Raw genomic sequence first — 141830 nt, forward strand, 5'->3', positions numbered from 1 at the left:
CTCCTCCGTTTGTGAAGCCCCCCAAAGGGGGGCTTTGGATTGGCAAAATTTCTCTTTAAGACCTTACCCAGTGAGCTCTTAATAAGAATGTATTGAATGAGAATGAATGAATGAATGAATGAATGAATGAAAGCAAAGAACAACACTAAGCCCTGAGAAAGATCCAGACAGAGCCCCTGGGGAACTAACTCTTCCGAGTTACATGGTTGAAATTATTTATATTTGAATCTGTACTTAAATCTACTTGTTTGTAAATCTTTTAAGGGTAGGTGGGGGAAAAGAAAGGAGGCTTGGGTCCAGCTCTAGTAAAAACCTGGTGGGGTCCTGCTCCAGCCCTAGGCTGTAGTTGTCTCCAGCTCTGGTCACCTCCTCACAGAGCAACCCAGGACTCTGCCTGGGGCATGAGGCAGACCACCAGCTTCAGGACCCCTGTCCCACAGCAGGGGCAGTCCCCTGAAATGGGACTTAGGGCACCTGGGCTCCAGTTCCTACCCTGCAGCTAACTTCTGGAGCCCCATCCCTGTGCCTAGCAGATGGTCTGATCTATAATAAGCATAAAGAAAGAGAGGGAGAAAGGAAGGAAGGGAAGGATTGGCCCCAGCCACTGGCCACTGGGTATAGACTGAATTTATGGGGCCTCAGAAAATAAAACTAGACTAGGAGTTGCAGGGAGGCAGATTCTGGCCCAGCATGGTGGATACTTTATTGACCATTATAGCTGTCCGGTGAAACAGGCTGCTCATGAGGTAGTGAGCACCCTGTCCCTAGCGGAATGCAAACAGAAGCTGATGGTTACTTGTCAGCGATGTCTTGGAAGTGATTCAATATGCAGTTTGCTGGAGATTTTAATCACCCAGAAGAATCTTTTCATTTTGTTTTTAGATGAAGAAACTCACACCAGAAGGTCATACCCAAGGTCATACAGCCAGCTGACATCAGTCACTTCTTGCTCAGCGCAGCTTTATTGGCAGAAGGAAAAAAAATTGAAAGTAACCTAAATGTCCAGTAGTAGGGGACTGGCAAATAAGCTACAGGACACACATCTTGCCACCAACATCATGGTCCTGAACATATGTGGGAAAAATCCAGAGGAAAATGCTTTTAAGGTTTATCAAAATTGACACAGAGGATATACTATTGGGTGGAAAAGCAAGTTGTAGTACAGTGTGTACAGTATGTTCCCATTTCTGTAAAAAATAATAATAAAAACCCAATATGTTAATGCATGCATAGGGGAAAAATGGCTGCAAACCACCAACACCAGCTCCTTTTGCTTTAGATGCTGTCTGGAGCTAACACTTACCAAGCACTTAACCATTGCTAGGCAATGTTCTAGGCACTTTACGTGTATGAACTCAGTTAATGACCCTGGGAGGTGGGTACTATTAGCCTTTTATGACAAATGAGGCACCCGAGGTGCAGAAGGGTTACGTGACTTGTCCAAGGTGACAGGACTAATAAGTAGGAGAACCTGGATTTAACCCAGACCCAAAGCCCGGATTGAGCAACTGGGTGTTTAACCACACAACTGTGGCCCAGACGACTTCTAAGTCCTCTTCCGAGTCTAGGAACATAGGATTCCCAGCCCTCTGCCCTCTCAACAGTAGCAATAGAGAGAAGGTACCCTGACTGCTAGAGATCAGAGATAGAAGTCTCCATCCCCTCATGGTCACCCCCTGGTTCTGATTTCTGGCCATCAGCACTTCTTATGAACTGGGTTTCCATAAGGAGGGGCTCCCCTGTGTGGGGGACAAATAAACATGACCCTAGCTGGCCTGAGTCCTGTACCAGCACCTGTAAACCAGGCAGCTAGACTCACCTGCCCAGGGGCACCAAAGGTCAGCCAGATGAACACTGAAGATTTTCAGTCTCTGCCAGCCCCTGGGCCTGGAGGTTGTGTTCACCCTCGGGCCAACTTAGTGTGGGTGGCAGCTGGTTCCACACCCCGGAAACCCCTATGCGGCCCGCTCCTACCCCAGTGAGGGACAGACTGCTTGACAAGAGGGCCAAGCTCCTTGCCAAACAGGCTTTCTTTAATAAAGGGAGGTATCCCCCACACTTGGCCTCTCCCAACAGATTTGTCAAAAGGGGAATGTTCTTTCTTCCCCTCTGACTCTTGCAAAAGGTCCCTGTTTTCGCACTCCTGCTCCAGACATTCTGTCTTCAAACCATCAAGGCAGCTCAACTGGTCCAAGAAAGCACAGAGGGGGATGCCTGGGTGGCTCAGTCGTTAAGCGTCTGCCTTTGGCTCAGGTCATGGTCCCAGGGTCCTGGGATCGAGCCCTGCATGGGACTCCCTGCTCTGCAGGAAGCCTGCTTCTCCGTCTCCCACTCCCCCTGCTTGTATTCCCTCTGTTGCTGTCTCTCTCTCTGTCAAACAAATAAATAAAATCTTTAGGAAAAAAAAAGAAAGCAAGCAAGCACGGGGATCTAGGGCAGATATGTCACAAAACAAATATAGTTAAATGTTCATTGTTGAGTCTACGCGGGAGGTAAAGGGCTTTTCACTGTATAATTCTTTCAACTTCTTTGGCGTCTGTTAGAAACTTTTCATAATAAAATGCTGGGGAAAGCACTGTGTGCACCTGCTTCTCCCTCTGCCTAAAAGCCTCCTCCTGTCAGAAAACTGCCCCTGCCCTCTCCGCCTCAGAGCCAAGCACAGGGACTTCTGATTGTTGTATCTCAGCACCTACTGCTCATCCATAAGAGGTGATCAATAAATTTTTGGTTTTTTTGAAAGATTTTATTTATTTATTTGAGAGAGAGAGAGAAAGTGCACAGAGGGAGAGGGAGAAGCAGACTCCCCGCTGAGCCGGGAGCCTGACGCGGTGCTCGATCCCAGGACCCATGAGATCATGACCTGAGCCGAAGGCAGATGCTTAGCCAACAAAGCCCCCCAGGCGCCCCTAAATATTTGTTGAATAAATAACAACTGCCATTTCCGGAATGCCAAGCACTGGACCAAGCATTTTGCATACATTATTCCATCTACTTTTCTCCTCAAGCCTGTAAGTACAGGCGCAGTCATCCTGTCTTACAGATGAGGAAGCTGCTACTCAGAGAGGTGATGTGAGCGCTCAACATCACACAGCTAATAAATGCTAGGGGTGGGACCCATCCCACATCCCTCTGACGCCACGGCTTATGCTGTCAACTACTTTGCAATTCTGCCTTCCATTTAGTAAACCACTCACAGCCTCGTAAGTAAGACAGGGAAGGGAAATCAAATGAGTCAAATAAGATGAGCTGCTCTACTTTCCTCACAGAATTATTACAAATGTGAGAATGAATACATAAGCATGAGTGGCAGCTGGGTTATAGAAAGGAAGGTGGGCAAGTGGTGCCATGCCTGTGACGTTCTGATCTAAGTGACCAGGCTTCCTCCAGGTGTGATGAATCAAGTCAGAGAGACTACAGAATTCACATGTAATCGTGCATTTTCTGTAAAAACAGGACTCCATAAGAATACTCACCATACCGTCCACATCGGGCATTGTAAAGCTCAGTCATGGGCAGCAAGCAAGGACGTAGGTAAGTCCTCCATTCCCTCTCTGGAAGTTTGTCCATACCAAGGGTGTGATCCTGCTCTGGGCACGCCTGGGTAAACTGTGGCTAAGTCAATCATTCATTCATTCATTCAACAAACATGAGCTTGGGAGTCAGGCAATCTGGGTTCAAATTCTGACTCCACAAATTACTGGCTGTGTGAACTTGGGTATGATGATCAATATCTATTTCCTCATCTGTAAATTAGGGAAAATCAGTGTCAATCTCATAGAGTGGTTGTGAAGATTTTTTTTTTAAGATTTATTTATTTGAGAGAGAGAGAGTGCATGCAAGTGGAGGGAGGGCAGAGGGAGAGAATCTTCAAGCAGACTCCCCACCAGTGCAGAGCCTAACGTGGGGCTTGATCCCACGACCCACGAGATCATGATCTGAGCCGAAATCAAGAGTCAGACACCTAACCCACTGAGCCACCCAGAGAACCCCGGTCATGAAGAGTAAATGAGGAAGTGCATGTAAGTGTCAGATGTGTAGAAAATCCTCCATAAATGTTAGTAATTATTATTGCACAGGGTTGGTATATTTACTGTAGAAAACTGAAAATGCAGAGGTGCATAAAGTTTACATAAAGCACCCATGATTTCCATATCTCCAAAAACCAGTTCTTCTTCTTTTTTTTGTATATTTTTCAGATTTTTCTTCCTATTCATGTGAATTTAGGCCTTGTTTTCTCCCCTACAAAAATGAGTAATTGCTGTTTCCGTGAACAGTATATCCTAAGTCATTTCCAAGCCTGGAATATCTTTCTACAACATTCTATCAGGGTGGCTAAGAACCCAGGCTCTGATGTCAGAATTTCTGAGTTTGAATCCGGGCTCTATCACTTACTGTGCGACCTTAGGCAAAGAACTGAGTTGCTCTGGGCTAGTTTTCTCGTCTTTAATATGGCACCAGTAACATCTCTACCTCATAGGGTTGTTGTGAGGTTGAGATCAAAGTGCATATGGTGCTTAGAGCAGTGACTGTACGTGGTAAGTGCTACGTGTCACCATTCTCCATGCCACATGACTTCCGTGGTAAGAATGTGTGACCATGTTTGACCAGCCCCCTTTGAGGATTATCTGGGTTATTTCTAAACTGTTTCTGTTCTAAACATTACAATGAATATCCTCCATTAACAGGGTTCTCTGGGGGACACAGATACGTGTGTAAGAGGTGGCCACCCCAGCGTCCGGACTTTTCGGTGACTCCTGTGGCATTGGAACCAAGTTCAAGGCAGCTGGGCAGCTGACTCGAGGGCTTGAGGGGATTTGAAGCTACTGAAAGAGGGGGGGATGCAGTTTTCTTATTTGTGAAACGGGATGTGATGATCACTCTCCAGGCTCTTCTGAGCTATTCTGAGCTCAGGTGAAGCTCAAGGACAAATCTCAACCCCTTGCCCATTGAACGTCCCAGGAGAAGAGGAGGGACAACCCTGAATTCTTGGCTGGGCCTTGGTCTTTTGAATACGAACAGATGATTTCCCTTCCCTGTCTTACTCATCTGTAAAATGTCCACTGCTCTCCCCTGGTTCCTGACTGATGGTGGAGGTATGGGGAGCTTGGGGGGCTCTGTGGCAGGCAGGAGGCTACCCCACCTCTGCCCAGGCCTGTGCCCTTAGGGTCCCAAAGAGCCATCTGAGGGCTCAGAGGGGAAAGGCTGGCACTTGACTAGAGCCCAAAGGAGCTTGGGCTAGGGTGGCCCGGGCAAAGAGATGGTCTGGCTGGGGCAGAAGGAGGGAATGGAGAAGGGCAGTCTTACTGTGGGCTCTTGGCAAGGGGACAATTCCTGTCAACCTACTCCAGCCCATCACCAGATCAATAAACCTAATCATCAATAACCATCTCTAGGCCCCAGGTTTGGCCTATAGCATCACAGCTTGATCTCACTCAGCTGTTCCTTGAGCTAAGCTGCTCTACCAAGCCAATTGCATAATTTTATTTTCTCCGAGCCTCAGTTTTCCCATCTGTAAAATGGAGCTAAAATGACCTGCTTCTAAACACAGGGCTTGAAGAGTCTCCAGAGGGGATCTTGGCACAGATGTATGCAAGTAACTCAATAACAGGGTGTTGGGACTGGAACCCAGACCACCAGATTTTCTCTGTTCTTTCTCTTTCCCCCATGTAGCCTTATGCCTGAGAGTAACTCCCAGTCACTCCACACTTCTGCCACAGCATGGAATGTCCTTATAAGGATGGTAGGCTAGACAGTGAGCTCCAGCGCCTCTGTCATCTTTTCCTGGATTACTCACCTATTCGTTCCACAGTGTGCCATGGCACTGTCCTAGATAACAGGGACATAAAGGGGAGTGGAAAAGACCATGGATATGGCCCTGTTAATAACCTTACTGAGTTGGCTGTTTGTCTCTGGCCCAGGTAATCTGGAACCTTGTAGTCATGGAGTTGATGGCTATATTCAGATCTGGGGCCTCATGGAGTCTAGAGCCAGGATCTTACCATGTAACCTTCCTAATGCATTCAAGCCTCCAGAATATTGATGTAGGTCCTGCCTGTATCCTCCTCCATGAACCAATTCACCTTGGCAGCTGAAGCCTTTTTCTTTTTCTTTTTTAAAGATTTATTTATTTATTTGAGAGAGAGAATGAGAGAGAGAGAGAGAGAGAGAGCATGAGAGGGGGAGGGTCAGAGGGAGAAGCAGACTCCCTGCCGAGCAGGGAGCCCGATGCGGGACTCGATCCAGGGACTCCAGGATCATGACCTGAGCCGAAGGCAGTCGCTTAACCAACTGAGCCACCCAGGCGCCCTGAAGCCTTTTTCTGCTGCTCCAAGCAGAGCATTCCATTCAGACCCTTTCACAATGATGGGCAGCCTTGGTGAAAGTTTGAGCTCACGGAGTTTGTTATCCTTGGCCACCCAGTGCCACTTTATCAACATGCTGGAGAGAAGTGAGGGATGAAAAACAAGTACACTATTAACAGTAATTGCTTGCCGTTACCTACTGCATGCCTGGCCCTGAAAGTTCATTATTCTATAAGCCTTAAAACATACCTGAGTGGAAACAGAGGTTCTAAGATTCTGTAACTTGCCCAAGCTAGTAAGTGGCCACGCTGGAATTTCAATCCTGGTCTGAAAAGGTAGGTACTCTTGCAATTTTTCAAAACTGCATCTCTTCAGAATAAGGATCCAATCCCCCAAGAAGCTTTCATCCTTGGTGGATGAACAAGACTCACCCAAGAAACCCGACTTAGGAGAGGCACTGCTGGAGATGCTCTGTGTGGGAGCAAAGGCAGAAAGGAGGGAAGATAAGGTTGCAGTGGGTTTTAGGACAGTGAGTAGATAAGGCTTGCTGGCCTGGGTAGGACTGGAAAAGGAGAGTGGGTCTCCAGTGTGACAGCTCTGGATGCCATAACAAAGAGAATGGTTTTCAGGCATTGGAGGATCTTTAAAGATTTGTGAGCAGGATAAAATAACGAAGAACAGCAGATGAGAATGATGACTTTGATACAAATTACAAGTTCCTCCTTGGGGTAGGTGTTGATTAAGGGGGTGATTACAGGGCAGGAAGAGGTCCACCCAACTCAGGACAAAACCATATACCATCTACTTCCTGGAAGTTTTTAAAATGTGCTGGAAGACCACCTCACAGTCCCACTGTTGGTGTGTGGTTAAGTTGGTATGGCCACGTGATAGGAGATTCAGCAGCCATCAGAAATATTTAGGGAGGATGCATAATACCATGGGACAATGTTTACATTAAAGAACAGAATACAAAAAGACCAACCCTAAAGGCCTTCAGTGGCAACCCTGTCGGGACCCCTCTCACTTTTGAGAGCTTTTTCTGTATCTTCACTTAGTAAACTTCTATCAATTTACTCACACATACACACACAAAAGAACAGAATACAAAGCTGAATATCTAGTATGATCACAACTCTTCAGTAATAACAGCAGTAATAGTAATAATGATATCACCCATGGGGGAAAATAGGAAAGAAAGAAAAAATTTAGAGTGCTAATAGTGGTCGTGTTAAGGTGATGAGATCCATGGGTGTTTCTCCTCCCTTCAGCTACTTTTTGACAGCTTCCCAGTTTTCATTAATGACATTCTTTTTAAAAGAATCTTTGCTGTCTTTTCTAATGTGATTTTGCCAGACCTACGTTGCAAGGAATTAATGAGGAGTAAATGAGCAAGTAGATGCAAAGCACTCAGCACGGTGCCTGGCACAAAATCGGCGCTCTAGGAGGGTCCGGTGAGAGGGGTCGCTGGCCGGTGTCCCAACATCTGAAAAGCTCGGCCCTCGCCGCCGAGCAGCCTCCGCTTAGTCCCCGCGGCATCGACCCCTCGCACAGCACTGACACGTCCCCGACGCTGACGCTCGCCGTGTCCAGCAGGCGAGGTGCCCGCGGAGCCATCCGCACAGCCCGTCCTGCAGACGTGGAGAGAGGGTCGCACCGCCCCACACACCCCCGGCAGCCCAGCGCGACGTCGCGCGCACCCACGGCCCCGCCCCCTGTGACGCGCCCCCAGGGGGCGGGACCGTAGCAGCCCCGCCCCGCGCCTCCTCCGATTGGCCGCCGCGCTGTCACCACGTCGCCGGGAGCTGGCAGGGTGTGTGCGTGTATGTGTGTGTGGGGTTTGCTTTGTCATTCGTAGCCTGTCGCGCGCTGACGCGGCCGGCCTGGCCGAACGCTCCAGGATCCGCAGAAAGGGCCCCCGGCGCTGACCCCGGAGGCTCCCGGAGGGGGAGGATGCTGCGAACCCCTTACATAATGACGCGACTGACTGGGGCACATGTCAGCGCAGAAAACAGCACATGCCGCAAACCCAGGCCTCCCGATTTCATACGGTGCTAGTGATAGCGGGCAATGAATATAGCACGGTATGCTCTAGCATGGATTATAATACAATGAAACGCAATCCAACAGTCATGAAGTGTGCCTTCGCAATAAGGCATAATATAGGATGTTATATTTATAGGGCCTATTTATAAGCCTCTATTTAAATCTTTTCTGATAGGCCCAGGCACGCACACAGACACTATAATGATTGGCGCATTCTTCTGTCCTTCAAAGAGGCGGGTTCTCGGGTCCGTTGTGCCTCAGCGGGCCCTTGGATTGGCCGGCAGCGGCGTAGCGACGCCTTCGATTGGCCTCGGGGGCCGTCCGTCGGAGCCGAGGAGGCGGGGCAGGCGGCTGGCTGGTGCTGGGGCGGGCGGGCCCCGGAATTGTCATTTCTTTGTTTCCGAAGGCGGAGGAGGCTCTGAGCCCCCCCTCCCCGTCCCACCCCCTCCCCCCCGGGTGCTGGCTCCATGTCTGTGTGACCGGCCCCAGGGGTAGAGTCCAGGCCCGACGCGGGGCGGGCCGGCGGCGGCGGCGGCGGCGGCTGAGGTGAGAGACGGCGGCGGAGGCGGCGCGGGCACCCGGCCCCCCAGCGGGAGGATGAAGCGGCGGAACGCCGACTGCAGTAAGCTCCGCCGCCCCCTAAAGCGGAATCGGATCACCGAGGGCATCTACGGCAGGTGAGCGGCGGCGCCCCCGCCTCCACCCGCGCGGGCCCCGCGGCCCCCGGTCGGCTGCGGAGGGGCCCGGCCCCGTTATGTAACCCCGACTAGGCCGCACGCCCGCGCCGGGGGCTCTCCAGAGGAGCGCGGCCCGGGGGGCTCCGGCCGGCCCGCAGGGGTGCGCCCCGGGGGTGCGGGGCGTGGCGAGGGCCGCCGTCCGGGCGGGGAGGGCGCGGCGGCCGCTGGCAGAGGAAGCCGCGGAGCCGCCGTTGGGAGCTCCCTGGACCCGCCGGGGGGAGGGGCGGCAGGCCCCCTCCCCTCCCGCGCCCCTAGCCCAAGCCGCCGCGCCCCGAGGGCTGCTCCCGGGGCCGCCGGGCCTCCGCTGGCCCCCCAGTTCCGCTCTGGCCTGGGAGTCGCCGGCCTGAATCGGGAGGCGGGTGGACCATATGCACTAGGGGGAAAGGCTGACAAAGTTGGGAGCAGACGGTGGCCCCACGGTCCCCGGCAGACTGGGCAGGTGGCCACGTTGCCCGGTCTTTCACCCTCTACTTCTCTTGCGGGATCTCAGACTTGGCACCGAGGGCTGAAGACGATACCCCCTAATCATGCCCTGTGGCCCCGCTCCAAACTCAGGAGCTGATGATCATTTTCTTAGCAAACATTATTTTGAGCATTCTAAGCTGATAGTTTTCTTCGAACCTTTTAAAAGGGATTTTTTTCCAAACTCAAAATTTTCTTTTTCTTCCGGGGGAAAAAAAAAAAAAAGGCAGTGTCCCTTTAAATAGAAACTGAATTCGCTGCTCTGAGGGGGAGAAGGATAACAGGTTCATGGGGCAACTTGGTGACAATCACAGCTTCCTAAGCAAAACTTGTGTACGACCTGTCATTTTTCTGGTTCTTCTTAGAATGTTAATTCTGAATGGTACTTGCCTTGATAAATGATTTCGGTGGAGAAATCATTAATTTACAAAGGAGAATTATCAGCATGTGTATATAGGCTTAATTGAGTTTTCGTGGTATTTTACAATTTAGCTGTTTGAGCTGTGGGACTTAGAGAAATATGTGAGGTAGCTGATAACACCCAAGTTGTCACCAAGCTAATGACCAAGTCTTAGCATAACTGTACACCTTGCACATGCTGTTGTTTACATATATGGAAGATTGCTTTTCACAAGCAGCTGAGTGATGTAAACATCAGGGGTTTCCTTTATTTCAAGTTTAAAAGCATTAAGAAGTCAAAGTATAAAGTTCTTATGTATATTTATCCTTCTCTATAGATATATCCTTATGTAATGAGCCATAGATCATAGGAATAATTCATTCATTCATTCAACAAATGTACATACTATGTGCCAGGCCCTGTTCTAGCTATGAGGGTACAGCAGTCAGTAAAACAGGCCAAAATCCAAGCTGAATTAATCAAACCTGACCATTTAAACTAAAAGTGAAAAAGCAAAAACCATTTTCCTACAGATTTAAAAGGTGGGGGAGGAATGTCTCTTTAAGTTGAAGACACTGTGATCCTTTAGGAAGGATTTGTTTCTGCCCATTGAAAAAGATTTGAAGAACTTAATAGTGACACAAGAATAGAAAAAGCATATTAAACAGAATTGTAGACCAAGGACTTTGAATGGCTGCTAGTCACCGTAACATATGATGATATACCTTTATAGAAAGAAGACTGGGGATCCCATATTGTTTACATGTGTTGTATTTTGACATCTCTTTATATTTGAACAAATGATGCCCAATTTAATACCTGCCTGATAGTAACCACTCAATCAATGGGAACAATGTGAATTCATTGTCTAATGAAGATCTATTATTTTAGTGATGAGCTTTTGGAATTCAAATGTTCTTACCCTACAGTAAATATGCTATGCAAGTTATTCAGAGTTTTGCTGTAAAATTTTAAAACCCAACAGCTCTCAAATCTGTTTGCCCTTCTCTGTTTGGCATTCTTTAAGTTAGATGTTAATCAAAGACCTACATACATTTCTACCTGTCTTTCCTTTTGGAGCATCATATATGAAATGAATGTTTTAATTCACTTACCTGTTTCTTAGTTTATAATATGGAGTATTGGACTAAAGAACAAGATCATAGTTTTGTTTTTTTCCAATTCTGTTTTTAAAAATATGTTTAGAAATTTTTCCTTTATTCCTAAAACAAACAGAATGAGTGGGCTAGTTATAAATTATGGTGTTTGAGGATTTGTGAATATCAAATTTCTGTGATCATCGAATTTAACTCTATATGAAATTGTTCTTCATACCGTCTATTACCCATTTTGTTTCTCAACATCTAGCCAATTTTGGTCTTATTAAACAGAGACCTTTTTTCCTGAGGCTCTGTTGACAGTTTTGATAACCACTGTCTACTGTTTCACAGCATAACCTTTCATGAACATTATTTTCATGTTCTCAGTCTGCACAACTTTTTGAGTCTGGGCATAGCAAGGAGGCAGCTGTGATGAAGAGAGCACTGGACTGTGGGCATCAGGAGACCTGGGTTCGGACTCAGAATCCCAGCTCTGCCACTTTGAGCCCCATTCTCTCATCTGTCAAATGAGTCTTGAGGACTAAAGGAGCTCATGTTCAGTTTGTGAAACTCTTATAAATTCTAGCAGGCTATCCAAATATTATTTACCCTGTTGTTGTTATCACAGTTTAACGTGTTTGGTTTATTTTTTAAGGAGGCAAGAGAGACTATAAGATTTGCTACAGTTATAAACAGAAGTTGAGTAGTCAAAACAAAGGGTCAGTTGCTGCTTGGTCTTGCTGAAAAAAATCCTATTGCTGAGACGCTTTTAATCATGGGCTCCAATCCAGCAACTGTGACTGAGGTGATTGTCAAATGATATGCTTATTGTCAGTATAATGACTGTGACAGAATTGTTTCGGGGCAAGGTAAAAGGAAAATGGATTTTAGACATATCAGCATTATCTTCATTTGTATGTGTGCCCATTGTTTGAAAATTGAAATGTACATATATCTTATTCCAGTCAAATTAATAATCAAGAATAAGAGAAAAGAAACAGGAATGGTGATGATTTTCTTTTATGTTATTAAGAACTAAAATTCAAAACACATTTAAAAACAATCCGAGCCAGCATAGATCCAGAGTAGAAATTCAGTATTCAATAAATGTTGAGTGTGTGAGTTAATAAATAAATGAATATAAACTAATTCATCCTACTCAGTTAAGAACCTGTGTTGTTCAGGGAATCGTGGAGGATACAGAATTAGATATGGTTTCTTGTCTTCAAGGAGTTTACAGTTTAGTAGATCATCATAATGCCCTCTTAAATTTGTACAGTGGTTTTGAGGTTCCAAAGAACTTTGCGTTCTGTTCAAGGAAAAATATTTTTGTTGAATTATATTTTAGCCGGCTATTTTAGTTGTTCACCTGATGCATTAACAGCTTTATTTTGCCCTGTGCTATTTTATGGTGAAGTAGACAGTCGCCAGTAAGTGAGGGAATATTCTCTAACTCAAATGAGATAAATGTGAAAGAACTTTGGAAATGATAAGGAACAGTTATTAATAAGAGAAAGTAAAATAAATAACTGCACTTAACTGTGACATTCCAGACGTCCTCAGGTTTTATGGCAGCGATTCTCTGCCCATGTCTGCTCCTTCACACATGCACCAGACACTCCCAGCAGTAACGTCTAATTACATGCGGTGATTCTCCAGGTGAGGTGGGGTTGGAGTGCTACAGTTTTTAAAAGCCTTAAGGGGATCCTGTGTGGTTTAGCCACCTGTCACTTTGCCATGTTCCCCACTTCCTTCCCCCTGAGAATTGCTGACTTTATAAGGGAAAGATGAGATGATGTGTGTGGTAGGGAGAAGACAGGGGCAGAGACGTTTATGGTGAAAGCTTCTGGAGTTAAAATTGTTACTTGCCCAAGTAGGCATAATAAGCATTTTAAGTAAGGCACATGTGTTAAGCTTCAGGAAACTATTCTATATCTTTGTTACTGGTGGTTGAAGGAAGCGCCCCTTCACTTGTGAATTTATGAATACTTCCTGTCATCGTGTAGCGCGCCACCTGCAGCTTCGACGAGCAGGACTGTGCCTGACTCGTAGATTTTTACAGCTTCACACCTTCAAACTAGAGCTGAGGACTCGGATGTCCCTGGTAGGTAGAATACCTTGGCCCGTCTTTGTTTCAGAAAAGAGTTTCCTGGCCTCTGACTTTTGGAATGATCCAAGTTTGCATCCTTCTCAGCTTCCTAATTTCCTTTTTCAGACCCTAGTCGAAATAATCTGATCTCCAGAGATTTCACTTTTCTGCCGTTCCTGCCTCTTTAATTAATGATGTTTCCTAAGCCTAGTTTTGGCTCCTTTGGGCTATGCTTATTAAAGCCACTAGAGGCTGGCCTGATCCTTGGCTGCCTTGATTGTACATGTGTTCTGCAGCCGAAACCCCAGACCCCCCAGTGTTGCAACCTCACAGCCTAAAAGCATTTTGGTAATCTTGGGAGGCTTTTTCAGCCACACTGGACCTGACATGAAAGTGATAGATTCTGTATTGTTTTAGAGGGGTGTTGGGGAAGGGGGTAAGTTTGGACTAACCTTTCCAGTGAGGTGTTTACCTAACCCTTATATTTGCAGTTTGCATGAAATGCATTTGAACAAATCTGCCACACTGGAGTTTTGTACTTAGTTTTTGCCAGTAGTGTGTTACCTTAAAAGACAGGTACTTTCCTCCAACTCTCATTTATGATTCTTCTTGTCTGAGTACTCTTGGCCGTTTAGTTTCATTAGATGTTTTGAAAATCCCTTTAAATTTCTGCTACGAGTTGAGGCAGGGGAAGGAGGGAACGTGATCTAGTTCAGATTATTTGCTTTAAAGCTTCCTGTTTCATTAGTGATATTCTCCTTTTTCTTTGATTCCTTGTGGCCTTTCTTGAACCTCACTAGATTTGGAGATTGGTTTTAATGGTAGACTTAATAGCTTATTATTTTCACTTTCTTGTTAGTTATTTGCCAAATATTCGGGAGCCAGTTCCTGTTCTATAGGCACTTATATGTCCAGAGTCTTTTTCTTTGGCCATTTCTCCCAGATCTTCCCACTGATATTAACCCTTTGGGGTTTTGTGTGTATATATATGTGTGTTTTGTTTTGTTTTGTCGTTTTCTAGGCTACCATCCAGGTGATACTTAAGGGAATGTAATAAAATATAACATATACCTTGTGGAGTCTGGAGGGTCAGATAGAAATTTTAAACATGGTTAAGAGCTCAAAGTGAAATACTGTAATTAGGTTTCCTTCCTTCCTTCCTTCCTTCCTTCCTTCCTTCCTTCCTGTCATGGGGCTCAAACTCATAACCCTGAGATCAAGGGTCGCATGCTCTACCAACTGAGCCAGCCAGGCGCCCCTGGGTTATTTTTCTTGATGAAATTTAGTGTGCTCTTCAAAGATTCTGATTACTTTTATTCTGTAGGCTTACTAGATTTGGGTTTAATTATTTTACTTGGATTGTTTTCAAGAAATAGGCCCAGAAGAAAAAAGTTGTTTGCCCAACAAGCTACATAAGTATAATGGTACAGACCAACAGCAGAAACACATATCCTTTGCTAGATGTTTTTTTTTCCATCATGAATTTCTTCAAATACCCAATGAGTGAATATTTCCTCAAGGTCTCTCACCTTTAGTCACGTGGATCCTGGTAATGGCAATTTAAAAAAAAAATGTTAGAATGTATTCTTTGAGGCTTTATATCTTTAACATTTAACTTAACTGATACCAAATTGGCCTCTGCTCATCAACCTTCCAAAATGCCTATCATCCCCAGACTTGGAAGCCCCTTCATACCACTAACCTTCATTCCTTTGTTTTCCTCTGCTGCTCTTAAGGACAACGTACTCACATTGAGTCATGGGATTGTGACATCAGAAATAATTTCTCTCTCATCCATCTCTTCTGTTGCCTTTTCTTTTTTAGAGGCTTTGCCTTTAGTGGATTGAAATAGTGCAGCTAGTCCACTTGAGGTTTATCTGTAGACATCACTAATGGACTTAGACCGTTTGAGATCTCTTTCCTTACCTAGCACAGGGGAGGTGGCCAGAAACAGTCTAGCTCTGTTTTTAAATTATATTATTACTTTGTTCATCTTTAAAGCACTTCTAAAAACCAAATAAGTTGCTCAGTATTAAAGTCAGTATTTTGCCTATCTTGTAGTGAGGGTACTTGCGTTATAGAGAGAATGAGTGCCGTGTTCATGGTCAAACAAAAACTCCTGTCTCAGATGAGAGAAATACTAAGGCTAGAATCTTTTTTCTCAGATGTAATAAGCATTATTTTCTTGCCTTGCTCTAGGCTTGACAAGCTATACCTAATGGTTTATTGTAATTATGAATTTTTTAAAAAATGAATTATCTTTTTATTTTTGAATTACATGTTTCTCTATTACAATGATCATTCTAGGAGTGTGAATTTCGCTAGAAAGCAGTCTTGAGTTGTCCCATGTTTCGTGCCATAGTTATTTCTGTAAAGAATATTTGACTTTAGGGGGCGCGTGGGTGGCTCAGTTGATTAAGCATCTGCTTTTGGCTCAGGTCATGATCCCAGGGTCCTGCATGGAATCTGCTTCTCCTCTCCCCCCGCCCCTGCTCCTGCTCTCTCTCTCGCTCAAATAAATAAAATCTTAAAAAAAGAAAAAAAAAAGAATATTTGACTTAAAACTTTTTTCTGTAGAGCTTCATAGTGTGTTTACAAATTAAGTTTATAAATTCATAGTTTATGAATGAGATACTGAGGGTTTATTCTTTCATAAAGTACATCTGCTCATTTTTTTAAAACTTGGTTCTCTTGTAGAATTAAAGAATTATATAAGTTGAATGTGTATATAGGAAAGCATATAAAGAAGGAAAATAATATTTATTGAATAATGTGAGATGAGAAAGTCCAGTGTGATGGATAAACATATGGGCTTTAAAGTTATTTGAACTCGACTTCAAAGAATGTCCCTGACACTAGTTGTGTCACTTTGAACAAGTCACTTACTTGCTTTAGCCCTCAGTTTTCTCATCTGTAAAATGAGGATGGTAAATAATACCACCTACTTTATAGGACTGCTATAAGGATAATTGAGATAAGTCACATAAAAAACTTAGCATCGTGCCTGACACAGATGATTGCTCATGAAGTTATTTGCTGTTGCTGCTATTATTATCTTTTCTTCATTGTCTTATTTTGTTCCAGTAAGGGTATTAGCTTCAGTTTCATATGTGAGGAAACCACAGTTGCCCCAGGTTTGGTTACTTGATAGAGGCCCGTATGAGTCTAACCCTAGAGTCTGTCCTCTTTCTTTTGTACAGTATTGTGCCACTTCATTGTTTCTGAGTGATGTTTATGTGTAAGAACTCATGTGATACTCTCAGACTTTCTGCTACATGGAGAGCAAGTGTCATTTTCTTCATTTTCCAGGTGAAGCAGCAGGTACCATGAACCTTTTTTCCTTCTCAAAAAGAGAATGTCTATTAAATAATAATTTAAAAAACCAGTATAGATATGACAACAGTGCAAAATGTGATCGGACCAGGATCCTATTGGTTGATCGAGCTCTATCTATTTATCTGTTGCTTTAAAGGACATTAGTGAGGGGCGCCTGGGTGGCTCAGTCAGTTGAGTATCTGACTCTTGGTTTCGGCTCAGGTCATGATCTCAGATCAAGCCCCGTGTCAGTCTCCATGCTGAGCGGGGAATCTGCTTGAGATTCTCTCTCTCCCTCCCCCTCTGCCCTCCCCCCCCAAAATAAATAAATAAATCTTTTAAAAAAATAAAGGACGTTAGTGAAATAATTACTGAAATTTGAGTAAGGTGTCTAGATCAAATAATAGTAACATATCAATGTTAATTTCCTGACTTTGATTTTAAAAAAACCAATAAAACATATATAGGGAGAGAATGATATCAAGAACGTGATAAAATGTCATTTGTGCATTCTGAGTGAAAAATATAAGGGAACTCTTTGTACTATTCATGCAACTTTTCTGTAAGTCCAAAGTTATTTCAAAATGAAGAGTTAAAAAAAATAAAAGTAACATACTTGGTATGCAAAAATTAACGTGATAGTGTATTAGCATAATGCACCAGACCTTAGTACTCCTGCTCTGGGATGATCACTGTTATATAATTTTTAAGTATCATTTTTTTCTTTTTTTCTATATAAGCAAACGTGTGTATTTCTCCCTTAACAAAAGTACGATTCCAGTTTACATAAAAGTTTTTTGGCTTTTCTCCTCACTTAATCTCTTTCCATTTCTTTCCATGGAAATGTATTCATTTACCTTTTTAGCAGCAGCACAGCATTCCACGTAGGATTCACTTCTCTGTGGTCTCCAGACTCCTGTTTCTGTGCTCTTTCAACAGTGCTCCGCAGCCTCTCACTTCCTGGTTCCTCAGGTTTCTTTCCTATGAAAGGGTAATAACTGCCCTGCCTATTTCACAGTTGTAAGGCTAAAATGAGGTAATTAATATGAAAGCATTTGGAAAAATTGCACATATGATGTAAGTGTAAGGTGTGATTAGGTAGATGATTACTACTGCTGAAGATGTGAAGTGTAATCCTGTGGGTTGTTCTCTTTCTCCTCATGTGCTTCTGCAGCCCCCCATCCCAAACCTCACAGAGTCCACACTGTCAAAAGTGGTGTGGTTTGTTTGGTTTTTTTTAGATGAAAGTGTTTTTGAAGCAGAATTTCCAAAACTCTAAATTCTCCAACTGTGTTAAGTTACAGTACCTGTCCTTGATATCTCTGCAGTCTATGTGATCCTTTGTAAAAACACTATATACCACACAATTCTTTTTTTAAAGATTTATTTATTTATTTATTTTAGAGAGAGAGTGTGCGCATGGGAGGGGGGTGGTTGGGAGGGCCAGGGGGAGGGAAAATCCCAAGCAGACCTTGCACTGAGCCTTGCGCGGGGCGCGGGGCTCGGGGCTCGGGGCTCGATCTTACCACCCCAGCTCATGACCCCAGCCGAAACCAAGAGCTGGTCCAAGAGTCGGTCGCTTCATGGACCGCGCCACCAGGCGCCCCACCACACAATTCTTAAAAGCTTTTTTAAGTGATTTCTTATTCTAGGTTTTCTTTATGCTTTCTAAATTGGGCATATTTTACGCTAGATTTGTCATTGCAGTGGCTGTGTGTGTGTGTGTGTAATTGACACTCGAAAGGTTCTCTTGGCAGTCTGCAAGAGGCCTAGAATAGAAAAGAAATAAGGAGTAGCTTAGGTCTTCTCAGGCATCCTCCTGTCTGGATTGCACACCGGGAGGCAGGTGCAGAACCTAACAGCAGGGGCGAGACCATTTTATCTTGATGCTGTGCATAACTTTCTGTAGTCCACCATTTCTCAATTATTTTTGTCTCGGGACCTCTTTCCACTCTGGGTTTATATGGGTTATATCTATCAATATTTACTGTATTAGAAATTGAGACAGACACATTTTAAATAATAATTACAAGCTGATATAAAAATAATAAATCCATGAGAAGAGTGGTGTGGCTTTACATTTTTGCAGATTTCTTTAATGTTAGGCTAAATAGAAGACACTTTGAGAACCCCCACTGCAGGCCGAGCCAGTGGCAGGCAGGCCAAATGGAGTGATAGTCTGGTACGCAGAGCAAGGCTGATTAGATTCATTTCTTCCTATTGAAGACCACAACAGATTGGGAGCAGGTACATGGTAATCTTCGGAGCAGAAGCTGTATTTGTATCTTTTGTTGATGTTGCTTTGTTCACATACCCTTCCCAGTCATCTGTGCATGATTTCTCTGTCTACCTTCATTTTAAGTGTGTACTCTGGTAAAGGCCTTACTGTCAATCCTAAACACTCTTGTGCATTGCAGGCCATTCATTCAACAAATATTTGTTGAGTTTTTGTAGTGTGCAGGGTGCTCTGCCAGGCACTGAGGATAAAGTAGGGAACAAAATAGGCAGCTCTTTTGTTCTTGTGGACTTTACATCTAAATAGTTAATTAAATAAAATACTGTTTATTTATAACCGTGATTAAATGTTCTTACAGTACGGGATGCTATGTGAGCATATAATGGGGTAACAGTCTTTACTTTGGGATCAGGGAGGCCTTCTTTAATGATGTGATGTCTGTGTTGTGTGCTGAAGGATGGGTGTAGTAGCAGAAGTGCTTCATTAGGTTAAATTGTACTGAGGTGGGGATCTTGTCTGTGACTCAGATAGAAAGGTAAGAAAATGGAAGAATCAACCCTGAACAATGTTCCCAATTGAGGGAAGGAGAACTAAGGGTTTGGAGATAAGTATTGATTATTTAAGTAGATAGTTGTTTAATTTCTGAGACACTGTGGAATTCAGTGGAGGTTCCATGACAATGAGAAGTTTATATCATGGGCCAGTACTTCTCAAGTTTTAATGTACAGACAGATGGTCTAGGGATCTGGTGAAAATGCAGGCTTAGATGAAATAGGTCTGGGATGGGCCCTGAAATACTGTTGTTCTAAAAAGCTCATAGTGATGCTGATGATGCTGGTCCATGGACCACACTTGGAGTAGCAGGACTATAATTACACATAATCTGATTTCGGTAGGAGTATGGGCTGGACAAGAGGCTGGATGAATATTCTAGAGGTGATGTGGAGTAGGGAGAGGTATTTGATAACAGAGAAGACAGCAGTTTGGTTTAAGAAGTATCATGCCACATACTGAAAGCTAAAAGCAATTCACAGTTGCTATTCCAGAGAAGACAGGAAAGCTAGGGATTGAGATAGATGGCCACTAGCACAGCCAGTGAAATCTTCTACAGAGTCATTTCTGTGGTGAGGACCAAGTGAACTAAATGGCCATTATTAGTCTGCCTAGGGAAAAGGTCAGGTACTGAGGATTGATGGCCACACTCACGGTAATTATGTGGGCTCCAAAAATGATCTACATGATAGCAGCTAGTGGTACTAGAAAGAAGGTGCACTTTACTTGGAAAAAGAAAAATGTTCAATACTACTTCTCATTAATCATAGATGATTAATCATTAATCCATAGGTGAAGAGTATTGCCAAATAGATTCAGGTTAAAAATGGTTGGAAATGGCAAGGGTAGGAATAGAATGGAGGAGGGGAAAGAAACTTATAGTTAATAACCCCTTTGAAAGAATCACCACCATTAAGCCTAATAATCACACATATGTCTCTTCTTAATTTCACTGGCATCCAGAACAGAAGCTTATAAGACCATCAAAAGACATTATTGGTCTGCCCTTGTTCGATTATATTACTATGGAAAATACCTTTTCATTGTAGTTACGCTTTAAATTTTTGTTCAAGATATTTTATAGTTATTCATAAATGTGTTTGGATCAGAGAAAGTAACATCAAGTTATGAACCATGTTGTGAACTGTATGTATAAAAATATTTTATATTTGATCACATTCTCTTCATGGTTTAAAAGAAATATTTTAGAATGCTATATTGGCTTAAAACCTAACTTTCTCTCCCCAGTAGAATGCCATCTCTTTGGATTTGGCAAAATCTTATGACCTTCAGAACATGGAAGGAAAGGAATTAGGGTACTGATAAGCAGTCATTTTAGGTTACTTGTCTTTTAACTTTTTTACATGTACCTATAGAAGAATAATAAGCATAAGTTACTGCTACAGAGGACTAAGTGAATACTGAATCAGGCAACTGTCTTAAACTTTCTAAAACCCTGAAGGCAGAAATGAATCAATAGAATTCAGTACTAGTCCTAAAGTAAAATCAACTTTTTTTAAAAAGATGAGTAAAGAATTATTTATTTACTTATATTTAAAAGTGTGGTCAAACACATAATGTAAAATTCAGCATCTTAGCCATTTTTAAGTGTACAGTTCAGGAATAATACATATATTCGCATGATTGTGCGACTAAGCTCTAGAACTCTTTTTGCAAAACTTGTAAAATCTAATTTGTTAATTAGGTTGCCTCTTGATTTTTAGAGGCAGGCCCACCTAAAAGGGGAGCCTGAGGAAAGTTGAGGGTATGGCATATGTTTGTGAAAGGTCAAGTTTCCTTAGATATCTGTACTTCTAAACTGTGACTCAGTAAGAGCTGGGTGTCAAGGAACATGAAAGTACGAGAGCAGTTTTTTTGAAAAGAACTGAAATATATAAAAAGGAACTCTCTTGAAGTCACAGACTTGAAAAAGAGTAGTCATTGTTACAAAGATGATCATTTCTGAATTGCCTTTGGTTTAAATGATTGGGCTATTAAAAGCTATTCAGTAGGCTGTCATTCTTTGGATAATGCTATCTAAATAGTGCAACAGAACATTGCCTGCTAGACTGGGATCCTGCCATGCCTTGGGAGCATTTGGGGCAGAGACAGTTGGTAGTACTCTACCTTCTCCACCTGGGGAGTGGTGATGACTGCACACGATGATATACTCCCCGCATCTCATTCACCTCATCCAGAGGCAGCCCCATGGGGAAAAGTGTTCATTGGAGAGGTAAAAACATTTCCATATGTGCCTAGAAACAGTTCTAGAGACAAGGAAAAACCTTTCAGTTTTAAAGCCAAGCAGCTTGAAAATCTAGTTTGAAACTAGATTTGTGTTCCCGAATGCCGACATGACTCAGCTGTTCGTGCTAGTAAAATATGCCTTGCTCTCCACTGGGTCAGTGATGGATTTTTAATGGGTGAGAACGAGGGCCCCATCTTCATCTGGCTAATATGATTCTAGTGAAATGAAACTAAAAGGTGGGACTTGCCTGTTTTCTTCTGGTTTGCCTTGGGTTCCTTGATTGTATAGCAAACCTCTTAATCGAAACTTATTATCAAGCCCGAAGAAGTTCTACCAAGAGTTAGTATTAGAAATTGCCCCTACCTGCAGATAATGTCTCATTATGCTACTGTATCATCGAGGGTCATACCTGTCCATTCTTGACATCTTTTTACCCTTGTGGCTTCAGAGGACACAGAAAGAATCCTCAGTGCTGGATCTTGCTTTTGTTGTCTGCCGCCCCCCCCCCTCAAGTTTATAATTTTTTTGTAGCTTATTTTAATATACTTAAAAATGATTTATTAAAGTCTTGATTTTGTTGTTGTTGGTGTATATTCAAACAGCTAATGTAATCACATCAATATTGGAATGTTTGTATTACAAAGCAGCATACAAGGCTCTGGCCCAAATCAAAGTAGATTTTAGGTATTTCCAATCTATATCTAAGAAAACCTTTTTTTTTTTTTTAATGCCTAAACTTAACCTGCTCCAGAATTGACTGCGTTAAGGACATAGAATTAGGGGCTTATTAGTAAGGGGCTTATTAATCTGAAGGCTTCTATTATCTATTGTACAACTCATGAACTAGAAGAATGGACTTTGAGATTTTAATCCATGTCCTTACCTTGTTTTGAGCTACTGCAGTGGTTAAATATGTGTCCTGCCTGGCTTATCAAAGTCTGCTTCTACTTAACATAAATCCAGAGGGAGCTGGAAGCACACATTTACATCTTAGCTAGAGCAGGGCTAGGATACTTTAGGATTTTTTTCTTTAATGTACATTTTGTGTTCTCCCAACCCATAGTAGTAATTGGCAACTGCTCCCTACGTTAGTTTCTATTTGGGGATGTCCTTTGGTTAATACAGGTGAATACCACACAGAAAGGCAAGAGGAGAAAAGAGGGAAAAAGACAGAATCCTTCAAGCATGTAGGGATGTGCATCAAGAATTTCAAAGACTCTTCAAACAGATGTAGAGGGGTGGGCAAACAGCAAATTCGAAGGCTTTCAACCATGACATTTTCTTCTAATGAAGAAGAGCTGGAAAGCTGTAATTTTGAGAGTGTTGCAGTTTTTTAAATCAGACACTTAGCACATTTTAAAATAGTGGTGAAATGTAAAATTTTTTTCCATCTTAGATAGAATTAAGCATTTTTGGTCATCATCTTACTTTGATAGTTGTGGGTCTCGGAGTGAATGGCAGAGCTTTTAAAATTTAGGTGGGTCGTAGCAACATCTCCCTCTGTCCTTTATCGCCGTTATTTTCATGGTATGTGAAGATATTTTTGTCTCTTAAAGAAAGCAGTGCATTTTCTTTTTCTAGTGCTTCACCAATGACCTTCAATTAATTCTCTATTTTTATGCTTTGCAGTACATTTTTATACCTGAAATTCCTGGTAGTGTGGGCACTTGTCCTCCTGGCAGATTTTGTCCTGGAGTTCAGATTTGAATACCTGTGGCCGTTTTGGCTTTTCATCAGGAGCGTCTATGATTCCTTCAGATACCAGGGACTGGTATGTTTATTAATATGTTTTTCAAGTCTAAGGGGTTTAATTTTCTAAGAAAGTCTTCAGTAACTGATGGTAAAAAAACCCACTATCAAATCATTATACCTCACCCACCCTTCTCTACCATTCCAGTGAAAAGAAGGGGAGGGACAAAGACCTTGGGAGGGAAACAGAGTAGTGAAGGAAGCAATAATTATCCAGTCCTACTCTGAAGTATTTCTGGAGCCCTATCACCACGTTAGTGATTGGGTTAGAGTTAGAGCAGTGGTTCTCAAACTTTGTGGTCTCAGGGCCCCGCTAAACTCTTAAAAACTACTGAGGATTCCGAGGAGCTTTTATTTATCTGGGTTAGATCTATCCGTATTTACTATATTAGAAATCAAAACTGAAAACAAATTTAAATGCTTATTAATTCACTTAAAAATAATAACAAGCCCATTACATGTTAATGTAAATTACATTTTTAAATGAAAAATGTATTTTCCAAAACAAAAAAATTAGAAGATTGACTACATTTTTGCAAATGTCTTTAATGTCTGGCTTAATGGAAGGCAGCTGCATTTTCATATCTGCGTCTGAACTCAGTGGATTGCAATATCACGTATCATGTAGCTTCTCGAAAAAGCCACCTTAATCCTAAGTGAATGAGCATGAAAAAGGCAGATGCCATCTTAATATTGTTAGGAAAATGGTGTTGACCTGGAAGACCCACTGAAAGGATCTCAGAGACACCCCACCGCCCCACTGACCCTGGGAATCCTCAAACTATGTTTTGAAAACTATTGGGTTAGAGCAAGGGCATAGGCCTGGGCTTGTTCCCCTGGTTGATCTGCAGTTCTCTTGTGTCCTCTGGCTACACCTTATACCTGGAACTCTTCCACTCAGAAATCCAGAGCCTCAAAAAGATGGCTTCAGGCTCATGTCCTCTTGGGAATACCTAGTGGTGTGTCCAGAGAAAGGCTGCATTATTTAAATCCTTAACATCAGCATAATTCTTACTATCATGGTTCATTTGTGCTCCAACAGCCGGTTCTTCAAGAATGAGGCTCTTACTATGGACTCTGAAAAACAAACTGAGGGTTCTAGAGGGGAGGGGGGTGGGAGGATGGGTTAGCCTGGTGATGGGTATTGAGGAGGGCACGTTCTGCATGGAGCACTGGGTGTTATGCACAATAACAATGAATCATGGAACACTACATCTAAAACTAATGATGTAATGTATGGGGATTAACATAACAATAAAAAAATTTAAAAAAAAAAGAATGAGGCTCTTTAGGAATGTTTTAAGAGGAGAGAGGAACCCTTTCTGTGTTAAAATTCTAGTTTTAGGTAACGCACCTGCGGAGTCCAAATGAACTCATTGGGACCCAACTGAGCTTGTTCTGGTCCAGTTCTTCTTGATTTGAGGACATAAATAGGATTACTTTTTAATATTGAATTAACCTCTACTTTTTACATAGTGGTTTTTATATGTTTAAAATTCCCTGTTGTCACTTGCTCTATAGTTCTTGCATGTCAGTTTCAAAGGTTTTGTTCAACATGCTTTTAATAATCCGTTTGAAAATAACAAGTTCTAAGATGAGTTTTTAATTTTGTTTTGTTTTTTCCTTTAGGCCTTCTCAGTATTTTTTGTTTGTGTAGCTTTCACATCAAATATAATATGTCTGCTGTTCATCCCCATACAATGGCTTTTTTTTGCTGCTAGCACATATGTATGGGTTCAGTATGTATGGCACACAGGTAAGTCTTAATGGCTTCTTAGATGGATAGAAATCTTGGATTCAAACTTTTTTAATGTAATGATTTCTTTGACTACATTATTTAGAGTTGAGTTTAATTTGGACATTTTTTTAAGGATTTATTTATTTTTGCGTGCGCATGCACACACGAGAGAGAAAGAGAGGGAGAGAGAGAGAGAGCACGAGCAGGGTGGGGGGAGGGGCAGAGGGAGATTAAAACTCCCCGCTGAGCTGGGAGCCTGATGCGGGACTTAATCCCAGGACCCTGGGATCATGACCTGAGCTGAAGGCAGATGCTTAACCGACTGAGCCACCCAGGTGCTCATGTGGACATTTTTTCTTTTTTAAAGATTTTATTTATTTATTTGAGAGATAGAGTGGAGAGAGAGTATGAGAGGGGGGAGAGTCAGAGGGAGAAGCAGACTCCCCACTGAGCAGGGAGCCCAATGCAGGGGCCGATCCCCGGACTCCAGGATCATGAGCTTAAGGCAGAGGCCCAACCAACTGAGCCACCCAGGTGCCCCCCATGTGGACATTTTTAAGTGGCCTTTTCCTAATAGATTATACCTCTAAAATATATTTTATATTTTTTTCATTATTAAATGAAAAGTTTAAGTCTTTATGATTTCACATCTCAATTGTAGGCATCTCAATGATCAATTCTCATTATGAAGATTTTTTTTTTTTTTAAGTTGAAATGATTTATGTTTAGGTAGACTCGTAGACAGCGATGTTCCACATAGGAAAAATGTTCCTGGAGTTTCAGCTTTGAAAGGAATGTCTGAGGTCATTTTGTTGAACCCTTATTTGGTATAAGAATCCCCACAGCATCCCTGACACATAGTGGTTTAGTCTCTGATTGAAAGGCCACAGTGACAAGGAACTCAGCTTTTGGGGCAGCTGTAATAGAAAGTTCTTCCTGATACTGAGCCAGAATTTTCCTCCTTACACTTTTGACCCAGTACATCTTGACTGTTTTGGGGTTTGTTTATCTCTTAGAGGATATAAGGAGGCTTTCCCCCACAAGCATAGGGAAGTGTACAACACTTTGCCTTCAGATTCAAGGGGTCTACAGACCATCCCCTCAAGCCCCAACACTGCATGCCTGCATTGGAGCCACACGAAAGGAGTGTGGTCTCCCATCCATGGTTAACATTTTTGTAGAGATTTAAAGACACTGTCATATCCTCTCAGGCCTTCTTGTCTGTAGGCACAACATCTCTGGTTTCATCAGCTTTTCCTTATATGTTATTTGAAGCACTTTCACCATCCTGATCTCCCTAGTTCTTTAGTGGTTCTCTTCACCAAAATGTGCTATTTCTGGTACGTTCTGACTAGAGTGGAGCCACACAGTCCTCTCCCTTCTTCCTAAAGCTAACATGACAGTTCCTCAGTCTGCTTTCCTCTAATTAAAGTGATTTTTTCATACTTTAGTTTTTCCTTGTATTTTCTTGTCCTGGGTCTTAGTTTCAAGTGAGTTGCCATTTACACTTGTCATTCTGTCTAGGTCTCAGTTTCTTCTTTTTTTTTAAGATTTATTTATTTATTTGTGGGTGAGGGGCAGAGGGAGAGAGAGGATCTCCAGCAGACTCCCTGCTGAGCAAGGAGACTGACACAGGGCTGGATCCCACGACCCTGAGATCATGACCTGAGCCCAAATAAAGAGTCGGCTGCCTAACCTACTGAGCCACCCAGGCACCCCATCAGTTTCTTCTTTGTCATAAGATGGTGGAATAATCTAGATAATGTTTAGGGGAGCCTTCCAGCTTAACAATCCATGACTCTGATGAACTATAATGATTTCCTAAATTACTTTAATAATGTCTTAGTAGTTTGGAAAAAACAACTCCTATAACTACTAACAGAACCTACTGGGAATGAGTTCAGTGGGTGACCCACAGAGCAGCAGTGAAGCGAATATCATAAGTGATACTGGCCTCTCTTTAGCCCTAGGCTCAGAAATGTTGGAATAGCTAAGTTGTGAAGTATGTTTTAATTTGGAATGATTAATATTCAAATAAACAAAACAAAGCAAACTTTGTATTCCTTTTGGGCCGAAGAGATCTAAGTACAGTTTATATAACTTGGGAATAATTTCTCTTATCATTTGTTAAAATTTAAAATTCTTAAGTTTATTAGGAATCGTTGATGCAATTATGTATTGCCACAAAAGAATGATTATATCATAAACTTCCTTGCTGTTAAGAGGGAAAAAAAACAGAATACAAAACTGTATGTACAACATGACTCACTTGCTCAAAAATATTTTCAACGTAATTTTATTATTTGATAAGTGTAGAAATACAGGTATTTTGTCCAAAAATTTATATTTTTTTCTGTAATGTGATTATGTATATGATAACTTCAGAAATTAATATAGGGAGTTAGAGAATATAAATTTTTGAAAATGCATTTTGCAATGAATTTGAAAATGCAGTATCCTAAGAGTTGCTATTTGTCTTCGTACACTGTGAAAATGCCCCTTTTTTTTTGTATGTTAAATCTATAAGAATGGTTGAGGCCATTCGCTGCCTTCACAGAGCTTTTAGCGTTTTCTTACTGCATGGACTAGGTCTAAGGGGATTTAAGTTCTTCTTAGGAGCAGACCCAGGATTATCTCTGTGAACTTGGACCCAATTTGTATAAACTGTGGGCCTTACTTTACTCTTCAGTATGATAAGGAGGTTGGACTAAATGATCTTTGTAGTTCCAAGATGCTATGATTTTTCTTTTGTTTCATCGCAAAGATCCTTAGTAAAAAGCTATTTAGTCTTTCAGATCACTGATTTCCCTCCCCTGACTCTCTATTCTCTCTTCTATAACTCGCTTGCCTTAAATAGTCTCAAAGGAGCTCTTTCCAGAGTTATTGGACCTCATGCCTATGTAGTCCATCTTCATTAAAAAAAAAAAAAAATCCCATTATTAATCATGTCCTGACATAGATAAACCTAGCCTGCAGATTTTGATTCTAAAAATCAATGAAAATTACCTCATTATTTGTATCTTATTTATTCTATTGCAAGTTGCTTTTTACTCCCTTGAAAATTGTTTTTATTGTTTATTTTTTTAAAAAGATTTTATTTGTCAGAGAGAGAGAGAGAACGCGCACAAGCAGGGGGAGCGGCAAGCAGAGAGAGAAGCAGGCTCCTCACTGAGCAGGGAGCCTAATGCAGGGCTCCATCCCAGGACCTTGGGGTCATGACCTGGGCCAAAGGCAGATGCTTAACTGACTGAACCACCTGGGCACTCCCCAAAATTGTTTTTAATTATAAAAGAAATATAAGCTTGTAGTTAAGAAAAAAAATTTGTAGAACAGGGGTGCCTGGGTGGCTCAGATGGTTAAGCGTCTGCCTTTGGCTCAGATCATGATCTCCAGGTCCTGGGATTGAGCCCCTCGTCTGTCTGTCTGTCTCCCGGGTCAGCGAGGAGTCTGCTTCTCCCTCTCCCTCTGCCTCTCCCCCTGCTTGTGCTCTCTCTGTCTCTCTCTCTCTCTCTCAAATAAATAAATAAATAAAATCTTTAAAAAAAAAATTGTAGAACAGAACTTAAATGTCAGAAACATTTCTTTGTGCAATAACTCATTCTTCAGAATTTATTTTTTTTTACATGTTAGTACAGATCATTCTTTTGAAAAGCTGCATCTTTTATTATACAGATTTATCATAAACAGTTCTCTGTTGATACACATTTAAAATAATTTTACATTTTTTGTTATTGCAAATAATAATATAGTGAATATTCTTATACATTTATTCCAGGGCTTTTTAAAAATATTTCTATAGGGTAGATTCCTGGAATTGGAATTTCTGGGTCAAATGTATAATATTTTAAATTTAATTATACTGACAAACTGCTTTCTAAAAATGTTGCCCCAATTTATATTTTTGCCAAGTATGAGAATGAACGCTTTGCCTTACCCTCCCTATATTACCTGTCTTTTAAATTTTGCTTATCTGGTAGGTTAAAAAAAAATGGAATCTCATTTTTGAAGCATTTGTATCTCCCTAATCAGTGGTGAAGTTGAGCATCTTATCATATGTTTTTTAGCCATCTATATTTTTCTTTTATAATTTGCAAATGCTTTTCTTCAGTTGTCTTTTTATTGATTTGTAGGAGCTCTTTGTATGGTAGGGCTGTGACTCCTTTTTTTTACATATTGTAAATATTTTTTGCCAGAATGTTTGTCTTTTATTTTTGTCTATGATTCCATCACATCTTTTGTCATATAAAAGCTTTCAGTTTGGATCATATTCCTTTTTATTTTTAAAGATATATTTATTTATTTTGAGAGAGAGCATGAGCTAGAGTGTGGGGAGGGGGGTAGAGGGAGAGGGAGAGAGAATCTCAACCAGACACTGCTGAGCGCAGAGCCCGACATGGGGTTTGATCTCACGGCCCTGAGATCATTACCTGAGCCAAAATCAAGAGTCGGACACTTAACTGACTGAGCTGCCCACGTGCCCCTGAACCATATTGCTTTTTAATTAGTTTGAAGTCTTAATGAAAGTTGCTGTAGTTGAGAGAACAAAGTGATGGTCGCCAGAGGGAAGGAGCATGGGGGGAGGGGCAACATGGGTGAAGGGGAGGGAGGTACAGGATTCCAGTTATGGAATGAGTAAGTCACGGGAGTAAAAGGCACAGCATAAGGAATATAGTCAGTGATATTGTAATAGGGTTGTGTGGTGACAGATGGTAACTACACTTGTGGTGAGCACAACATAACATATAGGGAAGTTGAATCACTATGTTGTACACATGAAACTAATGTAACATTGTGTGTCAACTATACTCAAAAAAAAATAAGAAAGTTACTGTAGTTGAACTAGTCTCCCAAACAACCCATCTGTTATGTTAGTTTAATGTATCACTGATGCTTGTCTCTCTGCTGCTTTCCCACAGAAAGGGGAGTGTGTTTGCCCACAGTGTCCCTCTGGATACTCTTTGTTTATATTGAAGCAGCAATTAGATTTAAAGATCTCAAAAATTTTCATGTAGACCTTTGTCGTCCATTTGCTGCTCACTGGTGAGTATTATGTGTATTCTTAATCTATAATTCAGTTCAATGTAGAATGGTAAGTTCAATTATAAGTTTTGTTTTTAGAGATTTTACATGAACCCGGAAGACAACATAACATAGTGGTAAAGAGCATGAGCCCTCTATTCAGGCAGATGAGTGTTTGAACCCCAGCTCTTGCCCCTAACAGCATTGTTGCCTTGGGCCTGTCACCCTCTCTAAGCCTTAGCTGTCTCACCTATGTATTAGGGACCTGTCTTGTAGGGTCATGGGAAAGAGGAAATGTGGGGATATATGTAAAGTATTTAACTTAATTTCAAGCACAAAGGTGTCTGATAAATGTTATCTATTTTTATTATAATCAGATAATGATTCTAAAATGCCTTGATGAAATGTATGGCTATTTCATGAAGCTTAAATGAACTGACTTAATTTTTGCTAATATTTATGGCAGAAACCAAAATAAACAGGTATCAACTAAAAAGATATAGTTTCCAATATTTTAAAGTCTTTTCACAAGCAAGTGAATTAAGTAAACTTGGTCAATAAAACTTGTCACTTTAAATTTGTAGTGGGATCACATTTAGACTAATTATAATTTATAAGTTTGAATGTTAATGAAGCTGAATATGAGTTTTGACAGTGTTTGCAGAGGCTTTGAAATGATATTAGACAGACTGATGAGTTGAATGAAAATATTTCAACTTTTTATCCCAGAGGTTAGAGTTACAAGGGCAGCTGGTTTAACTTGGTACTATAAAACAAATATTGGCACTGATAATATCAATCCTCATTTAAATGATTCTTGAATTTATGTATGACAGAGTATTTATGAACTGATTTTTCAGGAACAGCTGGTTGACAATACCCCTCAGGCAGCAAGAATAAAGTAGTCACCTGAATTTGACCCTGGCTGTGGTATTAAAAATGAATATGTGTCTGTTTTGATTTTCTAACACTTACAGTGTTTACTTTTACCCACTCATAAAATCTCCACCCTGTTAGTTCTTAAAAGCATACAGATGGCCAAGTTCTAATAATGCACAAGGGACTTTGGTGTTAATCAAAGACATTAGCCACTGTATCCAGCAGTCACTGGGTTAAGTTCTTGAGTTGGTTTGAAGAATGCTGGAGTCTGGTGGGCAGCCTCTCATGGTCTAGCAGTCCTGCTCCCTGGGGGTGTGTTCTGTGTGCCGGCTGCCTCTCATTTCCACAGCAGACATCCCATATATTTATGTGTTTACTAAGTGCTCTAATACCATTATCATGTAGAATTTATTTCTTAATTTCAGTCCTAGATGTCCTCATGTGCTTGATGCATGTGTTGTTTGTTTTTTACTGACAATAACTGGCTAGATTTTCTTCTTTCTAGCATTGGGTACCCTGTGGTGACTTTGGGCTTTGGCTTCAAAAGTTATGTAAGCTACAAAATGCGGTTAAGGAAGCAGAAGGAAGTGCAAAAAGAGAACGAATTTTACATGCAGCTTCTTCAACAAGCTCTGCCCCCAGAGCAACAGATGCTACAGAAGCAAGAAAAAGAGGCCGAGGAAGGTAGGTCTTTACCCTAAAGTTGTGTTGGCTGGGTAGATTAGTCATTATTTTGTTGCTATCAGTAGAATTTTTTTTTCCCCTGGCAGCGTTGGTAGGACTTTGGAAGATGACCAAGGATTTTCCTGTTTTCTGGTGTTCCCTTTCAGGGCCATTGCTTTGTTTGGTCATGAAATACAGGGTGTGGGGGTTTTCTACCTCGTGTCTGAAGACCGTGTGCTTTTACTATGTTTATTTTATTTTATTATTTTTATATATTTTATTTTTATAGCTTATTTTATATTTCAATACTTTATCTGTTATAAATATTTTAAAATATTTGTTCTCAGTAGCAATGTATATATAACTCTGTGACTTTGTAGTTGAGGCAAGCCAAGAACCAAAGTATAAGCAAGATCGAGAGGTAGACAGAAACAATTGTTTTATAAGTTAAAATTCTTCTGAATAGAGCAAAGGTAGGTAGGTCCCATTTTAAATGGCTCATATAATGCAATGTGGATCTTAAAGTGAACTTTTTCTAACAGGATCTCTCTAATGAGCATATGTCCAATTCAGTAGATGAATTGACAGCAGTATCAGTTTTCTTTGATTTGAGAGTTGAAGTTTGGAGTCATGTTTTTAGTTCATATATACCAAAATCTTATTCTCTGGTATGGTTCAAAAATCCCTTCAAGTAGACTTGGACAAACTGGACTGTGTAGACCTCATACAGAAAATTCTTTTCGAGTGGTCTAGTAAATGACACAGACTTTTTATTACCTTAATGCTAGAGTCAAGAAAAGGATAATGCCCTATATCCTAACATCACACCTCTTCTTTTGTTTCATTTAATTGCTGTTTTTTCAGTAAAGTTATTAACAGTTTGGTTAGCATCTCTTAAAATATGGCCACTTAAGAGTCTGACCTGCCTGTGTGCTCTTTCTTCATCCCAGTGATAGACAAGTTTGATTTGACTGATAAGTATGATTTAATTATAAAAAAGCCTCATCTTCTTTTCAAGGCCCAAACTATAATGGCTTGGTGTTTATAAATGATGGTGATTTTCTAAATGGGCAGCTTCTCAAATTTATCTGGATTTGCTTCTTGAAGTTAGCATAATGTGGTGTGGTTATTGCTTCTCAATGAGTTTGCAAATTGATATAGTGAGTCTCTAAGTGTAGTTAATGCAGTTTGTTGAATCAATCTGTGCTGTGTTTTTATACAACTAAATATTCCGGTGTGGGTTTTTTTTGTTTGTTGGTTTGTTTTTGGTATTGTAGCAGCCAAAGGATTGCCTGATATGGATTCCTCGATCCTTATACACCACAACGGAGGTATCCCAGCCAACAAAAAACTCTCCACAACTTTGCCAGAGATAGAATACCGAGAAAAAGGGAAAGAAAAGGACAAGGATGCCAAAAAACACAACCTTGGAATAAACAACAACAATATTCTACAACCTGTAGACTCAAAAATACAAGAAATTGAGTATATGGAAAACCATATCAATAGTAAAAGATTAAATAATGATCTTGTGGGAAGTACAGAAAATCTCTTGAAAGAGGACTCATGCACTGCTTCCTCAAAAAATTACAAAAATGCCAGTGGAGTTGTGAACTCCTCACCTCGCAGTCATAGCGCCACAAATGGGAGCATTCCTTCCTCATCTAGTAAAAACGAGAAGAAGCAAAAATGCCCGAGCAAGAGCCCAAGTACACACAAGGACTTAATGGAAAACTGTATTCCTAATAACCAGCTAAGCAAACCAGATGCACTGGTAAGGTAAGTGCGTGCTGTGTCCTCCCCACCACTTTCCCGTAAAGTTGACTTAGGTCTTGAAAAACAGACACTTCCATACAGGCCTGTAGGCCTTGGTTGTGATCAGATACTGTGACTAATAACTCTGTGGGATTTGACATTTTAGTGTTTATCTCGCATGGCTTTGTTGGCCCCCTGGTGCCATTGTCCTGAAGCATTGACTCCCGCTCTTTCCAGTGTTTGGAGTAAGAGGTGACAGTGATTTCTGTGCACATTTGACCAATTCACATGTAACTTGATTCCTCCTGTGGTGTTGAGAGACATATCTGTAGTCCTGGTCCTTTTCTGTTTGCATATCCAAAGTTCTTGTGGCAGAGACCCAAAGCGAAGAGTCCATGTCGGGTTTGTGCACAGCTCTTTGTCAGAAAGGTACAGAAGATGGGGTGGGGCTGGTGTGGAGAAAGTTGTCCTTACCACCTTGTGCTTGCTTTTGTTATTCCACTTAAAATGTGAATTATGTCCCAGATAATTCTGGGAAAATTAGGTTTGAAAAGTAATTTCTAAAAATCCCCTAGGTAAATACAATGTGAGATTTAAATTTTAATCAGAAATGTTCCTTTTCCCATCTTTAAGTAAAAGAATAACATTGTTGCAGTACCTTGACAGGCTCAGCCTTAATTTTGCTGTGTTTTTTATATTTTCTAAAATACACATGTGTTCCTTTTACCTCGTATCTTTCAATATGGAAACTGGAATCTGAACTGGAGCGTTTTTTATGTGTAACTCGAGAGGACACTTAAAACTCCCTCCCTCGGCTAAGTTATCTTATATCCCTCTTCCTTTGGCTTAATTAAGAGCAGACAATTTATTCTAGGAGGGAAGGTTTCCAGCATTATAAATTATATGAACTAGATTATTCATTTGTCTGAATTTTCTGACTGGCAGCTAGATTAAGGGAAATCTATTTGGGTTCTACCTACCGCTAAAGGCTCTAGAGGTTTCCGAGCCCCCAGCCACTTGTAGAAGCGTTCCATGCTGTTGATGCTGCCAGGCTGACATCCACTTCTGTTCGTTAATGACATTCTGCCCATGATGCCCTGCAGAGAAAACACTCAGCAGAGAGCCCTCCTCCAGGCACCCATGGGAGAAAGACCAATTAGTTGACCTTCTATTTCAAAGGAAATGTCCCACAAATTTACTATATGCCCTAAACAAAACATGGGCCACAAGCTTTTTAACCTCCTTTCTCCTACACAGTTTTAATAATAGCAGTCAAGGCAAAACAGTTTTCCTCTGTTGGGTTTTGCAGAGAGAGCAGACGAGGCTCAGTCTCGTGACAGTATCTCACGTGGACCACAGTTCCAACGTTGATTGACTCTACCACCTAACCTGCCTTTAGTAAAGAAGTGCAAGGACTCAGATGGCCAGTTTTCCTGTGCATGGGTCCAGTGCCCCCATGTCTCATCCTGGGTTGTATGCCTCTTCCTGTGGTCACTAACGTACTCTGATGTGCCTTGATCTGGAGGGCCTCAGACATTACTCTGTTCTAGGGAATATCTGCTGTCAAATACATAAATAGGAAATATTATATGTAAATAGTGTTGTAAGCTTCCATAGGATTATTTTCAACTTCTAATGTATTCTAAAAAATAGGGAGATGATATAAATACCCGACAACAGGGGAGAATTTAAATAAAATATGGTCCATCCATTTGATGGACTTTTAATATAGACATTACAAAAATCACATTTTTGAGCCATATTAAACTATATAGGGAAGAGCTCATGACATAATAATGAAGAGAGTAAAAAGCAGTTTTATCAAAAACATCTTTTTTTTTCCCCTAATAGACACAGAAAAATAATTTGGAGCGAAAGGAACTAAAATGATAACAATAGTTATTGCCTCATGATAGTATTGGGGCTTTAATTTTCCTTTTTACTTTCATGCATTGTCCAATTTTTCTAAGATGAACGACAATGGAAATTTATAAAAAGAAGAGTATGTGAGCAAATTATTCAGCTTGTAGGAGGCCTTATCACATTTCCTCTTGCCCTTCTTGGCTATCTCCCATTTCCTCTTGTTTGACTTCATGTATGCTTTGATGGATATTAGTTAAGACTATAACTGATCCAAACCTGACCTGTCTGAGTTGTTAGCTAGAGAATGGGGTGGTTATCTTAAGATGGAGAGGGGCTGGATGCAGCGCCCCGTAAGGCTCCTTCTGATGCAGACATACACAGGCTAAAAGTGTGTACACGAGCCCTTAGCTACCGCAGACACGCCCAGGATTGTGTACGGGCCAGGCTGGCTGTTGGAAGAAGACTGATCGACTGCTTCCTGTTTTATAAATGTTTTTTAAAAAGTCATTTGAAAAACCAGTACTGTATTATTAATAGTAAATTAATTGCAAAATATTCTATAGGTATTATTCTGTAGGTATCGTGGTTGAGAACTGCTATATTTGAGGAACCAATTCTGTGACTTCTGGGGGAAAAATTCATCAGTACCACTTTCAAAGAGAATTCTGGTAGATTGGTGTGGCTGTGAAAAGGTTTGACAGCCATTCCTTAGAAGGAGCAAGTAGTCCTTCAGGTCTTTTCTCCATCCCTCTGAGCCCCATGGATGCTCTCCAGTGTGCTGTAGACCACAGGTTGGCAAATGACTGCACACAGGCCAAATCTGGCCCCCTGCCTGTTTTTGTAAAAAATAGTTTTACTGGAACACAGCCACGCTCATTCATTTATGTAGCGTCTGTGGCTGCTTTTGTTTTTTTGTTTTAAGATTTATTTACTTGAGAGAGAGCGTGCGTGTGGGGCAAGGTGGGGAGGCGAGCAGTGGGAGAAGGAGAGAGAGAATGTCAAGCCGACCCCCCACTGAGCTCTGAGCCCGAAGTGGGGCTGGATCTCATGGCCCGAGCCGAAACCAAGAGTTGGGGGCCTCACCACACTGAGCCAGCCAGGCGCCCGCATCCGTGGCTGCTTTTGTGCTACAGTTGCAGTTGAGTAGCGGCGACAGAGGCCGTATGGCCTGTAAAGGTGAAGATACTAACCGTCCAGCCCTGCACGGAAAAGGATGCTGATAGCCTGCTGAGGTTAAGGAAGGTGGGGGAAAGTGGGAACCGGGAATAAGTGTTGCCTGTCGGATCCTGCCCAGGGAGAGATTGGGAACTTGCGAAAGCCAGCCCAAAGTCCTCTTTTTGTTTGAAAAATACGTCTTACAAAATGACCTGATCTCTGCCAGCTTGATTTTTGAGCTCTTTACCCGAGATATTTAGAAACAGATGTGTAATGTGGGTAGCCAAAATATTTTAAATTCTGACCTGAGAAAATTCTAGATAAAAACAGAAAAGGCAGTGTGGAAGATCAGTTATTTTACTAAGTGCTGGGAATAACGTAAATTAGAATGAGATTTGCTAAATTTTTTTTCTTCAGTGGTCAATTTTAAAACATTTTAAATATCAAAAAAATTACAGAAAATTTAGGCAGAGAAAAGGGGGAATAGTCCCACCACATGACACGAATCACTATTAAAATTTTGTTCTATGTTCGTTTCACCGACGAAACTTATTATCGCTGTGGCCCTAGCATTTGTATAGTTTTTGTATCTAGCTTTTTTCACTTAAATTATATTGAGGGGCGCCTGGGTGGCGCAGTTGGTTAAGCGTCTGACTCTTGGTTTCGGCTCAGGTCGTGATTCACAGCAGTCATGGGATCAAGCCCGGAGTCAGGCTCTGCACTCATTTTGGAGTCTGCTTCAGATTCTTTCTCCCTCCGCCTCGGCCCCTCCCTGTTCACGCTTGCTCTCTTCTCTCAAAGAAATAAATAAAATCTTAAAAAAATTATATCGAAATCATTTTGCCAACTTAGCTTCACCCTCTTTTCCCTTGATGTGGAATATTCCATGGCAGGTCCGTGAGCTCCTTCAGCCGTCACTGGAAGATGGGGCAGGTCAGGGTGACACCTGAGGTGCTTTTCTGCAGTTTCAGGGCCTGCAAGCAGAAGAGACGACGGTTCTCTGTGCACTTGGTATCAAGCTCCCTCTCAGATACAGCCCAAGACTGGAGGAGTTCTTGCTGATTGTTACTTGTTGCAGTTTCCTGGTCAAGGAAGAGAATTTAAAACTGACTACAAGATGTAAAGTGATCCATATTCTGTAGAAATGTTGAAACAAAAGTCTCTTCTTGATTCATTTCTAGTCTCTTTTTTGTACCCAAGACAGAAGATTCATCTTTTTTATTTTTAGCACTTGTTCTTAATAAGAGATCACATTTGACTTTAATGTAGTTGCACAGTATCTGGTACGAAGATTCACAAAGGAAAAGTATCCACAGTTTGCCGAGCAGAGATGCATTTAACAAAACTGAGTAGGATTTAGAATGGTGATTATTTTTTTGGAGATGGAAGAGTTCTCAGAGGCATCTAGACCAGCCTCCCCAACCTTGTCTTTTTATCAGTGAAGTAAAGGAGCCCTGGAGGATTAAATGGCTAGTCCAGGTGACCAAGCTACAGTAGCAGTGCCAGGACCAGACTGAAGTTTCTTCTTGACTTCTGCTTTTTTTCTAACCACACTGCTTTAAAGAGGTTTATCAACCTGCTTTATTTTTCTACTTTATATTTTTTTTGTTTTAAATTTTCATACAACTAAAGCTGGCTCAAAGATTGGCACCAGACCTAGATTTTAAGCTCTCAGGGCTAAAATCTATAGAAGAAATGCCTAGAACTTCAGAATTCATGTGTTATTAGTTCATGAATTATTCAGAATTCATCCATTTCCTTTTTTATAGAGAGACGCTGTTCTAAAGTGTTTTTAAAATTCTTGTTCTTGCCCAAAGACACAAGGGCGTACTTAATCTCTGAACATAAAGGGGCTATCCACTCATACCCTTGAAAGCTTACAGAGTCTCTGAGAATTCAATTCTGATTAGAGCTAGCTTGGGAGTTACTCTGGTTCAGACAGCCCAGAACCAACCAGCATGGAATTTGCCCGTTCAGGAGGGGTAATTCTGGAGTAGGCTTAACTTGTCACCTGCAAACCTAAGGGCCCTGAACAGGAAGACTTGAGACCAGGGATGTAACCATCAACTTACCCTGAGGAGAGGCCACTAGTGACAGCTTGGGAGGCCTGGGATCCTGGGGTTTGGGCATTGCCATGAGAGTAAGTTCTGGAGAAAGTTTGAAGCAAGGGAGCCAGGGAGAGCCTTCTCTTCAGGGAAACATGGAAATCTGGGAAAAGCTATACTATATTGAATACTCACTCTTTCATTCCTCTAAATTTATTTGGTTATTTTAAGCACACCAAAATATAGTCACTTATACTTTAGTTTGTTCATATAATTCTGCTTATTTGGAGGCTTGAAATCAGGGGTCGGGGGAGGGGGGAGATAGAAGAGAAAATTTTTTTTTTTTTAAGATTTTTATTTATTTATTTGTGAGAGAGAGAATGAGAGAGAGCACATGAGAGTGGGGAGGGTCAGAGGGAGAAGCAGACTCCCTGCCGAGCAGGGAGCCCGATGCGGGACTCGATCCAGGGACTCCAGGATCTTGACCTGAGCTGAAGGCAGTCGCTTAACCAACTGAGCCACCCAGGTGCCCCGAAGAGAAAATGTTTATCAGGATTTTTCAGATAATCTCTAAGCAAGTAGTGGCCCTGCCTCAGAGGGAAGGGAGGAGAGGGGAGGGATAGAGAAGCACTTTAAGAAATTCTAATTCATTCACTTATACTGAGGAGTATTGAACATTCATGCCCAGGGATTAATTTACATGACCAGATCTGGATCTTAGAGAAATTGTTTTGGAACATATAGATTGATGATAACATATTTTATTAAATGGGCTATATAATGTTCTAGTCCATCAATGAGTATATCAATTAGTATTGTGTTTCAGCAGGCTGTCATGTGTTTGTGACTCCTCTCTTTCTGGTTTAAGCTGGTGGGCGAGCAGAATGTCGTTGCTCTTCATTCCACTTTCTAGCCCAAATAAACTTGTATTTGTTTTTATGATTTTAGATTTCTCTTCAAAAGGGGGGACAAAAGTAGCCAGCTAAAAACAGCTAGCTTTCCCCTTTGACTGGACTTGCTGGTGGCACAGATTGCCCAAATCTGGTTTGACGAGCAGTTCACAGTATTTTGTATTTCTGAATTTAATCTTGTCTTCCAAATACTATCATTTGAGATTGTTGTATAACCTCTGACTTATATAAACCTCCCTAGTGGGGTCTTGCTCTTTGGGGAAAAACAACAGAAGACAGTTTTTTGTTTGTTCTTTTTTTTAAAGATTTTATTTATTTATTTGAGAGATAGAGCGAGTGAGCAGGAGCGGGCAGAGAGAGAGAGAGTGAGAAGCAGACTCCCTACGAAGCGGGGAGCCCGACTCGGGGCTCAATCCCAGGACCCTGGGATCATGACCTGAGCCCAAGGCAGATGCTTAACCCACTGAGCCACCCAAGTGCACCAACAACAGGAGACAGTTTATAGTACTTCCTATTTTTCATTTCCCTACATTTCAAGATGTCTATGCACAACTAAAAATTATATATCCTTTGAAAATAAAGGGCCATATTTTTGGGTACTGATTTTTAATAATCCGTGGATTCAGTATGACTTGGTGTGAATAACTAAAAAAGACCTATGCGAAGAGAGAATCCAAGAAACTCCTATTTTGTCATCTTAGAAAAGCTTTTCAGAGCAACAAGGAAAATTAGGGGCAGATGCTATCCACCAGAAGAACAGAGACACCAATTCTTCTAACAACTATCCATCTTTCCTGTCCCTTGTAGAAAGCTATCCAGGTACTTGCCCATCTCAAGGTTAGGAGTGGGCAGGGAGTGGGCAGGGCTAGCTCCTAGCTCCAGGGACAAGGAAGGGCAATACAAAACAGATTATGTATTATGGGGCCATTACAAAATAAGGGTGGATGTAGTTCTCGGTACACAAAAAATTATTTGAAATAGTATCTACCAGACAGTCAATTGTAGTTGATTATAGGGGATATTTACTTCCTCCATGTCCATTTCTATATAGTGTGAATTTTTATACAGGCTTGTTATATCCATAATAGAATGTAAGCTCAGTGAGGTTAGGGACCTCCTTTTCTCTTATCTGCCATGGTACACAGAGTAGATGATAAATACTTGTTGAAAGAGTATTAGCTTTGTGCAGGGAAAATATTAGAAAGAGAGGGGGGAGAAAAAGCTGAGCCTCAGTAAGTGCAGTGCAGTGTAGTTCAAGTTGAGTTGCCGTGCAGCTGAGAGAGGCTTTTGAAATTAGAAAAGCTAAATGTTACATCAGACCAGGCCAGGCACCAACATCCAGTGTCCCACTATTTGTTGCTCCTGAGTAGGTTGTTACCAGTCTGATTTCTAAAAAATAGAATAGTTTCCACCCTAAGCCCCTTTCCTTGGTATTTCCTAGGAAGTTTTGAAATTTAGTACTCTGTCAATACTCTTCTTTAAAAATTTATTTTTTTAATTATTTTTGAGTATTTTATTATTATAGAGAGAAAGAACGGGGTGGGGGGTGTTGGGAGGGCAGAGGGAGAGCAAGAATCTCAAGCAGGCTCCCCACTGAGTGCAAAGCCCCAGGTGGGGCTCCATCTCACGACCCTGAGATCATGACCTGAGCCAAAATCAAGAGTCGGGACCCTTAACCGATTGAGCCACCCAGGTGCCCAATACTATTTTCTAAGGCTGTGCAGGAGGTTCAAGAATTTCTGGAAGTTACAAGGGACAAAGAGAGAAAACTCCTCCGAAGAACTGCTCTCAGAAAAAAGCCATTTGCTCTGGCAGTGGGTTGGTTGTGCTTCAGGGCCAGGGAATCTAGGCACAATCCACACCTTGGCCAAGAAGTGGGAGGCAATCTCAGTTTGTTTATCTATTCATCTCTCCTGGTGAGTCTTGCTCTCTCTCTCCTCACCCCCCCAGCCCTGGCCATTCTCCTTGTCCTTGTGGTAGCTGGAGAGGGAGCTCAGATCCCCTGGTTCTGCTCCAAGGAAATCCCCCAGGTTAGAAAGGGTTCGACTGCTTTATATATCATTTCTGGTGCTAGAGGGAGAACGGTGCATCTGATTGTTTTCTTTTGTGTTTCAATACAGTTTGCTGTGTGTCAGGAATACTTTGAGGGAGAAAAATCTGGCCTTGGGAGACAGGGATTGGGCTTTGGGGCTTTACCCTGGCTGTTTGCCCTGCACGTGTCACCCGCACACCGCGGCGCTGACAAGCTCCTGCAACAGCATGACTTGCTGAGAGCCGCTCCAGCAAGTGCTGGCTGCCAGGGCAGGTGTCTCTGCTGCTGCAGGTGCACGGAGTAGCTTCCATGGAATGGTCTTATTCTTAGCTGAAATTTTAGAATGAAGATTATGAAACTGGACAGCGAGAGGTTCTAACTAAATTAAATATGTTGGCTATAGCTGCCATCAAATTATCTGGAAATTATTAAGTGGAAAAAATAAGTAGTAGAGCCATAGTTCTATTTAGTAAGTTTAGCATGTTTGTTTTCTGTCTCTGTAGAAAAAATGTTTGTTGTTGTTTTTTTTTTAAAGATTTTATTTATTTGACAGAGACACAGCGAGAGAGGGAACACAAGCAGGGGGAGTGGGAGAGGGAGAAGCAGGCTTCCCACCGAGCAGGGAGCCCGATGCGGGGCTCGATGCAGGGCTCTATCCCAGGACCCTGGGATCATGGCCTGAGCCAAAGGCAGACGCTTAACGACTGAGCCACCCAGGCGCCCCGAAAAAATGTTTTTGATTCATGTTTGGGTAGCATTGCCTCTGAGCAGACATGATTTATTTCCATTTCTGCCATGCTTACAATATGTACGGCACCTATAGGTTTTACTTGGTTGGCTCTGTTTATATTAATTCACAATATATTCAGAGTTTATATTAACCATTGCAATGATTTAAAACTATAATATTCTGAGATATAAATGTGGTAATAGAAGCATGATAATTTTATACTTGAACAGGGCTAGTTTGTGACTTGAAAACCATGTAGCTCTTAAGAAACTAGGCATCAGTGAATTTAAGTCAGCAGTTTACCTAATGTCTTCATATCCAGGTGATCAAAGAAGATAATTATATTGTATGGGTAACTAAATTATGAAATAACACAAATTATTTGGGGCAGGGAGTCCACGTTAGAAACATTTTTATGTTGAGTACTAAGGGTTTATTCTAACAAAACAGGGATTTCTAGTTAGACAATTGGAAAGTTTCCTCTCTAGAATTTAGAAGGAATTACTATAAAACCTTGTGTTAAATTCTGAGTCAGTATCCCTGCTGGCACATAATGAATTGAGATTTCCAGCTAAGGGGATTAGCGGTGGATTCCCTGAAGGGGGAGGTACTCCAAGGAAAAGGAACTATATTCTTTAAATGTTACTCACGCTATCATTTAGAAACTAGCTGTTTGAATCCTTTGACAGCCAGTGTGGGCATTCAGTATTTGCAAATCTCTGAGACCTTTTTCCTAGCCAGCCGGGACTCTCAGGACTAGAACAAGTTTTAGTTTCTCTTTTATGGGAAGAATGACAGCTCTTCTGTCTCATAAGGTACATTTCACCTCTCTTGGTAGAGCGTTGTAACAGATCAGAATAATGAACTGGAAAAGACTGTTGCCCTTATGACCCCCACCCCACCCCCCACCCAAGAGCTGGTGTTACAGACTGACGCCTATAGGAGCGGGGCAGGGCACAGGCATGAGCGGGGCAGGCCAGGGGTGCCATCATTTGCATTCACGTCTGCACCTGGCCCCTGGGAGTCTGGGAGCACATACCCTTCCAGTGGGACGGCCAGGCGTCGCCGTGGGGAATGGCAGGCCTAGTGTTGCTAAATCTTCTGAGATTTTGAAGAGATGCCAAAGATAGATATCGATGTCAAATCTCCCAGTTATAAAGTCGAGGAGGGTCAGACAAAACAGGTTTCTGGGCCAGATTGACTTAACCAGTTTGGAACCTCTGCACCTGACCCTTCCTGTTATTCTTGTATCTTGTTCCCTCCCACTTCCTGGCCCCACCAATCAAAATTTGACTCCCAGAGGAAGGACTTTTCTGTTAGGAAATATCTAGTAAATCCCATGAACTAATCTGCCATGTATTAATGGGACCTTTTTGCCTTCTCCTTTCCTTCAGTTTGTGGCATTCCTGGAAAACATGCACCTGTTGACGATGTCCCCCTCACCCCCACCCCAGTCAAAGACCACCCCTATCTAATTGAATGCTCACACCTGACTGTGAGGCTTTCAGAGCACGTAGAAGGAGAAGGGACAGCAAGCCTTGTGGTGAGAAGGGTGATGCAGATTTCTGGTATTCCTCAAACCATGCAGTAGAGAGCTGCCTAGCCCTCCAGTGCCTAGGACTGGTGACTTCTTCCACACCAAGATGTTCCTCTACTGTGTTTTGGGAGCATAAAATACACCAAAATTCAGGACCTGGATGCTGGTTACTCAGACTTCAGAGGCCAGCTGGTTTTGAGTCTGACCTCCCAGCACCATCCCTTATGATGTGTGTATACTGTGAAGCCTGATGTCGGAACAATGTCTGCTCTCCCCTTTCCAGAGGGAGCCAGACCGGGGCAATAAATTGTAGCTCTAGAGGCTAGATTTAGAAAAACTATTGATTTGATAGGAACTGATGAATGGGAAGTAGTTGATGTAGATTCAGGAAGTAAGGCATTCTCTACTTCAGAAGGTTAAATTCCCCCTTTTCTGGAGTGACCTAAAAAGTTTATAAAGTGAAAGAGTTGGACTTTCCCTAAGGCTTTCAGATTATTCTGAAACTGACCTATGACATGGGCAAATCTAAGAGTAACAATGAACATTGAAAAACCATGGAAAGCAGATTAACAGCCTCCTCTTTTATTTTATTTTTTTGAAGTTTTTATTTAAATTCCAGTTAGTTAACATACAGTGTAGTATTAGTTTCAGGTGTACAATATAGCGATTCAACACATCCATACAAGACGCGGTGCTCATCATGATTAGTGCACTCCTTGATCCCTATCATGTCTTTAACCCATCGCCCCAACCCCCTTCCCTCTGGTAACCATCAGTTTCTTCTCTTATAGTTAAGAGTCTGATTCTTGGTTTGCCCCTCTCTCATTCCCCCCACCTTGCTCATTTGTTTTGTTTCTTAAATTCCACATATGAGTGAAATCGTATGGTATTTGTCTTTCTCTGACTTATTTTGCTTAGCATTATACTCTCTAGCTCCATCCATGTGGTTGCAGATGGCAAGATTTCATTCTTTTGTGGCTGAGTAATATTCCATTGGGTGTGTGTGTGTATAATAAAATGTTAAAAATAAGTTCTACGTGTTGATTATATCCAGTTTTGAAGATCAAGAAGAGATAGCCACTATCTTAATATATATCCTGTTTCTCTTGCATACATACATATTCTTTTTACAAATGGAGCTCACACTATGTATAATGTTTTGTAACTTGCCTTTTCACCGACTATATCATGAGCATTCTCCTGTGTCATCAAATACTCTTCCTTAATGATTTCTTAATGGTTGTGTGTCAGACATGTGAATATACAATTAGCCAGTCTTCTGTTGAATATTTAAGTGTTTCTGATTTCTTTCTTATTAGAAATAATGCTGCAACAGACACACTGTTACATAAGTCTTTCTGGGTGTCTCCAGTTACCTGAATGAATGTCAGGGAGTGGGATGCTGCATCAATAGATACGAACATTTTAAAGACTTTTGATACAAACTATCAAATCTGACCACATCCTGTAAGGACCTTATTAAAAATACTAGTCGTAGCACTCATAGCTTTATTCTTGAAGGGTTTCAAGAAGTCCGTTTCCCTATTTCCCTATATGACCAGTTACGTGAATCCCTCTAGGATTCCTTTTCTTTCGTTGCATTCTTGGTGAAAATGAATGTGTTTACCTTTTGTGTTTGACAGATTAGGGAGCAGAGACATAAGGTACTTTGTAATATGGTTTTACTTAGTAATCATCAAGCTGTTGCTTATTTTTTGATACTTGTGCCTAGTAAGCAAGGGTAGTGACCACAGTGACACCTGAGGCAGCTTCATTTCACTGTTTCCAGAGATGTGGTCTGTAGAACATGCTGGAGCAGCTTCAAGTTAGTGTAAGCCTTACTGAAGATGAGATGCATTCGGGTTTTTATGTGCATGTCCCATGCTGCCCTTCCTGCCGTGAGAACGGCCTGGAAGGGGGGAGGGGAAGGAGTTGGTGGAGAGGGTAAATACTATTTCTTCTGGGGACAGAGCTTTAATGTATGAGCTCGATGTTCTGCACAGACAGCTGTGTGGCCCTAAACAAGTCTTGTCTCGTATGATTAATGTATACCAGGGGATTTCCTAAAGGAATTAGGTCCTTACCAAGATGAAGCAATTGCTCTTCATTCATTCTTTTCATGTACACCTGCCTTCTTGATAAGCAGACGCCCATTTACCCCTGTCTCCTTCAGCCACTATTAAACTAAGAATCTGACGGTCTGCTGTAGGTAGACCTCACCCTGTTCTTAGCACTAGGGAGATGGACAGAGAGTGCGGGTTAGAGACAGTGGCCTGTAAGGATTGGAAGAAACTTCAGAAGTACAGTTCCAGCTTCTAATTTTATAGCACAGTCAGTCCCTGGCTTCAAAGAATGTATAGTAGTTGTAGAAATAAGATACATACACAGGAAAAGATTAAAAACCAAAACAAATTAAAAAACAGCCTAGGGCAGTGGTTTAGTGCCAAACAAGAAGCACCAACAGTAAGGGCTTTCATATTTCAGAGGGAGAGAGAACTTTGGGCCCTGGAGATCAGTACCTCACGGTGGAGAGTTTGTTTAGTTTTTGTTTTTATTTTTTAACTGGGCCTTGAAGAGTGCAATTTGAAAATTGGAGGCCATTCCTCCCCCACGGGGTGGTATAACTAAAGGCAGAAGATGTCTGGAAACAAGGAGTAGGTAATTTTGGCTGGTGTGACGGGTTTGTTAGAATCATCCATCTTTCAGTCACTTGGCTGTATAATTTGGAGATGATCTCCCAAAGCTCCTTTTCTTCCAAAGCCCCTTTTCTTACAGAGCAAGGAGCATTGTAAGTTGTATTTTTTTTTAAGATTTTATTTATTTGGGCGCCTGGGTGGCTCAGTCATTGGGCATCTGCCTTTGGCTCAGGTCATGATCCCGGGGTCCTGGGATCGAGCCCCGCATCGGGCCCCCTGCTCCGCGGGAAGCCTGCTTCTCCCTCTCCCACTCCCCCTGCTTGTGTTCCCTCTCTCGCTGTGTCTCTCTCTGTCAAATAAATAAATAAAATCTTTTACAAAAAAAAGGTTTTATTTACTTATTTGAGAGAGAGAGAGAGAGAGAGATAACAGAAGGATAGTAAGAGGGAGAAGCGGACTCCCCGCTGAGCAAGGAGCCCAATGTGGAACTCCATCCGAGGACCCTGGGATCATAACCTGAGCTGAAGGCAGACAACTGACTGAGCGACCCAGGCGTCCCAAGTTGTATTTTTTTTTTAATTGAAGTATAGTTGACATTAGTCTCAGGTGTACTACATAGTGATTCAACAATTACATAATTATGAAATGCTCACTGTGATAAGTGTATTGTGATGTTATTGATTATATCCCCTGTGCTATACTTTTTATCCCTGTGACTTATTTATTTTATAACTGGAAGCGTGTACCTCTTAATCCCCTTCACCTATTTCAACCACCTTCTACCCTTTGGCAACCACCAATTTATGCTCTATCTTATGAGTCTGTTTCTCTCTTTTTTGTTGTTTTTTGTTTGTTCTTTTTTTTTTTTTCTTTTAATTCCACATATAAGTGAAATCATATGGCATTTGTCTTTGTCTGGCTTATTTCACTTAGCATAATACCTTCTAGGTCTATCCATGTTGTCGCGAATGGCAAGATCTCATTCTTTTTTTATGGCTGATCAGTATTCCATTGTGTATATATATACCAACCACATCTTTATCCTTTCATCTGTCGTCAGATAGACATTTAGGTTGCTTCCATATTTTGGCTATTGTAAATAACACTGCAGTAAACATAGGGTGCATATATCTTTTCAAATTAGTGTTTTCGTTTTCTTCAGATGAATACCCAAAGTGGAATTACTAGATCCTACGGTACTTCTGTTGTTAGTTTTTTGAGGAGCCTCCATACTGTTTTCCAGAGTGGCTGCACCAATTTACATTCCCAGCAACAGTGCATGAGGGTTCCCTTTTCTCCACATCCTTGCTGACGCTTGTTATTTCCAGTTCTGTGTTGTCTTGCAGAGCCTATAGCCTCTCGGTCACTAGCTCTTTAGGGTTCAGAGATAACCAGCAGCGCCGAGGCTCCTCATCTTTCTGATAGGTTCATGGGGTCAAACCAGCAGCTCTAGAAATACACACTTAGGTAGTTTTCTGGAGTGGGTATAGAGTGTGACTCATAGAGTATTTGGGGAACCTAGTCATCCCTAGGTGAAGTCCTGGCTGAAAAAAGATCTCCTTCTTTTTTGCAGGACTTAACTTCTTAGGGAAATTTACTGCCTCAAAGCCTTAAAGTTTTCTGAGCTGTCAGTCAAGCCTCATAAAGCCTGAGGCTTTATAAAAACCCTGAAGTTATTGGCAGTACCCATTGGAGATTTGTACATCTTCAATGAAGTCATAGTACTGTGGGCTGTAATTCAAGTAATTCACAGAAGATAAGGATTACAAACATTTAGACACAGACATCTCCCTACCTTTTCAGATACTTCAAAACAATACCCCTTTCAACTAAAAGCCGACACTTGAATACTGTACTTTGTTTTACTACCAGGTGTATGTACTTCAAGATACTCAGAGATACTCAGAGATACTTTTGCTACTTAGCCTGCCTGGGAGACTAATGTTTGAGCTCCATTCTTTTGGTCAGCTAGGAGATTACCCTTTATTAAAATGTAAATCTTTCCTCTTAATATTAAATAATTATCAAACATTCATATGATTACTTACCCTAGTTGAGTGGGATGAGGGAGAAAATGAGATAGAGTTTGGGTTTGGAGCAGGTAAGAGGGATCCTCACCTTGAAAGTTAATTGGGCTTTGAAGGCTGTGACGCCCTGAAGAAGGGCTGCTCTGAATGACCCCACCCCCGGGAGTGAGGTAGTCTGCTGGGGGTCAGAGCTTGCTTCACAGGTTACAAGTTGGGTGCTGTCTTTTAAAATTATTAATAAAAGTGGCTAGGAAAGGTGTCTGGACCTAATAGGTAACATTTTGGGTTGGTTAGAACCTTGCTTGTCTAATTGGGCACAAGTGGACATGTTAGTTAGGCACACAGACTCTAGCTTTGCCAGAGGCCCTGTCTGGATCCCAAGTGGTAACAGCATTGGGCAGACTTTGTAAGGGTGAAAACTGGTTGCCACAGGAGTTGGGCAAGCAGGAGGTGCATTTATTTCCTGCCTGAGCCTTACCAAGTTTGTTAAGATCTGTCTGGCCCAATTTCTTTTCTTTTCTTTTTTTAGGGATGAGAGTGCAGTTCTTCTGGAGTAAAGTTCCCTTTTATACCTTCATCTTTTATGTAGGGAAGAGAGTAGGATTTAGCTCTGATAAAAGGGGTCTGAGCTTGTGGATGCATTTTCTTCTGATCCCTATTTACAGAAATCGGTTTTAAGGGTTATAAACTGTTACTTCTGCCTCATTTTCTTCCTGACCACTCGCTGCTGATTCAGATTACAGCTATTGACATTTTAATAAAATCCCATGAATGCATTTGAAGATTTTGCATTAACCTCTAACACCATTTAATCAGTACTTCTTGGTGCCTCACGCCAATAAATTATATATCTGCATTTTATCTAGGAAGTATTGACCTTCAGCACCAAAGGGTTAAGTATACCATTAAGACAAGCAGTAGTTATTTGTCTAATAAGTGTCCCTGGCACTTTGACTGGCTTGATTCAATTCAATTTACTAATTCACATAATTCTTTTTTTAAAACTTGTGTACATCTTTCTGTTGAGCATATGCAAAAATTGAAGTATATCTTAGAAAATAGGATTGTGTAGTGCCTCCATACAGGGGAATATTATGCAGCAATTAAATTGTTTATGAAAATTTTCTAGGGGCGCCTGGCTGGCTCAGTTGGTAGAGCATGCGGCTCTTAATCTCAGGATTGTGAGTTCAAGCCCTGCATTGGGCACGAAGCCTACTTAAGAAAACAAAACAAAAACAAAACGGAACAATTTCTGATGGTGTGGAAAGGTGTGTACGATATGCAAACTGCATATGTGGTACTCTCTCATCAGTATTAAGAAATATTGACATATACGAACAAAGAGAAATCAGGCAGAACAGAAGTAAACCAAATGTGACTAGTGAGTGCTTCTGTCTGAATGAGAGGATTAAGAATTACTGACATTTTCTTTTCTTTTTTTAGAGTTTAGAGATTTTATTTATTTTTGTGACAGAGAGAGACACAGCGAGAGAGGGAACACAAACGGGGAGTGGGAGAGGGAGAAGCAGGCATCCCGCGGAGCAGGGAGCCCGATGCGGGGCTCGATCCCAGGACCCTGGGATCATGACCTGAGCCGAAGGCAGACGCTTAACCATCTGAGCCACCCAGGCGCCCCGAATTACTGACATTTTCATTCTATATTTTTACTTTTCTGTTGTTTCTGTTGTTGTATGCAGTGTTTAACCTGGACTGGGTGTCACTTCCGCAATAAAAAATAGATCTAATAAGGGATTGTAAATCATTTTACCACCTACCTCAGGAAAGATTTAAAATATAGTGAACATGCAAGGTTAAATTAATGCTTTCCCTGAGAGACAATGTATAATTGCCCCTTACACGTTTTTAAAATTCCTGAGAGTTTTCCATTTAGCACTTGAAGTTACCTTGTGTGTCAACATGCAGTGTTCCCCCAGATTGGTGTTTCTTCAACTGGGGATGCCAGTGTTAGCTCCCCAGTTTGCCGCAGCTGTTTGGGGGACAGTAATTCAGAGTTTCACAACATTAATGGCAGTTATGAAAATCCTGAAGCATTTTAATTTTACTTCTCCGTCCTGTGAAATTAGGTTATTTTATTTTTAAAATAAGCTTTTTATTGAAGTATAACACACATTCATGAAAGGGCACAAATCTTATGAATTTTCATAACCCTGGTAACCACGTCGTTCTATTTTTGTTGTATCGTCTTTGACAAAATTTCACAATCCTACATAAGAAAGTACGTTTTTGTTCAGGGTTCTGCGGTCTCCAGAAGTTACACTCAAGATATTTTGTACTTTTTGTTCTCATAATTGCATTAGGTCTTTGAGTTTTTACATTTTTCAAGGAGCTCTAAAGTTTCATTCAGAATATTGTCATTATTCTTAGTTCAGGGTAGGAAAATTGGCCCTTACAGATTAAAGATGCAAAATAGTAACTGCAAAGTTATTGACATCTAGCCTCTGCAGATTTCATTTTTCTTTCATTCCCAACTGTGGCAGTGCTTTGCTCCAGTCGGCTGGTTGTGTGGAACTTGATTCCTGGGCCTCCGCATATGATACAGCTTAGGTTGCTAATCTGAAGAAGCAGATCAGCAGCCAGTGGTAAGTGTGTCAGGCCTAGAAACCCTAGACCGAGCTGGGAGGAACTTTAGCCTACAATGGGGAAACTGAGTCTTGGAAGGTTACATGCCTTGCCCAGGGTCGCGCACCTGGCACCAGAGCTGAATCTAGAATCCTGGTCCTAAACCCCATTATAAACCATGCTAAGCCCCTATTCTCGTCTTTAAGCTCACCCTTTCTACTAAAAATTCAACCCTCAGACTGTGAAATCGACTTCTCCAGAAAGATAAATAACCTAACACGTTTTTCAGCCAAACTTCTTAACGGGGATGACCTAACAGCATCGACCTGCTTTGGAAAATATCCCTTGGGTTACTTCGGGTGAATGAGGGATGGTGTGGGGATAGTATAAATGCCAGTCTGTAATTGTTTAGAGCAGTTCTGGGAGTGCATTCAACTGGAATAACCCTGGCAATAGGGAAAGTGTCGTGATGTCGACTTGTGACCCTTCCCTGGGGAGTGAGCTATGTCAGGAGACATGGCAGTGCTTCTGGAATACGGTCTCTTGTCTGTTCCTGGGCACTGGACAGGGGGACAGGCTACGGTGCCTGGGAAATGACCATCGATGTGTTATGACTTTTTGTTTTTGAGATTTTGTTTCAGTTGACTAAAGGTAGATCAGTAAATAAAGCCTCTCTTTGATTTTCCAAGGGAGGCCAGACAACATATATTTCATAAGTGTTGTTCACTGTGGTGGGCCCTGGGGACTTAGGGCTTAATAAAACATGTCTGTAAGGACTGAAGTCTATGGGGCTGGCAGTTCCAAGGAGAGGTCACCACTGCCCTCCAGAAATCTCGGTTCTGTTGGTATGCTGGATTCACGACATGCATAGGGTCTCATCAGAGCCTACTGACTTTTGCCTGCCTGCCTGTTTATCAGAAAGCATACCTCCTCAGGCCCACCTACAGCCATCCTTGGCCTGACCTTCAGTGCTGTCCACAGTCCCATCCACCAGCCCCATTCTGACCTTTCTCACTCTGTTCCCAGAGGGCACGGCTTCCTCAGAGGCCAGGCTGATTGTTCCGTGCCCAAGTATCTATGGCTGTCCTTACTTTTTTGAGCTTTTGAGCATGTTTTCACCTTGTTTAGATTGCCCCCTCCTCCCCTTCTTCTTCAAATCCTGCCCAGCCTTCCAGGCCCAACCTAATTCCCACTTTCTCTTGTCGGAGCTCCTGTGGCACCTCTCCCCCTCCCCCGCTGTGGGCGACAGCCACGGCTCAGCCTGCTGGGGAAGAGAATGGGCTCTGGAGGCTGTGTCACCTGGGGCTGGAGCCTTTCCTGAATCTAGACCTCTTCATCTGTAAGAACGGGAGTAACCAATTGTCCTTGGCCCACAGTTGTGCCGACTGAATGAGTTCATACCATTAAAGCCTGTGGAGCAAACAGTACGTGGCCTGTAAGTTCTCATTAAGTATTAGTTGTTATTCCTTCTCACATGTATTCAATCCGGTCTTCCTTGTGCTACTGTCTCACCACTTTAAGTCGCCATTTGTGGGCCTCTAGTGAAATTATAAAGCCCTGTCATGAAGAGAGTCTGGATTTTATACTTTCTCTTGACCCTTTTCAGTCCTACCTGCACATATAATAACTCCCCAAAACATAGCGCTTAAAATGGAGCTGTTACTGTCTTAAAAGAAAATAGATGGAACAGAGTTTAAGGAACTGAACAGAAAAGATAGGCTTCAGTTCCCAGATGGAGTTTTCTTACGATTCTCAGAGCGTGTCATTTGTTCCTATTTGCACTGTTGTTGAGTCGATTGAGCTCTTCTGTCACAGTCACTAGAGGTGTGAACATGGTGTAGCAAGGATGCTAGCAGTTTCCGAGGCTGCCTTAGACACGCTTCTTCTCTGGGCCCGCGGCGGAAGGGAATCTTGAGACGGTAAACTCTGGTGTATCAGGATACCTCAGAGCCAGTGGGCCATGAGCGGGCCGTTGCTAATACATCTCCCTTGCTGAGGGGCGTAGGAGAGTCACCGGGGTGGGGGTGTGTGTGTGTGTTGGGGTTCCCACACCTTCTGCCACCCTCTCTCTGCTTGTCCCTCCCCCTTAATTAGCAGCTCAGGAATTCACAAGCACCTCGGCTGTCTGGCTGTCGGTGCTCACAACATGTGGAGGAAATCAGGTCACTCTCCGGTGGTGGGAAGAGGTGGGGACCCAGGCCGAAAGAAGCACTCAGTGAAAAGCCAGTTGCAGATGGGAGGGAGTCGTGGTGTTGAACGCCGGAGCTGCCGGAGGGGTCTTTTGCCACCGCCCCCTCCTCCGCAACCGGCGAGTCTGGGACTTCAGCCAGGGTCTCCCGCAGAGCCCTGTGGGTGTCCTTCCCCTGATGATGAGAATGCCACATTTCTCCTTCTCCTAGGCTGGAACAAGACATTAAAAAGTTAAAGGCCGACCTGCAGGCCAGCAGACAAGTGGAACAGGAGCTCCGCAGTCAGATCAGCTCCCTCTCCAGCACCGAGCGGGGGATCCGCTCTGAAATGGGCCAGCTCCGGCAGGAGAACGAGCTGCTGCAGAACAAGTACGTGCACCTTGTGGGCCTTTGGTCGCGAGCCAAGCGACCTCACTGTTCCTGTGGCTTCCAGGGACTGGAGCAAAAGATGTGTGATGACAAAGGGACCTGGCAGAGGGGGTTTTAAATGAAATGTTTAAAATCTTTAATGTAGTACCAGATATTCAACATGTTACAAAATCTATAAAAACTTGTTTCATCGCAACAGAACAGTTTATTAATATTACTGTTCTTTCTTTTTTCATTTATTAAGTTCTTCTCTTAGTTTAAAATAGTCATTGAGCTTTTGTGATACTATAAGTAAAACTGACGAGCAGTCGTTCTGCCACAATTTGAAAATCTTGCTCCTTTGAATGAAAGTTTCCAGAGGAAAAGACTCTATTTATTCATATCTGGAACTAAAAAATGACATTGAACTTTGATTTTATTTGAAGAGGCAAGCCAAAAGCCAGCTCTTCTGTGTGAATTTGTTTATGCTTCCCATTGATTCATCCTGGAATTACTTCTTGACTCAATATCGATCTTTTTTTTTTTTAATCTCTCAGCAGTGTGCGTGCCTGGGGTAATGATTACTATGATAGGCTCTGGGCTTTCCCCATTGAAAGAGGAATCGTTCAACATTCTTGAGGAACACAACTCAAAGCTAGAGCATTATAAGCACGTAACTTCTCCATTGCTTCTGACCCATATACCTAATGGCTCACACTGACAGAGGGCATCTCACCTTACGCTGATACTCTGAGATGAACTCACCTTGTACTGATATAGAGAGCTGGGGGTGGTAGTAGGCAGGGAAGGGAATATGGCTGAAATTTCTATCTGAAATTAAGCACCCTGTGACTCTAACTCCGGGGTCTATTTTGGGATACTTGGAGAAAACGTCTCACAGCTGGAAAAGGAAAGGCTGCAGCATGATAGTATTCAGGCAGAGAAAAACCTTCCCCATCCCACCCTTTACCTTGGCTTCTGTGGGGCTGGTTCCATCAGTAGTTCTTTGATCAACTCCGGTTCTCTCACGGTGCTTTGGGGCACAACTAGAATTAGTTGTACAGCTGTCTTTCCCTCTGATAGAAACTTGTTGTATCCTTTTTCCTGGATTGCCTTCTGTAGATCGCTTACCGTAGTAGGGCAAAGGCTAGGTCTTATTCTGTATGTTGTTAGGCAGCTTGTTTGTTGGTGTTTAGGAATTGTTAAAGAATAACGACAATATGTTTTTCCCGGGCACTCTGGAAGCTGACATTTATGATTTGCTGTTCAAAAGAGGAGCCACGTTTCTCCAGGGTTTCTAGTGGGCATTTCTAATGATGAAACTCTGTATGATAATCATTTCCATATAGATTACATAATGCTGTGCAAATGAAGCAAAAAGACAAACAGAATATCAGCCAGTTGGAGAAAAAGCTAAAAGCTGAGCAGGAAGCCCGAAGTTTTGTAGAAAAGCAATTAATGGAGGAGAAAAAAAGGAAGAAGTTGGAAGAAGCTACTGCTGCCCGGGCCGTTGCATTTGCTGCCGCGTCTAGGTATGTCCGTGCCGCTCCTCCCACCCCGACCCCCCACCCCGCTCCCGGCGCTGCATCTGAGGTGGGCCTGCCTTGCACCAAGACCCAAGACCAGCATGGGAGTTTGAGGCCTCAGGCAGCGCTGAAATACAACCATCACGCACTGATAGGTTGCCACCAAGTACCGTTTCCTGAGATGGCCAAGGCCCATCCGTACAATTTGCGCGGTCTTGTAACAGCTTCATCCCTCAGTGACCTCATCTAGGGAGCGGGATGTGGGCATCACCATGCTTCCCACACCCAGGAGGCAAAGTGCTGCTCGTAAAAGGGTTTCCGGTCACTTTCTGTGTGGCCAACAACTACTAAACACTTGGAGAGATTCCAGTCTGGAATTTCGTGCCCTTTATTTATTTATTTTTTTAAAAGATTTATTTATTTGAGAGAGCGAGAATGAGAGAGAGAGAGAGGGGGGAGGGTTAGAGGGAGAAGCAGGCTCCTCGCCGAGCAGGGAGCCCGATGCGGGACTCGATCCAGGGACTCCAGGATCATGACCTGAGCCGAAGGCAGCCGCTTAACCAACTGAGCCACCCAGGCGCCCCTCGTGCCCTTTATAGAACTGTCATTACTCTCTGCTCTCAGGTATATGTGTTTCTGAAGTTTTTATCTTAAAATAGAAGAAAGGAAAATCTTGGTTGCCCAAGTCCTTTGTATTGACTGACTGACTGCTCCTGTCTTTGTCAGGTATCAGCAAACTGTCACATGAGCTGGAAAAGATGAAAAAAACAAAACCATAAGTCATTATTAGATATCATTGAATTTGTGGAGGGTTGAGAACTGGGGACTACTTCTATACTATTGAAAAGTATTCCAAGTATTCCAGAAACTGAATTCCAGCCAGGAGGGAAGAGCCTTAAGAGCCTTCACTTTATGGCTTTTTCTTTTCTTTTTTTTTTTTTTTTTTGACTAGCAAAGTCCATCTGTGTGGCGGGGGTCAGTTATGGTTTTATAGTTGCAGAGTGAGGATACATTATGATTGATTTCATTTTAAATTTTTATCGTAATTTGTATTGATATAATTCTTTTTTAAAAAATATTTTATTTATTTATTTGAGAGAGAGAGCACATGAGCAGAGGGAGAAGCAGGCTCCCCGCTGAGCAGGGAGCCCAATGTGGGACTTGATCTCAGGACCTTGGGATCATGACCGGAGCCGAAGGCAGACGCTTAACTAACTGAGCCACCCAGGCACCCTCGATATAGTATAATTCTACTGTAATTCTTCCTTAAGTTTTTCTTTTTTGTATGTGGCATGTTAAAAGCCTTCTTTTGGGTTCTGGCATTGGTAGAAGAACTGATGGATCATCATTTCACGTTTAAGGAAATAATAGCCAGAGAGAACTCTTTCCTCCTCTGGGCTCCTGCCTCCCCCAGCCAACTCTATGGTGCAGATGGCTGAGCTCACTTGGCCCATCAGCATCCAGACAGACTCACAAGACACCTCACTAGCCTGCCTAGGATGTGGGGGTTTTGTTTGTTCATTCGTTTAAAGATTTGTAAGCACAGACCTCTGTAAAAAGTACACGTTTCTGAAGCACTTAGGCTTGCAGGAGATTTTTCTGAACAGTCATTCATGTGGCCTGTGCTGTCCTTAATTCATCCAGCACCTCCTACCCTGGATAAAAGTCCACTGAGGAAGATATGACAGTTCCTTAACCGTATTGTTCAGTATCTTATGCCTGAGAATCAGTACATTGGTTTTAATCTCTTCCCTGACTCCCTTTTGCTTCCAGTCAAGCTTATTTGTTTTGATCTTATCCTTTGGTGGTCCTCGTTTACCATCACTTAGGTAGAGGCTGTTTTTATTCTCAAGTAAATCTCAAGGTGTAAGTCCCTCACTGGACCTTCCTTTTTGGTAGGCAGAAGACACCTACCTTCTCCGTCTGGCTGTTTCTGAAACCTAAACGGTTAATCAGCTTTGGACTGGCTATTGCCATCATCTTTTTTAGTTTGTTCTTCTTACAGCCCTGAGAAGCAACCTAACGCTCTGGCAACTTCATGACTCAAGAAAGTGAACTTTCCAAGGCATAGACCCTCAAAAGTGAAAAATTTTTTAGCTTACTGCCCCCTGCTGGAGATAGTACACATCCAGTTTCTTGCTCAGCTCCCGGGTACTGTCTCAGGTCATGTGGCCTGGGGGGAGCTTGCTGCATTGGGAAGCTGGAAAGCCTCCGTTCTTATCCCTGGAGTTCTGTGACCTACCAGCTAGGTGAGGTTGGACTGGTATTATACCTGTGTAGTCTTAGTTTTCTTCTCTGGAAAATGGGACAATGTATCCTACCCTTGCAAAGAAGGCAGAATGGATAAAGTACCTCACTTGGTGCCTGGTTCATATTAGATACCCAATTAATTGTCTCAGATCATTGTTGAAATTATCAAAGAACAGAGAATGAGTAGACTGAGCCAAAAGCTAAAACCGGACAGACTCTGGAGTATAAGAGAAATACCAGTCTTGCAGCATAAGTAAACCTCTAGTCTTTTAAATCCTTTTCTTTCCTTCTCTTCTTTTGCAAAAGGGGGGAGTGCACCGAAACCTTACGGAATCGGATCAGAGAATTAGAAGCAGAGGGCAAGAAGCTCACGATGGACATGAAGGTGAAAGAAGACCAGATCAGAGAACTAGAACTGAAAGTTCAGGTATGGGGAGCACAAAAAACCTTCTCCTACTTGGATTCTCCTTCTGTGTTAGCTGTGTGCTCAGTGTTGCAATGTGGAGATGGTGCCTTTTTGTTTTATGAAGATTTTATTTTATTTATTTGAGAGAGAGAGAACACGAGTACACAGAGGGAGAGGGAGAAGCAGGCTCCCCACTGAGCAGGGAACCCGACACGGGGCTCGATCCCAGGACCCTGGGATCATGACCTGAGCCGAAGGCAGACGGTTTTGCTTAACCGACTGAGCCACCCAGGAGCCTTGAGATGGTGCCTTTTGATAATAGGCCAAATCCCACTGCATCTGAAAATCTCTGTATGACAAAAAAAAAAAGCTCTAGCCTTGTCCAGCTCATTCAAGTCGTATTTAATTAGCCAGATTCTAATACAACCAGAAATGTTGACAGTCAAAATTTGACACAGTTTATACCGGAATTGGACCTACTGTAGATTCATTTCACTTTTTCAGGTTATAGGCTAGATTAGTGTGCTTTGGAGCTTTTGCATCTCCTCTTAGCCCTAACCCTCTGTCCATCGCCAGGGAATTGACTGTTCTGAATGGCTCTCAGCCTTGTAGATTGCAATTCTGAGCAGTGCATGATGGGGACAGCGGCCAGTGCTGTGGACACAACCGCTGGGCAGTGTGTGTCTTAGCCCGGTATTTGGCATTGGTTCTCCAAAGGGACATTTAAAAGTGATGTCACATACCGTGAAGTTACAGTAATTTGAATCATGTGGAACTGGTAGGGAATTATGGGCAAGTCGGTGGAGTAGGATAGATGCCCTAGAGACAGAGCCTGAAGTCTGCAGTAAAAGTAGCAGCACAAATGGATGGGGTACAGTGAGGACTGGTCAGAAAAAGGCTTCAGAACAGTTAGATAACTAGAAAAAAAGAATAAAATTAGAAGCGCATCTCATGGGGCGCCTGGGTGTCTCAGTTCGTTAAGCGTCTGCCTTCGGCTCAGGTCATGATCCCAGGGTCCTGGAATCAAGCCCCATGTCAGGCTCTCTGCTCATTGGGGAGCCTGCTTCTCCCTCTCCCTCCTGCTCGTGCTCTCTCGCTATCCCTCTCTCAAAGAAAGAAATAAATAAATCTTAAAAAAAAAAAAGCTCATCTCATACCATACAAAAAGAAATTTCAGATGGAGTTAAATATAGGCAGAAAAGAAAAGCATTTTATTTTAAACCAGAATTTGATCTTGAAACCAGGAAAGACTTCCTTTTTTTTTTTTTTTTAAGATTTTATTTATTTATTTGACAGAGAGAGCACAAGCAGGTGACATAGCAGGCAGAGGGAGAGGGAGAAGCAGGCTCCCCACTGAGCAAGGGAGCCCGATGTGGGGCTTGATCCCAGGACCCTGGGATCATGACCCGAGCCGAAGGCAGTTGCTTAACCAACTGAGCCACCCAGGTGCCCCAACCAGGAAAGACTTTCTAAACAAAAATAATGGAAGAAATCATAAAGCCCCCCCAAAAAAAAGAAAGAAAGAAAAAAAAAATCAGTTGCAGTGAGTACAGATATTGCAACAAATATAAGGAATTAATACTCTTGATATGTAGGTAGCTCATAAAATTTGTTAAGTAAAGCTCAGATATTCAGAAAAATAGGTAAAGAATATGAAAAAATAATTCACAGAAGAAAATTAAATGGCTGATAAGAATATAAGAATATATCCTCATCAATCACCAAAGACCTATAGATTAAAATTAGATATCATTTATCTCCTGTGAAATTTCTGTTTCTTTTTTTTAATTGCAGTAAATTTGGCACACAATGTTTACATTAGTTGCAAATGTATAACATAGTAGTTCCACAACTCTGTATGTCATGCTGTGCTCCATGCAAGTCTGTCACCCTACAACCCTATGATGTTACAGTACCGTTGACTCTGTGCCCTATTCTGTACCTTTTATCCCCTTGACTTATTTATTCTGTAACTGGAAGCCTGTACCTCCCACTCCCCTTCACCCATTTTGCCCCACCAACTCTCTGTATCTTTGACTCTGTTTCTGCTTTTGTTTGTTTGTTTGTTTGTTCCTTTGTTTTGTTTTGTAGATTCCTCATATCAGTGAAATCGTATCTTTGTTTTTCTCTGTCTGGCTTATTTCACTTAGCATAGTATCTTCTAGGTCCATCCATGTTGTCACAAATAGCAAGATCTTATTCTTTTTTATGGCTGAGTAATATTCTGTGTGTGTGTGTGTGTGTGTTCATCTTCTTTATCCATTCATCTCTCAGTGGACACTTAGGTTGCTTCCATATCTTGGTTATTGTACATAATGCTACAGTAGACATAGGGGTGCATATCTCTTTTGGAATTAGTGTTTTTGTTTTCTTTGGGTAAATACCCAGTAGTGGAATTACTGGATCATTTGGTATTTCTACTTCTAATTTTTTGAGGAGCCTCTGTGGCCGCACCAGTTTGCATTCCCACCAGTACTGCACAAGGGTTCCCTTTTCTCCACATCCTCACCAACACTTGTTAGTTCTTGTCTTTTTGATAATAGCCATTCTAACAGGTGTGAGATGATTTTGTGGCTTTGATTTGCATTTTTCTGATTAGTGTTATTGAACATCTTTTCATGTGTTGGCCATCTTATGTCTTCTTTGGGAAAATGTCTGTTCAGATCCTCTGCCCATTTTTAATCAGGTTATTTGGGTTTTTTGGTGTTGGGTTGTATAAGTTCTTTATATATTTTGGATATTAATCCTTTGCAGAATATATCATTTGCAAATACCTTCTTCCATTCGGTAGGTTGCCTTTCCATTTTGCAAAAGTTTTTTATTTTGGTATAGTCCCAGTAGCTTATTTTTGCTTTTGTTTCCCTTATCTCTTGTGAAATTAGCAAAGAGTTTTTAAATAATAATATCAGCCTGGGTGAGGATGAATGAAACAGGCCTCATAATTGCTGGTGGAAATATAACTTTCTGGAAAGGGTCATGTACTTTTTAAGTATTTCCCATTTTACAACTCCTGCTTAAGATAAATATTTAAAAATCTCGTCAATGATTGATACACGAAGATGTTCATCATAATGGTATATAAATGAAAAAAAAAAAAAAACAGCCTTAACTAAGAAAGGGAGATTTGTTTCATAAATTATGATACATGTAAGTAGGAATATTATACAGCCATTAAAAATTACATTTCCAAAGAACAGTTGAGATTATATAAGTTTTTTAAAAACTGTATACAAAACTGTCTATAGTATGATTTCATTTATGCTAAAAGATACACATAATGCTTATAAAATATTAAAGGGAAATATATAGTTTTTCACAGTGTCAGGATATGGAGTGATTTTCATTTTCTTCCTTGAACTTTAATATATTTCTAAATTCTCTATAATATGTTTGGATTTCTCTCTTAAAAAATTAAAATACCTGTATGTGTATACATATACATATACATATATACACACATATATAATATGTATTAAAATATATATTGAATATATTGCATATTTTGTATATTAAATAAATATATATCATATGTTACATATTATATATAATATAAAATAAATATATGATATATATTAATATATAATATATATTATATATATGGGCTACATTACCAGATGTTTTAAGTGGGCTTATTCTGCAGTATGTCCTGTCAAAATAATGAACACTTTTATAATTTTTAGTGCAGGTTGAGAGTAGAGTTTTGGCAAATTTGATTATAGCAACATTTGCAGCTGGTAGCAAGGAACAAGTTCTTTGTGGTTCTTCTGAATTAGGCTTGTGAGAAAGTGTTTCATTTGGAGACCAGTCCATTTTTACTAGAAACAGCCCAACACAGTCAAATTTATCTACTAAAATATTTTTGTATGTCATATCATCATATAAATACATCTTGCACTTAGAGGGATCTAAGTGGTGAGGTCTTTTTTTTTTTAAAGATTTTATTTATTTATTTGAGACAGAGAGAGACAGAGAGCACATGAGAGGGGGGAGGGTCAGAGGGAGAAGCAGGCTCCCTGCTGAGCAGGGAGCCCGATGCGGGACTCGATCCCGGGACTTCAGGATCATGACCTGAGCCGAAGGCAGTCGCTTAACCAACTGAGCCACCCAGGCGCCCCAAGTGGTGAGGTCTTAACTCATGAAACACCAGGATTCTGTATTCTAGGGGCCAGGTCAGTAATAGCGGGATTTTATTTGTGATTTCAGGCTAATTTGTAGACATCGATGCCCAAACTATCTTGTAACATCTTGCTGCTTTGATGATGTTGATAGGAGCTTCGGAAGTATAAGGAAAACGAGAAGGACACTGAGGTGTTAATGTCAGCCCTCTCGGCCATGCAAGATAAAACACAGCACCTGGAGAACAGTCTGAGTGCAGAGACGAGAATCAAGCTGGACCTGTTCTCTGCACTGGGGGATGCAAAGCGACAGCTCGAGATCGCCCAAGGTAGGAGAGCGGCGGGCCCCAGATGAAGTGGTATGGCTAAGAATGCGCAGGGACGCAGAGAGCAGAGGTCCCTTAGAGCTCAGAACCAAAGGCATTCAGTTTTCTTTTTAAGTGGTTTGAGAAGTGCCCAGCGTTGATATTTAGGAATCATCACATTAATTCATTCTGCAGACATATTTTGAGGTGAGAATATGTCAAGTGCAGGGCATCCAGAGAAGAGTATGAATTTCTGTGCTCAAGGAGCTCACGGTGTTGTTGAAGAAATAGAGAGCTGCAGAGCCACCAAAAGGTGCTGGTGCTGCGGTATGTACAAGGTTGTGGGAACAGAGGGAGAAGCAGAGACCAAGCCCGTGTGGGAGTTCGAGAGGGCTGTTTCCCAGGGGAACTGATGTCTGAGCTGGGTTTTGAATGATGAGCAGGGGTCAGCCCAGTGAAGAAGCAGTGTAGGGGGGTAAGGGGCAGAGAGGCCTGGAAACAGAAGAAACCGCTTGGGCCAGGCCAGGCCAGGGAAGCTGTGTTCCGAGCCGCAGGTGGCTCCGCGTGGTTACAAACGAGCAGCCTCTAGAGAGCTGGCTGTTCACTCAGCAGGTCTTTCCTGAGGCCTACTGTGTGCCAGGCACTGTGAGGTCCCCCGAGGGGACAGGCAGCCACAAGCAAGCACAGAGCGGAGCAGATGCTGATGGGTGCGGGGATGGAAGTGAAACAGTGTCAGGCAGGATGTGTGAGCCTGTCCCCGTGGGGCCGAGGGTTCCACATGGTGGTGGTGGAAGATCCTTTGAACAGGGAGCATTTGAGCAGAGGCTGAAAGTAAGAGAGTGCGTGAGCCATGTCAGTCTGGCGGGGGGGAAAGCACTTCAGGGGGAAGGAGCACCTGGCAGCCAGTGGGGCTGCAGCCTGAGGGATGGGCAGAGTTGTTGGAGTCAGCAAGTCAAGACTGGTGGGAACCACGTTCCGCCAGACTTGGTAGCCCATGGGAGGACTTTACTCTGAGGGACTCGAAAAGCTTTGGAAGGTTTCTGAACAGAGGCATGACACAGTCTGATGAAAAGCAATTTAGATTTTGTCCAAGAATTTGATTAGCCAGCAATAGATTACTGAAAAAATTTTCAAACACTTGGACTTAGTAGAAGGAGAATAATATTTCAACAGGTACTTAAAGAGCATTTGAAGCATTGTACTAGAAGCTAAAGGGGAGACAAAGATGAACAAGACGCAGTCTAGTGGAGGGATCGACTAGGGCAGTGGGGCTCAAACTTTTTGGTCTTAGGGACCCCTTTACACTGTTAAAGTTATCGAGTTCCCCAAGGAGATTTTTTTCCAAGTGGGTTATATCTATCAATACTTACCTATTAGAAATTAAAATTTTAAAACATTTATTAATTCATCTTTAAAATAACATAATAAACATATAACTCAACATATTTTTATGAAAAATAACTATATTTTCCAAAGCCAAAAAAATTTGAGAAAAATGGCATTGTTTTACATTGAGCAAATCTCTTTAATTTCTGACTCGGTAGAAGATACTTCAGTTCTCATCTCTGTTTCTACATTCAGTCTGTTGTAATTTTACTTGCATGTTGTTTTTGGAAGACTCCACTTACCCCAGGAGGGAATGAGTGTGAAGAAGGCAAATGATGTGTTAGTATTATCACGAAGCTGGTTTGGACCCTGCGGACCCCGTGAGAATTACTGCACTTGGGCAAGCCAAGCAGAAAGGCCTACTGCCTTTAGGTAGAGGTAGGAGGGCTTGAAAGGCCAGAGCAGAGATCAAGGGTGCCTTCATGAGGGAGGGGACATGGAGTGGGCTTTGAAGGATGAATTCTGAGAACAGAGAGTGGCAGGGAAGAACGTTGTTACCTGAGGGAATCGTGTAAGGCAAGGCAAGAAATGCTGGGAATGTCCAGGTGAGCAGTCCAGTGGCTTCCAGCTGGAGGACATGGGAGATTAGGAGAACCATAAATGAAGCCATACTAGAGAATGTATTCCCTAGATTTTCAGGAGGAAGGGGGTGACGTGTTCTGGCCGTCATTTTGGAATAGCAATGTGAAAGATGGATTTGAAGGTGAGATTGGGTGGACGAAGAGGAGCCTGTGAGGAAGCGGTCACTGTCTTTTGTCTAAGAGGTGAGGCTTGGGGGAGGGGGGAGATGGTCCAGGCAGGGAGTGAAGGAAAGTGGAGGCACCCGAGGGCTGTGGGAGGATAAAGTTCCCAGGAGCAAAGGAAAAAAGAGCAGGAAAGATTCGAAGGATAAAAAGAGAGAATGAGTTTGGTTGGAGCTGTTCTGATTTGAAGTGGCTTCCTGACGGCCAGGTGGAAGATTGTCATCAGTCAGTGGGAACTTAGGGTCTAATACCCAGAGAGAGGCCCAAACCCCGGGAGAGGGGAGAAATATAGAAGTTGTGAGAAGCAAACAGAACCGTAGGAGTGGCTTGGGTTGGCACAGGGGTAGAGCAAGAAGAAGAGTAGGCTGAGGGTCAGGCGGATTACTGTGGACTCAGGGGAAAGCATTTAAAAAGAGGGTTCCTGGGAATTCTGCTGCTTTCAAGCTGAACTTCTGACCATACACTGGCTTTTTTGCCCTCCTGGCTCAGCTTGCTGAGAAGTAGCCACCCCTCTCTGACTCGTTTCATTGACTTGGATTTGTCCACTTGGAGGAGCTAGCCCCCGAGTGAGGAGCACCTGGTCGTAGGGTAGCCGAGGGGAGTTTGGCTCTCACCAGCACAGCTTCCTTGTCAGCCCAGGAATTCCTATAAAGCGACAAAAAAAGCAAAGAGGACTGCCCTTTCCAAAGCCCTGGGGATGTTTGCATGTTGCTGATTAAAAAAATCAAACTTAAATCTGCCTGGAAAAAAAAAAGATGCGGTGGCTCACCTCTCAGATGCTGTTAGGTATTTTATTCATCTGAGGCTTATTTTGTTCAAAGGGAAGGAGGCTATTTGATGCTTACTTGAAGCCGAGGGGACATGAAGGCAGTCAGGGGGCAGTTCCTTTCCACGGCTCTGCTGCCTTCCCCACTACTTCCCTCCACTGTCAAGCTCAGAATATCCTAATAAGGATCCAACTTTGTAATTCAAATCAAACCCCTTGTTGCTTTTCTGCTTCCTGCTCTCGATATCATTTGCTTCATCCCAGTTCCAAAATGACTTTCATCTCTCTTACATTCTTTCTAAAAACATGCCACCGTGCTCTCTTAACATTTCAGATACATTACCGTCTTCTGTAGGAATCAAAATGAGTGCAACTCAAATGCAACCTCTCTCTTTTTTTTTAAGCATTTAAATTTCTGAGGGGCTACTCCTCTAAGTGTTCTTCCCCGAGTAGACCAGGGAACTTCAGAGCGTGATGGAAATGACACGGGCTTTGGAACACTGGTGCTGGGTTTAAATCTTGCTCTACCTCTTAATAACTGAATGACTTTGGGCAAGATACATAACTTGCAGAGCCTCAGCTTTCTACTGGGCTGGGCACTAGGGATCTAGCAGTGAATAAAGATGTAGACACAGTTTCTGCCCTCATGGAGCTCATAGACCACTGGAGAAATGATGGACAGGAGTCATCACCAGATGAGTAGTTACAAGAGATGGAAGAAGGCCGTACATAGGAGTGAGGACTCTGGAGCCAGACCGCATGGAGCCGGGTCCTGGCTCTGTCATGCAACCTCTCTCTGCCTCAGTTTCCTCATCCATAAAATGGATGATGATGATGATAATTCCCATGTCACAGGGTCATTGTGCTGAATAAACAAGTCTACGTAAACACTTAGAACGGGACCTGGCTTCATGCGTGTTAGCTACTGTAATTATTATCCTTATTAGAAGCAAGTGACAAAAAGGCAAGTGTAGGGTGTGTTGAGAATCTAGGAATTGGGGGGCAGGGTGGGGTCTGATTTAGAAGGGAGGGTCAGGGAAAGCCATGTGAGGAAGTGGAAACCTCAAGAGTGAACACAGAGAGAGCAGAAGCATGGAAAGGGAAGCGGCCCAAGGCAGGCAAGAGTTGGTCGGATCTAGAAACTGAGCATAGCGAGGGAGGGTGTGCTGCAGTGTTGTGCAAGCGTCCAGCCAGGGGCACGATGCCCAGAGGCAGGGGCGAGCACGCTGAGTACGTGGGAGCCCCCAGTGCAGCGGCTGCAGAGCCTCGTGTATCTTCTGTCAGAGCACCTGGAGGCGGAGGGTGCTGGGACTGACTCTGCGGCCTCAGTTGTTCTCTGTGCCTGGGGCCTGACACTCAGATATCCAGCCTCCCAGAAAAGTAGTCCAGCTCAAGAGGTGCAGCCTCTGCAAAATCCCCACCCTCTGAGGCTGCCGTAGGCCGCTGCCGTGCTCCGAACGTGGCTCCTGGAAGTGACCTGTTTGCTTGTCACACCTACATAAACAGAGTCCCTTTTCAAAAACCTGCAAAACCATGGCCCACAGGCCAAATGTGGCCTGCTGCCTGTTCTTGCACCGCCCGTGGGCTAAGAATGGTTTTTGTATTTCTCCAAGTTAAAAAAAAAGAAAATAACAAAGACAGTCTGTGGCTCACAATGCGTAAAATATTTACTGTTTGGACCGGAATGCACTTGGGGCTGGCCCACGACAAGGGCATCGTGTTAGAGGAGCCCTCCCTTCCCACTAACAGTGGCTCTTTGATCTTCCAGGACAAATTCTTCAGAAAGACCAGGAAATCAAGGACCTTAAACAGAAGATAGCTGAAGTCATGGCCGTCATGCCCAGCATAACGTACAGTGCCGCCACCAGCCCCCTGAGCCCCGTTTCCCCCCACTACTCTTCCAAATTTGTGGAGACCAGCCCCTCTGGACTCGATCCCAATGCCTCTGTTTACCAGCCCCTGAAGAAATGAAGACCAGCGGCGGGTTTTGCCCAACCATTTGGTTACCAGAAGGCACCACAAAGGAACGTCTCTGGCAGTCAAGATAAAAAAAAAAAAAAAAAAGTTTACATTGTATTTTGTGGGACTGTATATGTTGTCGTTTTTAAAAAGGGGGGGGAAGATAACATCCAAGTCTGATTAGAACTGCCCATCAGTTTTTCTTGTAAATTTTTAGAAGACCTCACAGAACTTTGCAGTTTATTTTTCTCGGCCAATACATTAAAACCACTCTTGGATTTCAAGTAGCCAATTTTGCCTTTTATGTATTCTTACAGTTTCCTCTTGAAGAAAAAAAAAAAGCAGGGTTTTTGCTTCTCAATCCTTTCTTTTGGTTTTGTTCTTAAATAAGCAAGCAAAACCTGCACATTGGATTCACATGGGATGCTAATGAAAACGTTTCCTTTCTAGAGGAGGGTTAATAACCTCACACGGCTTTGATTTTATAGCTGTATCACAGAAGATGATTCTTGATATTACAGAAAACAAAAGTTGATTACCCCTCCAAGGACCAAACAAATTCCGGGAGTGTCATTTAAGCCGAGGGGAGCAAGGTGATGAGACTAGCTGTGAGAGTGTCACCGGGGGTTGTGTCGGAAACATTCCTGTTCCCCTCGGGTGTGCAGTCCTAGAAAATTGCTAGCAGTGCCTTGGGAAAAGACATTTCAAGAGGAAACTTGCTGATTTTAAACTGTTTTCCCCCTTTACCATCATCTGTCTTCTGTCTGTGTCGAGCTCACTGCGGATCCTGCTGGAAACTGGTGGGTAGCGGGGCTCTTCGTGACCGTCGCTGCTCCAGCCCCTGTGCCCTTCCAGAGAAGGCACCAAGGCGTCTGGACTCGTCCTGAGGCAAGCACCTCGGGGCGGGGAGCTGGGCAGTGTGTGTGTGCCAGAGACTACGGTGACAGCTAATTAACAGGCTGCCGTTCTAAGTTCGGGGTTTGTTTGTTTTTTTAATTTCATTTCATTTAACTGTGCTTTCCTCTCTTCATCATCTTGTGTTTGATGATTTAAAAGAAACGACTATTCCTCAGCTCTCGTGCCAAGGAGGGTTTTTTTTTAAGAGTTTTAAACTCAAAACTCTGCACAAAAATTTCAGTATCAAGTGTACATCAGACACTTGGAGAAAAGTGTTTGGCAACTTTTGGAAGTGTTTAAGAATCAGGGTGGGGGCGGGGGGGGGCTGGGAGAGGGAGGGGCAAAGCAAAATTATATTGGGAAACTAGGAAAATTAAGAAACCAAATAGATTGGTTTGGCTTCCTTGCCATGGATTCTGGAAGGACACAGTTCTTCTCAAATTTCCTGTTAATTGGCATGTGCGTCATATTTAAAGCAGATTAAGTAGGACAAGCAAGTCAGCAAAATAGAAGTATTAAAAAGAATCATCCTTTTAATCACAGATCTTATTTTGGGGTTAAAAAAACTTCTAGCTTTAGCCAGGTGTGCATGTTGCTGCCATTTTGCATTTTTGAATCATCTTGTGTAATTGTTGCCATGGAAGTGTTACTCAGAATTGTCATAGGTTTTTTTCATCTTTGTGCAAAAACATGGAAAATTGTCCCTGACTTTGTGTTGAGGTTTCCCCCATTTTGCTGCCTTTGGGGACACTATTTCGTTAAACACGTGGTCTTGGCTGCATTCTTTTTTTTTTTTTTTTTTTTCCTGTGGGGTTCAAAAGAATAAACATTTTCTTACAGATAAAACTAGTTTTCTGCCTTTTTAAACTTTGCAGGAGGGACAACAAGGTAGATTGTTCTGAACGGGCCCTCGATGGTCGCTCTTGCTCTCTCCTCATCTCGGCACCCTGTTAGGGGGCAGTGCCCCATGTGGGGGGCAGAAACAGGATTTGGGATGAATCCATGCAGGGTCTCAAGTTGTTTTTAGTTCTAGTCCAACTTAAGACATATGCATTCTCATTCTGTCTCCCTCATGCTTCCCTCTCTTCCCCTCCCTCCCTCCATCTTTCTCTCCCTCCCCGCCCCCCCACTTTTTTTCTCCCTCACATATGGTTAGAACCACGGCTGACTTGTTTTCTGGTACAACCCTCCTTTCCTGAAAAAGCAAGTTAGGGGTGGGGTTGGAAGGTAGTTGGCAAGAAAATCTTTTGAGAGCAAATTTCCTTCCCATTTTCCAGAATCTTTTGGGGCCACTTGGTGACCAGTAGCCTGTTGGGTTTCCTATCTGCTCTAGATCCTGAACTGACCTCCAAGATAGCCACTTACAAGTCCTCCTGTGTTTCTGGAGGCTTTGTCTGTTTTACATCTTCTGAGAAGCAGCTGCCTCTCTTGGTCCTTGCTTTCCTCTCTTGGCCATTGTTAGAATTGATCTTGGCTCCGGTTTTGGAAAATTCTGCTCTTGGCACCTCACCCTCTGTCCCTGTTGCTGGATAGCCTTCCCTAGTCTCAGCCACTTCGGCTCAGCCACTTTGGCTCTCGAAGACACGCCACACTTAATACCATGAGCAGAGCCCCCTCCCCCCCCACCCCCACCCGGGGGAAGCACCTTGGCTTGGCTTTTGCCTTCACCTTCCCCGGAGGAACGTGTCTGCCCACAGCATTCTCACTGGCACGTTCTTTTCCCCCAAGAAAATCTCCTGTTGTTGTCTTTGTTGTTTTAGGTCCATGACGAAGGGGTTCCACTTCTTAGTACACTAGAATTTATGACCTGCCATAAAGCTGTGTTTGCCATTCTGTATGGTTAAATATTGACAGAAGGAGCGGGCTGAGTGTGTTTTCACTGGCTGAATAACCTCGCTTTATTGACATCCCCCAACTTGACAAGGAAGTAGCTGTCATGTGTCCATTCTCTGTGATAATCTTTCCTATAAAGTGAGAATGAACTATGCCTCCGGGCTCTGGGCCTGAAGGAAGGGACTAGTCCTCTCTCCTCCCATCGCAGCTCGCGTGCTCACCTGGCTCTGTTCGGGGGGTGATGCCAGCCACCCGGGAGGGCCGAACCTTCTCAAGGCAGACCAGATGGCTTCTTGCGAAATTCACATCACACTAGACGGAGCCGAAGAGGGACACCGGAAGCCTACCCAGAAGCCAATTCAGTGAAGCCCATCTAGTAAAGTGTTGTCAGGCGGGCCGGGCTGTGACGGCTAGAGGCAGCCGGGTAAGTGCCGGCCTTGTTTCTCTCAGTGCCTACCCCTCTGAGCGGGCTTCCTCACGGGCCTGCGGCGCTTGCCCTGGGGCACCCTGCTGTAAGGGCTCCGGCCCACCCCGAAGCCTGGTGGCTTAGGCAAGCCCTCTACACACAGATGGGAGTCTGCTCCCAGCTTTGCAGCCACCAGCTCCGTGACCTCCCTTAACCTCTCTGGGGGGTGTGGTTTCCTCACCTTCAAGGAGCCTTGTTCCTTGCTGCCCTGCCTCCTGGAAGGAGTTGCTATGAGAACTAGGTGAGCTGACACAAAAGAGTGTTCTGCAAACTATCCAGGACCTCCCAGATGCAAGTCCAGAACTGTAGCAAGGAGTCTTGGAGGGGCAGGGACCTGGCCGAATTCCTGCTCCTGGGGCTAGCTCCCTCCCCCACAGCCTGACTCCCCTGAAAGCTCTCCCCAGCATGCCCCCCATCGGAATCTGCATTTTAACAGGATCCCCAGAGGATTCCCTTGCTTTGCAGTGTTAATTGCTTAGAAGCCCCATCCTGAGCTGACTTTCCTAACCTGAAGATTAAACACTGTCACTCTCTCTTCTAGATCAGAAAGAGCCAACGCTCAGACTTTGAAAATTCAGAGTTAAGAGCTTGGTAGAGGGTGGAGGGGCAAACTGGAGATGAAGAGCCCTAAGCTTTATACATTTTGCTTATTTTGTTTATTATCCCCCTCCCCCACTGGAGTGCAAGCTCTGTGAGGGCACGGGTGTCTGTTTACTGCTGGAACCCTCGAACCCAGGGCAGTGACTGCTACATAATAGGTGCTCAGGAAACATTTACTGAGTGAATAAGGTTACTAGGTTAGACGTGTAATCTGAACTCCTGTGTCTTAACAGAGCACCTCTGGAACAGTGCTGTTAGAATGACACTGTACACAGAACTGTTTCTAGAAGGAGATGGGAAAATTTGAAGTGGCATATTTACCATGACATCTTCCATCTGCCTGTCTCTGGTTTCTGCCGAAACCTTGTTTCCTTGTCAGATTTTCTCTACAAGCGCCTGCTTGACTTAGCCAGGTGCAAAGATTTCCTAAACAGCTGGATGCACGGAGAACACTCACTTCTCTGTCAGGGAAACCTCACCGCAGGGAACCTGCTGGGCCCATCCGTCCATCCATCCACCCATCACCCAGTTGGAGTCTTAGACCCTATTTCCCCAAGTGCTGGCCCCACTGCATCTTGAGTCAGTGTGGGGATTTTTCATTTTGACAGTGATCGAATTATAAAGCATTTCCTCCAGGAAGGTTAAATGAATGTCTCGAAGATCTCCTTCCGTCTGACTACAGAGGCCACACTTCTCTTCTTGCCTCCCTCCTTCCTTGGGCTTACTCTGTTCCTGCTTTATTCCTGTCTCAGTGCTTGCTTTTCACTCGTCTGCCTTTGCCCGAGGTTCAAATCTTACATCCCCCGCAGGATGGGCTTCACAGGGTTCTGGAATCACCCTGCCAGTGTACCTCTGACTTTTGCCCGAAGAATCCCAGGCATAGCTTCACACAATGTGCTGTGGCCTTTGAAGCCCCACCCAAGAAGCCTGACGGGTTTGTTGACCCGGCCTACCCCTCTTCCCTAGCTCTGCAGCGCCAGGAGCCTGAGGGTCGAGCGGGAGGCCAGACAGCGTGCCAGTGACCTTTATGAGATGCGTCTCGCCTCCCTCTTGTCCTGGGAGGCCTGGCTGTTTTGACACGCTACCTGGGACCAGACCCGTGCTTACCTAGAACAATGGTTCTCAAACTTCAGGGTTCATCAGAACCACCGGAATGGCTTGTTAAAACCCAAATTGCCGGGTCCCGCCCCCAGTGGTTCTGATTCAGGAAGTCTAGGATGGCGCCCGGGAAAATGTGTTTCTTACAAGTTCCCAAGTGAGGCTGGGTCCTGGGACCCCACTCTGGGAACCACTGCCCTGGGCCCAGCCCGGCCTGAAGCCATCCCCTCCAGCTGCCACCAGAGGGCACCTGCGGCCTTAGCCAGGGGTCCTTTCTCACCTCCGGCGGCCGCACCGCTGCACGGCAGAAGTTCTCTGCTAAAGATGTCTTTCTAATTGTAATCTTTGTTGTTATGTATTAGGAGGAAGAAATGTTGATCCAAAAAAGGAGGTAGGGGCGCCTGGGTGGCTCAGTTGATTAAGCGACTGCCTTCGGCTCAGGTCATGATCCTGGAGTCCCTGGATCGAGTCCCGCATCGGGCTCCCTGCTCAGCAGGGAGTCTGCTTCTCCCTCTGACCCTCCTCCCTCTCATGCTCTCTGTCTCTCATTCTCTCTCTCTCAAATAAATAAATAAAATCTTTAAAAAAAAAAAAAAAAGGAGGTAGGTTTTCAAAATCTGTGTCTGACAAGTATCAAAGGTCTGATGGACAAGCCTTTTGAAGGTGTTGAATAGCCCAGTTTTCGAGAACTGGAGCTCTGTGCCCTTGAGAGGGGACCCTCCTCAGCACACTGACGTACGGACTTGCTTTCAGAACATCCTGCAATCATTCCATATTCAGAACCCAAGGGGCAGTTAAGATTATAGGGGATTTTCATTTTCTTCTTTATACTTTATATTCCAAATTTTCTACAATAAATTTAATATTACTTTTATAATAAAAAACAATACTTGCTTTAAAAACACATTTTAAATGTAATTAAAAGCCAAAAAACAACTCAAAAAAAAAAAAGCCAACAACAACCCAAAGGGGATCTTAGGGTGAGCAGCTTAGGGTAAAGAGAACCCCCAACTGGAACTTGCTCCCCTCTCCTCCTAGTTGGTTCTGCCCAGGTGTCTACCTGAGTGGGGGCGGTCGGGTGGAACCCAGGAGGCCATGTGCTCAGGGGGGCCCGACTGGGACGAAGGGATGACGTGTGAGGGCTCTGTCACCTCTGTAGTGGCCTGACACCCAACCCAAGCACAGCCCCGGGTCCCATTCAGTGCTGCAATTCTCAGGCTCCAGGGCCTCCCCGGGGCCGAGCAGATGGGAGCAGGCCAGAGATGTTAAAACATAGAGACTTTATGGCCCAGGGGTTTCTATTTAGTGGCCTGAAGACATATTTTGTCTGGCCTGCATAGAACTGAGTAAGTTTGAGCTAACATTTAAAAATATTGGGAGGTTTCATACTATCCAGATTTTTTTGTTTTCTGCTGAAATATCGGAAGATCTGAAATCGTAGGGCCGGCGTCCCTCCGCATGCACTGTGGAGCTTGGGAGAAATAGGGCTCGGGTGTCAATCCTGGTTATTCATGACAATTACCTGGAGCTCTTAAAAATGCCCATCTCCAGAGCTGGCCCCCAAGGAGCCTGATTTAACAGGGCTGGGGAGCAACACCTTCGTTGTGGTGGTGGTGGTGGTGGTGGTGGTGGTGGTGGTTGTTGAACTCCCCAGAGATTTCTAGTATGCAGCCAAGGTTGAGAGACTGGGAACTGGAGTGTAGTAAGAGGAAGCCTCAGTCCTGGCTGGGACCTGGGGCCTCAGAGAGCATCTGTGGGCCAGGACTTAAGGTGTTGAACTGGCCAAACGGAGATGTGAGGGAAGGGGGTCTGTCTTCCCACCTCCCCTGTGGAGACCCTTGTCAGCTCTCTTCATCCTTGTGACCCCTGGGCTTCCCTCCAGGCCCTTGTCCTGATTCCCCTTGCCACCCACATTTATCCCACTGATCTTTACCAGTTTAAATAGTTGGCCCTCGGGTTTCCAAAAAGAAATTCTGCTTGCATCATTTCAAATTTGTTGTTATTATGTGTTCTCTTCTTATCTGAGGTATTTTATATTGCATGTCATGCAAACAGATTGTGGCCAGTATAAATCCAAAACGGAATTGAGTGGAAAGGGGGCCGAGCACATATAGGGTTGTCTGGAGACTGAGAAGCCAGCTGGGAGAGACAGCAGTCCGCCAGCTTGGGCTCTCGGAGGCAGAAGCTGCTCAGCGGGCCAGGGCCCTGCCGCTGGGGTGAATGAGTCCATGACCCAGCCTCTCTTGAGCAAGAGTCAGGAGACTGTGGCAGACTTGTACCCTTGCTCCCAATGATTCACTCCATCCCCACTGAGAGGGTTATACACCCACCCTCCCGGGTGTCAGAATTGGCTTATGGAATGTGAGTGGACATCACATGTGCCCGATCTGAGCAGAAGTTTTAAATGCACCTGAGTGGTTCAGGTTAGCTTCTCGTTCACTCTGCCAGGAGAATAGTATTTCCCAGACGGGGGCCATGCCCGGCTGAGAGTTGAGCAGGGTCAAAGCCAACCCTCATGCCCACAAGCCAAAAACAAAACAAAACAAAAACAGGGGTTTTTGGGTGGCTCGGTCAGTTAAGTGGCTGACTCTTGATTTTGGCTCAGGTCATGATCTTGGGCTCCTGGGATCGAGCCCTGTATCAGGCTACATCCTTAGTGGAGTGTCTGCTTGAGATTCTCTCTCCCTCTCCCTTTGCCCCTCCTCTTGCTCCTGCTCTCTCTTTCAAAGAAATGAATCTTAAAAACAAACAAACAAAACCCTGAGATTTGGGGGCTGTTTGTTACCACAGCAAAGCTGACCGATCCAGAGAAAGAGTCCAAGCTTGGGTCCTATGCCCTCCCCTTGGCTGAGCCCCGGGATGGAGAGCAAGAGCCTGGGGGAGGAGGCCCTGGGCCCTCAGCTTCACGTGGGAGACAGAGCTTGTGCCCACTGCAGGCTGCACACATGAACCGGTTGTTACGGAAGAGAAACCCAGCGTGCTGCTGGGCTGGAGGGCGGGAAGCCCACAGAAGGCCGGCACACCGATCGTTCTGGTAGCCAAAGCCCAAGGCAGCGAGTCCTAGCCTTCCACCACCCCGGCCCCTTGGATGTCTTCCTCTCCCGTGAGCTCCGTGTTTGAAGGGTTTTGCCAGCACACACAAGTAACTACATGTATTAATGCCTTACTACCGATGTTGGGTTAGTCCAGAAGCCGCCGCTCGGAGAAGTTCCAGGGCAGCCGAAAAGCAAGAGGATTCAGCCTTTCCGGGGCCCGTGTGCTGCCTTTCTGCACGATCAGAACTAGCTTCGGGAACGCATGCTGCAGCTTGCCAGGCCTCTGGCTATCCGGGCCCCCAGGTGGCAACTGGCAGCCTCATCCGCTCCCTCTCCGGAGAGTGTGTCCTTCCAGCCGCTGCCGCTGGAAGCCACAGATGTCCCAAGCACCACAGGATCTGGCTCCCGGGGGCATTTCGGGCGCCGCGCAGGCTGGCACAGCGGGTGCTGGTGGCCCTCTCTGGGGAGGCCCTGTGGGTGAGGCTGCTCCGCCCACTGATCAGCCCTGACTTCGAATAAACTGAATTCCTTATGAGAACCGAGGGCTTCGATGTGACCCCCATGGTCAGGATGCTTTCTGCTGGAAAGAGGGGGGCCACATCCCCTAAACTCTCTGTGCCTCACTCTCCTTGTCCGTCACATGGGGTGATGAAAAAGGCCCCAGCCACCGGGTTGCTGGGGGAGCTCGGAGGGCCCACCCCTGCCAGGCGCCGCGCGCTAGTTAACCCTTGACCTCCCCGGTCACGTCCCTAGTCCTCACCACTGATGCAGGAGGAACGTCCAAGAAGGGGGCTGGGGAGGTGGCTGCAAGGATGAGAGCAGCCAAGCGTGTTAAGAGACCGTGTGTGCGTGCGCGGTGCCACCATTCACCCTGCCTCGCCCCAGGGGATCTCCCCTCCCTGGCTTCCAGAGTTTTCCCTTCTGTTTATTTGCTGACGACTCCCACATTCATAATCTGCAGCTTAGACCTCCCTCCTCAGCTCCAGACTTGTATTTCCAGATGCCTCTTGACCTCTCTGAGATGTCTCATGGCACCTCTGACTCAGTATGTTTAAACTGAGCTCCTAACTTGACCCAAACCTGTCTCCCTCCATCCTTCCAGTGGCTCAGGCTGTCCCGGAATCCTCCTCGACTCCTCTCTTTCTCTCACATCCCACATCTGACATCCAGTCAGCTCTACCTCCTGCAAAATATTTCCAGGACTTAACCCATTCTCACCTCCTCCACCCACCATCCTCTCTGACCTGGACTTCTGCAGGAACCTCTTCACTGGTCTTTCTGCTTCAGCTTCTGCCCCGCATGGTCCATTTTCAACAAAGCAGCTGGAAGGATGCTGTTAGAAACACAAGTCCAAAGATGTCAGAGCCCTCCAGTGGTTCTATAGCCACCTCAGAGCAAAGGATAGAGTCCTTAGAATGTCCCACCAGCCTGCACACAACTCATGCCCCACCTAACTCTCTGACCTCCTCACCTCCCACTCTCCCTTAAGCAATGACTCCTTGCTAATCCCACCAGGCGGCACACTCCTGCCTCAGGGCCTTTGCACTTGCTGCCCGCCTTTTTGATCAACGTTTTACTTTGGGATAGTTTTAGAAGTACAGAAAAACTCATAGTACAGAAGTTCTTGTATACCCCACATGTAGTTTCCCTATCATTAATATCTTACATTAATATGGTACATGTGTTACAAATAACAAGCCAATATTAATACATTATTATTAACTAAATCCATACTTAGTTCAGATTTCCCGTTTTTACCCAGTGTCCTTTTTCTGTTCCAGGATCCCATCCAGGATATCACATTACATTTAGTCATTACATGTCTTTAGACTACTCTTGCCTGTGACCGTTCTATTTTTTCTTTCTAGAATGTTCTAGACTCGTTTTCTCACCTCCTTCTGATCTTTACTCAAATATGACCTTCTAAGAGCCCTTCCCTAACCAGCTAACCAATAGTCTCTATCTGTCTTCTCTGCTTTATTCTTCTCAGTATTTATTGCTATCTATCATATTGCAATTTTTTAAACTGACTTTGTGGTGTGTCTGTCTCTCCTGACAGAAATGCCAGTTCCATGAAGGAAGGGATTTTTGTCTGTTTTGTTTACTGCTGTATCCCTCGTGCTCTGTATCATGCTTGGCACATAGTAGGTGCTCAATAAATGTTTGCTGGTCATCCAAAGGATGAGCACTAGAATCCGACTGAGAGCCTCCTAATGCTCGTCCCATCCTGATTCTGCACGTCCTGCCAACAAGTAGAGAAAATCTCTCTGAGAGACTCCCTCGAGGCCCCATGTCCATATCTGCTCCTTTACTCCCACAACAATCTGGGCATGTTGGTGGGCATCTAGTCCTCAGGGGTGACGACACTGAGGCTCAGGGAGGCAGGGTCACACAGGCAGGAAGTGGAGAAGTGTTCGTCCCCCAATTTCCCAGCCTCCCTGAGCCCCACTCTGGGTCCCACCTGGGACTCGGCCTGCAGTCAGAACGAGGGGCTTTGTGCACAGATTCACAGAGGGAGTATGATTCAGCCCTCTCAGAACATGCAGCTGCAGGGAAGGGTCTAGTGGGCAAGGTGCCTTCCTGGGCCTCGCCTCCACTGGACCTTCACCATAGCACTGTGCAGGTGAGCACACTGAGGCCCTGTCTGAGCTGGAGCACCCACAGCCAACAAGAGGAGGAACGGGGCGGGGAGGCCACTTTCCCTGACTTGGAGGGTCCAGCAGCTCCCTTGAGAGACGTGGGGATCTGTCCTCAAGTTCTCAGCTTCAGGCAACAGGAGTGAGTGGGCAGGTGTGGCCACCTCCCGGCATCTACCTGCCTTCTTCCAGCCGGACCCTGCCTTTTGTTTGGGCGGTTCACCTCTCTCACCTTCTTAACTGCACCCAGGCCTGGAATTAACACCTGCCCACTTCCGGGGGTGGAGTCAACCCACCAATGGCATCCTGACTGGTTCAGGGATGGAATCTCAACCCAAGGAGGGCCAAAGACATGCAAGGAAACATTACCCATCTTCTGAGAAAGAGCGCTTCCTCTCCCTCCCACCCAAACTGCCACTGGGTGTGAGGATATGAAGTTCAAGGCCACAGGAGCCATTTTTGGTAGGCTGTCACAGGTTGTACCCCAGGCGTTGGGTGAAGGGCCTCATGCAAGGGCTGGCCAGGGTAAAGAGGGGACATGGGCCAGTGCTTCCCTGGTGCTCACTGACCACAGGGCCTAGCATGGACCAGGGATCCCATAGACATCCAGCATCTAGCTGCAGCAAAATCTTCCTAAATAAATGGATGGATAGACAGATGATGCCTGCTCTCAGCTCCCCCTCCCAAATGTCTCTAAGCCCCAGTTCCCTAACGTATAAGTGTAATACAAGGATCTACCTTCCAGAATTATTGTGGGAACTAAATGAATTAATACATGTCTGGCACATAGTAGGTACATAACAAATATCAGTTATAATTATGATCATCATCATTTCCCTCTGGAGCCTCAGTTTCCTCATCTGTGAAATGGGAATTTGTTTATTCAACAAACTGCTGGTCAGCATCCATGTGCCAGGTATTATGGTTAAGATCTGGGGCAAGTACAGAGATGAATGGGCCATGGTCTCTGCCTGGAGGAATCCACCTTCTGATGTGGCAGGCAGTCAAGGGTTAAAACCCAGTGGGAGGAGAGCCACGGTGTACGGAAAGTCTGCTATACAGATGTAAGGTGGTAAGCAGCTACCTCTGGAGTTGGGCTAATTGAGGTGAGGGATGTTAGCTGACTCCATGCCCTCTGATCTTTCCAGTATGTTGAGTTGGCATGAAAACATTAGGGGTGGGCTCTAGTTGTTGACCCAAGTCAGACAGAAGGTTTAGAGTAGGTAGGTAGATAAAAGTTAAAGGTCAAGGAAGAAAGAACCAAGTTGTATTCAGGTGTTTTTCTCCTAAAATATCATCTTCATTTTTAAAAATTATGTGACATCATTATAAATCTAATTCTGTAGACTTTTATCTTTTTTGAAAAATGAGTGAAATTTTAATTTTAATGGCAGTTAATGTTATGAGCAGCCAAGTTACACCACCACCTGATGGCAGCATACTGAAATCCCAGGTTTGTTTCGTTTGCCATGAACAAAACACCGCATGCTCAATTTTTGGACCTGGCTAGAGATATCAAAGCCATTCCCCACTCTCCCCTTCTCCCTTCCCTTTTGCTACAACCCAACCTCCATAGTTGAAGCTCCCAAGCTCCCAGCTGTTGGCCCGAGCCGTGCCTGCTCCAGTTTCCCAGCAAGGAAGTCCGCCTGCCCCTCCTCCCTGTATCTTGCTCTCGGGCAGCCCTAGGCAGCCTCAGGCCCGCCATATGCCCTTCAGCTGCAGATCGGTGCTAACACCTCCCCAAGCCCTTAGCCCTGCCCCCAAGGGGAAAGTGGGAATAGGGAGAGAACCTAGCCCAATGGTACCAGTTAGGAGTACAGATGCTACAGACTGATGTGGGTCCACATCCCTGTGACCACTTGCTGGTTGTGGGTCTGTGGACCTCTCTAAGGCCTCTATGAGCCTCACTTTCCCCATCAGAGAAATGGGATGGAGTCTGGATTCAAGAGACTTCTTATTCTTTCTGCTCTATGTCTTTCTCCTTCTCCTCATACAGAGCTGGAGTGAGCGGAGACCAAGAAATGAAGGGGAGGAACAGGTGGAGAGGAGCAGAGAGGCAGAATGCCCCCGCATTGCACTCCCCCCAAAAATGGCCAAGCCCTCGCTGCCTGGAGCTCCCTCCCCCGCTCTCCTCCCCATCGTAGTCCAGCCACCGGCTCCTCCAGCCTCTTCCCAAGCCTGGTTCCTGACGCCCTGCACCATCTCATAATCCGGTTGGGTCTAAAGGGGCAGTGACTGAGCACAGGGCCATTGGCCCCTCCTTGGCATCCAGAGAGGGCAGTGTTTCACCCTCTCAAATGGCTCAAGTGCACTTGGGAAGGGAAGAGGTTCAGAGCTGGGCTTCCCCAGTCTTGGCAGCCCGAGAGCCCTGTCCTGCAGCTTAGGAAACCGGCCTTCCGGCCTGATGCTGATGCTGCCTGGATCCTGTCCTGTGGCCTTGAACGAGTCGCTTACTCCCGTGAGCTTCGAATCCCCCATTGGTAAAAGAGAGCTCTCCAATCCACTCCAGCTCCCACAACGTGGCTGCCAGGGCCGCTGAAGAGGTGGGCAGGGTTGTGGGGGGTCCTCTCCCCTCCATGCCTCCTTGGGGAGCCCCAGGACCCTGCTTAGAGGGGGAGGAGGCTGTTCCCCTGGGGAAGTAAGTCCCAGGGCAACTCTGTGATGCTCCCCACACTCGCTGTGGGCAGCAGTGCTAAGTGCTGTATTAATTATTACCCACGCCCCCTGGGAAGCAAATGCAAAGTGAGGTCACCATGGTAACCTAGACGGTGGCAATGTCACCAAATATTTTAAGTGCTCAACGTGTTCCAGGCAAATTACCTTCCAGTGGAAAAGAATGGGGCCTCAATCCCACATTTCAGTGGCCTGGGGAAGAAAAGCCCAGGAGCTCTGGTCGGGGCTCCCTCCTTTCTTCAGGAGCGAGCGAGGTGGGGGCAGGGCTAGCAGATAAGACACCCTGCCTTGCGAGGCCAGAGCAGAGCTGCAGATGACATCCAGGGTTCTAAATGAGGCCTGGCCAGAGAGCCAGAGGCCCTGGGTGGCAGTCCCAGCTCCGGTCCCATCTTGTCTGCAGCCCCGGGCTGGTGCCTTGACCTCCGTGGGCCTCCGGGAAAGCTTCTCTTAAAGGACCAAAGAGGAGCCAGTGGGTCATTAACCTCACTTGTTAGGGGTGGGGGTACAAAGGGGGGGTGACTGGGGGGGGGTTGCTAGTCAGACCTTCAAGGCAGAGAGACTTGGATTCAAATCCCACCTCTGCCACCCAGCAGCTGTGTGACCTTGGGCCAGTGACTTCACCCCCTGAGCTCTGGCTGCCTTACCTATGAGAGGAGGCTTGACAATAGTCCCTGCCCCTCGGTGTGACTGCAAAGTGTAAGTTAAGACAAGCATGGGAAGTGCTCAGGACAGCACCCTGCACAGCGGAGGGACCAATGTCCTCGCTGTTGCTGCCGCTTACTAAGTATCCACGTGCCTGGCTCTGAGGTGAGCAAGTTACACAGGATCCACCATCCAATCCTCACCACGTTGCTCCCACGAGATGGGTGTTATTATTAACCACATTTCACCCACGTGGAAGCTATGGTTAGCCAGGGGAGGAGGTGCACGGACGCCCACGGGGTGGGGCCTGCATTCTGACCCAGGTCCCTCGGCCTCCAGAACTCAAGCCCCTCACCCTTCCCCACATGGCCTGAGGATGAAACGGGTCATGTGTTGAGGGCCTAGTGCAAGTGTGTTGCACACAGCAGGTGCTCACTAGATAGCGAAGTAGTGGCCCCCGTGGGCGCATCCAAATTTATGTCATGTCATGGCCACTGTATTGCCCTCGACTCCTATCTTCTGGGGTCTGGGATCCTGGGTCTGCGGGGCTCAGGCAGTGATGGGGAATTAATTAGAGGCAGGGACCCCCAAGAAGGGCCCCTCTTCAGGCCGTTGCCTGAGGGGGTTGCCCGTGGCCATCTGCATTACAATGGTTTTGCCTGTCCCTGGGCCCCTGGCTGTCCTCACACTGTCCGGACACAGACAGCCAGGAGCTGTCTCTGACCTCCTCCTACCCTGGCTACTCTGGCCTTGCAGGCCCCCACCTACCCTTTCCTGCTGGGTCAGCATCCCACCCCCCACCCTCCCCTCACAGCCGCCCCCGGGCAGAACTGGCTTTCCCAGGACAGAATGAGGTCAGGCCTGCAGAGTGATCGATGGATTTAATAACTGGCCATTCTTACCGCCTGCCCATTTGCCCTTCACAGTCCCAGGCCCATGTAGGGGCCAGAGGCAGCCTCATCCGCCAGGGGAGAGGAGTCAGAGGGGTAGAGGCTGCCCTCCCAGCCAGCTCAGGGCCCTCCAGGAGCTCAAAGCTAACAACTTGAACATGGGCACCCTCGTTTTAGCCCTTCTCCTTGATGGTGGTCTGTCCTTGAGCAAATCACTTCTCTTCTTTGAGCCTCAGTGTCTCCATCTGCAAAATGGAGTGGATAATCCCCCTTGTTTGCCTCTTGGGGTTTCTGTAGGGACGGAGCCAGCAGCAGATGTGATCTCACTGTGTAAACCTCCATGCACATAGAGAGTTGATTCCAGTTATTGATCATCTTGGCTGCTCTCTGGATTGGGCTCCCGCAGAAGCAGACCCTGAGATAAGGATGGGAGAAGTTTCTTTGGGTGGCGATCCCAAGAAGCACTGGTAGGGAAGAGGGAAACTGAGGCAGGGAAGGAAGAATCCAAGTCAGGATACGCTAGTGAACAGGCTGCAGGGGGGACAGATGAGGCTCATCTGGGGACTTCCAGGAGACAGGGTAGAATGGGCCTCAGATATGTCCTAATGAAGAGGTGAGAAGGCTGGGCTCTTTGCCCACCAGCTCCCATCCACCCTTGGCTGAGGACTGCTCCCAAAGACATCAAGGTCCCAGCACTCCCAGCCTGCCCTGTGTCAGTGAACCGGCCCTGTGTTGGCGAGCATGCCCTCGGGCCAGAGAAAGCTCCCAGAGAGTCACAGGTGCTTCTCCGAGGCTGTCCGGTGCACGGGAATGGTGATCCTGAGGAGATGCCGGCAGGACTCCACATAGGTGATCTCATTCATTGTGGTCCGCAAGCAGCCTTGTGAAGGGCGTATGATCAGTAGCCCCATTCTGCAGATGAGGACTCTGAGACTCGAAGGTGACATTCACTTGCCCCAGGCCACTCAATTCAGCAGGGCAAGGATTAGACCTGGCTGCAGGGACTCTGGTCCTTCCACTGCCTCTCAGATGGGCAGGACCCATTTGCATGTGGGTTGCAACCAGTAGCATGCTGATAGCTGTGTAACAATAGGAGAAAAAAGCCCTGGCTTATAGCGTTTGCTGGTTGCCATGGTGTAAATACTCCCACCATGGCCAATTTCATGCTACCAAAGTGATGGCTGTCACTGAGCACAGAGCTGGGAAAGGATGCTAATGGTCAGCTCTCCCGAGCGGGTGGGAGCTGGCCCCAGCACACCAGCGTGGCCCTCAGTTCCAATCCCGGATCTCTCTCTAGCGTGCAAACACGTCGCCCCGGTCCAGCTCCCACCCCCTCGCTACCACTGTTCCTTCCCTCTGGAAGGTCCGTGTGTCCAAACCTTACTCGCCTTCGAAGAGCCTGCTCTGGTCCCACTTCCTCCAGGCGGTAGCAGACTAAGTACCACCAGCTGCTATAACAAACAACCCCGTCACCTCCGTCCTTCAGCACAGCCTGAGTTCATCCTGCCTCATCCTGCCGCCCACTGCACATCGTAGCGGGCTGGGGGCGCTTCCCCTCCCCCTGGAGCCCAGCTTCCTTCCGCCGCCGCTGACACTTCATGTCCAAGTTCACCACAGAATGGGGAGGAAGCATGCAGGGTCCTGTGAGTTTTAGGGCCAGGCCTGGAACTGACACCCATCACTTCTACCTCCTTTGTTGGCCGGGACCGCCCCCCCTAACTGCAAGGGGGGCAGGAAGGATCATTTCACTGGAAATGTGATTTTTTTCCGAGGAGAAAATGAAACCATGAAAACGGACTAAAGCCAGCTTCTGCTTCTACTTCCCTCCCACCCCAACGTCCACAGTCCAACCAACTTCCTTTAGTATCTTCCACAACATACTTTCCAGAAAGTGTTTTCTTTGATCTTTGACTCAGACTGCCCAGCATGGTTACTGGGTTGGTCTCTTCTGCCTCCATAAATTCACAGAGGCTGAGCTATGGAAGGTCCCTAGAAGCAGGGTTCCCAGTGCTTGCTTCGGGTGTGAATCACCTATGGATTCGGGGTTCCCAGACCTGATAATGCAGCTCTGGGGAAGGGCCCATCAATCAGTATTTTTAACCAGCTTAGGTAGTTTGGATGTACAGCTAACATGGGAACCGCTGATCTAGTCAAAATGTCCCATTTCATGGATGTGAACACTGAGGCCCAAGGAGAGGGAGGGATTTGCCCTAAGCCACGGAGTAAGCTAAAGCTGGATCTGAAACTTGAACCCAGGGCTCCTGACCTTTAACCTTGGGCTCTGTCTATATACTATGGTGTTGTTTCCCCTAGAAGACCTGATGGTAAATTCCAGCACAAGACACTGGTAGATGCTGAGCTGCTCATAGGTCATCAAGAGGACCTTAGTGGTCAAAGACAATGAGTTGAATGTGAGCTCTAGAAGCAGGCAGACCTAGGTTCAAACTACCTTTCCCTCCCACCTATTTGTTTTGGGACCTTGGGCAAGTCTCTTTACTTCTCTGAGTCTCAGTTTCCTCATCTGGAAAATGGGGGTGATAACAGTACCTATTCCAGAGGGTGGCTAGGAGGTTAACATGTATGAATAGTGCTCGATGCTGTACCTGGTAAATTCTCCGTCAGTGCTTTTTTTGGCTCTGATTATCTGCCAAGGTGAGTGGTGAGTGGTTGTTCTCGAGAGCACAAGGGGCATCTGGAAACAAGCTCAAGGGAGAGCCTTATCCACAATTGAGAGCCTCATCTGGGTAAAGTTTCAGCCACTGTGCAGACAGAATTTTCATGAAAATCAGCTCCCAAAACGTACTTGCCAAGCCTTTGGAAATTCAAGCCACGCTGCCTGACCTTGGTTTTTATCCAGTCTGGTGCATAACTCATTGTTTCAGAAATATACCCAAGCTGTGCGTGTGTGTGTGCGAGCCTGGACGTTGCTTCTGTGCACAGGGATGGCGTGGGTCCCAGCCCACGGAAGCGCCAGGTCCGTCAGGGAAGGCTGGGCTCTGCTGCAGTCACAAATGACCCCCAGTCTCAGGGCCTTCCAACAGCAAAGGCTCCTTTCCCAGTCACTGTCCCCGTCCTTTGTGGCTCGGCGGGAGCTCTGCCCCAGTTAGGCACTTGGGCACAGAGGCTGAAGGAGCAGCCACCGACTGAATCGACTCAATGGTTGCTGTGCCCGGAGCCAAGGGAAAGAGGGCTCCGGGGGTCTCGCTCTGGCCTGGAAGGGAGTCACGTCCTCTCCGAGTCTGAACGCTGCCAGCGCCACACTGAAGCAAATCCTGGCGCCTGGCTCCTCCCCTGTCTGCACAGAGGGGACTAGAATAGTACCCACCTCAAAGGACTGCAGCGAGGGGCTACGTGGGACGACACTGAGGAACTCTTGAAACAGTGCCTGGGACCAGGGAGAAAGAACTTGATAAATGATGGGTTATAATAGCCAAGAAGTGGAAACCACGCAAACATCCATCAGTGGATGAACGGCTAGACAACCCGTGGTGAATCCATACGATGGGGTACTGGCCGGCCGTGAAAAAGAGCGAAGTACCGATATACGATCATGCATGAACCTTAAAAACACTTATGCCAAGTGAAAAAGCCAGTCCTAAAAGGTCTCGGGCTCTAGGATTCCTCTTATAGGAACTGTCTGGAATAGGCAAATCCAGAGAGACAGAAAGTAGATTGGTGGCTGCCAGGGGCAGGGGGACGAAAGAACTACAAGCGACTACTAAGAGGTACAGTGCTTCATTTGGGGGTGATGGAAATGTTCTGGGATTAGTGGGGACCGTTTCATGACATTGTGACTGCACTAAGAACCCACTGAATCGCACACTTTAAAATGGTGACGTTTATGTTATATGGATTCGATCTCAATATTATAAAACATTAAAATAAATAAAATAAATAATGATGATAAATAAACAATGGGTAAACAATGGTCAGGGCCCCCCCAGCCCCCTGCAGAGTTGCTCGCCCCCACCCCAAAACCGCAAGTCCCCATTATAATGCCTTTGTCTGTTTTGTCATTCCTGCGGGCCGGTCTGGCTCCCTGGCCCAGGGGACCCTTCAAGGCTGTGGTGGGGCCTGGCTATTTCGTTCTTCTCTGTGGCCCCTGTTCCCGGCCCGCAGCGTCCGCTGTGTGACCTGTGCGCTCGCTCTCTCTCTCACTGACGGAGCTGTGCCCATGCTGTGTGTGTGTCTGTGTGTCTGGGTGGGTGTCCGTGTGTGGGTGTCCGTGTGTGGCTGTGTATGTCTTGGATCTGGAGCCTGCGGGGAACTGGGCTCGTGTCTGCTCCTGCCACAAGAAGATCCCTCTCCGGTCTCCCCAGTCGCTCCTCCTGCTGCCCCCAGGACCCTGTGGGATGCCTGGGAGGGAAGAGCCCTTGGCCATCAGACACCAAGCCCCTTCCATTCAGTAATGTGGAAATCCAGGTCCGCGGGGGGGCTGGTTTGCCCAATGTCCCACATTGAGATGATTGCAGGGCTGGGCCAGGCACCCCGGACACCCCACAGCAGACCCGGTGCCCTCCCCCCTCCGTGGTGCTGGTGCGTCCGAGGGCAGGCTGTGGGGCTGGTCCGATGCGGAGAGGCTCTTGGGACTTCTCAGAAGCCCTCACACCAGACAGGTGCGCAGCCTGGTGTGTGAGGATGTGGAGGAGACAGAGGGCTGGTGGGATGGGGGAAGGCTGAAGTCAGGCGAGGAAGGTCTCAGCTGCTTGATACTTCCTGTTTTTATCACCGCTGTAGTCGTGGGAAACAGTTGTCACCACAAAACTGTAGCACCAAACCCACAGGCTTCCCTTGTGCACACACCCATCGCTCTCCGTGGCCTCTCTCCGGGACCATGTCTGCCCCCAACCCTCTCACTCCAGGCCCACACAACTGGGGTCCCCCATGTCAGGGATGAGGCTGGACTCTGAGATGAACCAGCCCCTCTGGGAGCCCCCACCGTAGCCAGGCGCCCAGCCCCCCGGGGTCTGACCCGTCCCTCTTCCAAGAGCTCTGCATTCACGCAATTATTGAGCACCTACTACTGTGTACCAGCTCCTGCATGACTGAGATTAAAGGGTATCGAGACCAGCCCGTGCAAGACTCACTTGAGACAGGAGTAACCAAGCTGAGCTGGGGTATAGCTCCGGGCCCAGCCCTTTCCCAGAACCAGAGGCCCCAGCAACTCCCACCCCAACTCTGAAAGGTCGCTGTTGTCATGTCCCTAGGAGCCGTTTTTTACAAGGAGGGGACACATTCGTGAAATAGGGTTGGCGGCCACAGATGCCGCCTTAAAGGACTCAGACGTACGGTGGGTGAATATGGTTCCATTTCTGACATGAAAGGGGAGTCTCAGGTGGATACTATCCGTCTTCCTGACCTTTCTGACCTTTGCTAACCTCCCTTTGAACACAAAGACTGGCCCTCAGATTCAGAAAGTCGGGGCACCAGAATCCGGCTAGAATTTCGGAACTCTACTTGATTAACATTGGCCTCATGCGATTGCATAGCTTCTATTTATGGGCGATCCTGCAAGTTTCCCGTTTACATAGTTTCCTTTGAAAATAAATTATTTAAGTGGAGGTGAGTTGATTTTTCTAAAAACACCGAGCAGCTATCAGCACAGACGGAAGGGAAAGTGGGTTTGAATGTTTGGGAAGTTCGGGAGGCAGTCCGAGGTTTTCCGGGGCTGGGAGGCGGGGCTGACTTTGTTCTGGCTTCCCCTGCTGGAGGGACCCTGGCCCAGACATGTCCTAACTGACTCAAGGTGGCCCGAGTCTGTGACTTGCAAAAAAGCATCCGAGTGTCAGGCTCCCTGCCTCCAGAGCCACACTGGGGTGGACCTTAGAGGTCCTGAAGGCAGATGGCTGAGTGGAGGCCACCCTCCCTTGGAGGCTGCCTCCTCGTGGGTGTGAGAGCTGCTGTGTCACCTGTGACTCGGGACCTGGAAGTGTCACCCTCCTCTCTTCCCTACCCCTTCCCCATAGCTTTTCCTACAGACCTCTCAAATTACAAGCAAGGGGTCTGATTACTTGGCCTTACCTCTTGCTCCCTACTGTTCTAGGTAAAGTTGATGTTCCCTGGCACAGAGCCTCTCCTGGCACCCCATTCCCTGGACCATAGTCCACCTTCCCTGTGCCTCCTCTTCTGGGTGCAGTCTCCTCCGTGGCTCCCGGCTGCAGAGAGAAGCTGCCCTCAGAGGGTCTGAGGTGGTTTTCCAGCACCTTCCTTTGAAACGCTACCACCACCCCCACCACTCAGATCTGTGGGAATCCTGTAGAACAGGGCTAGGACTAAGGTGAGGCAGGTGAGGTGCCCCAGGTGCAAAATCTATGGAGGCACCCATTGTCAGTGGTCACCCCGATGGTGAGTGTCTCCTTAACCACGTGCTCTAGGCGCCTGGCTCGCCCCACATGAGCCCCCCCACCTGTTGCAGAGCCCAGGAGAAAGGAAACTTGCTGGTGAGAAGGGTGCTCCAGGCATTACTGGGGTTCTGGGGAATTTTCACAGCAGTTACCCTCTTGGGATCACACCGCATCTCAGGAGCTGATCTGCAAGGCTGCTGCCTACGCACAGCTGTGTGGACTATGCACTGAACAAGGGTGGGAAGCCAAGGGGGAGGTGTGGCTGAAATCTACGTGTCTCCACGAGTGTCCGCGCGTGGGGCCCACGTCAGCCTGGGGAAGGGGTCACCTTCTTGTATTTTGTCCATCGGCGATCGAGCCTTTCAGTACTTCCTCCGAGAGCAGGGACGGTGTCCGCAGTGGCCCAGCACACAGCATGAAGCACAGGTGATTAGAGAGGGACAGGGACTCGCCCTAGGACAGACAACAGCAGGGCCAGGACCTGAGTTTCTGGAATCTTCATCTTCTATCCTTTACTTTCCATCGCTCGAGTACAGTGTGTTAGAGGACGAGTGTTTCCCACACGCAGAGGTAAATCTAGCACATGATGTCCCTTTTGTGTCCCTTCTTGCCCGCCCCTCCCCCACCCCGCCAAGCCCGAGTTAATTCCCTCTGCATCTTTTCAGCAGCTTGGACTTGCCTCTAATCCCGAATCTGTCTTCCCCATTGGACTGTAGATTCCTGGAGGCCAGAGACCGTGCCCCGTGCCCCCAGTCTCAGCACAGGGTCTGGGAGATTGTAAGTGCACTGTGCATGCGTCACCCACATTTCCGGGGACCCCTGGGGGCCCAGTCTCCGCACCGTGAGGCCAGAGCACTTAATAAGACACAGCCCGGGGCGCCTGGGTGGCTCAGTTGGTTAAGCGACTGCCTTCGGCTCAGGTCACGATCCTGGAGTCCCGGGATCGAGTCCCGCATCGGGCTCCCTGCTCGGCGGGGAGTCTGCTTCTCCCTCTGACCCTCCTCCCTTTCATGCTCTCTGTATCTCATTCTCTCTGTCTCAAATAAATAAACAAAATCTTTAAAAAAAAAAAAAAGACACAGCCCGGTAAGCAAAAGTAATTTAAAAATAATTCCAACTGTGACTTGTGTCTCTCTAATACCCTTAACATCCTCTTCCCTCTGCGTCCCTGTCCCTTTTCCTCTCCCACTCTGTAACACAAAACCTGGAAACCAGATTGTCCAAAAGCCAGAGTCACCTTATAGGCACAGAGCCGGCTGTTCTCCCAGCCCTGGGCCACTCCTGCTCCCGGGCACAGGGCCGCTCTGCCAGGTGTGCCGATTCCCGGCCTCCCTCGCAGGAGGGGCCCCAGGGACCGAGTCGCAGCCCCTGGAAGGTCACTGCAGTGATGGAAGCCACTTTCAGCGCTAGGCCTCCGGTCACCGCGTGCCTTCTTCTCCCTCCCCGCTGGCTGAGGCCAGACATGGCCACAGCCCAGGGAGGTGCCGACGGAGCCCGCGGGATGGAAGGGCTGTACGGTGGAAGGAGACGGCTCTCTGAGTGGGCAGCGTGCAAGCGGCCTCCAGACCTGCACGTTCACCGGGCCTGCTGTGTGAGAGGGGAACACACTCCTGCCCTCCTTACGGTGCTCTCTTCGGGGGTTCTCTGCCTCCGCAAGGAGCAGTTTAGTCTTACTGGTAAATAAGAGGGCCAGGAAGGGAGAGAGGCTGGCCGAGGAGCCCCAACCAGAATTCTCTTTAGGAGAAAGGGGGAGCAGAGTCTGGGACCCCTGCACGTCGGACTCTGTCGCCTCACACGTTGGCGGCATGACTGAATGGCCAGGGGTGCTCGCAGCGGCAATGAAGCAGGACGGTTTCTTGTGTAACTAAAGGGGAAGGGGAAAGAATAGGGTCACCCGGCATCCAGGTTCAGTGCTGACATTCAAACGCAACAGAAGCAACCCCCATTCTTCTTCTAAAGGACTCTGCTCCTGCCATCCTTCCCTGGGGGGAGGGCAAGAGCAGCCCCCCTCATCTCACAAGGGCCTCCCCAGAGGACAGTGGGAGGCTTGCCCAAGGTCACCCTGGCCATTAGAGGCGGAAGGGCCAAGGAAACCCCAAGAAAGGATTTGGAGCCAAAAAGGATTTGGACCTGGAAGCAGATGGGGAAACCAGCAAGGGAAACTTGCCGAGGTGGAAAGACTAACTCAAGAAGCTGTAGCCAAAGACAATGGATGGAAATGACCTAAGGAATTCCAGGAAGGAGAGAAGCCTCTGGTCCAGGCACCTGGCGGGCTCCTAGCAGCCTGCAGAACCACCACCATTCACGCCGACAGAGCTGGGGCTGGTGGGAGACTCGAAAGCTCAAGCACTGAGCTCTGAAAAGGAAATGCCAGAACCACAAAGTTCTAATGTGAATTGTCTCAGCCAAAATAGACAAAACTGGCCTTGGGGAGGGCCTGGAGCCCAGACGCGAGGGAGAGGAAAGACCTGATGGGCCTCAATCTTCCCAGGTAACATCCTTTCATTCAACATTCCCTGAACATTTCTGGAGCTCCTACCACGTCCTGGGCACCTCTGTAGCCTAGGGATACAGCCATGAACCAAACAGAAAAAAACCCCCACCGTCCGTGGGCTCCACATGCTGGTGGGGGAAGCAGACCATAAAAGACAACCACAAGAAATAAGTCAGTTCTGTCGTGCCAAGATGCAGCATGTGCTATTAAAGCAAAACAAAACAACAGGACCAGGAGTGATGGAGATGAGGCTGACTACATAATCTGTGGAGCCCAGTGCAAAATGAGAATGTGGGGCCCTGTTCTAAAAGCAGAGAAAACAAGCTGTTAAAGGTACACAGGAAATTTTTCCTTCTTTCTGCAGTCTCTCCTCTCTCTTGACTTGTCACTGTTTTCTATTTGCTATTTAATGTCACGTGAAGTAAAGAAAAAAATTAAATTTAAATTATCAGCATGGGTTTTACCGTTCATTTTTATATTGTGCAATGCCAGCTTTGAAATGAAAATATTAGAGCATTCAACTTGCATGTGGAATCACAGAAGTTACACAATTTCTATTTCATGGCTTGTCCCCAAGGGTGCCCCAAACCTGCCAGAAGAGGCCAAACAGAAAGACTGGAAAGAGGAAGAGCTGATCCACCCAGCCACCCAGCCAAAGCAAAGAGTAAGGGAGCTCTCCTGGGCACAGAGAGACCCTCAGGGTAAAAACTCCCTGGGTTCCCAGGGGCCCTGCCCCATTATGGGGGACACGCCCACTCTCCAGAGCCTGCCAGCTGCCAAGTTCCCCTACAAATCGTCCCTCCCACCAGATGCAGGACTGATGCATAGCACCTCAGATGAAGGTGGGGCCTGTGGAACTCAACTCCTCTCCATGCATCCACTGCTCCAACCCTTGGCAGATGGGCAACCCCCAAGGGTCTTGAAACTTCCATTCTAGGATGTGCTCAGTACCTGGATCAGGGTCTTACCCCCACTGAGATGTGGCCTCTGGCCAGTCACCTACCAGATGTGCCCTGGAGCTGCCAATGCAGGGCGGGGTTGGCCATGCCCCACCCCAAGACACTGTGGGGTGCGTGCCCCCTGACCATCCCACCCCTGTCCTGTGCCTGTGATCAGGGTCCTGCCAGGCACCCAAGACAGCCAGTCATTGCGTGGGGCCAGAGAGAGGAGGCTGACTGGGGCCAGAGGGACCAGTGGGCAGGGGAGCAGGCAACGTGTGGGAGCTGAGGCCAAGTTCCTGGCACACACTCCCTTGTCCCTCCAGACTTCACTTACAACACACAAATCCGAAGATAAAATTATCAAGAACCTCAAGACAGCGATGGTGGAACATAAAGTGCAAAGCACGGGGCCCTTCTGAGCACAGGGTCTTGCGCCAGGGGGCTGATGGCACTCCCAGAATCCAGCCCTGGAGGGAGGAACGGTTGTCATTCCAAACAAATGTTCAGAGAAGGCTTTTGGGAGAAGATGATATTTGAGCAAAGATGAAGAATGAGAAGGAACGGGCCACTCGGACTCCAGAGGGAAGGGTGTTATGGGCAGAGGGAACAGCATGTACAAAGGCCCTGTGGCTTGGGCATGTGCCTAATGCATCCATGGGGTGGCAAGGAGGCCCGTGTGGCTGGAGTGGAGGGAGAAGGGGCCAGCTGCAAGGCCCTGGGGGACAGTTCAGGGATTGGGGCTTTTGGTCTGAGAGAAAGGGGGAGCCAAGGAAGGGTTTTCAGTAGAGGAGTGACATGGTCAGACTTAGGGGGGCTCCTGAGGGGTTAAGAGGAGACTGTAGGAGGCAGGGAGACAAGCAGAGGGCCACTGCAGTCATCCAGGAGAGGGATGAGGGTGGCACGGACCAGGCTTGAAGGATTCGTGGTCAGATTCTGGATATTTAGGAACAACCTAACATATATTTATTCAAGCCCCAGGATGCCGCGTAGGGTTCAAGGCTCAGGGAGTTAAGCAGGAGACCCGAGGTTCCAGCTGCGGTGGAGCCGACATTCTGGTGAGGTGGGAGCAGGGCCCCTCTGACATGTCATTTCAGCTGAAATCTGGGAGACATAAGGAGCCACCATGAGATCAGGGGAAAATCATTCCAAGCACAGTGCACAGCATGGGCCTCAGTTGGCTCAGGCTGCCAGAGCAGAATACTGCAGACTGGCTGGCTGAAATGTAACTGTGTTTTTTTCACAGCTTTGAAGGCTGGGAGGTCCAAGATCAAGGTGCCCGCCAATTCGGTTCTGGTGAGAGCTCCCTTCCTGACTTGCAGACAGGCACCTTTTTTGTTACGGTCTTCACCTATCCTTGCCAATGCGCCCCTCAAGCAATCTCTCGCTCTCTTTCCTCTCCTTACAGAGGCCACCAATCCTGTCTGATTAGGCCCCCCACACTCTTGACTTCACAACCCTCATTACCTCCTGAGAGCCCCACCTCCACACACAACCACACTGGGGAGCTTCAACGTATGAATTGTTGGGGCGGTGGGGAGACACAATTCAGTCCAAAGCTCACCTGCCGCGAGGTGCTCAGCCCCCCGGGGAGGAGTACAGAGCAACCCTTAGCTGGGCCCGGAGGATGGGCCCTCCAGACTGGCTGGCCTCAGCAGCAGACACTGGATTCCATCCCACAGAGGCATATTGAGCAGGTGGTCCTGGTGAGGGGTTAGAGGCCTCGGTGTGAATCAGCCACAGCCCTGATGAGTTAGGATAGGGTTTCTCAGCGTCAGGTTCTCAGTCCTCTATATCCAAAGGTCCTGGGGCACAGATTCCCACCCTGCCTGTAGCTAGGAGGGCTCAGAGGGTATTTTTAAAAAGGATCCCAAGGAGAACTGCTGCTGCAGGGGGAGGGGCAGGGAAGCTGGGCAAGCAGCTAGGCAAGCAGGTGGAAAAGGGGTACCAACTGCGCCTGCAGAGGGGGCCTGGAGACTTCTGCTGGTGAATGACTTCTTGACATACTTGACGTACTGTTGCAGCTGGGCATTGTAGGGGGAGAGGGAGAGGGCATTCCAAACGGAGGGGACTGCAGAGGCAAAGACTTGGAGGCTGGGCAGGACCAGAGGAGAGGAGGAGGGTAGAAAGGTGAGAGGAGGTTGTGCACAAGTTTTCTTTGCTCCCCACTGTGACCAAGGGGACAAGGTGATCAGCGTTACCTGCAACGGCTGTGGGGACAGCATTATTGCAAAGAGGCCCCTGTTGGCTGCACAGGTAGCCCCCCTTTGCCCAGGCCCCCAGGAGTCACTGATGGATCATCTGGGTCCATTGGTCCAGCTGCTGTTCTTCCTGCTGAGGGAGGAGATGGATGGGCGATTTCACAGAGAACAAAGGGGCTGGAGGCCTGGGGGAGGGGATGAGTGAGGACCTCTGTGGAGCTTCATGACCTTATGGCCCTTCCCTGGGTGGCCCTCAATGGGTTGGCTGGGCAGAGGGCACAGGAAACAGCCTGTCTTTCAACTATGGGCCCCAACCTATTTTGGCTGCCCTTCTGCTCTGAGCAATCACACCCAGAGGGGTGCTGGAGCTGGGTGCTAGAGCTGAGTGCTGGAGCTGAGTCCTGGAGCTGGGTGCTGGAGCTGGGTGCTGGAGCTGAGTGCTGGAGCTGGGTGCTGGAGCTGAGTACTGAAGCTGGGTGCTGGAGCTGAGTGCTGAAGCTGAGTGCTAGAGCTGGGTGCTGGAGCTGGGTGCTGGAGCTGAGTGCTGAAGCTGGGTGCTGGAGCTGGGTGGCTCACAGGAGCAGACTGTTAAAATATTCAGGAACTTTTTAAGCTGGTTGTTAAACTTTTGGTTACTTGAAATTGGCCTTGATAGGTGTTTTTACTATATGGAAATTACAAAAAATAAAAAATCAAAGGTCTTTTTTTTTTAATTCTTCCACAGAGCTGGTGAGTCAGCACTCCACTGACAAGGAGCCACAGCCACCGGGATGTGGGAAACTAAAAACAAAAGAAAAACTGGGTTTCCTTACCACCTACAGCCCACCAACAAGTCCTTCAAACAGGCAGGGTGACATTCATCTAGGGACTCAGCTGCCTGGATATTAATACTTTGCTAAGGGCAAAAGGCAATCCTAGCCTCCCCCCTGCCCCGCCCCCCCCGCCCCAGGATCCTGTAAGTCTACTTTAATGTATAAGAATTCCTTTGGAGGGGCGCCTGGGTGGCTCAGTTGGTTAAGCGACTGCCTTCGGCTCAGGTCATGATCCTGGAGTCCCGGGATCGAGTCCCGCATCGGGCTCCCTGCTCGGCAGGGAGTCTGCTTCTCCCTCTGACCCTCCTCCCTCTCAGGCTCTCTGTCTCTCATTCTCTCTCTCTCAAATAAATAAATAAAAATCTTAAAAAAAAAAAAAAAGAATTCCTTTGGAAACTTCCTTTATCTCTAAACCCTCCAAGATACGTGTTGGCAATCACCCCCCAAGCATATGGCCCCCTGATATACACCTGAAGGGTCTCATGACTCAGGTTTTATTAGACGGTAATAAATGACCTTTCCCCAACAATAGCTAGCCCCCTCAAGGTCCTGGAAACCTTGCTTCCACATTCCTTAGAGGCTTACGCTATCCCTAACCCCCTCCCAACTTGAAAGCATATAATGGGCCAGTCCTCATGACCCCAGTGCCCCTCTTTCTGCCCACAGGTACTGTCCCCGTGCTTTGATAAAACCACCTTTTTGCACCAAATGACGTCTCAAGAATTCTTTCTTGGCCGTGGGCTTCGAACCCTCACTCTTCCCTACACCACTGTCACCATGGGGCAGGCAGCAGCCAGAGACCCTTCTCCAAAACACACCCTCTGTGCAAAAAGCCCCGCACAGAGCCCAGGAAACATCCAGGTGCATCAGATGCTCTTCAGTGTCCCTGATCTCAAGGAGCAACCAGTCTGTTGGAAGACAGAAAAAACAACCTGGGACGTTATCAACCAGAGAAATAAAGCTAACAACAGCTGCTGTATCTCGAGTCTCTCCCATGTGTCATGGTGCTGGGAACTTTTCACACATCATCTCTACTCCTCACAGTAGATGCCACTTATAGATGGGAAAAATGAAGCTCAACAGTACAAAGGCACCTGCCCAGGATCACACAGCCGGCACCGTCGGGTCCAAATCCCGCATTGTTCTGCCTCTTGAGCTTGTATGTAGCCTTCACCACTGCACGTCCTGCCTCCCTGTAGCATGCTGCGCTACAGAGCCCGGGGCAGGGAGCAACTAGCCCTGCCTGGGGGCAGGTGCAGGGGTGGCATTGGAAAAGGCTTCCCAAGAGTGGGGACATTTGGTCTGGGTCTTGAAGGATGAATAGGAGTTTGCCAGTTTAAGGGCAAAGTGAAGAAGGGCATTTCAGATGGAAGGAGAAGCATAGTTAAAAGGCATGGAGGAGTGAGAAGGCATGAGAGGTTCAGGAGGCGAGGAGGCGGGGGGAGAGCACAGGGTTGTATTACAAGGTTGTGTCATGGGAAAGGAGGCAAGATGAGAAGGCAAGTTGGGACTTTAGTAAGGAGGACCTTGAAAGCCAGGCTAAGAGATTTGGTCTTGATCCTGAAGGCTTGGGAGCCACGGAAGTGGAAGGTCCCTGGAAATTACACCCTAGAACTATGAAAAATGTGGCGAGATTGTTAACCACGTCTATTTTACAAGGTTCTCTAAAGCAATGCTTCTCAAACCATCCGTGGAGAAGGACCATTTTAAAAAAAATTTCTAAGCTGTCACAGACCAATACTTTTATAAAATACAAGGAAAATGAATTACTTAAAAAATAAAATGAAAAAAATACAAGCCTTTTTTTTTTTTTAAGATTTTATTTATTTATTTGAGACAGAGAGAATGAGATACAGAGAGCATGAGAGGGAGGAGGGTCAGAGGGAGAAGCAGACTCCCTGCCGAGCAGGGAGCCCGAAGCGGGACTCGATCCAGGGACTCCAGGATCATGACCTGAGCCGAAGGCAGTCGCCTAACCAACTGAGCCACCCAGGCGCCCAAGCCTTTTTTTTTATTATGACATTCAAGACACAATTGCTCAATCAAATTGCACTACAAGTTTTCAACCCTTAATTTCTGTGTTCACTTTGATAGAGATGCGCTTGTCCAGAGAGTCTCTGTTACAGGCACACGTCTAGGACAAATGAGGGTTCTCCTAGTAAGAGCTAAGTGCTATCAAACAAATCCCATTTTGATGATGAGGAATCTGTTGTTCAGAGAAGGTAAGCAGCCTGCCCAGGATCACACAGCAGGTGAGAGGCGGGGCTAGACTTAAACCCAGGCCTGTCTGCCTCAACCCACCTGGCAGGTGCAGCCCAGTCCCTCGGCAGAGCCCCTTGGCCTGGCCCCGTAGCCTTGTCCCTGCTCTTAACACAAGGTCAGGAGCCCTGCAGATGGGGAAATGGAGCCTACGTAATGGAGGCCAGGGTCCCACGCCAGAGGGTGGCAGAAGCAGCCAGCCTCCAGGTCTCCTGATACTAGTCTGCGCTCCATTTTGCCACTCTGCCTGCCTCTGGGCCAGGCCTCCAGGCCAGACAGGGCCAAGGAGGGCAAAGGGAAGGAGGGGCAGGAAGAGGCAGGGGACTCATCAATTGCTGGCAATTACATGGTGCTTTGTCATTCTTCATTAGCTCAGCAGCTCCATAAGCAAAGAGTTCCCTGTGGAAGCAGGAGACAGCTGCTGGTCCTACCCAGGTGGGCAGTCTGGGTGGGTAGGGACCCCTCAGGAGCACTTTCCCCAGCCCCTTTAGGTGCTGCTTCTCCAGCTGCAGAGGGGTCGCCTGCTTGCTGAGCACATGCTGAGAACCAGAGGACAGAACTTAAGTGGAGTCCCTGGATGTGTACTGGGCACTTCCTCGCTGCCAGGCACTCGTCAGCTGCTCCAGGGAACCCTGGGGTGAAGGATGATTCCCAGCTCCCATGCTTGGGGCATGCTCAGCTGCTGGAGGAGGTAAACAGGTTCACCAAGAACCATAAAACATGAATGTAGCCAGACTTACCATTTACTGAGCACTTGCCACTTGGCAGGCACTAAGTCAAGCATTTCCCCCCATATTATCCAACAGAAGCCTTACAAAGCTCTCTAAAGAAGGTATTATGCCCACTGTACAGATGGGGAAACTGAAGCCCCGTTGGCTAAGATTGCATACATATAGACGGAGGATTTGGTTTCAGGGCCCAGATATGTAGAACTCCAAGGTCAAACAGTTGTTGTCGTCGTTTGCCAGGGAAGATAATTGCGTAGGTGGCTGTGACTGGGTATTAGGGAGGAGCCAGCTAGATCTTTGGGGCAAAGGTGGGTAGTCTGGGAAAGCTGAGGAGGCAATCTGGCTGGATGTTTCTGGAAGAGGAAGCAGCATGGGAAGGGTCTGAGGAGGGAAGGGTTCAGAAGCAACTGGTTGGAGCAGTTGGATCAAGGGGACACAGAAGGCAGGAGAGGTCTGTGGGTCAGGTAGAAGGTCAAGTCTAAGCAGTAATCCCTGGGCTTCTGACTCACCAGTAACCCAGGTTCCCTCTGATTCCCTGGGAGAGTGCTGAGCAGTCGGGTGTGGGGGTGGGAACTCTGGGGGAGGCTGGACTACCCGCAGCTCAGACTGGGCCAGTCTGGTTCCAATTGCAAGAAAGCTCCCTTCCTTGAGGGCCAGTCAAGAATTATGATGATAATAGCCATTCCACCTTTACTGTTCATCCAGTCAGAAAAGTGATTCTAGTTTTATTAAAATATGCAATATATATATATAGATAGATAGATATATGGCACTTATTATAGGCCAGGCATAATTCTAAACATGTTCCAAACGTTAACTCTTTTAACTCTTGCAACCATCCATGACATATAATCCCCATTTTACAGATGAGGAAACTGAGGTCTGTGGAATTTAAGTGACCAACCTAAGGTCATGAAGTAAAGGAGTAGGGGAGACAGGATCTCGGGCTCCAGTATCCACGTGTTTAAGCCCTGTGCTCTGCTGGTGGGGGGCAAGAAAACACACTCTGCTGTAAAAACTCCCATTTTACAGATGGGAAAACTAAGGCCAACCCAGGTAAAGGGACTGGCTCAGGCAAGTAAGGAGGACAGATCGCTTGAGGAAATCAGGGCTCTTGGTCCTAGGCTAGGTTTCTGTCTTGGTCCCGCTACAAGCCCAAGTGATAGCTGGAGAGAAGCCGAGAGCCCTCCCAACCTGCTGGCACCCACTATCTCACTGGGGTTTCATGAGGGTCCCGTGGGGGAGAAAACAGTAAAATTACAATTCTGGCACCATTTTCCTAAAGACAAAAGCCAGTTATAACCAGAGGTAGCTTCTCCCTCTCTTTTATTTTTCTTTCTGATTACTAAAGGCTATATGATCATTGCAAAATTTTTTTTTACAAACTTAGATCAGATGAGAGAAAAAAAGAGAGAGAGAGAAAAGAAAAAAAAATCACCTTAAAACTCTTCCTTGAATACTGGTGCATTTTCAAGATTTCTCTGCTCTCTCTCTGTTTTTATAAGCATCCAAGATGGGAAGCAAGAGATTTGGCTCCCTGTCCTGGCTCGCTGTGTGACCTTGGGCAAGTCCCTGCCCTTCCCTGGGCCTCAGGCTCCTCACCTGTGAAAGGAGGCTTTGCACATGGTGACCTCAGAGGAGGCCCCTTGCAGCTCTGACCTTCTGTTTCTGCTTCTGTTCCTGGATTGGCAGAAGGGGCACAGGCAGGCTGCCCCTCTGTGGGGGACGCGTGGCTGACAGCTCCCAGCAAGTCACCTCCGGGACGATGTGATGGGCCTGGAAACAGCCTTCACTGCAGGCGCAGCGTTCCCAGGCCTGCCTGCTCACTAGGCCCATATGGTGCCCCCTGCCAGCCGGACACCACCAGCTGCCCTTCACCTGCCAGCCCTGGGTGATTGCTTTTCCTTCGGGCTCCAGAATGCTCTCTCTCTACTGCCCCAGGACCCAGAAGGCTCAGGGTAAGAGAGCTGGGGGGCTCAGCCCTGAGGACCTACCTACGCATCACCACAGCCCTTTGTGGGAGAAGACAGCCTCATATGGTAAAAAGCTAGAGAGAGGGAGGGCGGGAGGAAAGGAACGTTGACTATATTCCAACTCCATTTGGACCCCTTGCTAGGTGTTCAGAAATGAATCAGAAAAACTTATTGCCCTTGAAGGACCCCAAGTCTAGTGGAGGCAATCAGAGTAGAAATAGGCAGCAGCAACACTCACCATGCTAAGAGCTCAGGTCTGTGAGATCCCAAAGGCAGAAGCCTAACAGATGGGTGGCAGTCAGGGAAGGCTTTCTGGAGAAGGCAACTTCACAGGCGAGTTCTCAAGGACTGCTCTCTGCCTTTCCAACTCAAGAACTCATGTTTTTAATTCTGATAGACAGCCTGGTGGAATAGGTGTTGTTGCTTTTACAGATGAGGCTCAGAAAGGTGAGTTCACAACCACCAAAAAAAGGAGTCAGGTTCAAATTCCCAGCATTCCACTCTGGCCTACAAGCCTGGGTTTGAGTGTGATCCCAATCTCTGGCTTGCAGAGACCCTTCTTGAGTGCTTCTCTCCCAGACCTTGGAATCTTATCTGTAAAGTGGGTGTATTGCTGGCTGCAGGGTTTTGGAGGAGCAAAGGACAGATGGCCGGAAAAGCACTTAGTTTATAAACCGAGAAAGGAATGTCAGTGGGGCCCCACTACCCAGCTGGGGACAGCACAACCCCATCTTTCCCCCAACACAAGAACCGGACTCCTGTCTTCTGAGCTAGCAGCAATCCTAGAGGCTGAAATTCACCTTGCCGAAGCTCCCCATCTAGAAGAAGCCAGACTGTGGCACGGAGGCACGTGCTCTTTTGACTGCAAAGCCTAACGGGAGGGTATAGGATCCTAGAGAGAATTCTAAATCCTGGACTTAGAGTATCTGTGCTGGAGGAATTCTAGAATCCAGACCCCCCTCAAAATGCCTCCTACAAAGCTTGGGAGGCTCTGGGTCAAGGTCGTGCAGCACCTGGCTTGGCAGATTGAAAGGATCACTAGAAATAGGATCCCATCTCCTTTGACAGATAAAGACCTAGTGGGGGGCAGGAATTGCCTAAGGTAACAGAGCAAGTCAGTGTTAGAGCTTAACACCCAGGCCATATCACTACATGGGGAGTGGGGTGGGGTGGGGCAGCCCAGGTGCCCAGGTGGTGCCAGAGAGCAGCCTGGGTGCTGTTGGGTGAGTAAAATGCCCAGCTGGTCTTACTAAGGAAAACTTTTATAGTCCTGCCCGGTTCCCAGCAAAGTTCTACTACTCACACTTCTCCTTCTAAGCCTCCCATTGCCCTGGGCAGCACCCTTCTCTCCGACCCTAAGTCTGACCATCTGTAAAATGGCCCCCAAGTACCTTACAGCTGGGCTGTCTAGAAATCCTAGGAATAAGGGGATTGGGAGAGGGAGGAAGAGAAGGGGCTTCTAGGGCTTTCGGCCCTCTACCTTAGGGGCGCCCTTTGTGGGGACCCCCTGGGGAGCAAGAGCAGGAGCCCGGGCTGGGCGGGGCGAGGCAGGGCGGTCGGGAGCGGGGCCGGGGGCGGGGCCTGGCCGGCCATCATCCCGCCCCGTCGGACGTCGGCGCGGAGCTCGCGCCGCGGGGGGAGGAGCGCGGAGTCCGCGCGTCGCGCGGCCCCGGCGGAAAGTTTTTCCTGACGGAGTTTTGGCGGCGGCAGCCGAAGCGGCCATGGACGCGCTCAAGTCCGCCGGGCGGGCGCTGATCCGGAGCCCCAGCCTCGCTAAGCAGAGCTGGGGGGGCGGCGGCCGGCATCGAAGTGAGTGTGTGCGCGTCCGCCGGGCCGGGCGGGGGCCGGGCGGGGGTCGGGCGGAGCGGACCGGCCTCCCGCGGGCGCCGGGGGCAGAGGCGCGGTCTGCCCGGTGCCCTGCGGCCCTGCCCGGTCCTGCGGGGTTGGGGGTCGCCCGCGGTCAAGTCGGGCTCCCACTCCCGTCCCGGCTCTGTGCGGCTGGGGAGGAGGGGCAGAGCTGGGGGAGAGAGCGGAGCTCGGGGACCCCAGGTGCAGGCGGCAGTCGGAGGGGCCGCAGGTGAGGGGAAGAGACCTGCGCGAACCCCGGCACCTGGCCACCTCGCCGCGCTGGGCAGCTTAGGGGAGCCCGGAGCTCAGCGGGAGGGGAGACAGTGCCCGGGGGAGGAGGAGTGGGCACCGGGGTTTGGGGAGATGCCCGCAGCCCTGCGCCCTCGCCGCGAGGTCCGCGGCCGGTGGGAGCCCGCGTGCCCCCCGCCCCACCGCCAACCCTTGAGGTCGTCTTTTGACCCCCAGGCGTCCAGGAACCGACTCAGGTGTGAGCGGGCTTCGCAGGTACCTACTTGAGGTTGGGGGCGAGGCTCAGCCTGGGGTCTCAGAAGGTACCACACCCCGAGCCTTCCAGACCCCTGCGTCCCCTCCTCTTCCCACGTCTAGGTGGCGAGGCTGGCGTTCTGGCCAATTTTGAAACCTGTTTTCTCTCGCACTTTCCCCCTCGGGCTTCCGAAGTCCCGGGGCGCCCAGGCGAATGGCAGGCTCACCGCCACCTCTCCCTTCTCCCGGGGGCGTCTGGGAGGCTGGGAGGGGGGGCCCCCTCCTCTCCCCGTCTCAGATTACTCTCAGGGAACCCGTCACCTGGCACGTTCCCCTGAGGCCTGAGAAACCCAGCCCAAGTCCCTCTTTTTTCTGCAGGAGAAAGGGAGTGGATTGCCTGGGGTCACACAGGCCTTCCTGGTAGATGTGGAGCCCGAGCCAAGACCTCGTACACTCCCACCCTCCTATCAAACACCTGGGACCTCCAGAGGAGGACTCCCCTCCCCCCTACCTCGCCCCCCTCCCCCTCCAAGAAACCCCTGACAGTACAGTCACACCCCACCCCCCCTTCCTTCTTTCCAGGGCTCCGCCAGGGGAGCCCGAGTTCCCAGTGCCAGCGTGTCTGGGCCTAGAAAGCCCGCCCTTCCCCTCCCTCTTGCCCCACTCTGCTGTTCCAGCTGTGGCCACCTCCTAAACCAAGACTGGCGCTGGGAACATGGGCTGGTGCCTGCTGGTGGGGGTGGGGTGAGAGACCCATTAGGGCTGGTCTGGGCCAGGCCAGGATGCACTGTCTCCCACACTTACTGGCCCCTAAATAGCCCCTTTAAATACTTAAGGGATTTGACTGGGACTTCTGAGAATAATGGTTTGTTCCAGTGGTGGAACCCTGCAGTTCTTCTGGGGTGGAGGAGGAAGGGGGTGCTGGGTAAGGGAAGAAAGCTTAGAAGCCTCTTTGATTCTGGGGAACGGGGAGAGGTAGCCACCTTGGATGGTGGAAAAGAGTTTCTTGTGCTGCTCTGATCTTGACAAGTCATTTTCCTTTCTGACCCTCAGTTTCCTCACCAGAAAAATGGGGATAAAAATTCTAACCTGATAGAGGCGTTGAGAAAATTCTTGATAATGCTTCCTACTGGCACCTCATTGGTGGTTTCCTCCTGTCCCACTCCCCCTTTGTGTCATGTGGACCTTCAACATGACTATTCCTGTGGGGGACAAGTTTTGGGGGCTCAGAGCCTATCTACACCTGCAGAGAAAAGGAGAGGACCTTTTCTCCCCTGCAGACCCCCAGAGTGTTGTCCTGAGCCTTCTGGACCCAGAATGATCTGGGTGGAACCTTCATCTGTCCCTCGTTATTGTCAGTTTCCTTATCTGTAAATTGCAAATAACAGTAGTGGGGGTGGTGTGTGTGGGGGGGGGGTGGTGTGGATTAAATGAAATAGCGTTTTGCCTGGAATAGCAAAGGGATTCAATAAATAGTAACTACTGCTTTTGTCACTTTATGTTTTACACAGTTTTTGCTTCTGTTATTTCATTTGCTCCTGTGAGGTGACAGAGCAGGGATTCTTAACAGACCTGTGTCAGAGGTAAAAGAACGGAGGCTCAGGCTCCAGCACAGCTTCCTAGAGGTAGCACTCCGAATCCCCAGCCCAGGGGTCTTATCAGCGTGCCTCCTGGACTCTGGCCATAGGACGAGCTGGGGCAGGCCCCATCCCAGGATGGGCTGACGGCTGACAGCCCCTAAGAACAGTGGTGGCCACAAGGTAGAGAGGGACGCTGTGGGGTGTGTCTGGGGTGGAGGTGCTGGGGTAGCTTGGTCTGAGGTGGTGTTCCGGCCAACTGGAACTGAGCCCTGTGGTTGACTTTTGCGGCCAAAATGAAGCCAGGGGAGTTAAGGTTATACTTGACACCTGCTATCAGCTGTGACTTGCTCCTCACCAAACCACTCAAGATCCTCAGCTGGGATTAGCATGATAATTGTTTTATTTGTGGAAAAACTGAAACCCAAAGAAGGGAGGCAGCTTGCCTGAGGTCACACAGTAGGCTAGAACCCCACACTTTTTGGCACTGAACCTCACGGCCCCCTGTCTCCCAGCTGGTCCTGAGTTTGAAGAACTATCTCCCTCTCCCACACATGGCCTTTTTCCCATCTCAGTAAATATTCCCATAAAATAAATATTTTATCTCAGTCCCTAGCCAGGGCTTTTCCTTTCTTCCAGCTGCCTGAAAGGTGGCTCACCCTGGCCCCTCAGTACCCTTCTTTCCAAGAGGGGGCCCTCTGATCTTCAGGCTCCCTACAGGCTGTCAGAGAACTCAGAGCAGGTAAAGAAATACAAGATACAGGTTCCAGAAAAGCTAGAGTATGGTGGTATGTGGGGGACAGAGAATCTATTTGTACTTACTTATAATATTTACAATAAAAGATACTATAAATAAACCCCCAAGTCATAATACTTACTGATCACAGACTATGTGACATGCCCCGAAAGGTACTGGAGAGTCTGGTGAACAAGTCCGTCTGTCTCCCAGCAGTGCTCACGGTCTGGTGGAGGAAGCAGAATGACCAGGGTGCGAATGAATGGTTTGGTGATAAGTAATGGTGACACCATGAAGAAGGATAAAGTGGGCTGAGGAAATGGCGGGTACCGCTTCCTTAGAGTGGTATCTTCCTTTGGGTTCTTCTAGAAAGCAGACGCTGAGAGAAGGATCTGAGTGTGAGTCATCTATTTGGGAAAAGATCCCAGGAAATATCTTCAAAAGTGGGAAGGGAAGAAAGTCCAAAACGTGGACAATATGAAACCAGTCACCAGCGTGGGTGACTGGAGCGCCATCCCCTGGGGAGTTTTGGGGGGGCAGTGGAGAATGTGCTCTTCAGTTATTCTGTTTGAGGGGCAGTTCCTGGCAGCGGTGGGTTCAGGGATGGGAGCCCTGAATACCCCAGTGTGCATGGGCATCGGCCCCTCCGGTAGCCAGAGAGCTGCAGGCGAGAGGTGGCTTGTCAGGTGGCATGTGTGGAAATGGTGTCCAGTGAGGGGATAAAGGTGGGGCTCTGATAGCGTCAGTGCGGGCAGTCAGGGAAGGCCTCTCCAAGAAGGTGACTTGGAGCACATGTGAGAATACAGGAGGGAGGAATCTGGGAACAGCCTTCCAGCCAGAGGGAGCAGCGGGTGCAGGGGACATTTAACTGGAGGCTGGGGCCCTGCTTCTCACAGGTCTGGTGGCTGAGGGAGGCATATGTGCCTTGAAGGAGTCAGGTCATCCCCTGCTCACTGAGGGGCACTCTGTTCAGGCAGCCGTGCAGGACAGGATGCCCACGCCTCTGGGTGATCCTGCGCGTGACCCCTGCCTCACATGGGAAGGGGCTTGGTGGGCACCCTTGGTGGGTGAACAGCACGGGCTGTGGGAGGCAAAGACCAGCATTGTCAATTAAGAGTCATGGCCAGACTCCTCTGAGCCTCTTTATCCTGTGAAGTGGGAATCCTAATATATCCTTGCCTCTCCTCACAAAATACTGCAAATGGCTGTGTGCACATTCAAGCTCTTAGCCCTGGGCCCTTGGTAATGACAGTAGCTCACACTTCAGTGGCCCTCAGCATGTGCCAGGCGTGGTTCTAAGCCCACCTGGTGTGTGAACTCACTTCATCCTCACAGCAACCCCATGGGGTGGACATGCTTCTTGTCCCAATTTTTAAGTGAGGAAACTGAGGACCAGGGAGGTGGAATGACTGAACCGCACAGCCCATCTCCAGACCCCATGGTTTTAACCTTGACAGCACGTTTTTCTCTTACAAGAGTAAGTAGGTACCCAGGAAATGAGAGCTTATGCTATGATCATTTTTTAATTATTTTCTTTTGATAATCTTAACTTCTGAAATTTGCTGGCACTTTTTACATGCTGAACCTGTTTCTGATGATGCTCTTGAGGAACTGAATCCATTTGTCAGATAAAGCGACTGTGGCCTTAGAGAAGCAGCTACATTCCGGGTCATGGCAGAGCTTGAGTCCCTTTCTGAGACGTTACCCTGTGGCTTCTGAGGCCACCTCCCCACCAGGCTGGAGGAGACTGGAGGCCAGGGCTCTTGGAGGTTCCCCCTGGCCCATGGGTTTGGCTATCGCTCTGATGTTCCAGACACCAGCCAGGCTGGGTCTCCTGGGCAGCAAGAGGGGCACAGGGGCCCCCTGCCTAGCTCTGAGTCCTGGGCAGGGGGCTTAATGAGGAAAGAGCACACGTTTGCAGCCGTGAGTTAAACTGGGCATATGGTCCGTCCCCAGCTAACTCTGACAGCAGGTCATCTGTAAAATTGCTAAGTTAAAATAGCACGGTCATTATCCACCACAGGGCCAAAAATAACCAGGACCGGAACAGGGCTGTAGACTCAGGCCTGTATTTGCCTGAGGGCCTCTGGGAGCTCTTCCTGAAGCCCTGGGCTCCTCCTAGGAAGGAGCATGTGGCCTCCAGCCTGAGGTGGCTGGCTGCTGGGTAGGCACCAACTCTGCGTTTGCCTTATTGAGTGCTCTTAGGTGTGGGTTTCTTCAGGGAGGGTGTGGGGCCTGAGAGACCTTCCACCTCATTGAAGAGATGAGTCATGCCCAGAAGGACAGTATAGGAGCAGAGGCAGGGTTCCCTCCCTCGAAGGGAAGGAGGATCTTGATCTTGCTGGGCCTGGGAGGACGGCGTAATGGGAAGGGGGAAAAGGACAAGGCAGAGCTGCAACACTGGGCAGGGGCGCACCTTCTCCAGTTCCTGGGGGAGACACACGGGAACAGAAGTCCTTCAAGAGGAAGACACATGGTAGACAGCTGCTGGCTGTGAGTGATATGGTTGGAGAAGGAAGAGAAGGAAATCCACGCTCAAGAGAGGCACAGGCGACCCGCTCACAGAGGGACGAGGCCCCCATCAAGAGGAGTGACCATGGGCGGGGTCCTGTGCTAAATAAGCACATTACGTTTATTATCTCATTATCTAATTTTATTATCTCATCAAAGGGTCAAAACAGTAGCCCTGTGAGCTGGGGACTGTTGTTTCCCCCATCTTATGGATGAGAAAACTGAGTCCCAGGGAAGGTAATTAATTTGCTCAAGATCACTCAAATAATGTCAGAACTGGGTTTCTTAGGATTAAGGCTTTTGCTTTTAACTGCTAGGCAGTCCTGCCTTCAAGGCTTCCTGGATGAGGCTGGATGCAAGGGGTTTCAATCAAATAAAGGGAAGGGCATTTCTGATAGAAGGAACTCCTTGAGCAAAAGCATAGAAGTGGGAAAGAAAATGTTGCATCACGAGGAAGAAGCTCTGCATGGTTGGAGCTTCCATTGTGTGTGCATGTGCATGTGAATGAGTGTGTGCATGTAGGGATATTGTGGGAGAGGACACTGGGACACCTGTGATTCCCCAGTAGTCATTGTGGGAATTGCCTGTAGTGGATTGGGAGCTGGTGGGGGCGGGGTAGCGGGTTGAAGCTCTGACTTGCTGTGTGATCTTGCACAAGTCCCATCCCTCTCTGGGCCTTGTCATCTGTCATGTGAGGAGTTTGGGCAGAGGGTCTCCAAGGCTGATGAGTGGCAACTGGTCTACCAGGGCCCTCATGAAGGAGGCCATGGAGTAGGATAAGGGTCAGGCCAGGGAAGGAAGAATGCAGAATATGCCAAGCATTTCAGAGGTCAGGGAGGACTGGGGAATGTTTTGACAACAAAAAGGTCATCTGTGACCTTGGCAAGCTTTGGCCCTTTGGAATGGAAAGAGCGGAAGTGGTTTTGGAGATGGGCCAGGAAAGGCTGAGCCGAAGGAAATGGGATAGTGGGGACATGAAAATGGCGGGGAGGAAGGATGTTTGCTATAGGGCAGGTATGGATAGTGAGATGAACGAGGCCACCCCTGATCGATTGGTGTTGCCTGCATGGAGCCTTGTATTGAGAAACAGTCCAAAGCCTGTAAATCAGAGGGAATAGAGCTGCAATTGATTAGCAATGTCTGTCAAGGGCACTAGTGATAGGCATGGTAGCACGTAGTTGGCCATCCTTGCTTAGATGCATCTCAGGTTGAAAGCAGTAGTCTGAGTACCTACTGAGGGGAAGCCTCAGGAATTAGGAATTGTGGGAGGAAATACCTCTGGCTCTAGGAACTTCTTCCTGACCTTTTGCTAAAATCAAGGTCGTTTGCCTCATAAGAAGATAGTATGGGCTACTGGTCAGGACCTTGGAGCTTGGGTTTAGAGTCAGATAGACAACTAATGTGACAAATCACGTGTCCTTTGAGCCTCCCTTCCCTCCTCTGAAAGGGGAATGAGAATGCCTGGCTGCCAGGTAGCTATGAATGTTAGAAGTAATGGTCAGAGCTGCTTTGTTGTTATTGTTGTCTTTCTTACTTGATAGCTCTGTTCTGCGCTGATGATGTGGTGTTCTTGGTTTCTTTGAGAGAAAGGCTCAGGTCTGATGGGGCTTCCATCACCCAACCCAGGACTGGGTCACCTCAGGGACTTTCTGATTCTTTTGGGGGGATCAAATGAAACAGGCTCGTGATTGATACAGCAGAGGATAGGGTCCCTTGTGTGTGGGGGGGTCGTCTCAGCAGGGGTTGGGCCTCCTCTTGGGGTGGTGGCCCAAGTGCAAGGGCTGGAGGGCAGTGGGCTGGGGACCGGAGCTGAGGATGGGGTTTGAGACATTGCAGACCTGAAAGAAGCCTTGGAGTTGTCCAGGTCATTTCTTCACTCAGCAGATACTGAGTGCCAACTGCATGCCAGGCTCTGGATAACCAGCCAACACGTCCCTGCTCACCTGGACATCAGACAGGGGGACTGGGTACACCTGTAAGTTCTTGTAAGACACCTTGCTGTCCAACACACATGCATTCTTTTTCAGATGAAGAAGCAGTCTCAGAGAGGGACAGTGGCTTGCTCAAGTCAAAACCAGAGAGGTATGGGTGTACAGGGCTCCTTCTGGCTGATGGAGAAGGAGGCAGAGCCCCTGGAGAAGTAGAACTCCAAGACAGTTGCTGGGAGGGGCAGCATGGGCCAGACAGGGTGGAGGGCCCAGGACTGCCACCTGGGCCCAATAGCGCAGGAACCCCCGAACCAGGCTGCGCCTTGTAGGCGGCGCCCACAGCCCTGCCGGGGCCTCAGCTGCCCTGGCACTAGTGATGCCCAGTCCGAAGCTTTCTTCTTGTGGCTCTTCCATTAGAGCCCCCGAGGGTCCCTGGAGGAGCAGGGAGAGTACAGGATTCTCCCAGCTCCTCTCCCAGAAAGTGGTCCAGGGAAGTGGTCCTGGCCATCTCCGTGCTGGCCCCTAGAAACTGATTCCTCTGTGGATCCTGCCCCATCCAAGATGGTATGTGACGCTGAAGAGCTGTTTCCTCCTCTTTAATGTGGCTACAATCATAATAACCTCCTGCACTGCAGCATCGTCGGAGAAAGGATCACAAGGGACAGGCAGAGGGCCTTGACAGGCAGGAGCATGGGGTGCTCATTCGTCTTGGTGATCGGGCTTGGAAGGATCCCTAGAGACCTTCCCTCCGCTTTCTGGCTTCATTGCTTCCAGCTGAGTGATCTGGGGAGGAACCTTGGGATTGTTCAAACCGCTGATGAAGACCACACTTGCCCTCCTGTCCCTCTGCCTGCTCAGGGCCCTCTCTCGCATGGGTGGGGTGAGGTGGGGGCTTTCCAGCTCTCTCTCCTGCGGTCTGTTTCCCTACCCAGCGAGCTGGGCTCATTTCCCCCATCTCCCAACCTTCCTGATCTCAGTCTTGGGCAGTTTTCAGAGGACCCTTGCTCCGTACCATGGCCTCAGCATTACTAGGCTTAGAGAGGAGAGGGGACTTCCCCAACACATGCAGGTGGTGGGAAGCAGAGCTGGGACTTGAACCCCCTGGATTCCAGTGGCCTTCATAGGATGTCATTTGAGCAGTCACCTCTCCCATTCCCTGCCCCCCGCCTCTCTCCTGGTCCCTCTCCTCCCTGCCTCTTCCTCTCCATGGCTGTGCGGATGGAGGCCAGCAGAGCAGGCTGGGGCCCTGGGAACTGCCCAGGTTTGAGTTCTGACTCCCAACCCTTTACTCACTGTATGTGACCTTTTGATGACTTTGCCTCTCTGAGCCTATTTCCTAATCTGTAAAGTAAGAATAACATCCACCTCACAGGATCGTGTAGAAGATTCAGTAAGAAAATAGCATGGTTTGCTCTCAGCAGGTATTAGTTTTGAAGTGTAGAGTTTGGGTTTTGAACTTGAAAATATGGGTTCAGATCTTGGCTCTTATACTTGCTGGCTCTGTGGACTTGGTTGTGTGATTTCACCTCCCGGGGCCTCAGTGTCTTTGTAAGTGCGTGCGATAAAAGTGTCTGCCTCATAGGTTGTCATGAGGATTAATGAGAATATTTTATGGAAGGCTTCTTGTCATGGTGCTTGGTAGGTACTGGAAAATGTTGGTCCTTTATTATAGGTAAAAATAATGGTAGATGAACGACCCCAATGCCCCTTGCTTGGTCTTCCTAGGAAATGGGGGCTGGGAGGACAGGGTCTGAAGGCCTCTCTTTCTGCACAGAGCTGCCGGAGAACTGGACAGACACTCGGGAGACGCTGCTCGAGGGAATGCTCTTTAGCCTCAAGTACCTGGGCATGACACTAGTGGAGCAGCCCAAGGGTGAGGAGCTGTCAGCTGCTGCTGTCAAGAGGATTGTGGCCACGGTGAGCCCCAGTCAGGGTGGGGGAGCCATGAGCCAAGGGCCAGCTTCTTCTTGGGGTACCACTCATCCTCTGCTTATTACCCTGATTGGATGCATCTGAGCTGTTCCCGTCCCCTAGCATCCGGCTTAGGGACTCTGGTAGAGGGGAGCCACTGGGCTTGTGGGGTCAGGGTCAATGTCCTCCTCTCCAGCTGTTGTGGCCATGGCTTCTCCCAGTCTCCCCTCCCCCAACTCAGGTCCCCTGTCTCAGGGTTGGTGACTTAGTGCCAAGGATTGGTGGGGAGGTTGCTGTCACGCAACCACTTGTCCTCTGGTCTAAGGGACAGTGTGACCCACCAGAGACAAATCTCCCCCCTCCCCAGCTGGCCATCCTGAGTAAGCATGGCGCTATAAATGCACCTCCCTTGGTGGCCTTGGACCCCTCAGCTCAGACCCTCACAGGTATAGTGGGTGGAGTGGAGAGTCCCCGGGAGTGACCCTGCTGGGTTGTGATAGCCCACTCAGTGCTCAGATGCTGCAGTCCCTCCTAGCTGAGTGTCCTTGGGCAGCTCCCTTAACCTCTGAGTCCCATTTCCTCCTCGGGAGAAGCTCTGTTGCCTCTAAGGACCACTCGAGGTCCAGGGCCTGGCAGATAGCAGGCACTCCGTGGGCAGTGGTTGTCCCTGGGTTTATCACAAGAGTGGGCTGACGGCTGTCTTCCCCAGCGTGTCTGCGTCTCTACGCTGAGGCCTCCCGGGGGCCTCGAGTCTGGGGCTTAGACCAGCTAGGTGTAGCCCACGAGAGTAGGTCCCAAGTGGGGCAGGCAGGTTCTCTGACCCACATCTACCCCAAGGCCAAGGCCAGCGGGAAGAAGCTGCAGAAAGTGACCCTCAAGGTGTCGCCACGGGGGATTATCCTGACTGACAACATCACCAACCAGCTCATTGAGAATGTGTCCATTTACAGGTACGCTCAGTGTCGCCCACATTCACTCTGCTGCTTGGGGCAGTGGGTGGGGCGCCCCTTCTGAATCCAGGCTCTACCACTTTCTGTCTGGGTGACCTTGGAGCCTCAGTTTCCTCGTGTGTGGGGGGCAGGGGGGGATGGAAACAGACCCTGCCTCTCAGTGCTGTTAGGAAGTGCTGAGTGCACGGTGCCTGGCTCACAGTGGGCACTTGGTTAAAGGGCAGTTGCTGCTGTCATTATTCCGAGTTGCAGGAGGCAGCTGAGGCCTACTCAGGGCTAGGACCCCCTCCCTGCCGCCCCTCCCCAGGCGTGCTGCTGAGTCAGGCTCAGTGCAGAGAGCTGTGAACGCAGCAGCTCAGCTCTGGACATCTGGCCAGGCATTCAGGGAGGCCTCAGGGCAGAGTCGGAGGCCAGAGCGTAGATGGTATGGGGGGGCGGGGGGGGGGCACTGTTCTCAGGGAGGCAGAACCCAGCCCTTGGAACCTTAAGCTCTCCCCATTCCCTCTCTTGGCTGGTCAGTTGTAGGATTCCAATGCTGGAAGGGACAGTCCATTTTACAGATGGAGAAGCTGAGGCCCGGGGAGTTGCCCAAGGCCCTACAGTGAGGTAGTGGCTGAGCTGGGACCAGGGCACGGAGGCTGGAGCTCTGTCCAGCAGGCACTCAGCTGCCGGGCGCTCCTCCACCCTCTTGCTTTGTCTCCAGGCACGTGGCTCAATCCCCTGGAGCACAAGCCAGTCCTGGGGGGGGGGGGGGCGGTGGTTTTAGAGTTTCTGGCTGGTGTCTTCCCCTCACCTTCCTGATTCTGCCTGCCTCCTTTAACTAGGGGAGGCCTCAGACCCAGCCCCTGCTGGCAAGGAGGGCAGAGAAGGAGGGGCCTGTCTGGGGAGACCTGGCAAGGCTTCTCCGGGGAGGTGGCAGGAGGCTGGATCCACTGGGGTGGAGAAGAGGTAGCTGCTGGCCTGGGGGTCCTAAGTGGTGCCGATCCCTGTGTCATTGGCTGTGAGGGAAGCCGGGAGAACTGGGGGAGGAGTTTGCTGAGCTCCTTTCCCACCCCAGTTCCTCTGCTGATGGAGATTCCTGGGCTGAGTAGCTGGCAGGGACGGAACAGACGAGGAGGGGTTTGGGGGCAAGTGTTCCAAGAGGAGGGAGCTGCTGTGTATTCCTCCTGGACCCGCTGGGGCTTCCAGGCTGGTCATCTTCACACACCCTCACCTGACTCCCAGCTCCTCGACCTCTGACCACACCCCGGGAGAGAGGGCCTGGGGCTCCTCCGACCTCTGGGCAGGGGCATGACTGGAGGGCAGGGAGGGAAGGCCCAGTGAAGGGCATCGGTGCGCGGGGCAGTGTCCTGCTCCCCATTCTGTGTGGTCAGCACACACCCAGAAGGGTAGCATGGCGGTTCCTCTGGAACCCGCAGGTGAGTGCAGGTCTCAGGTCTGCCACTTGCTTGGTGATCCGACCGTTAGCTTCAGTTTTCTCACCTGAAAAGTGGGAATGATAATAGAACCCATCTCAGGGCAGCTCTGAGAATTAAGTCATATCTAGAGCGTTGCCTGGGGTGCAGGAAAGGTATAGCTGTTACCATTTTGGGGTATGACTTAGTAGAGGGGGGAAGTACCCTCCACTCCTTCCTGCCTAGCCTGGGTGCCCCCCATCGATGGCCCAGAATGCCAGGTCCAGAGGCCAAAGCCAGAGTCTCCCCCTGGTGGAGTAGGATAGCTGGCTCTCAGGGACTCAGGGGAGATGCCCTGTGGGGCACCCCAGTTGTGGGCAGGCCCCTGTGCCGGGTTTGGTGACACTTCCCACTTGCCTTTCAGGATCTCCTATTGTACAGCAGACAAGATGCACGACAAAGTGTTTGCCTACATTGCACAGAGCCAGCACAACGAGAATCTCGAGTGTCATGCCTTCCTCTGCACCAAGCGGAAACTGGTCAGTGGGGAGAGGCTGGGGCCCAGGCAGGCTCTGGCCTTGGCAGCCCTGCCCCTGGGGGGAGGCAGGACCCAGAGGTGACATCACTTAATATGAAGTATGAAATTCCTGGGAACCCCATGTGGATGCTGAGAGCACTGAGTAAGCCTGGTCTGTGGGCGGTGACAAGCCCATGTCACCAGTCAGTGCCCTGGTCCCTTCCTCTCTAACGTGCTTGATTGGATTTGAATGGCGGGGGCGGGGGGGCACTCTCCTGTCAGGACAGTCTGAGGGTTCAGGGCCTTGTAGGAATTAGTCCTTGGAGACTGGGGATCAGAGGGCCCAGGTGAAAGGCAAGGGGACCTGGCTCGCTGTAGCCAGAGTGGGGAGGGAAATGGCCATTTTTTGGCACCTCCCATGCGCCTCTTTCAGTGGTGGACTTTAGTCCTCATAGCTCTGTGAGGCGGCAGCTGCTCCTGGCTTCGCTGTTTTTATTTTCAGTGAGGAAGCAGATTCACAGAGGTCAGCTGTCTTGCTGAAGATGACCCAGCCAGCTGGGCAGAGCGAGGGTTTAAACCCATGTTTCTTCCCCTCACCGCATGGCCGCAAGGAGCCCCGAGCTCCTTGCCCCATTTCCAGGCTACCCCCCTCGCCCCATCCAGCTGAGACGAGGGGGGCGCCTCTGTGGTCTCTGGGCTTTGTCTTGAACTTTGGGACAAGCAGGCAGAGTGAGTCCACCTTTGGTGTTGATGCTTTCGTTTCGGAGGCCCGGAGATCTGAACATCTGCTCTGTGAGGAGATTTCTGACGTTTATTGGTTTAGTGTTGGCCTCTGTTAACCTCCGTACGGAGCCCAGAGCCCTCCTCCCCATACCCTGTGGTCCCTGGAACCAAGGAGACAAGATCCTCTCCCCTGCTCCTCTCCTCACGGACACATCAAGGACAGCACCGTCTTTAAGTGGCCCCCAGGCTTCCTGCCACCCATCAGGGCCTGCTCGAGACACGGTATTAGTTTCCAGTAGCTGCTGTAAGAAGTTACCAGAAACTTAGTGGTTTAAAACAACCCAGATTTATTCTCTTACGGTTCTGGAGGTCAGAAGTCTAAAGTGGGTCAGTAGAGTTGTCATCCTTTTGGAGGTTCCAGGGGAGAATACGTTTCCTTGCCCTTTTTAAACTTTCTAGAGACCACCATTCCCTGGTTCCTGGCCCCTTCTTCAACCCGAGGGCCAGCAGTGCAGCACCTCCCAGTCTTCCTCCTGCTTCCGTTGTCCCAGGCCATTGTCACTGGCTCTGACCCTCCTGCCTCCCTCTTAGAAGGCCTGTTGTGATTGGGCCCCCTGGGTAATCCAGGATAACCCCCCATCTCAAAATCCTTAACTTAATCACGTCTGTGAAGTCCCCTTTGCCGTTCCAGCTAACCCTCACAGGTTCCAGGGATTAGGATGTGGATATCTTTGGGGGCCACGGTTCAGCCTCCCACAGGTCTTTTGGAGGGAGCACTGCAGGACGAGACAGATTAGGGGTCTGGTCCTGGCTGCTGTTCTCTGTGACTGTGGATAAGACCCTGCCCTTCTCTGGGCTGCTTGCCCATCAGCAGAATGAAGGTCACCTCAGTGACCTCCAGGATTGCTCTGAAAGGCCCCTTTCTTTTGTGGACCTTGTTTCTTTCCTGCAGACTCAGTGTCGCCAGCCACTCACCCAGGCCTCGTGATGCCCCGGGTCCCCGGGCTGCAGTGGCTTCTCCCATGACGGCTTTGTTCTCACAGACAGTGACTCTTGGCTTTGTCTCTTATGAGGCCACAGAGACTTAAAAATACAGGCTCATTATGTCCCCATTGTTCGTCTCTTCCTCCCACTGACCAGAGCAGACACTGGGCAGGGGCAGCTGTGGCCCATAGCCACTTCTGTGGGGTGCGGACCCTGGGCAGGAGGGGCGCTGCGCTCCAGAGGCTTCCTCTGGGAAGGGGAGCTAGGGGGTAAAAGAAAGCGGGTGCTCGCCCAGTGGCTGAAGGGAGGCCTGGTCTGGGGCCAGTGGACTTTAGACAGGCTTGAACAAAATCAGCCTGGCCCAGGCTGAGAGGTCAGTTATTGAGGAAAACAGCCTGCGCGCCGCTTGGCGCTGGCGGCTGAACCCTGGTCCGGCAGGGGGCATGGCTACTGCTGGGCACCTGGGCCCAGGCTCTTTACTTTTCCTCACACACTTTGCTCTGTGTCAGGAGCTGACTGGCTCGATTATGGCTTAGTCCACCCTTTCTTAGCTGGCTTTTCCCCTTCATACAGCCCAGGACAGGACGTGCTAAATAGGCCACCCAATGTGAGAGTGGTATTCTCGTGCCTCCGCTAGGCTTCCGCTGAGCCCAAGTTGGCAGTCGGAGATCCTGGCCGTGTTGGAAATCCTGAGATTCTCAGGGCTTAGTGGACATTTCTGAGAAGGAGGCAGAAAGTGAGATGGGGGCCTCAGGTTCTGCAACCCCCCAGCGGCCAGGTGCTCCACAGATGTCCGCTGCTGCCTGTCCCGGGCTAAGCCCTGTGTTGGGCACCGGGGACCCAGGGAATCGGCCGTGGAGATACCAACAAGATGGTGGGGGAGAAGGGCCAGGATTTGGTAACTGGAACACAGTGGGCTCAGTTCTAGGGTGGAGGTCAGTAAGTCTTCCCAGAGGTCAGTAAGTCTTCCCAGAGAAGGAGACATTTTGAATCAAGCTTTGAGGGCTGAGTAATAAGTGAGAGTTTGCCGGCCGAGAGAAGGGGTGAGGCGGTAAAGAGCGCGGGAACCCCAGCATAGGAGTCAGCACGCGCAAAGACAAAGGTGCAGAATTAAATGGTGTGATTGGTGGTTGAGGACTCAGACGTGACTGGAGCTGGGCTGGGTGGCAAAGTAGAGTCAGCCTGCATGCTGACCTAGCCCCCTAGCCTTTGGCTGGGGGCCCACAGTCTCCACATATCCCCACCCTTTCTCTGGGTGAGAAGTTGGTGACCACCCAGGGTGGGGGCGAAGGGGTTCCTTTCTGGGTTGCCCACCCGTTCAGCTCAGCTCGGGCAGCACAGCCACCAGGCCTCCCTCCCCTGGTGACTCCTGCTGGGCATGGCCAGGATGAGTTCCTCCAGAAAGAAATGCTTCTGTCTGCCCAACTGGGAGGCCTTCACCAGCACTGCAGCCTCAGGGTTCTGAAGTGAAGGTGGGGTTGCCGGCTTTGATGGGGGGCCCAGGGTTGCACAGTGCAGGTGGACTGACAGGAAACAAAGTGACCCCCCTGATTCTACCCCGGGCACGCTGGGGCGGGGCTGTTATGCCGTACATGGCCATCGGCATTCCTCAGGTAATCCTTCTGTGCAGGATTTATGCTTCCGGGGCAGCAGGGCCATAAGGGACCCGTGGCCGGACTTGGTCTGTGTACTAGGCTGGGATCTGGAATCCTGGGGGGTCCTGAGCTAGACCTGGCCCCTTGAAGGAACTCACAGCCTGGTTACTGGGAACAAGCCAGAGACATGAAAAACTGGGTGAGGTAGAACCCAGGTCAGGTGCTGAGAGACTCACAGGCCAGAGGCACTCCTGGGAGGGATAAGCATTTAGCCTGCGGGATCAGGGAAGGAAGACCTCCCCGTGGGCAGGCTCGAGCAGTCCTTTCTTGTAATGCTGCCCAGATTCCTGCACCCGCCCCAGAGAGCGGGGCCCACCCCACCCCCAGTCCCTGCCCAGCCTGGGCTTGTAGCCACCTGCGCACATGTGCATCTTGGGTTATATTTGGTTTACTTGCAGCTCGGGATTTCGGGGCGAAAGGGCAGAAATGTATGCAAGTGAACAAGTAGATTTATGCAAAAACAGTATCAGGTTCATGCCCCAGATATCCTGGAGGCAAAAATAATGGTGCTTCCATCTCCCTGCCACATTAGGTGACCAACCCTGTCTTGGGTGTATAGTGAGCTGACTCCGGCTGGTAATCAGCCCATATTTTTAGTTCATGGGCAATTCTCAATGGTAACTGGGTCTGTTAAACTTGATTCGGACGTGACAGCTTAAATTGTAAACAGCTGTGAAGAGTTTCATACTTAATTACCATATTTAAGTTTTGCTATAAAGCACCCATACTTGCATCAAAAATGTAAATGACGGAGAGATTCAAATGAGATTTTATACTTCATGAAGTTTAATTGGCATGGATCAGTCAGCTTGTTTAAGGATTTTAAATTTTAGAAAAAAGAGTTTTAAAGGCAATAGCCACAGATTCATTTCTCAATTAAATCAAGTCGTCTGGTGGAGGGAAAGGGCGTGGGTCCGAGGCTGGTTAGGCCTGAACTTATTGTGCACTTGGAAGAATCTGGTGCTTTCTTCCCTACGCCCGGGCTGTCAGAAGGAAGCTGGATGTCGCTTCCGGCTACAGCTGAGCTCTGAGACTCCCACAGCCCAGCAGCTGAGCTGTGATTAACCCTGAACTGGAAGCAGAGAGAGGAAGAGGCTGCGATGAATGTGGGCTGGGGGTAGGTCCTGGCTGAGGGAGGCCTCAGGAGGCTGGCCCCTTAGGCGGATGCAGCGTTGCACCTCTGGAGGGCGTGGCCCGCTCTGGGGGGTCAGGGTGTTTAGACTAGGTTCTTGCCTTTAGGGAGCACCCAGATGGGGCGTCACAGGCATGTGAGCTGGTGACACTTTGATAGGCATGATGCCAGAGAGAGGTAGGTGGGCCTGTGGGGCCCCAGTGCAAGTGACCTGAGAGAGCTGGTGACATCTGAGATGGGTGTGAAGGGGTGCATGGGAGTTCCTCAGGGGTGAAGGGCCAAGGGGTGGCCCCCTCTTCAGCGAGTTATGGCACTGAATGGTTTTGGTCCCCTGCCATGGGCACGCATTGACATCGTGGATCCAGTTAGAAGTCCCTCCGAGCCGGCATAGGGCTAACCAGGTCGAACCTTTGCCTCTGGCTGTTGGTCATTCAGGCAGTGGCCAGGCCCTTTCCAGTTCTGGCTTTTCTGCTCTCTCATTCCAAGGGCTAAGTTATTGTGTGAAGTCCTCGGGTAATTAGAGGAGGGCTTCCTGGAAGAAGCCAGCCCCTAGTTATTTGAATATAGAGAAGCCCAAAGGAGAGGGGAAAAAGTGGAGGCGAACAGCCATTGCAAACGTGGGGGCTGGAACAGAGGCAGGAACCTTGGCTGGGCTGCTGGTGCTGAGGATGAGGCCCCATCTGCCTGGAGAGGGCGTGGCCTTGTTACACCACAGGGCTGCTTGGCGACCAGGGAGGGGCCAGGACTCTGCCTTCACCCACCTGCCAGTTCGGAGCCTTGGTGGAGCGGAGCCTCGGGCCCGCATTTCAGACTTGCTGTTACCTGCCTGACAGGCCCCCCCGCCCCCCGTTTCCTGTTTTTCAGGCGCAGGCTGTCACCCTCACAGTAGCCCAGGCCTTCAAAGTCGCTTTTGAGTTTTGGCAGGTGTCCAAGGAAGGTGAGTCTTGTTCAGGGACACTGTGGGGGGCGGGGGTGGAACGGGGAAAGGCTGGCAGAGAGAAAGGAGTGGGGAGCGGGTGGTAAAGGCCCTGGAGTCCAGGCCCGGCTCTTCTCTTCCTCGCCTACCTGGTGTGTGACTTTGGAGAGCTCCCTTCACCTCCCTGAGTCCCACTGTCCCCCTGCGAAGAAACGGGAACAGCTGTCTCCCTCCCCCAGGGTGCTTGTGAGGGTCAAATCTGCAGTTTCCTTCCTCCCTGCTGGAGACCTAATGCCTGCCCCCCGACATTGGCTGCAGGCTGCCCCCGTCCAGCGATTGCTGGGGGCGGGGGCTGCAACGCTCTGTGCCTTGGTCCCACAGAGAAGGAGAAGAGGGACAAAGCCAGCCAAGAGGGAGGGGACGTCCTGGGCGGGGGCCTCCGAGACAGCACCCCGTCGTTGAAGAGCCGTGAGTCTTGGGCAGGGGGTGGGGCCAGAATCAGCTACATGATCCGGGTCTTCCCTTTATCCAGAGGGCCCTACTCACTCCCTCCTGGGCTGGGGCAAACCCTTGGTTTTTTATTTTTGTTTTATTGTTAAATAAATAATACATGCTCATCATAGATAAATTAGAAAATGTAGATAAAGGGAAAGACTGCTCGTTTTGGTGCATGTTCTTCCAAATGTGTCTCTATGCAACTATATAAATATATGTATACATCTCTTTCTGTACATCTAACATCTTATTTATGTGATCTCTTAAAAAACTTAACACCTGTTGTGAATGTAAAAATTTCAGCCTAAAACATTAGTTGGGGTGAGATTCTCGCCCTGTGGGCAGCCGTCCAGCTGCTTCGGGAGGTGCTCGGATGGGGCTCGGGTGGGGCTCTGGGTAGTCTGGTTGATAGGCCTGGGAAGGCCATATCTGAGAACAGTCAGGACCAGGATAGCTTGGGAGTCTCCCGGACGGGGCTTGGAGATGAGGCCTGGAACCAGGAGGCTCCTCCCACTGACAAACCTGACCGGACCCCTCATAGTGGTTGCCACTGGGAACCTGCTGGACTTGGAAGAGACGGCCAAGGCCCCGCTGTCCACAGTCAGCGCTAATACCACTAACATGGACGAGGCACCGAGGCCTCAAGCCTTGAACAATAGCAGTGTTGTCTGGGTGAGTGGTCATGTGGCCTGGGGACCCCACAGGGATCCAGCAAGCCTCCGCCTGATCCCTGGTTGAGGCCTAAGGCTTCTTTAGGGCCCAGGCCTTGGCACCCATGACTTCAGTCCTTTGGGAGGGCCAGACTCAGCCCAGCAGCACCCAGGCCCAGGGTGGGGGGCAAACAATGTCCCTTTGAACTCGGGGCTGCCTCCCCAGCAGGCTTGGCTCCCAGCACAGCTGTCTCCTCACAATGCACAGCCTCTTGGTCTGAGCGCCCATGGCTGGGCCCACCACAGGACCAGGCAAAGGCTCCCTTGTTCTTGGCGTGGGCACAGTTTGCTCCCAACACCCCTCCCTGCTCCGCCATCTGAAGGAGGAGGCTGAGGCCTGGCGGTCAGCGGTTGGGCTCTGACTTGCTCTGTGACTCGAGGCAAGCCCCCGACCTCTCTGTGTCTCAGCTTTTTCAGCCCCTCAATAAAGATGATGACCTCTGCCTGCAGAATCTCCCAGAGGAAAGTAGGTTTTTTTAATTAAAAATTTAAAAATTTTTTCACTTGAAAATAATTTCAGACTTACAAAAACGTTATAAAAACAGTACAAAGCATTCCTGTTCACCTCTCATCCAAATTCTCCACATATCAGCATCTCACACAAGCACGTTACAGTGATGGAAATCATTACCATCAATCCGACGCTGTTAGATCATCACAGGCCGTAGTCACGTTTCCCCATGTGTCCACTGCACGTCCCTTTTCTGCTCTCAGATCACTTGCAGAATCACAGGATTCTAATTGTAAAATATCTGGAATGGTGACAGACTTGGGAAACTCAAATCCCGTTCGATATGGCCCCCTCGAGTAGGCATCAGGAGCCCGTTCTCTGCTGCTTGGGAACCACCCTTAGCACCCACCTGTCTGCTCAGGGAGGCTGCAGGGAGCCCCGCCCATTGTTTTCCCACCTAAGCTGTGGGGTTCCTGTCATCGGTTACCCCTCAGGAGCTTAGAAGTGGATGAAAGCAAGAAAACCTTCTTCCCTACCCTCTTTGCTCTTGGAACTTAAAAACCATCTACCTCATCCAGTCCAACCCCCTCATTTTACGGAAGGACAAGCTGAGTCCCAGAGAGGAGCAGCAACTTGCCCAAGGTGTCCCTTGAGTGGTGGCTGAGCTGGGAATTCTACCCACCCAGATCCTCTTTCTCCTGTTCCACACCCCAGGTTTGGGCCCGCGGGTTGAGATGTGTGTACCTGTTCCCCAGGCACTCACCAGACTCCTACGCTTGTGTCCCGAGTCCCCATAGCTTACCCAGGGCTGGGCTAGCTCCTGGCTGTGAGCACGGGCTCCCCCACTGAGGGTTCGTATCTCCTGCTTTGTTTTCCCCAAGGAGCTGGATGACGGCCTGGATGAAGCATTTTCAAGGTAACATTAGCTGGGCTCCTTGTGCTGGGGAAGAGGGCCTGGCATTTGTGGGCTGGTCTCTGGGGTCCTTTGCCATATCTGAGAACATGAACTCTGACCTTTTCCAGAGCAAAAAAATGTCAACTTGAATGCCTCCTGGGATGGGGAACTCACTATCTGGGGTTGGCCAGGTCTGCTAAAAGGCTCTTGCTGTTGAATCAAAAACTATTCCTAGTGGCTTCTCTACCACAATCTGAGATGAACTAAACACTCTGCAGCTCAGGTTGATTCCCTCTTCCTACACCTGGTGGAGCCTTCCAAACCTGGCTTTTTGCAGGCTTTGTTCCCTCCAGAGGCTTTGCAGTTGTGGAAAGGGGTAGGGAGGAGGTAATGCTTAATGAAACCTATGGAGCGATACATAGAGGAGGAATGTCAGGCACAGCAAGGAGATACTTTGGTCTTGTCTGAGGGTGGTGGCCTTTCCCCATCTTCCCAGGGGCCAGCCCTGTAGCCATGGCTACCTTCAGCTTGGGGACATGGCCCCGAGAAGGCTAGGCTGGAGAGAGCCCTGGGCAGCCCAGGGTTCTGAGCACTGGGCCTGGTCAGTCAGGCGCCCCTGTCTCCCTGGGGACCCTGGGCAGCCCCCTGCAGCCCTCTCCTTCCTCCCCAACCCCTCCCTGCCAGAACCTGCTAGAAACCCCTGGGCCTAGCCTGGGGAGGTGGGGGTTCAGCATGGATGGCCCTTTCAGGGAGGCAGAGACATTCTTTTTACTGTCTTCCTGCTGACTGCAACCCCCTCATTTTAAGAAAATCTTCCATTTGCTTTTTCCAGATTACTTAAGTATCCTATGCTCTTTATTAACAACTTTGAAAATCAGCAAAGCATTAAACAGGAAATAACACCATCCTATAATCCCACAGCCCAGACTTTTGGGCTTAATTCATGCTCATCCTATACATACACATTTTTTTTTCTTTTTGCCTTGATCACTCAAGATGGTATTTGCATTTGGGGATCCTGATTTTCACTGAACACTGACCTATCAGGAGCATTCCCCCAGCCTGTTAAAAACTCCTTGTAAACACCTCATTTATTGACAGCCTCACCTTCTTCTAAGGACCTGGGCTGTAATTTACTTACCTCTCCCCTAGTTTTGGATGCTTAGGTTATCTTCCTTCCTGTAACAGTTCTGGTCGGTGGTCCGCTCCTGGTTGCACCGCCCCCACCGCGCGTGTGCCCCTCACTGCCCGCACGAGTGCTGCCCTTCCCCCTCTTTCTGGGTGGAGTCGAGGCAGGGGTGGCTCCCCTGGCCCCTCTCTCCAAGGCGGGAATGCCCCTACCTGCCCCACAGTTTTCTGAGCCGTTTGGTCCTCAAGAGTAGACTCCGGTCAGAGGCGCCACCCGTCCTGATATCCAGGACTGTCTTCTCTGGCCCCTGAGTCCTGGCCTTGTCCCACCTGTGCCCTCTCACTTCCGCCCCTTCGGGGGCCCCGGGCTCACAGAGCTCTGCTTTCCAGGCTTGCGCAGTCTCGGACAAACCCGCAGGTCCTGGACACTGGATTGACAGCACAGGACATCCATTACGCCCAGTGCCACTCACCTGTCGACTGGGACAAGCCTGACGGCAGCGGCGCCGAGCAGGATGATCTCTTCAGCTTCTGAGCGCCCTGGAGCTGGTGGGACGCGTGATAGACCAAAGCCTCTGGTGGCGGTGTAGGGCCAGCGCCAGGACCCCCAGCCACCCTCTGCTGGGTGGCGGCCTGCGAATCCCAGCTGCATCCAGTCAGGCAGGGGGGGAAGGAGAAAGTTCTCTTTTAGCCCCGCTCTTTCTGTAAGAACTGAAGGATGCCTTGAATATTTATTCAGTGACTCCTGGTTCAGCTCGGAAGCCGAATTTGCGTCAGGCACGAGCGCATGTTTTAACCAGCTTTCTGCCCTCTCTTGAGCAAGCTCTGCTCTGCTGCGGGTGTTGGTGACCAAAGCATTCTTGTCCCTTCTCTCTTTCTAAGGACCCAGATTTCCCTGGCGGTGCCCCCACTCCTTACTGAGCACAGGAGGGCCCCGCAGCCTCAGCAGAATGCTGCGTCCTCAAGTGTGCCTTCGGCCGGGGCCCCGCTGGGCTTGCGCCCCCGCCCCGGGGCTCCCCGCGGAGGGGCAGCCCCTGACCAAAGACAACGTGTAGCTGGCACTTTAAAGCGCACACGGCAGGTGTGGCCCCCAGGAGCTCCTCGAAGGTGCTGCATTGCATAGAGCTTTCTGTCTGCCCTTCCACGAGATGGTTCCCATCGGGGCTCAGAACCAGTGTACCTGGCTGCCCATGGGTCCCCAGGGTCTGACTGCAACAGTGGGGATCATCTGTGACTGCCCTCCGTCGGGGTCCCCCAACCCACTCTTCTCCTCGAGTTGGACGGGCACGTGCCCGCTCTTCCTGTCTCGTCCGCGTGGGTGTCTCTGAGCCCCGATTCCCCACGCCTCCGGGGACAGCGTGTAGTGCCGAACACCGAGCCTTGGTCAGGACTCTTGTCGCCATTTTACAGAGGAGGAGACAGGCCCCGAGTGTGGAAAGGGTGGAGGGCAGAGGAGAACCAGATCTGATGCCAAAGTTGCCTCTCCCAGCTCACACCTCCCTTCTTTCTGGCGTTGTTGTCCTCCCAGGAACCAAAAACCCCAGCTCTTTTCTGACCAAAATGTGTTTCATAACAAACCATCTGGTGCCTTTCCACAGACAACTGGCTTGAGCTTCCGCGCCCTGCTCGCTGGCTGGCTGCCGATTTGCGTGGAATGAAAGTGTCGATGCTAATTTGGAGGGTGAAACCAAACTAGACGCCGGAGCATCACACTCTTCTTTCCCGACCCTCACCCCTGGGTCGGTGCATGGCAGCGGCGTCTGTCCTCTGTCTCCCGTCCTCCTCCCGCTCCCCCCGCCCCAACCTCGGGGCTCCCAGCAAAGCTGCCAGTGCCCTCTACCCCTGGGGGTGCCTCCCAGGCCTGGCTTTACTGAGCTCAAGGCACTGATGGTAGCAGGTTTCACCAGCCCAGGAGAAACACACACCATTTCTCAGAATCTACTTCTCTAAGCACTTGAATCGGAGCACAGAGAAGTGCCTGGCCGAGGGGTGGGGTGACATTTGTAGAGTGTCTATCAGAATACGGGAATCTGTTCCTTTCCCTGCCCAGCGCCTGCACCTTGCTTGCCCACCCCAGACCTTGGTACTGGCCCCTGGATTTATTACGAGGCAGCAAGTTTAGGTCCCGACACCGGCTGTCCCTGGCACGAGGGTCCAGAAACCCCGGGAGGCCGTGGTGTGTGTGTGTGTGTGTGTGTGTGTGTGTGTGTGTGTGTGTGTGTGAGTGAACCCCGGGAGGCCGTGGTGTGTGTGTGTGTGTGTGAGAGAGAGAGAGAGAACCGGACTTGGCCTTTGTGTGGGTCCCTGGCTGACAAGCTGTCTGTGCTCCCATGTGTCTGCAGATGAGTCTTGTGCTTTGCTTTGTGTTGCTGTAAAAGACATTCTAATGAGGAAAAGACTAAGTAATAAAGGTTCTTTTTTTGAAAGACAAAGAGCACTTGGAGGGAGTGGCCTGTGGCCGGGTGGGAGCGCTCCTGCCTTTAGGGACTGCAGTGGTAGTGACCACAGGCCGAGGCATGGCAGGGGTGATGGTCTGTGCTCCCCTGGTAGAAGCCCAGCGGGGCCCCTTCGCACCCAGCAGATGTGGGTGTGCGGCGAGGTCATCCCTGGAGAGCTGCACCAGCGATCCAGGGCAGCGGAAACCTAGGGTGGGGCCTCCCGGCCAGGGGTCTGCGAACCCATGGAACGTGCATATGATCATGTGTGGGTCCACGTGTGCGTTTTTCTTGGGGAGGATGTCCATCATTTCCGTCACATTCTTATGTGGGTCCTTGATATGCGTTCATTTAGCAAACTCTGTGCTGAACACAACCCAGGCCTGGGGGTCAAGTGCTGGGGCTGGCAGTTCGGACAGGGTCCAAGTGGACTCCAGCTTGCGGCTTTGATGTGAGTGGGGACCGGGGTGGGAGATGGTGGAAAGTGTTTTAGTGACGTGGGAGACCCAAGGCCTCACTCGGGCTGTGACACTGGATCGGCCACTTCTTTCCTTAAGCTTCGGTTTCCCCACTTGGGAAAAGGCTGCAGCAAGCTCCACCCCTCCCAGCTCCCTGGTTTCTGTGACTCGGGTAACCATGATGTCGTTGGTGGCTACTGAGAAGGCTCAAAGTTTATCTCAGAGCAAAAGGCATTTGGACCCAATACATTTGAGGAAGTCAAAGTACAACGGACAGTAGAGGCAGCTGCGGGTCACTGAGCTCTTCCTGTGTGCCTGGGGCCGTGCTGAACTTGATCTCCTCCGAGCCCAGTGCTTTTAGCTGCTCTTAACTGCTGCAGCACCCAGGCTAGGGCAGAAGGCGGTCGTGCGCCCAGGCCAGACGCAGATCTGTGTCACCCTTGACCCCACCACGTCCTGACCTCCCCGGAGCCACACCTGTAGTCATGCTGCCCGTGGCCTCCTGTGAGCCCCACGGTGCCGGCCACAGAAAGGCCCCTCTCTTCGGGCTCCCGTGGGGGTCTCCTCCAACACGTATCTCTTTGTCCCTTTCAAACAGTGATATTTAAAATGTCCGGAACCCAGAGGTGGGGCCCTCTGATGTCAGGCCGACTCACTGTGAATTCTGAGTGGATCATAGATGACTAAGAAATTCTCTCCTTTCTTCTCCCATAATCTGAAAAGACACGCAGCAAGTTCATCTTTCGGTTTAAATTTGGCCAATGTCTTTAGTCTCCGGATGTCTCAAATTATGAATCCTGAGCACCCGCCGTCTGCTCTTTCATGCATAACGGATGAAGCCAGGAAGAACAAAGTCGCCTTTCAGATTTGATGGGACCTTCAGCTTCACCGGGTGGATGTCGAGGTCTTCTCTCCCAGGAGGAGATGCCATCCAGTTAAATCTCTCCAAGGACTTCTCAACAAGCCCAGATGGGGAATTGGGGTAGATTCCGTGCCCTTGGCTCTGGCCTTCCTCCTCCTGCCACCCCGTGTGTACAGATCACAACAGGTGGCCTGCTTACCTGTTAGGACGGGAGCCTTTCTCCAGTGCTTTATACATGCCAGGCCCCGTTAGGTCCTTTACACCAACATCGGTGATACTAATTCTAACAACTGTGCTATGAGGTGGGTGGTCCTAGTCCCATTTTCAAGATGGGACAACGGAGGCTCAGGGAGGATACGTGAATTGACCAAAGTCTCACAGCCAGTAAGGAGTCTGTCCGACTCTAGTGCTTATTTCCACAGCACTACCCACCCTGTGGAGTGAAGGGCAAAGCCGAGCCGAGCGGCCCATGCCCAGAAATGGGCAGCCTCTCCCATGTGGCAGATGGGAGCTGCGGGCCAATGGGTGTCTCCATGGGCAGAGTAGCGGGCCTGGGCCAGGCTAGGCGCCCAAAGCAGGGGCCGTCTTCCAGACGGGTCCAAACACATCCTTCCTGCTCTCCCTAGGTAGCTGCCCTTCGGGGCTGTTGCTCTGGACATGCCCGGTTTAGGACTTGGCATCTGCACCGTGTATTCCCCCTGGTAGGCATTGCGCAGCCTGGGGCGGGCAGGGAAGGTGGCTGGCCAGAGTGAGCTTTGGGGTTCCTCAGAGGGGGAAGGTGTCCTCTGGGGGCAGACTCAGTGTGTGGCTGGTGGTGAACGGCAGCCTCAGAGGCGCCGGGGAGGGGAACACCTTTCCAGAACACCGGCTGCATTTGCACACATTAGCTAGTCGAAGCTGCTGTGCAGGGACTGTGCTAGCAAGCTTTATAAGCCCATTTTAAAGACAATGAAACTGAGGCTCACAGAGCTTATGTGACCTGCCAGCCTTCCACAGATGGTAAGAGGCAGGTTACTGTCCCAGTGTGGCTCTGCCTCTCTCTGTGGGTCACTGGGAACATTTGGACAACACCCTGCTTGCTTATCAGGAGCTTCTGAGCTGAGCCCCCACCACACAGGTGCTGGATCAGGTTGGTGCCTTTGCTTCCAGCCAGGACGGATGTGAGCTGTGTCACAAGTCCTGGTTGCCAAGCAACAGTTCTGACTGCACCTGCTGAGCCCCCGCATGGGGTGGGGCTTCCAGGGCCTGCCCTGATCTCTTCGCAGTCCAGGGATTGTGGGTCACGGTGCCCTGGAGAGCTGGGCATGATGTAGGTTTGCCTCCCACCACGGGGACGTGGGAAGTCAGAGCTGAGGAAGCCAGCAAGGGCTTCTGGAAGAGGGGAGTGTTCCTACTGGGCCTTGAAGGAGTATACAAAGGTTGGAGATTGCCTTGGTTACCCTGAGCTCTGCGCAGCCAGGGCCTGTGTTTGAGACACCTGTGGCCCCAGTGCCCAGCATAGCACCTGGCAGCGAGTGGCCATCAGTGACCAAAAGGGGGACGGCCAGCCTCTGTGGCACCATGGTCCACTTCGCAGGCTGTCTGTCCGGAGGCAGACCCGTCCTACGGCAAGCTCCCCCAGTTCCGCTGGGCCAGGCGCTCTAGGTCTCCGCCACGCACGGCCCCGCCTGGTTTGGTAAAACGTGTGGTCTCCTCCGCCGCCCTGACCAAGGATCTTGGTTTTCAAAGTGTCTTTAAAGCAGGATTCTAGATTGTCAGTGCCAGAAGAGCCCCTAATGGTCCTCCGGGCCACCCCCTTTGTTTATACCTGGGACACTGAGGCCCACAGAGGGACAGGACTCCCCCCCCCCCCCCCGCCCAGCTTGTGTGGGGGGTTAGTTATGCAGAGCTGCAGTTCCAGCCATAGATTTTTCCGCAGCCCCATGCTCAGTCCTCCACCCCAGAGGGAGAAGTCCCTTCCCCACACTTGTGCTCGAGGTCCGAGGGCTTGTGGGGAATTGGAAAGGATTATAAGAAGGGCTGGAGAAAGGGCCTGGTGAACTCCAAGGCATGGAACGAGTGTCAGTTCATCATCTGCTTCTTCAGCCCCCTCCTCAAGCCCCGAGGTCTGCTCTGCAGCCAGAGGGGCTGGCACAAGGCCTGAGAGAACCAAGAGCTGTGCTGACGAGCACAGCCCCTCTAGCAGCCTGGGCCGGGATCTCGGCTTGGCCGCTTCCGAGCCGTGTGAACGACTTCCTAGTCTGGGTCTGGGTCTCCTCTCCGGTAAAGGGGACGAGAGCAGTACTGTCCAAGTTGGGGTGTTGTGAGGAGAGAATGAGTTAACGAATGCTTCATATTTGTAAGGTGCTGAAAACACCATCCGCTGGGGCTGTCCCTCTGTCCTTGTTGCGGTGAGGCCTGCTCTGCGGCGGGGGGGGGGGGGGGGGGGGGGGGGACCAGTCTCCCCCCAGGGGAGAGGCCCTCCCCCACCTTTCCTGGTGGCAAATGTCCCACCAGCTTCTACCCTGATGCCACTCAAGTGCACATGCTGGCTTGTCCTCACCATCGAAACATGCCCTCTGGGAAAACTCGAGAAACTTTCTTGTCCATTTGGGATTCAGTTAAGAAAACATTCTACCCTTGTTGTTTCAAGTAGGAAATGAATCTCTTAATAAAGAGGTTCAGCTCACAAAACCACTGGCAGGGCTAGGGGAGTGAAGGAGGCCCCTGAAAAGGTTCAGGGAATCAGGGAAGGCTGGGGTGGGGCGATTTGCTGCCAGGGATCCCGGGGCCCACTCACCTCCAGCTCTCACGTGATCTGGTCTCACGGGCAGGAGCCGCTCGGAGTCTGCCCACAAAGGGAAGTGGGAAAGTGGTTTATAGGCATCTAGCCCTGAGATACAAGAGGACATCTAGAAGGGAAGGGAAGCAGTGCCCAGCAGCCACCAGACCACCTGGCACCCCCCCACCCTGCACTCCGATGCAGGGGTGTGTGGTCCAGAGCGAACCTCCCTGTCCCACCCACCACCTGTCAGGTGCTACACTGAGACTCACACCCCATCTTAATCCTCAGGACAGCCCCGTGAGAGCCGAGACTGAGGAGAGTGACCTGATAAATGACAGAACCAGGACTGTACCCCAGGCCTGTCTGGAGATAAGCCTGCTCCTGGATGCTTTCAGGAATCAAGAGTCACTCCTTTAACACCCATTGATTGATCACCCACCACACGCCAGGCAGGGTTCCAGGTGGTTGGAACATGGCAGGAAACAAAATGACCCAAGTCCCATCCTCATGGAGTTGACGTTCTGCTATGGTTGATACTGAGACACTGCCCCCACCCCCCCACCCCCCGCCCAATTATGAATCAGTCATCTATGGTGCTCAGTCCCATGAAGGAGAAAAAGCAGGGGAAGAGGCTAGACCACCCGGTGGGCAGTGTTGTTTTACCCAGGGTGGGCAGGGACTCTTGAGCAGAGACCCCACAGGAAGTAGGGAGGCCAACACATGGCTATTGGAGGAAAGAGCTCTGGAGCACGAGCAAAGCCCCCCAGGCAGACAGAAGCGGAATTTGGCAGGAACAGGAGGGGCAAGATCTGTGTGGCTGGAGAGGAGAAGTGGGGTCTGAGAGCAGGTCAAGCACGTGGGACCTCCGGGCCATGGCAGGGGCCTTGGGCTGGCTTCTGAGTGAGACGGTCATCAGAAGGTTCTGTGCAGAGAGAGACAAGATTGCAGAGAGGCGGTATGCCAGGGTGGATGCAGAGACCTCAGGGGTCCAAGGTCACGGACCGGCCCAAGATGAAGCCAGCTCAGGGCTAGGAAAGGGGCAGCAGCAGCTTGAAAGCAGAACAGCATTTCCTCCCTCTCTGTTTTCCAACTGAGGACAACACGATGTGCCTGACCAGGGACCCAAATCTGTGCACCAGGGACACTGGGTTTCTGTGGGGCTGGGTCCAGAGTTTGAGCAAACTTGTCTGGTGTGCAGGGCTGGCATCTCTGAGTGCCTGCCAGCCACAAGCATCTCCAGGCACGCCGTGTCATCACTTTGGGTGTGCGGAGCAAGCCCATGTTGGCTGAGTGGGTCTGTGTGCGGCGTCCAAGGCACACAAACCTGAAGGTGAGCCTGGGAACATGTGAGTTCGGGGCGGGGGGTGCGGGGGGCATATGTATTCCTTTGTGCGTACATGTGGGTCCCTGCTTGTCTGTAGGGGGCAGCAATGGGGAATGTCTTGGATTTTGGCTCAGTCACTGGGGCCCCTGCTTGCTTGACATTCCACAGAGCTCAGCTCGAGTTTTTATAGTGAATCAAAACAGAAGGCCCCTGGGACCCAGCAGAGTTGATGTGCGCTTCCTGGGGACTTGGGTGGAGGGTCTGCCCCCTGAGGGTCTCTGACAGCTTAGAGAGGACTCCCCATCCCTCCCCGGTGACCAAGTTGGATCAGGGCTCCCTCCACCCAGGTAGGAAGACTTTCTGACGTTTGGGCCCTGCCGGCCTTAAGTAAAAGCCAGATTCCTGAACCAGAGGGCCTTCCGGAAAGGGCAGGTCCTTAGTACTGTGGAAAGGGCACAGAGCTAGGGATCGGAGGGACCCAGGTTCAAATCGCATCTCTGCCACTTCCTCCTTCCTAACCTCGGTCTGATGACTGCAGTTTCCCCATCTGCAGAGTGGGGACCTACCGTGGAGCTGAGGTGAGCACTCACCGTGTGCCAGGCACTGTGCTAGGGGCTTTATATGGAGCACCTCATTTGGTCTGTACACTAACCCTCTGCAATGGCTACTGTCCCCATTTTACAGAAGGGGAAAGTGAGGCCCGGGGAGGTGAAGTTACTTGCCCCGTCACTCACCTGGGAATGGTCAGAGCCTGGGTTTGGGCCAGGTAGTCCGGCTGCAAAAGCAGGAGTGTGAGACAGTGAATAGAAAGCAGGGTGCCTGACTCCTGGTCGGTGTTTGGTCCATGGTGGTGTTATTGATGCCAAATGGCTACTCAGGGTCAAACTCCTGACCCCGAAGGATAGCTCCGGGCACTCCTCTCATTTTAAATTTAAAGAGGGTAGTGGAAAATCACCAGAGTCGGGGGACCGAAGTTCAAACCCCAGCTCCGTGACTCCCTTGCTGCGTGACCTCGTGTGGTCACGTCCCCTCCCTGAGTGAGGAGGGGCCCATCCATCAGGATCATTCGTGCACAAAAGAGCTTTGCATCCTGTTATGAGTTGACTTGTGTCCTCCCAAAAAGCTATGCGGAAGTTCCAACCCCCACTTCAGAATCTGGCCTGATTAGGAAATAGGGTCTTCACAGAAGTCATCAAGCTTAAATGAGGTCCCTCGGGTGGGCTCTAATCGGATGTGACGGATAGCCTTGTACAAGGGGGAGGTTGGACAGGACAGACGCGCACCGAGGAGGGACTGAGGAGACGCAGGGAGAGCGTCATGTGGAGACGGGAGCGATGCTGCCATACCCTGGGGACTTCTGGGGCAGTCAGGGGCTGGCAGAGGCCAGGCACAATCCTTCCCCTGTGGGTGACAGAGGGAGCACAGTCTTCTGGCATCCGGAACTGTGAGACAATACATTTCTGTCGTTCTGAGCACCTGAGTTTGTGGTGCTTTGCTGCAGCAGCCCCAGGAAGCTAATACACAGGCTGTGACAGAATATCCACAATGCCCTCCATTTTTTCCGGGTGTACAAACACCCTACCCCCCCCCACCTCTGCTAACCCTGTGAAGAGATCCAGGCTCCCAGAGGTGCCGTCAGTGGTCCTATGGCCCAACAAGTGAGTGCAGTGTCAGCACTTGAACCCAGGTCTGCCTGACTCTGAAGTCAGCATTGCTGCGCCCGGCCCCAGAGCCCGGGGCAGCCCAGGAACCGGGGCCCCCCACCCCCGCCCCTCAGCTTTGCTCTGTGGACTCTTCCCATCCTCGGTACCCGTGCCCACCACCAGGGCTGTTGGGTCTGTCTCACAGCCTGGCCGTGAGCACTTGGAAGGGGAGATGGCAGTTAGTGGTTCACTGGTGTCGGAGCCAGGGGCCCCGGGTTCCAGGCCTGACTCCTGCTGCCCAGCTGTGTGACTGGAGCAAGTCCCCGCCCCCTTTCTGAGCCTGTTTCTTTGTCCGCGAATCGGGACCAGGAATGGATCTCTACGTTCCCTGCAGGGAGGTGGTGAGATCAGGCATGGGAGGAAGCTCCGAGGGGCTGTAACGGGGGGCTGCTGCCTGGGCAGGGCCCGGGAGTGAGGCTATAAAGTCCTGCCCGAGGCCACCAGGGCACTGTGTCCCTACACTGGCTGATGGCTCCGGTCTACCCCAGAGTGGGAAGGCAGGTGCGTCCGGTCTGGAAGATACTGAAAGCTGTTAACTCCCCCACCTCAGCTCTCAGTCCCCAGGGTTGCCATGGGGAAGGGGACAGGGATTGGGATAATTCGTGGTCATAATTTATCCAGTACTTAGTCTGTGCCTTATTTTTGTTTGAATGTCATTTCCACGACGGCTCTGCAGAGCAGGTGATGTTGGTCCCATTTTATAGATGAGGAAACAGGCTCAGAGAGGTGAAGTGACTGGCCCCAGGCCACAGAGGCAGGAAGGGCCAGGGCCAGGATTTGAGGCCAGGCCCAACTCAACATCCCGGGGCTCTTTCTCTGTCACAGCAGCTCCCTCGTGCCCAGATCAGCCTGATGTTTGGCAGAAACTGGGCTGGGGCCCAGAGGAGGGATGGAACTTGTCTGAGGCCATGCTGGAGACGGGGGCCAGATGCAGGTCCAGGCCTTTCTTCCTCTGCAGAGAGCAGGGCTGGAGGGCAGCGACAGATGCCCGTGTGCTTAGCGAACCCCAATTAAATAGGTCTGGAGTCCTCAGCTGCCCCTCCTCGTGTGGAGAAGGCCATGCAGGGCCATCAGGCAGAGGCCTTGGGGCTGGCCTGAGGCACAGGCCTGAAGAGGGCCCAACAGTGAGGTCCAGGCCGGTGCTTGGTCTCCCTGAACGACAGACCTCTGCGCTAAGCGTGGCGCCCCTGGGTGGCTCAGTCAGGGGAGGCCTCAGCTGGGCTGGGTGTGCCGGGCCAGTGGTTCTGGCCCCAGGTGATGTCCTGCGAGCGGGGCGCTCAGTCCCAGCCCTGCCGATCCCCACCCCCTCCCTGGCAATAAAGGCCCCATGCCATCCCGCTTCCACTGCCGAAGAAAGAGCAGGGGAGAGAATGTCTCAAATGCTGTTTTATCGCAGTAAGTTTGTCGATTCAGCTCATTACATTTCATTAGAATTATTTAATTAGAATCTTAATAAAAGAGTAAAGCAGGAAGGAGGCTGAGGAGCGGAGGTGGGGAAATCCGTGCTGAGCGTGTGAAGTAGACCCAGCTGGGGAGGTGGAGTGGCGGAGGGGCTGCTGGGACATTTGCCTGCAAAGTGAGGCAGGGGTTTGCATGCGCCGGGCCGCTAGGGCAGGAGCTGGCAGCGGGGGAGGGGAGTGCACGGAGGGCCCAGGGCTGGGCTCTCACCAGGTGGCCCCTGCGTGCCAGGTCTGCACTGAGGACACTGGGCATGTGGGGGGAGTAGGACCCATTTCCTGCCCTCCAGGGAAACAGACAAGAAGCCAGACAGTTACAACGCCCGGTGCTCGGGGCTCGCATGGGGGATGCAGAGCGCGCTATGCCAGCCATGGAGAGGGCGTTAGCCTGGCATGCGGTTAGAAAACAGGGATGCCTTTGGTGACACCTGAACGCTGACTTGGAGTTGACGAGGAGGGGAAGGGCTTTAAGCAGGTTTGGAGAGAAGGCAATGAGTTTGAGGCCCCTGTGGGGGCAGGGGTGGGGGCAGGGTGGAGTGGAGTCTCGGAACCAGGACCTGAGCCAGGTAGCTGGTTCCCCACCCCGGTGCCACCACTGTGGCCTCTGGCAAGTTATGCTCCCCCCTCTGAGCCTCGTTTTCCTCTTCTGCGGTTAGATGCGCTGATACGTGTAAAGCACTGGGAACAGCAGCTGGTACATGGCCAACGCTCTGTGTCTAGCTGTTAGCACTGTCGTTCTTACCACCCGAGTGCAGGTGTCCAGTCGTGATGAGTTACATGAGGCTGGGCGGGGAATAGCTCTGGTGGTGGTCAGGGAAGCCACGGGTGCCGCTGGGCACCCTAAGAGGGTGTGGTGGGTACCCATCCTGCCACTCATCCTCTCCATTCCCTCTTTTCCTCCTTCCCTGAAGGACCCATTTTGTTCAGAGATCTGCCCTCAACACAGCCCGTGCTCTTCAGGGCAGCTGACCCCACACTCCAGCTCCAGAGAGGGGTCTGGAGAGACTCAGCCAGTCCGGTCATAGCATTCCGCCTGGTGCAGGTGCTCAGTGAGGCCGAAAAGCCGACCTGGTTCCACGGTCAGGGGAGAGCGATCCTCCCTCCCTCCCTCTGTCACTCCCCCTCTCCCTCTCTGGTACAAACACAAAGAAGCCAGTGGCCCCCTTGCCACCCCTCAGGGCACCACCAGACCTAGCAGGAAGCCAGTCCGTGGGCTGCTATACCACCTCTCCCCCTTACAGAAAAGAAGGTGCTGATGGGTGGCGTTTGCGGATTTCCAGGGTGTAAATATCCCCCCCGGGGCCGCTTTCAAGCTGTGACAGGACATCACCTAACGCAGATGTGGAGTGCATGCAATCAGCTCTGCAAGCCAGCGTAAAGCTCCAGCCCTGCCAGATGAAGCCAACCCCGAGGAAGGCAGAGCTGAGAGAACAGCAGTGGCCCCTCTGACAGCTCTGGGAGCCGCTGGGAGCCGGGCAGTGCCCAGGGGCCCACCTGCCCCGGGCCTCATTTCCCAGGGTGTTCAGCCACTTGCGGCCAAATGCACCCCACACACTGCAGGACGTGGAGCGGGAAGAGAAGAGGTCCCAGGAGCAGCCTGACCCATCCGCATCCGTGCAGCCGAGGAAGAGGAGGCTGGGCGCTCTGCCAACAATGCAACTGGGCGATGCAAAGGATCACGTTTGCATGTAGTTTTCCTCCAACTTCGTCCTGCTGCAGTAAAAGATAAGAGAATTTCTAGCCCAGCTGTAAAAGAAGTTCCTAGGCTCCAGTCCATGCCTTGAGCCAAGAATGTAGGGATTAAAGCTGTTATTCTTTTAATTGTCCAGTGTCATGGAAGCAGCCAACCGATCTTTAAAATCTTCATGCCATTCATGTGCTCAAAGGCAGTAGCAAATCAGGCCCTCCAAGCTCTGCCTTCAATGGCACTTTTTTCCAGATGGCCGCAGGCCATAATGTAATTCATTAATTTAATTTAATTAGCTGTTTCACCACTACGTACCACAGCCTGCTAGATTCCCATCCCTGGATACTAACTGGATTTTCGCTACCTTCAGTCCCAGCTAGACCAGATCATTATTTCCCCCATTTCCCTGAGGGTGTGCTGTCTGAAACCCACCCCCTCAGACCAATTTCCAAACCAGTCAAGTTCCCCGGGGGAAAACAATGGAGACTGACACTCACTAATTGAAGCAGGACAGGAATTTGTTGGAAGGACACCAACCCGGCTCAGGGAAAGGGCAGATGTGGAAGGAGGCGGGCAGCTCGGGACGCATCAAGGGGCCCCGAGAGGAGATGCGTGGTTCCGGTGCTGCGGCCCGGGCCACGATCGCTGGATGTCACAGCCTGGGCGCGGCTGCCGTGCCCCACGAATGATCTGCACTGTCCTCTGCGCCGCCTTAGTCGTCCCTGAATTCAGGGCCGGCTCCTGCCTGATGGAGTCCAGTCCCGTGCCTGCTCCTGGCTGACCCAGCGAGGCTCAGCCTCTGCGCTGGGAGGACAGCTGCCTCCCTGTAAGGTTCACCCCATGAGACAGTCCCGCAAACAAGAAAGGGGTTTGAAGGCTGAGCAAGGGGGGAGAACCCCATAAAACAGCAAATGTTCTCTCAGCTAGGCACCATGCTAACATTTTTTTTTTAATAATATTTTATTTATTTATTTAAAAGAGACAGCAAGAGCGAGAGAGGGAACACAAGCAGGGGGAGTGGGAGAGGGAGAAGCAGGCTCCCCGCCGAGCAGGGAGCCCGATGCGGGGCCCGATCCCAGGATCCTGGGATCATGACCTGGGCCAAAGGCAGATGCCTAACGACTGAGCCACCCAGGCGTCCCCATGCTAACATTTTTGCCTGCCTTCCCTCAATGGAATCTTTCACAATTATCTTTTGAAGGGTGTTACTTTTATCAACCTCATTTTGTAGCTGGGGAAGCAAGCTCTGAGTTTCTTCATCAGTAAGAAACCCAGACTTTTGGGGGGTCCTGTGGGGACCAAGCTGTGCACCATGGATGCCAGACATTTCAGAGCCAGGCTCCTGGAGAGGTTGTCCTGAATTTAGGCCAGCCTGGGTCTTTGGGTCTCCCACAGGCGGAAGGAGCCTGTCCGGTCTGAGCACTTCCCAATTCTAGACCCTCCTGCTATTGGCTTGCCTGGGGCAGGTCCTGGACCAAGGTGGCACCTTGGGGACTGTGACAGACACAGCTGAGCCAGAGAGCTTCTCTCCCAAAGCAAACGGTGTATCAGGAACATGTGCTTTCTGTCAGGCCGCAGCAGGGGCCGTCTGTCATGAAGCTGGCGCCCACTGCTGTGTAAACTGAGAGAGATGCTGCTTTCTGAGAAACAGGTGTTTCTAAGCCTGTGAGTGGGAAGAGGAGAGCTGTATCTGAAAAATAGAGAGAAGGGGCACCTGGGGGGCTTGGTCGGTTAAACCTCTGACTCTTGATTTCAGCTCAGGTCCTGATCTCAGGGTCGCGAGACCGAGCCCCACGTCAGGCTCTGTGCTCAGCGTGGAGTCTGCTTGAGATTCTCTCTCTCCTTCTCCCTCTACCCCTCCCCCTACTTGCACTCTAAATCAATCAATCAATCTCCAAAAAAATAGAAGCCAGCCAGAGCCCAAGCATTGACACAGGGGCCTCCTGCTGGTGGCCCAGGTCTCCCCCGTTGGACTAGGAGTTCCTGAACCTGAGTTGCTCGCCCTCCTTAGACTGGGGGATCCTTCAAGTGGCCTGACATCTGTTTCAGCTCTCGGGAGGTTGTGCATGCAGGGTTGGACTGGGGCATCTAAGGGTGGGATGTCACTTCCCTCAGACTAGGCAGGACTGAGTATCCTGAGAGGTCAGTGTCAGCAAAGCCAGATTGGAACTAACAGACTGAATGGAAGCTGATCCCCTGGAAGGGGAAGTTGAGACCCAGAGAGGGGCAGGGACCTGCCGAGTTCATCCCCCAGAGAGCAGCCGACCAGGACGGCATCCCAGGGCTCCTGCCTCCCAGCCAAGAAGAATTAGAGTGACAGTGTGACGTGTGGCCTGGGGAACGCAGCTCCCAGAGCCAGGTAGGAGGAGGCAGCCCTATGGGGACCCAGGCTTAGCGCTGGGCTGCCAACCCCACCCATTGGAAGCACCTTCTGTTGTTCTGTCCTGTAGGTTTGAGTCCTTGGCCAGCCTCCTGGGAGATTGCCTCCTCCCACTGAGGCCAACAGATGTGCACAGCTGGAGAGGCGCTGTCAGGGGAGTCCAGCTCTGCCCGTCAGGGGCCTGCGCCACAGGAGATGGAAATCTGAGTTCTGGTCCTGGCCGCCCCCTATCCCTGGTTGTGTGGCCCTGGGCAGGGCCATGGCCTCCCTGGGCCTCAGTTTCTTCTCTATCTAATGGGGGAGGCTCGTCATTCTTTCCCCAGATGTTGACTGAGGACCTCTGATGTGTTCGGCTCTGTGCTGGGCCCCAGGCGAGAGCCAGACCCAGTGGTCCCTGCCTTCAAGGAGTTTACGCTCCATGGGGAGCTGACATTGAGCATCTGTAGCCAGTTTGATGAGCTCCCTGATTATAGGGGTATTAACAGGAAACAGTTTCATTTTTCTCCAGTCACAGGCCCCAACTGTTTAGTGGCAGATCCCAGGGTGTCGTGGTCACACTGTTATTTCACGGCTATCTGTCGGAGATCCTCATCCCAGCGGCGATTCAAAGCTTTCCCTTCCTTTGTCTCCAGATGACAGACTTGTGGGACTTGGAGTGTGTGTGTGTGTGTGTGTGTGTGTGTGTGTGCAGCATGGGTTCTTCTTTGGTCCCTAGTATCTTGGAGTATTTGGGAGTACGTAGTCTTGTCCGGGATGCTTCCCTCCCCTGCCATTTTTTTCAAATTTAAATTTAAATTTTTATTTGTTTGAAATCGCGGTAAAATGTACCTAACATAAAATCTATCATTTTAGCCACGTGGAAGTGTACCGGCCCTGCGGCATTAAGCACACTCAGCCTTGTGCAGCCCTCACCCCCGTTCACCTCCAGAACTTTAGCATCACCCCCAAAGAAATCCACCTCCATTTTTAAATAACAGCAGTATTGAGATATAATTCACATAACGTACAATTCACCTGTTTAAAGTGCACACATGAATTTTAGTATAGTCACAGCGTTGTGCAATCAGCATCACAATCCACTTTTGAACCTTTTCATCCCCCCAAAAAGAAATCCCCTTTCCACTGGAAGCCCTCCACTACCGGCCCCCCACCTTAGCCAACTGCCAATCTACATTCTGTCTGTGGATTTGCCTGTTCTGGACATTTCGTATATATGGAATCATCCAATACGTGGCCTTTTGCGTCTGGCTGTTTGCACTCAGCACTATGGTTCTGACGTGCGTCCACATGGTAGCAGGGGCTTCATTCCCCCCTCTCTGTTGTTAAGGCACAGATGCAGAGGCTGAGGGAATCAGGGCTCAGGAGACAACATCTCCTTGTTATCCACCGTGGCCGGGCTCCTCCCTGTGGAGTGATCCTGCCAGCTGCCGGTGCCCTCAGCGGGGCAGGTGCCTGAAAGCTGGCTCTCTACTGGGCACACGAGTGTGCTCTTTGGGGGTCCTGGGAGCCCCGGCCTCCACGGTCCCCTGATGTGGATATCTGGCTCCTCCATCACCTCCTCTCCCCAGCTCCTGCCTCCAGCGGTCTGCCCCATGGTTCCTGTTTTGGGACCCTTGTGTGGGGGGATGCCTTCTTGGATGGGTACCAAAGATGGTGCAAGCCCGGCTCTTTTCTGTAGCATCTACTGACCCTCAGCAAGGGGCAGGCATGCAGGCTGCCCCCTCGCCAGTTCTTTCCAACCTGCTGTTCCTCTCTGCTTCTCTCCTGCACTGCTCAGGTGGGCCCAGAACAAGTCTGCCCCACCAGCGACTATTCCCAGGAGGGAGATGCCAACGTCACCTCCTAGCAGGGACCTTCTTACTTCCAAGATAATGCAGGATAATGTGACATCTCTCCCACAGGCTTAAGAGGGGTCCCTGTGTGAAAAGAGAGACCCAAGTGGAGTGTCTGTCCTGTACCCTATCCATTCTTTCTCTTATACTTCCTTTCCCTGGGAGCCTGCGTGGGGTGGGATAGGAGCAGGCTGTTGGTCAGTCTCAGAGACAAAGAGGCTGGCAAGAGCAATAAGGGCTGTGGTGCTGGAAGGCCTGGGTTCGGGCCCCCACACAGTCCCTCACTGGGCTGTGAGCCAGGATCAGTCCCCGCCCTTTGATTGTCAGTTTCCTCCTTTGTCAAATACTCACCCTTCTTCATTTATTTTATCTCCATTTTACAGATGGCTCAGAGACAGGAAGCAAGGCAGTGGTGCCCAGGTGCCCCAGATCCAGCCCAGGGCTCTTTCCTCTACCCTGGTTGTCATCCTCCCAGGGGTCTGGGCAGGGCCAGTCCCGGGGGACTCACGGTAGGCAGTCGAGGCAGAGGCCCAGATTTCCATAGGCTGGTGGCCCTGGGGCTCTCATGATAGTCAGGCTGCGGGAGCGGGGGGGGTGCAGCCTGCACCACCCCCCCTTCCCTGCACCCACCTCTGTGCCTTCCTGGGAGCTAACCCTGATTTCCCCGGGGTCACATCTGATCTGTGCAGACCGTTCCCTGCAAACACCAGACTTCAGCAGTACCACAGCATTCCCAAGGGCTTCCTACCTGGATTCCCTCCTTTCCACATACTGTGTACCCACGTGTGCTTGCAAATGCTGGGCCGAGGGGGGCGAGAGGGAGAGGGATGAGTTAGGTGATGGGGAGCACCGCACTGCAGTTGGGGTGGAGCCTCAGCTGGGCTGAGGGCAGGGTGTGTCTCTCTTCCCCAGGCTTCTCCTGCCTCCTCTCACCGTGGGCAGGTCTCAGGCTGAGAGGCTGGGAAGTCAAAGGCCTGCCGGTCCTCAGTCCATCCCAGACAGATTCCCATCCCTGAGCCCCAGCCCAAGGCTTAACCCTGACTCTGTTTCCAGGCCAAGACCCAAACCAGCCCCTAGACAGAGCCTCACCCCGACCTCCATGCTAAGCCCTGATCATAGTCCCTAGACTGAGCCCTGGTCCTGGTTCCAGACTGGGCCCTGGCCTTATTCTAAGACTGAGCCCCGATCTTTTTTTCCAGACTGTTCTTTGACCCCAGTTCTAGGCTGAGCTCTGACCCAATTCCAGACCATTCCCTGACCCTGGTTCCAGGTTGGGCCCTTATTATAGATGAGGCTCTAAACCTAATCCCTAACTAAATCTTGGCTCTGGTCAGAAATTCAATCATTATCCAGCCCTAACTTCAGTCCTGACCTCTGTCCTTGGCTGAACTGTGACCATGGCCACAGACTGATCTCAAATTTCCAAACAACAAGTCAACCCTTGACCTGAAACCTAACCCAAGCGGGAGCCAGGGTCCCTTCAGACGGCAGAATCGGCACTGGAACTAGAAGGAATGTTCGAGTTTCCCCAGGCAGAGCTGTAGGCACAGTGTGCACAGGCGCCCAGGGGAGACCAGAGACTGACAGCGGCCACCTCACCGAAGAGACTGACGAGGACTGGCATCCAAATGGGAGTGGGGTGTGGGAGGGCTCTGGAATTGGGATGCGCAGCCCGGATTCTAATCCGGACTCTCTCATTTGCTGTAATCTTGCTTTGTTTTTTGTTTTTTGTTTTTTATTTTAAAGATTTTATTTATTTATTTGACAGGGAGAGACACAGCGAGAGAGGGAACACAAGCAGGGGGAGTGGGAGAGGGAGAAGCAGGCTTCCCGCGGAGCAGGGAACCCGATGTGGGGCTCGATCCCAGGACCCCGGGATCATGACCTGAGCCGAAGGCAGACGCTTAACGACTGAGCCACCCAGGTGCCCCTGTAATCTTACTTTGGGCGAGTCCACTGGCCTCGGTGAGGTGGTTTCTTCACCTTAAAATGGACGGACTGCTTTCCTCATGGGTTGTGCAGCTCCTTGAGAACACTGTTGTGCATCTTGCCTTTCGGTTTTTCTTAGGTGCTGTCTCCTTTGCCTGAACAGCTATTTCTTTCCTTGCTCACCCCTGCATCCCCAAGGTGGAATGCCCCTTCCTCTAGGAAGTCTTCCTGAAGCTCCTTGTGGTGGACATAAGATGCACCATGCAGATGGCCCCTCAGTGAAAGACTCAGTGTCCTGGGTCCGGGGTGCTTCCCGCAGAGAGCCTGCACCCTTCAGCCCCCACCCCGTTCAGGGCTGCCCGTGCCTGGGGACTGCTCAGTGACCACTGGCAGGAGGGAGAATCAAAGAACTCCTCCCAGACATCCCAACCAACTCAGGATGACTCTGAAGGGCTGTTCTCACTCCACTGCTCCCGTAGGGGTAGCTGAGGTCCCTGGACCAATACTAGGGCCCCCCCTTTCCTCCCACCCAGTTTCCGTCCCCTCCCTTCCACGGGTGTTGATCTCAGAACACTCCCTAATAAGCACCTACATGCTGACCTCCGCCTAAACTTCTGCCTCCAGAGAACCCAGCCTGTGACCCCTAGTCCAAGTCCTAAGTCACTCCCACGGCGCCTGGTCCTCTCCTATGTAACACTCATAATAATTTAGGGCACTTGCCCGTGTCCTGTCTACTTCCA

The 141830-nt window shown here is 48.8% G+C and overlaps 2 protein-coding genes across 3 annotated transcripts; both read left to right on the top strand.

The window, feature by feature from the left end:
- Nucleotides 1-8839: 8839 nt before the first annotated feature.
- Nucleotides 8840-67966, top strand: MACO1 (macoilin 1). 2 transcript variants are annotated; one of them, XM_021683565.2, is made up of 11 exons: nt 8840-9022; nt 23114-23255; nt 24863-24989; nt 29888-30011; nt 31375-31553; nt 32810-33311; nt 53203-53361; nt 54690-54872; nt 57423-57543; nt 61792-61966; nt 66606-67966. In XM_021683565.2, the coding sequence occupies exons 1-11, from the start codon at nt 8943-8945 to the stop codon at nt 66806-66808; spliced, it is 1995 nt and encodes a 664-aa protein (XP_021539240.1). In that variant the 5' UTR covers nt 8840-8942; the 3' UTR covers nt 66809-67966. The 2 variants fall into 2 exon arrangements, with proteins under 2 accessions (XP_021539240.1, XP_044769841.1); XM_044913906.1 differs by lacking the exons at nt 31375-31553; nt 32810-33311 and having other exon boundaries at nt 8943-9022; nt 66606-67768.
- Nucleotides 67967-100978: 33012 nt separating this feature from the next.
- LDLRAP1 (low density lipoprotein receptor adaptor protein 1) lies at nt 100979-124685 on the top strand. The gene is made up of 9 exons (XM_021684136.2): nt 100979-101124; nt 110173-110315; nt 111147-111259; nt 113078-113192; nt 118529-118601; nt 118962-119048; nt 119617-119747; nt 121118-121152; nt 122650-124685. The coding sequence occupies exons 1-9, from the start codon at nt 101037-101039 to the stop codon at nt 122792-122794; spliced, it is 930 nt and encodes a 309-aa protein (XP_021539811.1). The 5' UTR covers nt 100979-101036; the 3' UTR covers nt 122795-124685.
- Nucleotides 124686-141830: the final 17145 nt, after the last annotated feature.

This window comes from Neomonachus schauinslandi, chromosome 4 (genome assembly GCF_002201575.2).
Source record: "Neomonachus schauinslandi chromosome 4, ASM220157v2, whole genome shotgun sequence".
Taxonomy (NCBI): Eukaryota; Metazoa; Chordata; class Mammalia; order Carnivora; family Phocidae; genus Neomonachus; species Neomonachus schauinslandi.

What these genes read in the sequence shown, in the direction of transcription:
- MACO1 (XM_021683565.2), top strand. Translation starts at nt 8,943, where the DNA reads ATGAAGCGGCGGAACGCCGACTGCAGTAAGCTCCGCCGCCCCCTAAAG. An exon ending in CCTTCAGATACCAGGGACTG is followed by an intron (nt 23,256 to 24,862) that starts GTATGTTTATTA and finishes TTTTTCCTTTAG; the next exon opens with GCCTTCTCAGTATTTTTTGT. An exon ending in ACAGCTCGAGATCGCCCAAG is followed by an intron (nt 61,967 to 66,605) that starts GTAGGAGAGCGG and finishes TTGATCTTCCAG; the next exon opens with GACAAATTCTTCAGAAAGAC.
- LDLRAP1 (XM_021684136.2), top strand. Translation starts at nt 101,037, where the DNA reads ATGGACGCGCTCAAGTCCGCCGGGCGGGCGCTGATCCGGAGCCCCAGC. An exon ending in TCTGCACCAAGCGGAAACTG is followed by an intron (nt 113,193 to 118,528) that starts GTCAGTGGGGAG and finishes CCTGTTTTTCAG; the next exon opens with GCGCAGGCTGTCACCCTCAC. An exon ending in CTGGATGAAGCATTTTCAAG is followed by an intron (nt 121,153 to 122,649) that starts GTAACATTAGCT and finishes TCTGCTTTCCAG; the next exon opens with GCTTGCGCAGTCTCGGACAA.